The sequence below is a fragment of the Alligator mississippiensis genome, chromosome 4 (genome assembly GCF_030867095.1).
Source record: "Alligator mississippiensis isolate rAllMis1 chromosome 4, rAllMis1, whole genome shotgun sequence".
NCBI classification, from domain to species: Eukaryota; Metazoa; Chordata; order Crocodylia; family Alligatoridae; genus Alligator; species Alligator mississippiensis.
The window spans coordinates 212,526,761-212,670,939 of record NC_081827.1 but is presented as its reverse complement, the minus strand read 5'-3'; the positions used below and the strand labels follow the sequence as shown (position 1 = coordinate 212,670,939).

Sequence of the window (144,179 nt, the reverse complement as noted above, 5' to 3'; positions counted from 1 at the left end):
TGCACTGCCCAGCTTGGGTCCTCCTCAGCAGCAGCTGGAGGTGGAGGCTGGGCTGGGCACAGTTCCTCCTGCCTGGAGCGGGGATTGGCTGAGGCACAGCAGGGTTGGGGAGAGAGTGCTACTGTGAGCACAGGGTGCCTGTACATATGCATGTATGTGGGGCACCTTGGGTGAACTTGTATTTTGGCACCTTTGGCTGGCTCCCTCCTGAGCAGATGCTGGAGACTGAGGGGGGTGGGCAGGGCTGGACAATTCTCTTCCTGCCTGGGGCAGGGATCAACTGGGGGAGGGAAAGTCCAGTATCCTGGATTCCTTAAAAATAATATGGTCGCCCTACTTTTAAGGAGCAAGACCTGATCCCTGCTGCGCAACAAACTGGCTTCCATCTATGAGTAACTCTCACCCACGTTCTTTACCTGGTGCCCGCTCCATCATTCTTGGCCATTGTGGTGAAAACTTACCAGAGTCCGGGGAGAGGCAGCAGGACGCTGAATGAGCAGCTGATTGCGGTGAAAGTGAAACCATGATGGCTGCAGCCACCGCGGACGAAGATCAAAGGAAAAACCCATGGCAGAGCTGGGATGAGCCAGGAATGGCTTCCGCATCTGCCTGGGTGCGCTTTATGAAAGTGTGCTGAGGGCAATTGGCTGGGTGGGCGCCTGGCACCAGGAGAAAAGGTCCGGCCAGAAGGAGGCCGGTGGGACCAGAAACAGTGTCCCTGGACAGCCCGGAGGAACCAGAGCACCCAGACGACACTGGGAAGGAAGCTTGGTGGCTCCTTCGGGGGGGGGGGGGCGGGGCAGCATCAAGAGAACACGGGGCCAGCGAGGGCCCAAGGAGTCGCTTACAGAGCCAGTGTGGGCTAAGGGCGACAGCCGCAGCGACTGGGACACCAGCGAATACAGCGAGGACGGGACTCTGGCCCGGATGATAGGCGGCAGGTACCGAACTCAGGGAGCAGACGACGTGTCAAGCGGGGCTGGGCCCGGGGAGAGTCCGGCTCCACATAAGCCGAGAGCAGAGGGGGGCTGCGGGGAGCGCTTGGGACAAGTATCATCAATAGCTAATGACCGCAGTGCCTAAGAAACCGAGCATTAGGGAGGGCCCGAGCATCGGCCCTGACAGACAATATCATAGTTGGTGTTAGGCGGGGTGTAGGGGAGGTAAAGCCATGAGAAGAAACGACCACAAGGACGGCCAAGGGGAAGTACCAGGGGAAGCAGGACCAGACATCGTCCTCCTGATAGGAACCTACTTATCATCAAAGACGTGGCAGATGAGACCCCTGGGGAGCTGACTCAAGGCCACTACCCATAACCTGGCCATGCCACCCAAGAAGCCACGGTGAGGTTCGCGAAGAACCCAGACATGCAACACTTGAGGGAGAGGCATGGGAGGCTACCAAGGCCATGTAACAAGTTCCTGTACTTCAAAACCTTGGTTTGACTTTGACTTGCCTCCTGACATCCACTTCTGGTAACTCCTCTGGCTTGGTGTGTGAGCCCTGGTTTGACTTCAGCTTGCCCTCTGACTACAGACACTGGTAACAACCCCCAGCTCTTAACCACTAGGCCTAATGCCTTGGTGGACCCTGACACCTGTCATTTCTACCCTGGCAGCATACCTCAGCCAAGCAAAGGAATTGTTCAAGCTGCTCTGGAAGGGCCTAGGAAGTTTGCACCATTCAGTTCAAAGTCTTTCATGACTTCTATTAGATCAAATATAAATGTAAGGCAGCTACACCAAATTCCGAAGGCTAGCCTTTCATTCAGGTAAAGTATTATAGATGCAAAAAAAATGTACGCTAGTTACAAGAATCTAACATGGATTCAATAACCAGTTGAACAGGAAAGGCACAGACTCTCTAAATGCAAATTATTCAGGTGCAATTTCAGTTTCTTAAAGGTTACTCTTCAGTTCCCTTTCTGTCTAATAAATGAGAACACAGAACAGTTTAGTTTCCTTTTTCAGAATTCTTTGTATTATTAACTTATACTGCTGCTTCTATTACCAACCTTCTCCACGAAGTTCAGCTCCAAGCTCCAAGCAGTCTTTCTCCTTTGCAGTCTGAGAACCAAAATTAATCTCTTGTTAAGGCCCTTTTGAGAAAAAGTTGAAAGCTATATTTAAACAGTGAATATAAAAATCTGAAGACCATTAACCAAGTGTGATATTCTAACTGTACTCACGCATATTAAAAACTGGGAATCTTCCCATCCCTTTCATTTGTCTTATACTTCTTGCCATTTCCACCCTGGAAGAGTTAAATTACAAATATCAAAAAGGTGCAGAAAGAGCAGCCCGATGTTCAGCTTCTTAATAAGCCAGATGTAAATGAGTTTAAGTGAGCAGCAAGAATCTGGGTTTTCCCTTCACTGTGGAAAAATGTGGATTTTCTCCTTTAACAAAGGAAAATGTGGGTTTTCTCCTTTAAAGGAGAAAATGACAGATTTTTCTCTTTAAAGGAGAAAAATGTGGGAAATAGTGGGTTTCCCATGCAGGCTGGCAGAGTTCCAGCCTGCAGGGGCTGCTTGGGGCTGGGGACATTGGGACACAGTGTTGGTTACAAATGACCAACTCCCAGGATCCTTAAAAAATCTGGTTTATTAGACAGAATGTGCAAAATTGATAGAGTCAAAAAAACATAAATGCAAACCTTCAAATTATGAGGGGTACTGTCTCTTAAATACCCACATGCATGCGCACACACATATACAAACACATACACACACACACAGCGGCTGCAGTAGAGCACCAATGTCAGGTATACCTATCCTAAGCGTTGGAGTCTGCTGTCAATGGCCAGTCAAGGTTTCCTCCAAGCAGTATTGTTTCCAGAAGGGGGTTGTCGGCTGGTCCTTCTGGATGGGTAGAGTGCTGGTCAGGTCAAAAGGGTACCACTGAGGTTCATTCTTCACTGCCCCTTATCCTCCTCTGGCAGACTTCCATGCTCCCCCGAGTTTTCAGATTTGTCCAGTCCAGGGGTCTTTGACCTTCATGAGAAGTCCCTGGGGTCACGTCTGTTAGTACATGAAGTTTTGAGTGTCCTTTGGTGATTTTGCTTAATTTAGTTGTTGTTGTCTGGGCTCTGAAAGCGGCCAATTGGGAGATATTCAATCCCAGTAGCCGGTCTCAGGCATTGATTAATTCAAACTGGGGCTTCTGTTCTTTTAACAATGCAGTTTCAGGGAGCTCCCAGCTCTGTATCGATCCTTTTTTTCTTGTTAGTCTGCAGTTTTGGAGTGTTAATCCTGGCTCATTATCTTGTTATTGTAGCTAGCTACTGTCCTTATGCAATCACTCACATACTCCCATTCATACAGAGATCAGCCCAATACAGAGAGAGATTCCCACCCTTTCTACTATTGTTGCAGGGTACAACTTACGTCTGAAAATAAAATACATTTGTTACAAGATTGAAAGCATAAAATATAAAATGTAAAAAGTGAAATGCCATGGCACATACAATAGATAGAATACCAAATACAATGAGGGGGAAAATACACATGCAGAATACTGTCTTATACCTATAAAAAGGATCTGTAAAATATAATTTCATCAGAAGTACAAACTTATATCCTATAGAATACCCAACTAATTCTATGTTCTTATTCTTATAGTTGAAAGCGGAGAGAAGAGAGGAGGAATGAAGAAAAAGGTAGAAGAAGAGAGACATACCCCAAAGAGGGGAAAAGCAATGCAGGAAAGAGGCCTTTGGTATCCATGTTCAGAGGGGAATGAATGTATGATGTGTGTGTGTGTGCACGCGCGGGGGCAGGCTTCTTGTCACACTGGGGAGATAGGCAGAAAGGGGTCTTCTAGTTACAACAGGGGGCACTACATGAATGTGTGCACATGCATACATGCACATAGCAGCCAGGCAGCATGGTGGAAAGCAGCTCCCACAGCTCACTCCAGGTAAGTCTATGGGGGCAGGCAAGGGAGAGGGCACAGGCAACATGGCAGAAGGTGAGGGGGAGCACAGGGCAGGTGTCAGAGGGGCAGGGGAGCACAGGCAATGTGGCAGGGAATGGAGGGCATGTGCCCCCTCCAGATTCTGCACCCACAGCAGGGCACGAGGCTGCAGTGAGGCTGGACTAGCTCCAAAGGAGCCGTCTCTGTGGCCCAGTGAGCAGAACCCGGGTGGGAGGGACCACTGCACTGCCATGGCCACTGAGGTGAGATGCCCCCTGCCTGCCTGGCAGCAGTGGGGGGCATAACTCTGCGTCACCACTGCCGCTGTACCTCACCATGGTGGCACGGTGCTCCCTCCCGTGCTGGGTCCTGCCTGATGGGCCACGGAGGTGGCTCCTGTCTGGAATTGATCTGGCCCCGCTGTAGGTTCAGAAATCTCAGGGGACACATGACTCTCCCACCATGTCACAAGTGTCCCCCCTGCACCTCCCATGCATTACCCACACCCCTCTTCCCCATGCACCCACCCCATTTCCCACACACCTACTCCCTTCCTCACACAGTGGGGGACTAGGGGAAGGGGGCTGTGGGTTGGGAGTGAAAGGCACCACCAGGGTCAGGGCACTGTGGGTCAAGAGTGAGGGGCAATGGCATGGGCAGGGCACCAGCATATCAGAGCTGCTTAATGCCACAAAGCAGCATGGGGAGGGGCCACAGCTGCAGTGCAGCTGGACCCACATCCTGGTGAGCAAAGGGAGCAGGGGGAGCTCTTTTTTTCCATGATAAACAAACCAAAATCAAATGCCAAAATATACAGATATTTATAATGTATTTTATTATAATGATTGAGGCACTGGTAGGCTTCCAAATTGCTTTAAAATTGTAAGTATATTTAAAAAACATTGTGTTCAGCTAGCACCTATATATATAGCAGTGTTTCATTTTAATTGTGGAAAAATGGATTTTGGGTTTTATAATCACAGAATTTGCAGGGGTTTTTTTTTAAATCAAAGAGTTTGCAATTTTTAAACAGGGAAAACTAGGATCCATGGTGAGCAGTAACACATAATTATTCCAAATTCAACTATTTGGTCACTATTTTCTAAGATGAAATCCTGGCCATCTGAAATTGATTGCAAAACTTTGATGACTTCAACAGAGGTGGGATTGCAGCCTTACTTTATATAGGTATAATTAATTGTTTTTTTACATAGTGTTTTGGGATTATAATTATTAAAAAATGCATTCCATTAACAATTCCGTTGAGCTGCTCCCTGATGTGCATGATTGACTCTTAAGATAGAGAGAGTACTTTGGTGCTTAATTTGTTAAGAGCTGTCTAGTTAATGCCATTGACTCTAGGATGCTGGCATTGGCTCTTTTTAGCACTGACTTTTTGATTAAAGAAAATTTCAGTAACATTTATTATAGAAAGTATATGCTAAGTAAATGTAGTTTTAGAACATGGCACATGAAAAGTATATCTTTGGGGCTAATACTGCCAATCAAGTCTTTAACATTGAAAACTAAACCAAAAAAGACAGTAAAAATGGTAATAGATGCATTAAGAAACAAAAGTACAAATGATGGGGTTGGCTTATCTGTCCTGCAGCTAAGGACAACAAAGGGATTTACTTACCTGTACTGAGCAGTGCAGATAAATGCTGTGCCATATTATCACAGGCAACTGAAACTTGAGCTCATCTAAAAATTGTTAAAGGGAGAATGTTAATAACAAGGAGAGAGCTGGATGAATAAATCTCAAACACATACTTTACCTCAGTTCCCAGGAGTGTGCATGGTGACATTCATTCCCTCCTTTTCTCATGGTCTGAAACATTTTTCATAGTAACATGTTAAAAGTTGTGTTAACCTAAGCTTTGCAAGTACAGCAAGTATTTAGGTCTTAAATTATATGCAGAGAGGCAAATCAGCAAAACTAAGCAAATTAATCCTATTATAAGTACTCTAATGCAAGATTGCTAAATGCCAGGCTACTCTGCAGTCAGAGCTTTTTCTTTTAAAACTGAAAATATCAGTGCACAAGGTTGTGTAGAAAACCTTACTGGTGCAACTATGGCTTCCCTAGTGTGCGGAGAGACTGAACCAGTGGATTTAAGAGGTAAGAATTTCCTCTCCCATCTCCCACTAGTCTCAAGTGGGTGTTAACTCTAAAACATAATAATCTTAATTAACTGCTGCTTATTTTAGTAGGAGCAAAGTGCATGGGGGTTGGAAATGTGGAATTGCTACACAGAATATAGAGGAGAGAAGGTGGAGAGCCACAGAGACATGGAAAGCATATTTTCCTACTAAGTGATTGAGTGTGATAATCAGTACTGAACAAATGGCAATAAAAAGTTTAATTACTACAAAAATAATAAAAAATAAGGGTTGGAAAAGGCAGGAACTCAGGAGGTCACCCCTGCTCAAAGCAGGACCATCCCCAACTATATCATTCCAGTCAAAGCATTGTCCACTCAGGTCTTAAAAACCTCTAAGGATGGAGAATCCACAACCTCTTTGGGTAACCTGTTCCAGTGCTTTACTATCCTTCTCATGAGAAAATTTTTCCTAATATCTAACTTTTTCATGGCGAAGATCACTTTTTGGAAGTAAAGGGCATCCCAGGATCTACCATGCCTCCCACTCACCTCGCCCCCAGCCCAGTGGCGGCAGAGAACTGGGGTCAGGCCCCAGCCTGGGCTGATCTGGGACTCTCCACCCCACTCTGTGGGGTGCAGCCCTGCGAAGGCCTAGGGGTCCCATGCCCCACCACCTGTGTTCTGGAGGCATGTGCCCCACAGAGCGGGGTGGAGAGTCCCAGACTCTGGGGTGAGGCGGCTGCTGCTGCAGGCTGGCTGCTGCACCCAGAGCACAGGTGGGGGGTGGCACAGGCTCCTGAGGCCTCCACCAGGCTGCACCCAGCAGCGGGGGCCCCCCCATGCACTCCTGGGTGGCAGAGAGTCTCAGACGGGGCTGGGACGGGGCCCAACACCACATGAATCCCCACTGCTGTGCTGAGCCACACATGGCCAGCTGCAGCAGGGCTCAAGACAGCAGCAGCTGCTTCTGCTGCCACTGCCACCGCCTCTGCCCCCCGCAGAGATGGGGAGGAGCCCCCCTGGTGTTCCAATCCTCCTACCACCCAATGGGGCTGGGGCTGTGCTTACCTTCCCCTGCTCCTGCCTGAGCCATAGGAGCCTTGATCTGGCCCCCGCCCTTTCCCTCCCCCACAGATTGACCTGCTGGGGCTGGGGGTGGTGGATATGAGCATGCGTGCATGCCCAGCTTTCTCCCCAGCTCAGAATTGACCTAAAGAGATTCAGGGATCAACCAGACCAGTGATCTAACCTAAACTTCCCATGATGCAACTTGAAACAATTGCTCCTTGTTCTCTTATCTGATGATGTGGTCAAGTTGATCCCCAATCACATTTTACAAGACCACAGCATCAGTTCCTTCAGCCATTGTGCTCAGTTACCTTGTTGCCTTATTTTGTCCTCTGTCATAAAGGGATCAGGATAGAATGCTATTATTAACTCTAAATACCAGAGGCACAATAAGCCATTTTAGCACCCTGGCTCTCAGTGGCAATTGGGCTGGCAGTGGCAGCAGCCATTCTTGCTCCATCTTAAAACTGGCACATGGGGCTGGTGCCCTGGTCACCCTCTCCTAGTTATGCTACTGTTAAATCCCTTTGCACTGTCCATGTCCTGCATTAATTGACATTTTGCAATTACTGACCATAATCTTGCCACCTCTTTGAACTCTATATTTGTATTTCATGAATAAGCAGATTGTTTCTACATTCTGCTAAACAATAGTATCAGTAGTACTTTTGTTTTGTCTCTAAGATGACTGTCAGAGGATGTTAAATGTATGATATCTATTAGGTTTTTGTTTTAATATTATGATAGAGCTACCAACCTGGACCCACAATTAAAGTTTTCCCCAGGGCTACAGTCCTAGAATATTGGCATGAAAATGCCTTTTATCCTGAAAATTCGTCTAAATCTTACACCAAAGGAAGCTCATTTACTTCAAAGTTTGATGTAAGTCAATCAAATTATTTTCAAATTAGAAGCCAGATAGAGCACACTTTTAATTCAAAAAGTGTTTTAAAAACAAAAAGTTTTTTTGTTTCAAATGTTAACACATTTTCTTAACTGTTTGTGGCTTTGTGACACGCGCACAACTGACTCACATTTCAAACCTCAAAGTTTGCATGTCGTTAGTACCCATGTAAACTGAGGACACAAGCTCATTTGAAAGGACAGACACCTCATCGAAAGGGACAGAAAAACATTACTACTAATAGATCATCTGTGCATGAACTGCAGCAGTACACAAAATATGGCCTCAAGCATGTGCTGTCTAATTGTTCACATGTTATTCCTTTCAGGGTGGTGTAGTGTAGCTTTTAGCTGCTCAGCCTAATCAGCTGGGGGAAGGATTCTGAGAGTCTGTGGGGGCCCTGCCTCCAAGATAGGTAAGAAACAACAGAATTAGCACTAAGTACATTCTCAGCCAAAAGCTACTGCCAATTTGCCAGTAGCTGTGAAAGTGTTAATTTTGTAGCTCTGACCCTGAACAGTGAACACTGTCCCTCCCTCCCTGGACTTGACCAGGGGAGAAGTGGGCTAACCACTGTAGGTCTCCATGATTCCTCCATTGTGGTGCCAAAAATCAGCTTCCCTACTTAAGACACACCCACCCCGCAATTTTGGGGGGCTGATTTTTGGGGTAAAAGGTGAGTGTCATGTGCAAGGAAATACAGCATTCACTTTTTTTGGTTAGTTTTAGGTTACTCTTTAGTGCTAAGACTATGCGTCAGTGGGCACATCCACACGTGAGGTTTAATGCACATTAACTTATTTTAATGTGCATTAAAACATCACAAAAAGTATACTTTTGCTAATATGCATTAAAAAAGGCTAATGTGCCTTTTTCTAGTCCTTCACAAAGGAGGTACTAAATTTCATGCATGTTAGCAAAAGCACCTTAATGAACGTATAGCCCAGTGTTTCTCAACCTTTTCAGGGACAGGGCACCCCTCCACCATTTTTCTGATGTGGTCACACCCCTGGTTGAGAACAACTGTTGGTAAGCTTACCTCAGTGCTTCTCAAGCAGGTTCTTCTGCTTCCTGATAAAGTTGCCCCACACTGCTGCACAGCCAGCCTGGTAGGGCTGTTGCAGATGTGCATGCTCCTGTTACATATGGGTTGCAATCAGCCTAATGCTGGCAGGAGATGCCTCATACTGTGTAGCCCATTTTGGTCTGATCTCCTCTATGCTGCTCCTGGAAACAGAGGCAGATGGGTGGAACTGCCCCGCACACCTATTTCTGGGAGGAGTGTGGGAGGGGCTGGACTGAGAGAGCTATAGCAGCCCAGCTCCTGCCTGCTTAATGCTGATGAGAGTGCTAATGCATTATGAGTGCATGCAAGGCAGTTTTACCTGGCTGCCGTGGTGGTGGCAGACCCTGTGTCATAGTACCTCCGTGTGGAGTTTGCATCACTCCTGTTGAGAACCACTGCTGTGTGATATGGACCCAACTAAGATCCTGGTCTTGCAACCTCCTAGGCATGCTTTTACTATGGGAGTAGATGCATTGAAACTAATGGGACTATTAATGTGCTCACCGGTATCAAGTATGCCCAGATTAGGGCTTCTAGATGTTTGCTTTCATCTATATTTATATATGCAAATAAACATGGCCTGACTTTTACAACTGCTGGGCAGCCAAATCCCCCTCTGAAGTTCATATGGGTGACTCAGCAGTTCTGCAAGTCATGACATTTAGGTGCTTAAAGTTAAAGGGTCCAGTTTTTAATGTTGCAGCCTATGCAGTTTCCCTAGCTAAGAACTAGTTCATTGACTTCTTTTACTTATGCCATGTTCTCCTCACCTTCAGGGAGATCTCAGAAGTGTCCAACCTTTGTTTTTAACTGCTTTCATTAAATGTTTCTCTGTAGAGTTTCTGGTTTCTCAAGCCAGTACTTCTTGAGGCTGCAGCTGGAGTACTGTATCCAGTTCTGGGCTCTGCACTTTAGGAAAGATGTGGGGAAGCTTGAGAGAGCCCAGAGGAGAGCCCCGCACATGATCAGAGGGCAAGAGAACAAGTCCTATGAGGAGAGGCTGAAAGGCATGGGACTTTTCAGCCTGGAGAAGCAAAGGCTCAGGGGGCACTTGGTGGCAGCCTATAAGTATATAAGGGATTTGCACCAGGAACTGGGAGAACATATGTTCACCAGGGCACCCCAAGGGAAGACAACGTCTAATGGTCACAGACTCTGGGAAAACCACTTTAAGCTGGACATAAGAAAAAATGTCTTTACCGTCCAAATCCCTAGAGTCTGGAATAGACTCCGTCCATGGTGCAAGCACCTACTCTGGACACCTTTAAGACCCACTTGGAGGCTTATGTTGCTGGGATCATTTGATCCCAGCAGACTTCCTGCCCCTTGGGCAGGGGGCTAGACCCAATGTTCTTGCAAGGTCCCTTCTAGCCCTAATGACCATTAAATATATGAAATCTACTTATGCTATTACAGTAGAAGCCAGCCTAATTCCATTTGTATACATCCCAGGCTGCTGATCTACCTGTCTGCCTATGACTTTAGCTTTTTTTTTTCTCTCTCTCTCTCTCTCTCCATTTTATACCCTTTTGGCTTTCTTTGACTACATTTTTGGAAAAAAACCTGCGGTATACTGAGCTCTTTGGCAGTACTCAAGCTCTGATAACAATGCTGCTCTAGGCTATCCTGGGAAAGTTTGCAAACTTACTGCTGATCTCGCCTGTTAGGCTTGGGATGACTACCCAAAAGCCTGAAATTGTTCCTATTCATATAGTTATGTATGGAAATTTTTGTTTAATTTTATGTTTATTCACTTTTTTAATACAAATAATAACACTTGGCACTTCTAGAGCATTTTCCGTGTCAGAATCTCTGCATAGTTTACTAATATGAATGAAGAGGTCAGAGCAGCTGAAGACAAGAATGGTAAAGTGGCACAGTAGCTCAGAAATCACAACGAACGATGCGTGTATCATAGCAGCCTTAAAAAACCCTGCAGATAATCCAATCCATTTCATCTAGTTGAAAACATCATTCAGTTAATATTTACCACTGTTGTCACCTCATAAGATTTTGTTTTTTATTAATGATGGGATTTTTCAGTTGGACACCAAGGTTGTGCTAGGAGAAAAGCAAGCAAAGAGAACAAATGTGAATCAATAGGATCCCACAGCCTAATGTAAATAGCAATTACATTGTTTTACTCCCTATTTTCTTGATAACTTCACATTTTTTAAGTGGAGCAGCATGGAATCATCTATTTTAAAACTGACTTAAAAAGGTTGGGGAAAATAAATGGCTTTGCACATTTTTATTTATTTATTTATTTATTTTATGATGCATTGAAAAGTTTCAGTGTTTAAAAATATTTGGATTTTTCCTGCTCTTTTTTTCCTCCTGATTGTCTCCAATTCTGCTGCCAAAGTTGCTGGGATAGGGTATGGTAGAGATGGCAATACAAAGTGGAATAGAATTTTTCTTTGGCCCTTACCTTAAATATATGTTCACTGTTTAACAATGGGTTATTTTTTCAGACACTTGAATAAAAGAGGCATTAATAAAACCCCAAAAGAAAGAATTTAAAAATGCTTTAAATAAAAATAAATCACTACTAATCTTAGTTAATTAGGGTTCACTTCTTTTGCTGCTTGGTCCTTATTAGTGATTTAGAGGAGGGGCATCAAATTCTAATCAGTTGGAGGGCTGCATTCCCTCCTCAGGTGTCTGTGGGCCATGCACCAGCTCTCACACTGGTAGTCCCAGCATAAATGGGCAGAACCTCCACCACTGGTGGTGGGGCTTCTTGTGGTGGCAGCCAGTGTCTTTCCAAGAACCAGTGTGTGTGTGTGTGGGGGGGGGTACATGCATGCACATGTGTGCATGCATACATACAAGGTTGCCTAAATTGGCCCTTGGGAGGCAGTTGTAGCCCTGCTGCTGTGGGAAATCCCATTACCGCAACCAGAAACGGCACTCTGGCTGAGGTGTTGGGAGTCTGATGCTGGGGGTGCATGTGCCCTTGTGGGGCTTCTCAGAGCAGGAGTCCATGCCCCAATGACAGCCAGGGCATGGGCAGCCCCAACAGCACTGTGGGCAAAGCCCTGCCACTGTGATCAAAGCTAGAGCTCTGACCACGGTGGCCAAGCTTCCTGTAGTGGCAACTAGTTCCTTGCTGAGAGCCAGTGGGCAGGCACCTCCAGCAGCACCATGGCCAGAGCTAGGACTCTGGCTGAGGTGGCAAGTTTCATGTAGTGGCACCCAGGACCCCAACTCTTGCTGCCTCAGGAAGCCCTATTACCATGGCCAGCTCCAGGATAAAAGTCCATGGGCTGAATGAGCCAGTTCAGTGGACTGGATCTGGCCCATGAGCCAGATGTTTGATGCCCCTAACTTAGAGGTTGGAACTGAATACAAATTTAGTAAATTTCCAGATCAAACCAACCTGGGTGGAATAAGCAGACATTTCAGAGGACAGACTTAAGATTCAAAATAACCTTGATAAACCTGAAAAATGGTCCAAAGTAAATAGAATGAATTTCAATAAAAAACAAGTAGACACGGGAGCGGCGAGAGACGCGCGGGTGAAAGCTCGCTGCGCCCCCGCTCCCCTGAAGCCCCCCAGAAACCCTCCAGCAGCCGCGGAGCCCCCCCGCTGACCCCCAGCACAGCCGGGGTAAGCGGGGCCCATGGAGAGAAGGGGCTAACCCCTTAGTGTGTGTGTGGGAGGCGGCGGCTGAGTGGAGCCGGGCCGGGTCAAGCCCCGCCCAGGCCCCTACTTGGCCCAGCCCCCCAGGGAGCCATGCGACCGGAGCCGCGTGAACAGGCTGCGCAAACAGGTGTGCTTCTCTGCCGGCGCGTGAGTTAGCGCGGAGTTCGCACAGGAGGGCGTGCGGGAGGGCGCCGGACCCTGCCTGCGCACCCCCCAGGGTAGACAGCCCCAGCCGTAGCCAGCCTACCAGAGGCATGACACGGATGGGCACGTGCCGCACCCTGAGGGTCCCCTCGGGATCCGCGGCCCCCCCCTCTGGCACCTCAGAGACGGCCACCCAGACGGAGCCCATGGCTCTCGGCTGCGGGGGCTGCCTGTCCCTTTTTCAGGCTCTGGGGCCTGGGAGCATGGTGACCTCCCCTTGCGGGGTCTGATCCATTTTGGGGTCTCTGGTGCGCCAGCTGGAGGAGCTCCAGGCCATAGTTCAGAGACTGCGTGCCATCAGGGACTGCGAGCAGGAGATAGACTCCTACTGCCAGGGCCTTCTCCCCCGGGAGGCGGAGGATAGATCACAGTCTCCCTCCAGGCCAAAGGAGGACTCTGGGACCTCCTGCTGTGTCCAGCCAGGGGCATGGACCAAGGTGGTCAAGGGCCCTAAGGCCCGCCGCACCAAGGCCCCTCCCCCACCAGAACTGAGCAACAGGTATGCACCTCCTGCTGCCCCAGCAGAGCCTGCTGAGTTGCTAGCCCCCACAGGCAACATGGGCCTAACTGCAGCTCCCGCCCCTGCTCTCCCCAAGACAAAACGTAAGGTGTTTGTTGTGGGAGACTCCCTCCTGAGGGGGACGGAGGGGCCAATCTGCCACCCCGACCCCTTAGCCCGGCAAGTCTGCTGCTTCCCAGGGGCCCGCATCCGGGACATTGCAGAGAGGATCCCCAAGCTCCTCAAACCCACAGACCACTATCCCATGCTCCTTATTCATGTGGGCACCAATGACACTGCTCGGAGCACTCCCAGCCAGGTCATGAGGCGCTACAGGGATTTGGGAGCGGGGCTTAAGGGTCTGGGGGCACAGGTGGTGTTCTCGTCGATCCTCCCAGTCTCAGGCTATGGGCTGAGAAGGGACAGGAGGATCTATGTGGTCAACCAAAGACTGCGGCGCTGGTGTCGTCAGGAAGGCTTTGGCTTTCATGACCACAGCCCGCTCTTTGGCGAGAGAGGCAGCGAGCTGCTGGGAAGAGATGGTCTCCACCTCTCTCCCCTAGGGAGGAGGCTCTTCTCAGCCAGACTGGCTGACCTGCTCCACCGGGCTTTAAACTAAGCCCCTTGGGGGACGGGGGGACTACCGCCACTGCTGGCCCGCTGAGCAATCCTTGCAAAGCCAGCGGATCACGGTACTCAAGGGAGCCCACCCCAGCCCCAGCCCTGGTAAAATCTGTGGGCAAGGAAGGAGCCCCCCAGGGGGCACTTGCCTGCCTGTACACTAATGCCAGGAGCTTGGGGAATAAGCAGGAGGAGCTCATCCTCCTGCTCAGTGCAAACAATTACGATGTCATAGGGATCACAGAGACCTGGTGGGACTCCACCCATGACTGGACCACGGGGATAGATGACTATACCCTGTACAGGAGGGATTGTGTAGAGAAAAGGGGCAGGGGTGTAGCTCTCTATGTTAAGGAAAGCTACGCGTCCCTGCAAGCCGATATTGGCGACCAGGGTGGACGGCTGGAGACCCTCTGGGTTAAAATCCGTGGGGAACACGGCACAGGGGACACAATGGTGGGAGTCTATTACAGACCTCCTACCCAAAGTCCTGAGCTTGACCAGGAGTTTGCCCAGGAACTGGCTGAGGCAGCTTGCTCCAGGACCATGGTTGTCATGGGTGACTTCAATTACCCAGACATCTCGTGGGAGGATCGCTCAGCAAAATCTGAGCGGTCACAGAGCTTCCTCTCGTGCGTGGATGACCTCTACCTGACTCAAGAAGTCTATGGGCCAAGAGGCAAAGCGCTGCTTGACCTGGTGCTGGCTACTGGGGAGGACCTAGTCGGCGACCTAGTGATCGATGGGAAGCTGGGTGACAGCGACCACGAGCTGATCACCTTCGCCATCCGCCGAAAAGCTGGCAAGTCAGTCAGCAACATGGAAGTCCTTGACTTCAGGAAAGCCGACTTTGACAAGCTCAGGAGGCTTGTCAGTGAGGACCTAAGGGACTGTGACCACAGGGAGAGGGGAGTTCAAGAAGAGTGGTTGCTCCTCAAGGGAGCGATCCTCAATGCACAAACTAAGTCTATTCCATCTTGGAGGAAAGGCAGCAAGAGGGCACAGCAGCCCCCCTGGCTCTCCAGGGACCTAGCAGACCTCCTGAGGCTAAAAAAAAAGGCCTATAAAGGATGGAGGATGGGAGTCACCTCCAAGGAGGATTGTTCTGCACTGGTCCGGTCCTGTAGGGAGCTGACCAGGAAAGCCAGGGCTGCAACTGAACTCCAGCTAGCTTTGAGCATCAAGGACAATAAAAAGTCCTTTTTCAGATATGTGGGGAGCCAGAGGAAAAGCAGGGGCAACGTTGGACCCCTGCTGAACCAGATGGGGCAACTGACAACTGACGCCCAGGAAAAAGCCAACCTATTAAATAGGTACTTTGCGTCGGTCTTTCATCAGCCCCATGGGACGCCCATGCCCGCTACTGGGCCGGGAAGTCTGGGTGAGGGTGATTCCCTGCCCTCCATTAATGCTGACTTCGTGAAGGAACATCTTGAGAAGCTGGATACCTTCAAGTCAGCCGGCCCTGACAATATTCACCCCAGGGTACTCAAGGAGCTGGCAAGCATCATAGCCCAGCCTCTAGCGCGGATTTTTGAAAACTCTTGGTGCTCTGGTGTAGTGCCCGAAGACTGGAAGAAGGCCAACGTGGTGCCTATCTTCAAGAAAGGGAGGAAAGTGGATCCGGCTAACTATAGGCCCATCAGCCTGACTTCTATCCCGGGGAAGATCTTAGAAAAGTTTATTAAGGAGGCCATCCTTAATGGACTGGCCGACGCCAACATCTTAAGGGATCGCCAGCACGGGTTTGTTGCAGGTAGGTCTTGCTTGACCAATCTCATTTCCTTCTACGACCATGTGACTTATCACCTGGACAAGGGAGATGAGATTGATGTCATATATCTTGACTTCAAAAAAGCCTTCGATCTGGTGTCCCATGATCGTCTCTTGGAGAAACTGGCCAATTGTCGCCTTGGGTCCTCCACGATCCACTGGCTGGAAAATTGGCTCCAGGGTCGGACCCAGAGGGTAGTAATTGATGGAAGTCACTCATCGTGGTGTTCTGTGACCAGTGGGGCCCCCCAGGGCTCTGTCCTTGGACCCATACTGTTCAACATCTTCATTAATGATGTGGACACTGGAGTCAGAAGCGGACTGGCCAAGTTCACAGATGACACCAAACTTTGGGGCAAAGCATCCACACCAGAAGACAGGCAGGTGATCCAGGCTGACCTGGACAGGCTCAGCAAGTGGGCGGATGAGAATCTGATGGTGTTCAACGCCGATAAATGCAAGGTTCTCCACCTTGGGGAAAAAAACCCGCAGCATCCTTATAGGCTCGGCAGTGCTATGTTGGTTAGCACTATGGAAGAAAGAGACTTGGGGGTCATCATTGACCACAAGATGAACATGAGCCTGCAATGTGATGCTGCGGCTAATAAAGCGACCAAAACGCTGGCTTGCATCCATAGATGCTTCTCAAGCAAATCCCGGGACGTCATTTTCCCCCTGTACTCGGCCTTAGTGAGGCGTAGCTGGAGTACTGCGTCCAGTTTTGGGCTCCACAATTCAAAAAGGATGTGGAGAAGCTTGAGAGAGTCCAGAGAAGAGCCATGCGCATGATCAGAGGTCAGGGAAGCAGACCCTACGATGACAGGCTGAGAGCCCTGGGGCTCTTTAGCCTGGAAAAGCGCAGGCTCAGGGGTGATCTGATGACCACCTATAAGTTTATCAGGGGTGACCACCAGTATCTGGGGGAACATTTGTTCACCAGAGCGCCCCAAGGGATGACGACTAGGTCGAATGGTCATAAACTACTACAAGACCATTTCAGGCTGGACATAAGGAAGAATTTCTTTACTGTCCGAGCCCCCAAGGTCTGGAACAGCCTGCCACCGGAGGTTGTTCAAGCGCCTTCATTGAACACCTTCAAGATGAAACTGGATGCTTATCTTGCTGGGATCTTATGACCCCAGCTGACTTCCTGCCCTTTGGGCGGGGGGCTGGACTCAATGATCTTCCGAGGTCCCTTCCAGCCCTAATGTCTATGAAATCTATGAAAGTGCAAAGAATTACATTTTGTCACGGCGGGAGTCCTCCAGGAGGGCCGTGATCTCCTTAAGGCCCCTTCCTCCGCACCAAGTCCGCCCAAGGGCACCCTCCGAGTCTTGTCTGCCACGTCTTTGCTGTTAGATAAGGTTGGGAGGCTGCCTTACGTCTTCTTGGACACGGTTCGTTGGGACCTCTGTCCCCTTGGACTCCTGGACCCCTTGTGGGTCTTGTCCTGCAAATGGGTGCCTTGGGCACCCTAGCCTTACGGGCTATGCGTGGCTCCAACCACCCCTTACACCACGACCCAAGCCTTGCAGTTGGACTAGACGTTGTTCGGTCTCTTGGTCTACTCTCATGCGCGGCTCTCGGGCCTTCTCTGTACTGCCGCCCCCACCTGGGGCTCTCTATGCCCACTCTGGGCCTTCTCGGTACCGCCGCCCTCTCTCCTGGGCTTTCTTAAGAATACTGCCCCCCTCTTAGGGCCCTCTCTCTAGTGCCGCCCCTTTCCTGGGGCCCTCTGTGTCAACACTGGGCCTTCTCTATAATGCTGCCCCTCTCCTGGGGCTCTCTGTGTCCACTCTGGGCCTTCCCTGTGAAGCCGCCCTTCTCTGGGGGCCTTCCCTGTGAAGCCGCCCCTTTCCTGGGGACTTCTGTGCCCCCTCTGGGACTTCTTGGTCAAGCCACCTGTCTCTCGGGCCCACCGCACTGCTACCCCCTTCCTCCAGGGCTTACTGCACTACTACCCCCTCTCTCCGGGGTTTACCACAGTACTACACCCTTCTCCAGGGTTTACCGCAGTACTGCGCCCTTCCTCAGGGGCTCACCATGCCTGCCCTGGTGCTTCTCAGTAGTACTCCTTCTCTGGGGCTCACCACACCCGCCCTGGGGCTTCTCAATAACACCTCCTCTCTGGGCCTCGCCACGCCCTCACTGGGGCTTCTCAACCGCCCTCTCTCTGGGGCTCGGGTCTATGTACTCTGCCAGCTGCGCCCTTACTGGTGCCAGGATCCCCATGCTTCTGTGGGTCTCCTATGAGGATGCTGCGCCCTCACTGGCGCTGGGGTCCTCACACTCCGTGAGTCCCCTATGAGGCCTCCTCCAACCCCTAATAGCCTCACCCAAACTACCGGTCACAAACAACAACATAAACACAAGCCCTTCAGCTATAACAAAAACAGAAGCCAACCAGCCCAAACAACATTTGGTCCTACCAGTGACCCTTTAACTCTCCAATGCAGCCCCTGCATCAGGTTTCCCCTTTCTCCCAGGGTAGAGAGCTCCTTCCTCTTTGGCAGCTGGCAGGGAACTGCCAGCCTGGCCTCAGCCCTGGGCTTTATGAGGGCCAGGCCCTGCCCCTTCTGGTCAGCTGACCTCCTGGTTGCCCCTGGCAACCCACAGCTGTGCTCCTTATTCCCTGCCAGGGCTCTTTCCCCGGCAGTTTCCCCTCTCTAGGAGCAGAGCACCGAGATGCCCTGCGACACATTTATGAAAGAACAACTAAATATACAAATACAAAATGGAAAATGACTGGCGAGGCTGCTATTGTGCAGGAAATGATCTAGAGTTTATATTCAATTTCAAGCTAAGTATGAATCATCATTGTAATATTAATTTTAAAAAACGACAACTAAATGCTGACTGAGATATACATGAATGAGAGCCTTGTGCATAAATTATTATCTGAAATAAGTAATGTGTCCAGGTTTGGGCACCATACTTCAAAACCACTGTGTTTATACTGGGAAGAGTCCAGAGAAAGACAACAGAAATAATTAGACATCTAGAAAACATGATATATAAGGAAGTTGGAAAAATTGGAATGACTTAATCTGGAGAAAATAAAAGCGGAGAATTTGTTAACAGTCTTTAAGTTAGATAAGGGTTGCTAAAGAGAGATAAGAAGTAATGGGTTTAAACTGCAACAAGAAAGAGGTAGGCTGCTTATTAGGAAGAACTTTCCAAGTACGAGCATTAAATACTGAAACGGATTACCCAGGGGGCTGTAGAATTTCCATCACTGGAAGAGTAAGTGCATGTTTGGTAAATATTTGTCTCAGGTGGTTTAGACAGGGAGGGTCCTGCTTTGAGCAGAAGGTTAGATTATATGACAGGGTGGACAAAATGGTGGATCGAACCAGTGGCTCGACTCCATTTCCCAGCAGTCCCTGCCCGTGTCACTGTGGCTGGTTTCCATGGAGACCCCAGCAGTGGCAGGGCCATGACAGTGTGGGTCCAGGGTTTCCATGGAGACAGAACCCAGCAGTGCTGGCAGGGCTCACAGCTGGGAGGAGAGCTGATCTGGGTCCGGGATCTTGTAGCAGTGACAGCGTGGTCTGGAGCCATGGCAGAGTGGCGATCCATGATCTGCTACCTGCACGCTCCACATGTGGGCAGTGGATCACAGTTCTGCCCTAGCTCTGGACCATCCTGTTACCATTGCAAGATCCCGGCCCCAGAGCAGCTCTCCGTCCAGCCACATAGCTTGCCAGTGGTGCTGGGGCCAGTCTCCATGGAAAACCTGGCCCTGTGCTGTCATGGTCCCACTGCTGCTGGGGTCTCCATAGAAACCAGCCACAGCGACGTGGGCAGGGGCTGCTGGGAAATGGAGTCCACCATAGGTCCAATCCAGCTTGCAGGCTGGAATTTGCCCGCCCCTGCTATGTGACCTCTAGACGTTTTTTGTCCTATGATTCTAATAGGTCAATTGTTCCCAACCTGTTTAGACTCAAAGCACCCCTTATTATGCTTGAGGCGCCGCTCACTAGATTTAAGGCATCCCTCAGAAAATGCCAGCTCTTAGTTTTCACTAATTTTGTGACTGTTGCAAAGAACTCAGAAAGACCACAACAGGGCAGAATGTTTCTAACACTATGGATTCCTATGTGTACCTTGTTTGAATACCCAACGCTGCTAACGTGGGCACCCCGGGGCATCCTTGAAAGGATCTCAAGATACCCCAAGGTTCTGTGGCGCCTTGGTTGAGAATCACTGTAGTATACAGTATCTGGCAGTAGGCATTAGAGGGAGTACTTCAGTCTAGACAAGGCCCAAATTCTTAAAGTAAAGAAAAACATGAGGAAAAATCCAAAGACTTAACTATAAAAATAATTTCAGGCACTTTGCAAGTGATTTTTTTAAATGAGATAATTTATTAGCCAGATTCATTTTTGGGGACCTTTAATTGTGGAAGTGAATTCATCCCTTCATTCCTTCAAATTTCTTCTATAAAACAGTTCCTCTAGATTCCAATGACAATCAACACTAATCATAATGTAAATCCCTAGTATGTCTGACAACCTTACTCAGAGTCCTGCGGATTAACATAGGCATAACCAGTATCGCAAGCTGGATATCAGGGATTTTATATTTACATGAACTTTAAGGCCCTCTCACTAAGCTTTGATTGTTTCAAAGCAAAACAAATATTTACTGCGTCTGATACCCTGTCTCCAGTCAGCTAATAAAAGAAGGGGACAGATTGGCTTACTACTTTGTTAAATGCCTGTAAAAGCACAATACTACATAATGCTTTATATGATGTCTGTGCTTTAGTTTAATTTTATTTCTTCTCATTTTGTTTTCAAATTAAATTCACATGGAATAAAATAAAGTTAAAAATAAGACTCCTGTTGAAAATGCCCATTGATTTCTAATACATTGCAGTAAAATAAAGCACAGACTTTATTGCCCATGTGATTCTGTTTTCTGTGTACACATGATCGAGAGAATGATTCAATTTAAAAATAGGCCTTATTTCACAGTTTGGTAATTGTCACTAGATTTTCATTCAACTGGCATTCGATTTATCATAAATAAATTTATTATTGTGTTTGTCACAGTTTTCATTTCAAACCAAATCATGTCTGATGACCAATCACAGCTTCAGCACCTCAGACTGTATTAACACAAAACCTTTGTGGTTGTTAGGTCACAGAAATGCAGAGAGAATTGAAAGTGACTGATTTGGAACAACCCCACACACCACCTTGGAGCTTAGTCTGCCTTGGTACAAACAGGCTTAGCCATAGCTGGCTTCAGCTGGAGTTACACCCACCTTTGTGAGGGATCAGCGTGATCTCTCTCTTGTGGAGTCACCAGAGCACCAAGCGAAAGAGTCAGCTTTTCCTTCTATTTAAAACTAACAGTCTGTTATTTTATTTTAAAAAGACAAAGAACATAGAGGGGACTCAAGTATTTTACACTCAACATGGAAACATAGGACTAGAAGAAACATCCTGGGTCAGAGTTCAGCTCTCTGTCGTTGCAAACAGCCATTCATACAATCTCTTCTACAGATTGATCAAACTCCACCTTAGAAGTAGCTAGCTTTTTTTTTCCTCCTGCTATTCCTATTCTGAGGCTGTCCTCAATCCTCTAATGATTAAAAAACTCCATCTAATATACATACACAGTTAATATCCAGTTGCTCTTCTGTCGACACTATCCTTTAGCATAAACAGTTCTTTTCTCTGCCTGCTGATGTATATATACAGGCCAATCATATCCCGACCCACTTTGTTTCACTATGTTGCATAAGCTAACATCTTATGGTCTCTTTTCATAAGAAAATTTCTCTCTTCCCCTGGCCATCCTAGTCCCTGATCACATTTGCCTTTTCCACAAAAGCATCACGTTTGTGTATTAGTCATTTTATGATTGACTACAATACCGACGTTCTCCCCATTTTCTGTAATTTCCAATTGATGCACTCCCAGTTTTTATAGTAGAATTTATTGTTACTAATCCTTAGATGCATGTCCTTGCACTTAGAACTATTCAATTTAATCTTGTTTCTATTATTCCATGTCTTTAAAGTCACCAAATTCTCTCTACCCTGATACTCCTCTACTCTGACAATGCCTCTCCACTTTGTGCCATCAGCAAATTTCATTAAAACACTCCTACTTCTTATGACATAGTCATTTTTTAAAACAAGGTTATTTAATGTTGAATTAATAAATAGGATTGATCTTTCAGGAACTCCCCACTAGCCTGAAACTTCTTATACTGTATCATTTCCTCTTTAGACTATTCCTTGCCCACCTCACAATTCTCCCATATTTCCTTCACCTGGAAAATCTTATCTAAAACATCTTGTCAAGATTTCTGATTAGCCTAGCATAATCTATTTTTGGTAAACTCATTTTAACTTTAATACAATATAGACCTGTTTCAAAAGGTTCTCCAAAGCTTAGTATAATTAGGAACATTTTAATTAAAGTGCTTTGGCAGCTCAATACTTCACTGCCAGGATTTGCCCATGTTCACATTGATCATCCAAACTTTGTGGGGATCACCACGCCAGACACTCACTAGCACACACAAGCACTGCAAATGCCACAAATGGATTTGAAAAGATCCTCAGAACATTAACTGCAGCTAAATTCTAAAAACAAAACAAAAATGTTCTCAGTGGGTGCATCTACATGAGAAGCTTAACTTAGCATTAACACAGTTTACTGCAAAGTAAGCATGTGTGTCTACAGGTGCACATGCTTACTTTGCAGTAAACCTCCCTAATCCTGAGTAAATTTGCTACCTGCAAATGCAAGTAGCAAATTTACCCAGGATTACTAACAGTGCCATAGCGCTCATGTAGACACCTGACCAGAAGCAAAATCTGCTCCCAGTCAGCTGTCCACCAGGGGGCAGGAGATAGCACCCAGGAGCTGCCTGCTGCCGGGGTGGGCTCCACCACAGGAGCCTGGGAGGGGACTCTGTCCCCCTGCCCCAGCAGCAGGGAGCTCCAAAACCCCCTGCTCCGAGATTATGATTGGGGGGAGATCCTTATCTCCCAGCCCCTGCTTCACCATTGTGATCAGGGACTGGGGGGCTGGGAGGCACTTATGTCCCAGCTTGAGCTCTGAGGTTGCGGGGCTTGGGCTGGGAGACCCTTATCTTCCATTAGCAGCTCCACGACCATTGGGCCACTGCTGGGAGATGCTCATCTCCTAGCCTGAGCCCCATGACCGTAAAGTCAGTGCTGGAAGCTCTGCATAGGAAGCTCCGCACATACCCCCCCCCAGAGCACTGGTGCCCCCCCCCCCCCAAGAGTGGTAGGGGGGCATGGAGAGTGCTTGCTCCCCTCTCTGAAATTCGCCACTGGTGGGATGTCAGCAGCAGAAGTCTTGGTGGAAGAAGTCCTGGCACTTCTGCTGCTGCCGTGCCATTGGCAAGCTCAGCGACCAGCTGCTGGGGGGACCACCCCCCAATCACCGGCTGGCCACTGGGGGCCCCCCTCCCCTGGTTGTGCCCCGCTGGTACCCCCCCAGACTCAAGAGGCACCAGTTGCCCATGCTGCTGGTGGAGGCAGGGGAGTCTGTTCCCCACCCAGCTCTGTGAGCATGGAGCTAAGTGGAGAACAAGCTGGGGTGCTTGTTCCCTCCCCAGGTCTACGCTTCTAGTGTTGGGTGAGGAACAAACTCCCCAGTCCCTTCTCTGTGTGCCTGGGTGGGGACAATGTTCCCCTGCCCCAGCAACAGGGAGCTTGCAGCTCCTGCTCCCCAGTAGCAATTACTGAGTGGGGGCTGGGAGCTTGTTCCCAGCCCCCACTCGGCAAACATGGAGCGGGGGCTGGAAACAGGTTGGGAGCTTGTTCCCAGCCCCCCCCCCCCCCATGACTGCAATTGCAATGTTCAGTGAATTGCTTGCCTCCAGAGGGAATCTCCACCAACCTCTGGATGATACTTGTCAGTAAGCTACTTGAGATGTAACTAGATATATAGCTTGCAGTAACTCAGATGCACGATCAAAGGCTGCCATGCCACTGTTTGCTCCAACAGATTTCTCTGATATTGCTCTACCCTGCATCCTATTCCAAACCTACTCCTTGTTACCAATAAAGTTCTCCTTTGTGGGAGACTCATTGGGAGAGGGTCTAGGTTATGCCTTGGGGTCCCCTTGGTTCAGCTGACTAAGGGAGACCACTATTTGTCCTTCAGACTGAGGGAAGCACCCCAAGTTCTTGCAGTGGGTCAAGTACCCTCAAGGACTACTAGGCCTGTGTTTCCCAGAGGGCACAGGTCCAAGATCAGTTCAGACTCTGGGTGGTGGCAGTGTTACCCCCAGGCTTGCAGGTGTGCTCCAGGAAGGGGGTAAGCCAGACGTGAGGCACCCCCAGCCTAGAAGGTGGTCGGGCACAGTGAGGTGGGTGGCTCAACACAGGAGCACCCCCTACTGGCCTGCCACAAGCAGCATGCAGCCCTTCAGGGCCAGGAGACAGCCATCTCTTGGCCCAGTGCTCCCTGCCAGCCCCTGGGCTAGCATCCAGAGGGAGCCTGGAACTCCCCCAGGTAGTGGCAGGGGTCCATTTCAGGGATGCAGTGAACTAGGAGCAAATCTTCTCCCTAATCCCCACATGTGTAAACACCTACCCAACAACCCTTACTGTGCAGTATCTTACTCCACAATAAATCTAGGCTGAAGTAAATGCATGTGTAAATGCATCCAGTATTAATTAAATCTTGCTTTCATAATAAAGGAAAAGTCCGGAGAAAATCTACAGCTAATCAAATGTCTGGGTGATCCCACGATGGCTGATCACTGCAATTGCTGCAGCCGCTTCTGGGAGTGGCTGCGACTGCTTCTGGGAGCAAGCACCGGCTGATTGCTGCAGCTGCTCCCAGATGCAGCCACAGCCACTCCCGGAAGCAGCTGCAGTGATCACCTGGCTTTTGCAGGGTGGGCACTGGCGACCCTGCATGACCCCCTGCCCATCACCTAAGTGGTGAGTGCAGCAGGTCAGAGGGAGCACTGGCTCTCTCAGGGGGTGCACGTGCACCCCCATTCACCCCCTACATGTCACCACTGTCTCTTCCACTGCCAAATTTCCAGAACCACGAGGAGTGCTGTGGACCAGATAATACAACTCTATGGGCCAGATCTGGCCTACAGGTTGATGGTTAAACACCACTTATTTAGACCATAATTACATATGGTGTAAATCCTGAAAAATGTGTTGGATTTGAGGCCTGCCATGTAGATGTTCATAGATGTTAGGGTCGGAAGGGACCTCAATAGATCATCGAGTCCGACCCCCTGCATAAGCAGGAAAGAGTGCTGGGTCTAGATGACCCCAGCTAGATACTCGTCTAACCTCCTCTTGAAGACCCCCAGGGTAGGGGAGAGCACCACCTCCCTTGGGAGCCCGTTCCAGACCTTGGCCACTCGAACTGTGAAGAAGTTCTTCCTTATGTCCAGTCTAAATCTGCTCTCTACTAGCTTGTGGCCATTGTTTCTTGTAACCCCCGGGGGCGCCTTGGTGAATAAATCCTCACCAATTCCCTTCTGTGCCCCCGTGATGAACTTATAGGCAGCTACAAGGTCGCCTCTCAACCTTCTCTTGCGGAGGCTGAAAAGGTCCAGTTTCTCTAGTCTCTCCTCGTAGGGCTTGGCCTGCAAGCCCTTAACCATACGAGTGGCCCTTCTCTGGACCCTCTCCAGGTTATCCGCATCCTTCTTGAAGTGTGGCGCCCAGAATTGCACGCAGTACTCCAACTGCGGTCTGACCAACGCCCTATAGAGGGGAAGTATCACCTCCCTGGACCTATTTGTCATGCATCTGCTGATGCACAATAAAGTGCCATTGGCTTTTCTGATGGCTTCGTCACACTGCCGGCTCATGTTCATCTTGGAGTCCACTAGGACTCCAAGATCCCTTTCCACCTCTGTGCCACCCAGCAGGTCATTCCCTAGGCTGTAGGTGTGCTGGACATTTTTCCTCCCTAGGTGCAGCACTTTGCATTTCTCCTTGTTGAACTGCATCCTGTTGTTTTCTGCCCACTTGTCCAACCTATCCAGGTCTGCCTGCAGCTGTTCCCTGCCCTCCGGTGTGTCCACTTCTCCCCATAGCTTTGTGTCATCTGCAAACTTGGACAGAGTACATTTCACTCCCTCGTCCAAGTCGCTGATGAAGACATTAAAGAGTATCGGTCAAAGGACCGAACCCTGTGGGACCCCACTGCCCACACCCTTCCAGGTCGAGACCGACCCATCTACCACGACTCTTTGGGTGCGACCCTCTAGCCAATTCGCCACCCACCGGACTGTGCAGTCATCCAAGTCACAGTCTCTTAACTTGCTCACCAGTATGGGGTGGGATACCGTATCGAAGGCCTTCCTGAAATCTAAGTATACGACATCCACCCCTCCTCCTGTGTCCAGGCATTTCGTAACCTGGTCATAGAAAGAGACTAGGTTGGTCAGGCACGATCTGCCCGCCACAAACCCATGCTGGTTTCCCCTCAGCATAATTTGTCCTGCCGGGCTCTCACAAATGTGAGCCTTGATAATTTTTTCAAATACTTTACCAAGGATGGAGGTGAGACTGACCGGCCTATAGTTGCCCGGGTCCTCCTTCCTCCCCTTTTTGAAAATGGGGACCACGTTAGCCCTTTTCCAGTCCTCCGGGACTTGGCCCGTGCGCCACGAACATTCGAATATTTGCGCCAGTGGCTCTGCAATGACGTCGGCCAGTGCCTTCAGCACCCTCGGATGGAGCCCATCCGGGCCTGCCGACTTAAAGGCATCCAGTTCTTCCAAGTGACTCTGCACCACCTCAGGATCTACGCATGGAAGTCTGGCGCCTTGCTGCTGCCTCTCTACAACCCCAGTGAGAGACTTGTCGTGCCCCTCGCTTAGGAACACTGAGGCAAAGAACTCGTTGAGGAGTTCAGCCTTGTCCCCCTATCTGTCACCAATTGTTTCTGCCCATTTAGCAGCGGTCCTATTCCTCCCTGGGCCTTCCTTTTACTCCCAATATATCTAAAAAACAATTTCTTGTTGTCCTTTACTTGGGTTGCCATCCTCAGCTCCATGGTAGCTTTGGCCCGCCTAACTGCCTCCCTACAAGCACGAGCAGAGGAGGTATATTCATCTTTATTGATCTCACCCTGTTTCCACTTTTTATGTGCTCCCCTTTTGGCCCTTAGGCTGCCCTGGATTTCTCTGGTCAGCCATGGAAGCCTCCTGGCCCCTTTCCCTCTTTTGCCTCGCTCGGGGATCATCTTGCTTTGTGCCCAAAGGATCATTTCCTTTAGGCACAGCCACCCTTCTTGGGCACCCATCCCATCAAAACTCCTACTCTGCAGTGCTTCCTTGACTAATCGCCTGAGTGCAATGAGATCAGCTTTCCTAAAGTCTAGCACTTTCACCCTACTAGTTACCTTACCCACTCGCCGTCTTATGTTGAATTCTATTATAAGGTGATCACTGTCTCCCAGATAGCTACCGATCTGGAGGTCCCCTATCATGTCATCTCCCGTTGCCAATACCAGATCCAGTATGGCATTCCCCCTAGTGGGACCATGCACCTCCTGTGTCAGGTGGAGGTCCTGTACACAAGTTAGAAACCTGCGTGAGTGATGGGACCTTGCTGTCTGCGTCTCCCAGCAGATGTCCGGGTAGTTTAGGTCCCCCATGACTACCGCCTCTTTAGCTTTTATGGTCTCCGAGAGTTGCCTCAGGAGCCCCGCATCTATTTCTTCCCCTTGGTGTGGGGGTCTGTAGCAGACCCCTACCACCAAATCCCTTTCTCCTTGCCCCCCATGTAGCCTAACCCACAATCCTTCTACTTCCTCAACCTCGGATTCTGTCTTGATGAGGGTTGATGTGTATTGCTCACTGACATAAAGTGCAACCCCCCCCCCTTTCTTCCCCGACCTGTCCTTTCTGTACAATCTATAGCCCTCAATATGTACCGCCCAGTCATGGGATGAATCCCACCAGGTCTCTGTTAGCCCCACTAAGTCATAGGTGTTTAGTGCAAGCAGTAGTAACAGCTAAGTCCCTGGTGCAGCCATTTTTAAAGTAAATACAGGAGTACCTGTGCCTATTAGATTGTCTCATGACAAGAAAACAGAACAACCTCAAAAATAAATTCATGGTTGTCTGGGAACTTATAGGACTCTGAGCCTGTTGCTGATCTTGGATAAGCTCTGATCCAGCATGTGACAGGGCAGCATTTAAGTCCTACCATGAAGAACTGAGAAACAAGCAAATACTCCAGAGGGGGAAACTTTCATGAATTCAAATTAAAACAGCTGGAGTGAATTAAACACCAGGTTGGGCAGGTCTGTTTCTCCAGAAAGGGGGACTGGCAGGTGCAGTGATTACCTGAGCTACCTGAGATAGTGACGGGCAATAGAGCAGAACAAACTTACCGAAGGTGGGGCTGGCTGCAGAGCATCCTATGAAGTCCAGCAAGGATCCTATCGGTGAGTAAATCTTCTCTGTATTGGTAGCCTAGAGGAGGGAAGGAAGTAGACAGACAAATTAAGTCAGCTCTGCGAAAGAGGGCTTCCCTGTGAAGCGGGAGTTAATTTCAAGTAGAATACATTAAAGACTGTATTAATTGAGGGACAGGGCTGGCTAATGTATGTAGAGCCCAACTGGCCCCTGAGTCTGACACTGAACAGATTGCCTTGAGGCATCCCCTCCACCAGGATTCTGGACGGACTCAAGAGAGGCACCGCCAGGCCTAGGGTCAGGGAGGACCGAGTTAGGGAACTTCTGGTGAGGCTGCAGGTGTTTAAATCAGCAGGTCCAGACGATCTCCACCCCAGGGTGCTGAGGGAGTTGGCAGGGGTCATTGCAGGGCCCCTGGCATAGCTTTACAAGCACTCATGGTGCTCTGGCCAGGTGCCAGAGGACTGGAAAAAGGCCAATGTGGTCCCCATTTTCAAAAAAAAGGGAGGAAGGAGGACCCAGATATCTATAGGCCCATTAGTCTTACCTCGGTCCTGGGGAAGCATTTTGAGAAAATTATCCAGGAGCACATCTGCAAGGGGCCAGCAGGAGAGATTATGCTCAGGGGCAACCAACATGGGTTCATTAGGGGCAGGTCCTGTCAGACCAACCTAGATGCTTTTTACGATCAGGTCACAAAATCCTTGGATTCGGGTGTCACGGTGGACATAGTCTTTCTGGACTTTAGGAAGGCCTTTGACACTCACCCCATTCTCATTAAAAAACTAGGCAACTGTGGCATTGACCTACACAGTCAGATGGGTCACAAATTGGCTGAAGGGCCGCACCCAGAGAGTGGTGGTGGACGGGTCAGTTTCAACCTGGAGGGGAGTGGGCAGTGGGGTCCCCCAGGGCTCGGTCCTTGGGCCTGTACTGTTCAACATCTTTATCAGCGACTTGGACAAGGGGGTGAAAAGCACTGTCACGGCGGCGTCCTCGCGGAGGGCAGTGATCTCCTTGAGGACCTCTGACCGCGCTACTCCGGCCCGAGGGCACCCTCCATTCTCGCCCGCCACGTCTTGATGGAATATGTAATAGGGAGGCTGCCTTGTGTTTCCTCGGGCACGTAAGCTCCTGGACCCCTCGTGGGTCTCCCCGTACAATGGCGCTACCCAAGCGCCTCAGCCTTATGGGCTATGTGTGGCTCCTACCTCCCCTGATACCACGCCCCAAGCCTCGCAGATGTAATGGACGTTGTCCAGTTTGTCTCTCTCGTACCCAGCCTCCCGCTGGGCCTCCCCTGATGGTACGGTCCCGCTCAGGGACTCCCTAGCGGGCCCCGGTCCTATGGGCCAACCGCACGGGCACCCTCTCTGACCCTGGCTCTCCGCGCTGCTACTCCCTGTCTTCTTGGGGCAACCGCAGCACCCTGCCTCGGTCTGAGGTGTGTTACCGCACTAGCCTGCGGCCGGGCTTGCTATGCCTGTCTCGGGCTTCTCAGTATGGCCCCGCTCTCTAGGGCTTCTCAGTATGGCGCTCCCCCCTTCTCTGGGGCTCGCCGTGCCCACACTGGGCTACTCAATAACGTACAATGGTGCTTCCCCCTCTTTGGGGCTCACCGTAGCGGGCCTCCGGTCCTATGGGCCAACCGCACGGGCACCCTCTCTGACCCTGGCTCTCCGCGCTGCTACTCCCTGTCTCCTCGGGGCAACCGCAGCGCCCTGCCTCAGTCTGAGGGGTGTTACCGCACTAGCCTGCGGCCGGACTCGCTATGCCCATCTCGGGCTCCTCGGTATGGCGCTCCCCCTCTCTGGGGCTCGCTGTGCCCACACTGGGCTACTCAATAACGTACAATGGCACTCCCCCTCTTTGGGGTTCGCCATGCCCACACTGGGCTACTCAATAATACCGCCCCTTTCCTGGGGCCGGGGTCTATGTTCCCCCACACGCAATCCGGGGTCTAGGTCCCCGTCCGCAACCTACGGGTTGCGCCCGCGACCCACTGGCCGCGCTCCTCGCCGCCAGTTGCTCACGCACTGGCGTGCGAGCTGCGCCTTCCCTGGCGCTATGCAAATAATGTGCCCTCTTGGCACTAGGGCACCCCACACTCTCTGGGGTCCCTATAGTTGAGGCCTCCTCCAACCCCTACAGCCTCACCCAAGCCTCTGGGTGTAATAACACAAACACAAAGCAAAACCACAAGCCCCTAGGCTGTAACACAAATGCAAGCCGCATGGCCATAACTCATCCTCATAGCTCAAGCCTCCAGGGCTATCATGAGCTGTACTTGCGACTTAGGCTCCTTCCCATATCTCGGCCGAGGGAGCTCCTGCCTCTCCGGCTGCTGGCAGGGAACTGCCAGCCTGGCTTCGGCCCTGGGCTTTATAAGGGCCAGGCCCTGCCCCCTACAGGCAGCTGGCTCCCCTTAGTTGCTCCGGCAACCCGCAGCTGTGCTCACTTGGTTCTGCCAGGGCTCTCTCCCTGGCAGTTTCTCCTCTCTTAGGAGCAGGCACTAAGGTGCCCTGCGACAAGCACCTTGTTCAAATTTGTGGACGACACTAAGATGTGGGGAGAGGTGGGCGCGCTAGAAGGGTGGGACAGACTACAACTAGATCTATACAGGTTACAGGGGTGGGCGGATGAGAATAGGGTGGGATTCAGTACTGACAAGTACAGGGTACTGCACCTAGGGAGAAAGAACCAGCAGCATACCTATAGGTTGGGGAAATCCCTTCTCATTAGCACAGAGGCAGAAAAGGATCTTGGAGTCATTACTGATTCCAAGATGAACATGGGCCACCAATGTGAGGATGCAGTCAGTAAGGCTAACTGCACCTTGTCATGCATCTACAGATGCATCATAAGCAGGTCCAAGGAGGTGATCCTCCCCCTCTATGTGACACTGGTCAGGCCACAGTTGGAGTACTGCATCCAATTCTGGGCACTGCACTTCAAGAGGGATGTGGCCAGCATTGGGAGGGTCCAGAGGAAGGCCACTCGCAGGGTCAGGGGGCAGCAGGGCAGACACTACAAGGAGAGGCTACGGGACCTGAACCTGTTCAGCCTCCATAAGAGAAGGCTGAGAGGGGATCTGGTAGCCGTCTATAAACTTACCGGGGGGGACCAGCAGGGAATGGGAGAGACTCTGTTCCCCCAGGTACTACCCGGAGTAACTAGGAATAACAGCCATAAGTTGATAGAAAGCAGGTTCAGGCTAGACATCAGGAAGCACTACTTCACAGTCAGGGCAGCTAGGATCTGGAACCAACTTCCAAAGGAAGTGGTGCTCGCTCCTACCTTGTGGGTCTTTAAAAGGAGGCTAGATAATCACCGAGCTGGGGTCACATGATCCCAGCATTAAGTCTTGCCCATGGCAGGGGGTCGGACTTGATGATCTGCTCAGGTCCTTTCTGACCCTAACAACTATGAAACCTGGGGTAAACACAAGAGGGGAGTGACCCAAGGATATGAGAACTAAGTAATATTGAGGCTAAAAAAGACTGTGATAGCCCTTTTTGTGGGGCATGACTAATTACTGAGAAACTTGACACTGTGAAATAAAGGGGACTGGACCATAGAAAGTCAGGGTCAGGAAGAATGACGCCTGTAATATGAATAGCATCAGAACATCTGGAGTGGTAAGGGCAGGGTATGGGGATGGAGGAGTCCTGTGAAGAGGCTAGGTGACCAGTTAAGTTACACTAAGAATCAGCTGATCTACCTCCCAATATTTACATCTTTCTTTGGTTTCCTTTTTTCCTTTTTTGTTTTAAACAGCAAAGGTGTGGCAAGCAAGTTCCAAAAGTGGGACCAACCAGTCTTGGTAGATTAGCTGCAACCTGCTTCTCAGTGAGAGCAAGTACCTCTACAGCAAAACACCAATTCATATGCCCACTGTTGTCAATTATCATGATTTTATTGCTAGAATCATATTTGGTGTTTTCCATTAAGGCCCCAGCTCTTATGGCACCTAGGACACATGTGGCTACATGAGACGTGTAGGTGCCATTCATGAGACTCCTAGGTGCCATTTTTTTAAAAGTTTTTAGCCCCAGTGACTATAGAGAAGTCTAAAAACATGAAACATTGATACCCTACAGCTTCAGAGACCAGCAGGTGAATAAGAAGCCCACATTTATTTTTTAATCATAGTTTTTAAGCCAGACTCATGATTTTGAATGTTGAGGTTGGCAATACTACAGGCTGAATTTTACCTATGGGAGCAATTCAGTTCAAAATTCTGCTTTAATGGGAAATACTCCTATAACATTCTCCAAAGCTACCTGGTGTTATAGAGGGCATAACTGGCCTTGCCAGAATCCTAATGTGCTGACAACACAAAACAGATTTAAAACTGCATAACTATAATAATTTCAGACTGTACCATTTGTCTAGGCCTTTTCTTGATTTCCTTTAGCAATAAAATTTATATATGATACTCAGAGTTCATGGATGCCATATATTTATCATAGCTAATTCTACATGATCTTGCTATTTACTGAAACCACACCACATAACCTACAAAGTCCTATCCAGACCCCCAAATAGGAATTCAACCAAACTTACAGAATTTTGAAATCTGGATCCAAAATACAAACCAGATTTTTTCAATTAAGGCTTTTCTCTCATAAGGATATGAAGCAGAACCCAAGATCCAAACAGCTCCAAACTTTGTTGGCACAGGTTCTAAATCTAGAATAAATTTAGCAACTTAGTGATTTTCTAGCTCAAGAAGAGGCTGGAATGGACAGTCATCCATTTTGATTCATAGATTCATAGATGTTAGGGTCGGAAGGGACCTCAGTAGATCATCGAGTCCGACCCCCTGCATAAGCAGGAAAGAGTGCTGGGTCTAGATGACCCCAGCTAGATACTCATCTAACCTCCTCTTGAAGACCCCCAGGGTAGGGGAGAGCACCACCTCCCTTGGGAGCCCGTTCCAGACCTTGGCCACTCAAACTGTGAAGAAGTTCTTCCTAATGTCCAATCTAAATCTGCTCTCTGCTAGCTTGTGGCCATTGTTTCTTGTAACCCCCGGGGGCTCCTTGGTGAATAAATACTCACCAATTCCCTTCTGTGCCCCCGTGATGAACTTATAGGCAGCCACAAGGTCGCCTCTCAACCTTCTCTTGTGGAGGCTGAAAAGGTCCAGTTTCTCTAGTCTCTCCTCGTAGGGCTTGGTCTGCAGGCCCTTGACCATACGAGTTGCCCTTCTCTGGACCCTCTCCAGGTTATCCGCATCCTTCTTGAAGTGCGGCGCCCAGAATTGCAGGCAGTACTCCAACTGAGGTCTGACCAGTGCCCTATAGAGGGGAAGTATCACCTCCCTGGACCTATTCGTCATGCATCTGCTGATGCACAATAAAGTGCCATTGGCTTTTCTGATGGCTTCGTCACACTGCCGGCTCATGTTCATCTTGGAGTCCACTAGGACTCCAAGATCCCTTTCTACTTCCGTGCCACCCAACAGGTCATTCCCTAGGCTGTAGGTATGCTGGACATTTTTCCTCCCTAGGTGCAGCACTTTGCATTTCTCCTTGTTGAACTGCATCCTGTTGTTTTCTGCCCACTTGTCCAACCTATCCAGGTCTGCCTGCAGCTGTTCCCTGCCCTCCGGCGTGTCCACTTCTCCCCATAGTTTTGTGTCATCTGCAAACTTGGACAGAGTATATTTGACTCCCTCGTCCAAGTCGCTGATGAAGACATTAAAGAGTATCGGTCCAAGGACCGAGCCCTGCGGGACCCCACTGCCCACACCCTTCCAGGTCGAGACCGACCCATCCACCACGACTCTTTGGGTGCGGCCCTCTAGCCAATTCGCCACCCACCGGACTGTGCAGTCATCCACATCACAGCCTCTTAGCTTGTTCACCAGTATGGGGTGGGATACCGTATCGAAGGCCTTCCTGAAGTCTAAGTATACGACATCCACCCCTCCTCCTGTGTCCAGGCATTTCGTAACCTGGTCATAGAAAGAGACTAGATTGGTCAGGCACGATCTGCCCGCCACAAACCCGTGCTGGTTTCCCCTCAGCATAATTTGCCCTGCCGGGCTCTCACAAATGTGAGCCTTGATAATTTTTTCAAAGACTTTACCAAGGATGGAGGTGAGACTGACCGGCCTATAGTTGCCCGGGTCCTCCTTCCTCCCCTTTTTGAAAATGGGGACCACATTAGCCCTTTTCCAGTCCTCTGGGACTTGGCCTGTGCATCACGAGCGTTCGAATATTCCTGCCAGTGGCTCTGCAATGATGTCGGCCAGTGCCTTCAGCACCCTCGGATGGAGCTCATCCGGGCCTGCCGATTTAAAGGCATCCAGTTCTTCCAAATGACTCTGCAGCACCTCAGGATCTACGTATGGAAGTCTGGCGCCTTGCTGCTGCCTCTCTACAACCCCAGTGAGAGACTTGTTGTGCCCCTCACTTAGGAACACTGAGGCAAAGAACTCGTTGAGGAGTTCAGCCTTGTCCCCCCTATCTGTCACCAATTGTTTCTGCCCATTTAGCAGCGGTCCTATTCCTCCCTGGGCCTTCCTTTTACTCCCAATATATCTATAAAACAATTTCTTGTTGTCTTTTACTTGGGTTGCCATCCTCAGCTCCATGGTAGCTTTGGCCTGCCTAACTGCCTCCCTACAAGCACTAGCAGAGGAGGTATATTCATCTCTATTGATCTCACCCTGTTTCCACTTTTTATGTGCTCCCCTTTTGGCTCTTAGGCTGCCCTGGATGGTACAGGAATACTGACTGCTGTATTTGTGAAGGGGATTAGACGATCCTTGGGGTCTATTCCAATCTTAGGATGCTAGCTCCAAATGGGAAAGAAAAAAAACATTTTTCCCCCAAAAAACTGTGACCCTGGTGCCACAGTCAGGATGTTCCCTCCTCCTTCCACCTTCCATCCCAATTTACTTACTCATTATTGTCAGACATCATCCACTTCAGGAAAACTGAACTGACTGATTCTTCAAAATGACACTTAACTATAAGCTTATCAGGGGAAAATAAAACTAAGAGAGCCACTGAAGTGCTATAAAAGTTTCTACATGTAAAACTAAAGACCCAAGACCAGACTAGTGGAACACTGGGTTCAGATTCACCACCTCTTCCAGCTATGGCTCACACAACTGGACAGCTGTTTATGAACACTCAAAGATGCAACTCACCTATTTAAACAGTGTTTCTTGCTGAGAAGAAAACAGAGCTCAAAGAATGTCCAACAATAAAGAAATGGAAAATGCATGTCAACTTGCACTTCTAAATCCTCAAATACAGTCATACTTTATTACACATAATAAACCAATTTCATACTTTTATCAAATTAACATTCCTTTCATTCCTCCAATTTACCTTATACAAATATCTGCTTATGAAATGACAGGATTACCAAGAAATTGATAGATGGTGTCAGACCAATGGTATATTCAGCTTTGTAACCAGGCTCTGATAAAAGCTAATACACCCAGACTGACTTTTTCTTCAGAAGAACAAAGTGGAATAGAAAATTATGGCATCAGCCTAACCACATTATTCCAAATTACATAAATATGAATTTTTGCATTGCGCAGGTCTGTGTGTGTGTTTGCATGCATCTCTCTCTCTCTCTCTCTCTCTCTTTCTCACACACACACAGACACACACACACACACCTGGAAGGCATGGCCATTTCTGAATCCTACTAACAGACTAGCTCTAGTGATATCTTCCAACACTCTGTTCCTCAGTTTAATACATACGATGCTATAAAGTATTCCGTTTTATCAGTCTATTTTTTGTTGATCAGCTTGATCAAATAAACTTTATTTCTTGTACTATATAAAAGGGTAAATGGGAACACTAAACTGAATAAATACTCCTGGATACTATGCATGATTTAAATGCCAGTCTATCTTGGAGCCTGTTAATGCTTCTAACTTTCACCATGTATTTTTGCTACATCTTTTCTGAGATATGGTGACCTCAACTGAACACAGAATGCCACCCAAAATACAACAGATTTCTCAAGGCAGTATATTTTCAGTACTATATCCAATTTACACATCTTAAAGTTTTGCTTGCTTTTATAAACTACCAATACAGTATAAACTGAGTTTCACTGAGCTGTTCATAAAACATGCAGATCTTTTCCCACTGTGGTTACAGCTAATTAAGAACATAGCAATGAATATGAACAGCCCAGATTATTCTTTGCAATATTCATTACCACATTTTGTCAACAGTTAATTTAATCTACCACTAAAATGCCCATTCACTCTGCTCTCCTCTGTCTGTCCCAATTCCTCACCACCTTCACTTATCTAAACAGTTGTGTCATCTGCAAATTTCACCACCTCACTGCTCACCCCTTTTTACAATGGAGTTACATATGGGATGCATTTGGCTCACAGTGAACAAAATGACGTGAAAGATACAAGGCTTTGTTACACAGACATTAGCTTTACCACTCCTGTGGGACCTGGAGAAGTAGCCTGAGGCCTACACCCTCTGGATTCATGTCTCTCATTAATCGAATGTTTGTGTTTGGCTTGCCTACTGTTTTTTTTAATAAAAAATGTTAAGGACAATGTTATTGCTAGAGATGGCTGTTAGAATCCCACATAAAGGCTCAAGGATTGCTCAGCTGTGGTTTCTTTTTAAACAACATTTTGAGCTTATACGTTTTCATTTAAATTCTGTCGAACAGATACAGGTATAACATAAGCCAGCGTTGGGAGGAACTTCAAGGTGCTAATCTGGAGACAGTTTTGATTTAAACAGGACAATATCAGAACATATGGAGTACATTTAATTGTCCTACCTTGCCTGAATAAACATCATCAGTGTACAGACTTCTGTTATTTTTGCATTAGCTTCCCAGGAGGTTCAGATTGTAGCTTCTGTAACTTTATAGTTCTTGAAAGAAGGAAAAACATTTTTCCCAAAAAAAAAGAAGATGCAGGTGTATCATAAACCTTCCTACACTGTTGTGAACACATACATATGGCACATCTAAACTACAACAAATAAAACATTGTTTTTATTCTAAATTGAAATACCCTGGGCATATATGGATGAGAAATGAAGTACATAATATTTCACCAAAAAGTGCTATGCTGTACTGCTGAGGGCTGGGTGGAAAGGTACAAGAGGAGGACATACTTTGAAAATGGGCACGAAGAATTTGATTTGCTTTAGATAACTGTTGTCCACTGTGACCATAGGAAAGTCACTTTGCCTTCTTTGGCCTCACTTTCTCCAACTTAAAAATGAAGGTACTGCTCGTTGCCTTCGTTTTGAAAGTGCTTTGACATTTAGTAAGGAAAAATGCTGGATAAGAGCCAGGAATTATTACTATTGCTCAGATTAGAATTCCCTCTCTCTGCTTATACATGGCCTGTAGCAGGCCTAGACCTGCTGCAGGGAGCCATGTGCCCCAGTGGCTAGCTAGCCCGCTCTCTCCCCTTTTCTAGCTCCTCCAAGGGTAAGCCACTGCCTTCTCTCTCACCTGCTACTTTCTGATGTTATCAATTAAGCAAGTGGATCCCGAGTCCTGGATGACAGGGGGGTTCCGTTGGGCCACTTGGCTTCCCCCTTTCACACAGGGCCTAATTTGCTGTAGCTGCAATGCACCTGCAAGCAACCTCCAACTCCTCTCCCAGTCACTCCTGGTCCTCCAGGGCTAGGGACAGACATTATACATAAACCAGTTTAAGTGATCAGAAACTGGTTTAAACCTGTAACAGAACAGACATTCAGTGCACATAAACCAGTTTAAAAATGGCTGAAACTGGTTTGAGATAAACCTGGTTGAATGTAGTATCAGACTTAACTGATTTGGGTCAAACTGGTATATGTAATGTCTGTCCCAGACCCCTTCCTGGTTTAAGTTAAACCAGAGTGCCCCAGCATCCCAGATGCTTTGCAGCCCTGGCTGGGGCTGTCTGCTCCCTGGCTGGAGCTTTGGCAAGCACAGCAGGATCTACCTGGCTTCCCCTCCATGACACCTCCCACCCCTTCCCTTCTTAAGCAGGGATTCCCCCTTTCCCCTAGCACACACCATAGTAACCAGTATGTGGTATCATAGCTAATGCTGAGAGGTGTCTGTGTGAGGCAGACAGGACAAAGACAGACAGGACAGTTTCTGCTTAGGACTTTTTGGAGCTAATCAAAAGGTCAGCTGGTTCCTCCATTCTTTCCTTGGAAAAAGTTGTTTAAGAAGAGCTTGAACTAATGAGAGAGGCTTTTGTTTTTCTGATGGGCTGATAAATACTCTATTATCAACTCCCTGCTGTGCTGGTCAGGAGCAGTGGGGAGGGGGCAAGAATGGACCCCTCCCTATTCAGAACATTCTGCTGGGGCCACACACCCCTCAGCTCAGCACTGTCAAAGGGAAGAGAGGGCTGCTCTAGCACACCCCGGCTTCTAGCCTGAGCCGCTGTAGGCATATGCCTGCATTTTCTAAGTCCAAATAGGATGTCTGTACAGTTACAAACTGGTTCAGCCTAGCCAGGTTAGTCTAATCTGCAAAGGTTGAATCAATTCAGGCTCAGGCTTTTTGAATGTCTGTCTCTAGCCTGGGTATTCATTTAAAAAAGAAGGGAAAAAAATCTCAACTGAAAGTACTTCCCTTGCTTGGGGATAATGGACACAGACTTTACTTAGGGCTTCACCCCGTGGGCCTGCTGTCTAAACCGCCCGAAGACAAAAGGGAAAACTGAAATAAAACTTACTTCCCTTCTGAGGCTACTTTCAGTATCCATTTGGGTTTTCTCTCCTTCTGGCAGGGACCATCCTACTGTCTCATTGATCAGAGCTTCACTACCCCCTGCCCCCCCCCTCACTCCCCCCAGCCTGAGGACAAGTCTATTTACCCCTGGGCCCTGCTTTTTCCAGCCAGCCTGGCCTAATCACTGGCCTGAGCACAAGGGATGCTCGCTGGTCCCAGCCCTGTCAGCTGCCTTTGTCCAGACCATAAAAACCCTTCTCTTAAAGGGCCTCCACCAGTTCTGCTGCTTCGTAGCCCTCCCATAGTAATGAGGGTTCCATGTTCCAGGGCATATCTATGTAGTCACATACAAAAACCACTATTCTAAAAGGAACAGTATTAAGAGGGTAAAGCCAAGCATTCAGAACTTATGACTGTTTGTACAACCATTTATTTAGCCCCTTCATGAATATGCAAGAAACAATCTCCAGTGTTATGGTCATTTAATATTTTCTTCCACAAGAATCCTACCTCATTCTGTCCATATGATAGGCAGTGTCCACTTAATGAGCAACATTTCAATATCTTGCCTTTTCCTAAGTGTCCTTTTTATTGAATTCAAAACCAGGTACATGGACTTATGTTTAAAAGTCCATAAATTCAGGAAAAGGTTCTGCTTAAATTAAAAAAAAAATTGAAAACAAAAATTAAGGTGTTTATCAATGTCTCCCTAGTCCCTAAACTGTCTTATTTGCTACACACTATTCAAAGCCTGTTTTGAAAACAGAATTAATTTCTTCACAATAGTCAGAATGTATGCAAATCTGACCCTACGGTTTTTGTAAGGCACCCATAATACTAAAAAGTCACACAATTTGTGATCACTTTTGAGAAGTTAAGTACATTACCACATGCAGATAAAGGCAGAATGGGATCTAATGAGAAATCCATACCATCGTGCCTCCTACTATGCTACACATGCATGACAGGTGTAATAGTGGGATCATGAATTAGAACCCATCATACCTTATTGCTGGTGCAGAGGGAGTCCAATAAGTCATAATGTCAGGAAGTAAGCTCCCACAGCTGGGTGTCCCTCAGCTGATGTTATCTCCCTGCCATGAGGCACATTACTCATCCCTGCAGCTGGGAGATTACATCAGCTGCTGTTTACCAGGGGTGCATGGGCCCCCCTGCAGCTGTAAGCCCTGTCAGCTGGGAGTTCCCAGACTTCGAGGTGCACATGGACCCCCTCCCAGCTGGGAGCTCTGATCAGCTGATGGGGCTCACGGACATAGGAGTCCCTGGCCACTTGTTCAATTAATGGTGTGATAGGAAGCAGCTACAAATTTATTACATGTATTTTGTCCAATAACTTTGTAACTTATTCATCTTTATATCATGCCATTAATTGATTGAACCTGTGGCTGGATGATCACTTAAGGCATGATTAACTGGTTAATCATGCCTGAAGTGTAACATGTAGATGGGACCAGAATTACACAGAAACTTTGGGACACAAGCAGAAATAAAATTCAGTCACCCAGGACAGCAGTCAGTAGCTCTGATACTGAGATTATACTTTCCCCCAATCTTCATTTGCTACCTTGCAACTTCCTTTCTATCCATCCTCTTCTCCTCCTTCTCAGTTCCAGTTCCCCTGCCCAAATAGTTCCAGTTTCCTCCCTTCCAGTTACTCATCTAATCTAAAGTAACCTCCAGTCACCCCCCAATTTACAACCCCATTTTCCACCCCATCTCTTCCCACTGACTCCCAGTGCCAACCCGTTTCTTTATCTAATCTTAGTGTCCTCCCAAACTGCTTGTTTTTTAGCATTTTTGCTCAACCTATCCCTGTTCCCCCATACCTGGGCTCCTTATCAGATCAGTCTCCCCTAACCACCTTTGCTCCATCCAACTGGTTGTCAGGCCCCATCTAATTACCCAGATAATTTCAGGCTCCTTTCCCATCTCTTTACCTGATGGGCTTGTCCCCTACAGGCAGAGTCCTGTTCACCACTTCCCTTTCTAGCTTCCAGGCCTCTTCTTGTCTAGATGGTCCTATTCTTTCTTACTTCAGCTTCCAGGATCTGTGTCCCTCTCACCTATAGTCTATATCTCCTACCCCACTTGCATGTCCAGTTTTTGTGCCTTTTGCATTTGAATCAGGCAACTTATTTCTCCCTGGGCTCAGCCAAGTCTTTGTGAAAGACTCTCAATGAGGGCATAAGAAGGACAGGCGTACTTCTCTCAGTTCAGTAACCCAAGTACAATAGCCCAGAACTTCAGCTGCAGTAAAAGTGATGCTCAGCAAGCATGCAGTCTTCAGGGAAGCTTTACTGCAAAGCTCTTGCAAATTTCTATTGAGCATCTGTAAACTGATTTTTGGACAGCATTGTAACTTGTATTTGGTGCATTTTCATAGGGATGGGAAAAGGCATCTCCCTAACACAAAGGTCTTCCTCCTACTCCACAAAGCATAGGAGAGGGGGTTACAGCTTTTCAAAGAAAATGTTGCCTTTTTTTAACACAGGCAAAACTATGTATTTTTCCTTAAGCTTTGTCCTTGGAAAAAGCTAAGCAGCTAAACCAACTTGCTTAAAAAAAAAGAGGGGGTGGAAAATCAGTTTAAGGTAGACACCTGGCAGATAATTTCAACCTAAAGCTTATAGCTTGGCAAAGCTATAAGTAACTCAAACATGGTTTGGCAAACGTAATAAGCAGTGCTATCTGCCCCACCTATATTATCCATTGACATATCCATCTCTCCAGAAAAGATCTCTATGTCATAGTTCCCTCAGTTATTCTGGAGCTCTTCAGTGTGGATGTACCCAAAGGTTTTTAGATTTATTTGTTCCATAACAGAAAGCAACAATTCTAACAAACCAGCCTGCTGTATATGATCAGTCCAAAAGTTAGCAAAATGCATATCAAATAACTAGGAAGAAGATAGGGATGCTAAAAAAGAGACTCAACGGGGACCCTGATTTTTCTCTGTTTAAAAATCGCAAATTCTCTGATTAAAACCCCCCCAAATCTATGTTTATCCATGATTAAAATGAAAAACTGGTATATATATGTGTGTGGCAGGGCACTGCTGGTGCCTGCCACTTTAAAGGCCATGTCAAGCAGCCAGTAGGTGCTTGATTGCAGTGGCCATTTTATAACCATGGCTGCCTATATAAACAGAGCAGTTTGCTGCTGGCAGGCAGGCTGAAACATTGCCTGGCTAAACTGCTGAATGAAACATCCGCAGGTAGGAGTAGGATGCTCTTGGTCCTGGGCATGACCTAAAACTGCACCCTGCTGGGACGGAGTGGTCTGGTGAGACTCCCAGTGGTGTGGGAGCCCCCAGAAAATACCAGGCCAGTTACCACCCTGGTGAGGTGGCTCGGGGCACCCTAATAACCCCAGCTCTCACATCTCTGGTGGGTTCCAATGGTTCGAGGGAAGCCCAGGATCATGGGAGTCCTGAGGCAAGGCCCAGGTCAGTGGAGGGACCTGGAGCAGTGCCCAGGCTCTTCATGAGTCCTGTGGCTACAAGGACCCTGGGAGGGGCCAGGCATGGCTATGGCCACCTAAGCCTCACAGGGTGTAATACCCTAGGGCAGAGGGCCAGGCAGGGCTCTGGCCACCTAAGCCAGATGGGGTGGCAGATCTCAGTGAGCCCCAGTGAAGGAGCAGTGTGAGGAGCCCAAGTGAGGGGGCAGTGTGGGGGTATAAGACCCTAGGGCCAGGCAGGGCTGCAGCCACCTGAGCCCCAAGGGGTGGAAGACCCCAGTCTGGAGCCCCAGTGAGGGGGCTGAGGGCTTGGAGCCCAGTATGTGTTTGTTTGTCTGTGTGTATGTTTTATAAAAGGCCCAGTGCAAACCACTGGCTGATGCCATCTGTGAGGCTTGGGCTGTGGTGTCGGGGAGGAATGGAGCTGCAGATAGCGTCCCCTGGCATCGGAGCAAGAATGGGCAGCCTTCTGCCTAATTAGAACAAATTAAACAAGGCATGGCAGGCGAGTGAGGCAGACAGTTGGCCCAGAGACAGATGGGCAGGCCAATGGTGGACTAGTCCTGAGAAAGCCCCCTGTCACAATAGGTATCAGTTTATCATGGAAAATCAGAGCTCCCCCTGCCCTCTTCACTCACCAGGACATGGGTCCAGCTGCAGCTGTCTCTGATATGCTGATGCCCTCAAGCCCTCAAGCCCTGCCAGAGAGGGCCACTATCTGCCAGGTCTATTGGGTCAGGGAACCAGATCTACAGCCCTCTGCTCCTTGTAGCAGTGCTCAAGCCACCACCTGAGGGAAGAGGTGGCTGCTGCAGCAGAGCAGAGCCTGGCTCTCTATCCCTCACAGCTGGCACAAATGGAGCAGAGCTTATCGGGGGGGAGGTGGATGCAGACTGAAGGCTGTGGGCTCGGGCTCCCTGCCCTGCTGCCCTTCCCCCCAGGGCCTCCAGGGCCCAGTGGGCAGGACCCAGCAGAGCAGAGCAGGGCCAGGCAGGGAAGCTTGTTGCCAATGCTAGGAGCTGTGTATCACCATGATAAGGTGCCCCTACCTGCCTGCAGCAAGGGACACAACCCCACGCTGCCCACCCCGCTACTGCTGGGCAGGCAGGGGGTGCCTTGCCATGGCAGCATAGGGTTCGCAGTGGCGACACAAAGCTTCTCCGCCTTGCTGTGTCCTGCTGCACTGGGTTTTGCCTGCTCGGCTGAGGTGGCCCTGGGGGAGGGCAGTAGGGCAGGGAGCCCCAAGCCTGCAGCAGGAAGCCTGCCACCACCCCTACTTTGCACACAAATCTGGGGGGCATGTGCCCCCCATGCTCCCCCTGGAGTGCATGCAGCAGTGGGGAACCACCCCCAAGACAAGCCACCGGCAGCTCTGTCCTGCTCCCCTGCGGCCATGCATTCTGGCCCTGGACCCCAGGCCCCACACATCAACCTGGCTGAGCAGCAGCCCCAGCCCCAGCCCTGCCCAACTCCCTTCCTCCCTATGGGGGCTACAATTGCTGCTCCCCTCCACCTTGCCACCACTGTCAGACTTACCTGAAGGGAGCTGCTCTCCAGGCTGCCTGGTGGCCGTGTCTATGCGCACACACGTACAAGGCACTCCCTGTTAATCACTCTTCTCTCACACCCCCAAGGCCCTTGCAAGCTGGAACTCTGCCAGCCTGCAAAGGGAAACCCACTTTTTCCTGCATTTTTCTTCTTTAAAGGAGAAAATGTGGGTTTTTCTCCTTAAAATGAGAGAATCTGAGTTTTACTGCATTTTTCCATGGCAAACTTAAAACCCAGGTCCCTGCCATCATCATCAACACTTTGTCATGTTTTTAAATAATTTACCTGCATAATGAGTCCATCCAGTACTTCCTATCCTGGGAAACCAGGCATATTGTGAAGGTGCTGTAAAGAAGAACCACATAAAATAGGACTGTCAAATTCTTCTGGTCCACAGATCAGGCCCATGGACTCCCCTAATCCCACCCCCATGCTGGATCCAGTACATGCAGTGTGCCTCCCTCTCCACTACCACATGCAGCATCTGCCCTGGTCAGTCCAGGACCCATGCTTCCGTGCTGCACGTTGTGCCCCCTCCCTTGGCTGGTCCAGGACTGGAGGAAGGGTGGGGGGAGGAGCTGCTATGTGATTCCCAGAGCAGGCACCATATCCAGTAGAGGTTCTGGAGCAGGCACCACCTGCGGTGAATGTCCTAGACTCTGTGCACAGGGTCAGTCCAGCAGTATGTGGGCCAGCTCATACCCAAGAGCAGCACTGGAGGCTGGACAACAGGGCTCTGTGGGCCAGATACAGGCCACAAGCTGTATCTTTGACATATCTATAATAAAGGAAGTATTTTTATACTATCATGGATGTCATTCACATACCAATGAATTTAAGGTTAGAACATGTGGGTAATACCTCAATATTATCTGAGAAGCTGAAAAAAACATTACATTCATGTAGCAGGAATAAACTATATATTCAAGCTGAGAAAGAAAACTTTGCTTTAATCTTACAAATATCCTGTACAGCAATTTTTGCTTCCAAGGTCTGTGCAGATTGGTCCTATGAGATGGTGTTGAACTATGGAGGATGTCAGTATGTGAATATGGCTCGCTCAACTTAACAGCAGCACCGGACAAAGTACACACCATGGTTCAAAAGACAGGAGGAAAGATGCGAACCACGAAACCACTTTTGGCATTTAATTAAAATTATAGGTGTACCCAGGCAGTACTCCAAAAGGTACCCTTCTCCAATTGAAGGGATTAAAGCAGGTGCACAAGCGTTGTGGGAGGTGTATGGACTCTCCTTCCCCTACAGAACAGAGCCAGACCACCAATGGGGACTTAACCATATACCTTTTAATGAGGGAACAATACTGGGAACATAACAGGCATAAATCAGGGGGTATACTGGACACCACAATGCCCCAAGGGGGTAGGATTCAACAAAGGTTAGACACTTACAATCATTGACAAAAGACAGGGTTAACAAAATATAAAACACAAACAGCAGAGCAAACAATACTGGTTGGTGAAATATGAAAAGGCACAAAATACAAAATGTCAAAGGACAAAGAAATATAGGGCCTAGGTACCTGGAAGGGGAGAAAGGGGGAAAACATAGTGGCCCCTTTCCACTGCAAGAGGAATTTCTCCTTGTTAGCTCATTCACCCCAAGTCACCACAGCTGGGACTTTAACTTGGATCTCCCATGTGGTAGGCAGAAACACTGCCACACAGCCACCAGTGTAGGAACTGCTTCAAGCTGCTAGGGGTCTTGACCTTCCTGGAGCCCCGGCCTCATGAAGAGCTGCCTGGTCTCTGATTGGAGGAGCTGGAAGCAGGGCTGGGAACCCCTCAGGTCGCTGCTCAGATCCTTGCTGGAGCGGGGGAGCCTCTCCTGCTGGTCACAGCCTCTCGTAGGAGATCCTGGAGCCCAGCAGGAAGCCTCTCCTGCCGGCCACACACTGTACTGCTGAGGGTCCAACTGCTGCCTGCAGGTCCTGCTCCTTCAGGCTCTTCTGGGGCAACTGCTTCTGCCCCACTGGCTCAGCTCTTGCCAGCTCTTTGAAGCTCCTTCCTCGTAGTCCCTCACTGGTCTCTTCCCTGAGTCAGCCATGCTGCCCCTTTTATCCCCCTCCAGGTGACCCAAGGGGCCAATCAGGGGACATGAGGGGTGAGTCTCTGGGGCCTGATTGGTGAGGAAAGGGAATCCCAAGTCCTCCAATCATCTTTTGCACTTTCAAAACCCCTGGGCTAGGTCACTGCCAGCCAACCCGTCACATAGGGTAACTTAAAACAATTTATCAACAATCTGAAAACTCTAGAGCAGTGATTCTTAACCAGGGTGTTGTGCCACAATACTAGGTGTGCAAAGATTCATAAGATCAATTCTGAGATTTCAAATAGGAGTCCATAGTGTCAAAATCATTCTGACCTCTTTTGGGCTTTCTGAGTTCCTTGTGGCAGAAGAATTGCCCTGTTACTTTTCTGTAGTCAAGAAATGAATGAAGACTAACAGCTGGCATTTTTCAAGGGGTGCCTTGACTTTCCTGGGAGCAGGGGGGGAAGTGACTTGAGTCTAAAAAAGTTGAAAACCACTTCTCTAGGGTCTGCAGATTAGTTGAGGAATATTCAAAAGACAGAGCACCCAAGCTTTTGCTTTCATGACAGTTTTCACATACAAAAGTAGGAAGTGATCTTTGATGTCATGGGGTCTGCTTGGTTTCCTGAGATGCAGAAGGTCTTCTGGTCTGGTTTTATAATATGCACAATCATGGTGCCATTCATAGGAACTGAGCCTTTAATAGCATCTGTTAAGAAACTGGGCAATTTTGTGGACTAATCGCTTAAGAATTAGAATTTTAGTAACCAAGGTTGTCATTTTCTTAACAGAAGTAGCCTTTTGTTCTGAACTTACCTGGAAATCTTGGTAGACCTGTATGGTATGTTCCCTCCACTTACCATAGATCTAATAAGGTATGTGGGAGCTAAGCAAAAAAGTAAATACCACTGCCAGAAACCAATGCTTGATTCCAGCGTGTTTGTATTTTCACTCTTAAAGTTTTGCTCAGTCAAAATTACTTTACCAAACCACACCTGCTATCATCTGCTCTGAGTGCTAACACTGAGCTCAAGACCTAAAGATGTGTTGACACAAAAAGGCTGTGTCTCCCAAAGAAGAATAAGAGGCACATACATGCCTCATTAATGAATAAGCTTACATTTCAGAAGAGCAGCAGCATTTTTCTATTTTGCATCCTTAGCCTACACTAAGCAGATCTGTACATTATAGCCTCACTTTCAGTTTCTCTGTACATTCATTATTAGCCTTATTTCATGTTCTATTTTCCACTATAATTCTCCATGGTTTTTTCTTTCCTCCTGTTCCAACAACTACTTCCAATCTTCCTTTGGCAATACTGGTAATATATGTTCTCCATGCCAGCCCGAGAGTGCTTTGTCATCATGAGCTTGATTACCATTTGATAAATTTCACAAAGCCAAGATATATAAAGTGTCATCCAGTTTAAACACTTTAACGTTCTCATTGGGCGAAAAAATATGCATCTTCTATTCCACCTATTGTCGGTTATACAACATTTCAAACTTCTCTTATAATTCTATTTCCATTGAATTGAGAACAGTCCTTGTTTAGTAGCCTATCCGACTGTACTGAAACAGGCACCATTTCGTGCTCTAACTTGAATGCAGGGAGGAGAAATGGCCAATAAGTAAAGCTAACGCTGCTCAAGACTGTAAAGAAAATTCTGTCACTCGCTCCTAAAAGGCAAGTTTAAGTTTCTTCAAGTTTAAGTTTCTTCTTATTAAAACTAAAAAGTTAAAAAGTATAAATCCTGCCAGAACCACCACCTTGTTGTTAAGGTTTGATGTCAATAGGATCATATCAATCTGGGCCTATGTTACCCACGCTGAATAAACTGTAACATCACCCTTACGACTGCCACCTAGAAACTTCCATAGCTGAAATACTTCCTGTGTCAGGTTTTAACTCAAGACCCATTTTAACAATGTAGCTCAGCAAGTTAAAATATCAGCAGATATATTTATATTCACTACTTCTTAATCCAGGGTAATTCTACAATTGCCTAAAATCTGCAGCCAAATTTAGGGTTTGTGGGGAGGGACAGGGAAGGAAGAACATTCAAGATTAAAGGAACTGCAGCACAGCCCACTTCTGCTGTGAATTCAGTAGGGCCCTATCCATACAAATTAAGGACAGTTCAATTTGGTTCTCTTTTTATACATGATCTTCAAGTCACAAACTAAGGTATTTTAAATATATGTTAATTATGCTCTATCTTTCCAATTTATGATCCTGCAGTTACATTTAGACATCTTTATTTTATTCTATATTCCAAAATAAAGAAATAAAACATTTAATATTTCTTGTTTTGAGACTAAATATTAATAACATTAACATAATTAATAACTGTTCCTGCTTTGAGCAGAGGGTTGGACTAGATGACCTCCTGAGGTCCCTTCCAACCCTAATTTTCTACGATTCTATGACCATCATACAGTCATTGCCTCCATGTGGGTCCATAACTGGGGGCTTCTGGTAACTGCTAGCACCTGCCCCCATCACCACTCAGCTATCATCACAGGACTCACTGTTGAAGTAAGATGTCCTGTCTTCTTGTAAAGTGGGAATGCTATTGCACATCAACAACCACACCATTCTTTGGGAAGGAAACTTGAATCCAATGGCAAGAAAAACCTAGATGACTAGAGGTTTCTATTCCATGCAGCTTTCATCTGCTTTTTCAGCCATGGTGATATATTCTTTCTTCATATGCCTGCGCCTCTGTGGAAGACTTTTATTTTTGGATTGCTATCATTCTGGAAATCTCGCTCTTGACCTTGCCACCATGGATTACCCTATCAGGAGTACAAAACTCCAGACAGCCTCACTCTTGAGGTTCTTGGTAGTGTAGAAGCCTCTCCGCTATGTCAAGGGTGCAATCCTTGGGAGGACATGCACACAGACATGCACACACTGATTTGAGTGGGCTGGACTCAGATAAAAAAAGGAAAATTAGTTAAAGTTGATACCAATCCCACCAGCCTGACAAAGGAAAGAAAACATGCTTCTTAGCAATACTTACTCCTGTCTTTGAATATGCCACTCAGTACTAGCAGTTATGCATGCAGACACCTACACGATTCACAAGGTAAATACAGTGGCTTTAAATAGAAATCCAGAGTATCAAAAGTGTTCTGACCCACTGTGGTCTTACTGGGCATCTATCCACATGCTCTGGTATGGAGGGGGCGCACTTTAATTAGAGGGGCTCTGAGAGCCGCTCTAATTAAGTTTCTGCAGCATCATGTGTATTCAGTGTCTGGCACAAAAAATTGTGGTGGGGGTGCTTTAAAGCTCAGTTGATGAGCTTTACTTAAAGCATTCATGTAGCCATTTTGAAATACGGGGACAGCGAATACACATTAGCATGCATTGGAGCAGCGATCCATCACGTGTAGAGATGCCCTCTGAGTTCTTTGCGACAAAATAATTGCTTTATTATTTTTCTGTAGTCAAAAAATGGGTGAAAGATAGAACTGGCATTTTCTGAAGGGTACCTTGTGTCTCACAAGGTTGAGAACCACTGGAATAAGTATATCTTTGAAATGGTAAAATACACTGATCTGAATCCAGCAGTCTAAATACTTATACCATGTCAGCATTCTTTAAATACATGCAGACTATTTAGATTAACCTGACAATGTTCCCTATTTATGAGGTAATAAATCATATCATGAGCTAAATAAGCCTATTAGATAATAATATAGGAAAATAACTTTGAGGCCAAAAGTCAGTGACTTCATAAGAATGATACAACTATTATTAACAGGAAACACCTTCAATGCAATGACTGTGATGAAACTTGCCTCTTATTCTCTCACTCCAGACTTCTGGTTGATCCCAATATGCTCCTTGAAAATAAAATCCAACGCAAAAACTGGTTATTATCTTTGGAATTCATATTTTTATCTATCTAAAACAAACAAGCTGAAGTGAGCATGGGCTCACAAAAGCTTATGCTATAAATCTCTGATTTAGATAATCTATAAAGTGCAACTTAACCCTGCCTTCAACCTCTAGTTCTACATCCTTCCCAAAACTAACTTCTTTTCACTCAACCTCCACCCCCTGATGCTACATGGCTACTGGACACAGCTCCCTCACTTAAAGACATTCCTTTTTAAGTTAATTATATTTAACATTAGAGGTTGAGTGTGGTAACTTGATGGGGAGAGGATAAGAAACTGAAATTAGTATATTTGTTGTGAGAATATTGCTGGAAAGCAGAGTTCAGAGAAACATTAGCTAATTAGAGTAAATGAGTTGAAAGAGAAGGATTTGACTACTACCCCTCACAGGACATAGTGCATGCTGCTACAGGAAAAAAACCCAGTCTTTATACCAAGCCGGAAAAGTACAGAGCCAGTTGTCAAATGAACCCACCTTCTGATGGAGGTAGATGAACCTGAATATTCTTCATAAACCAAGAGACAGGAGGACATAGTCATGAGATGAAGAGTGGCTGTAGTGCAGGAGATGTGATTCTTCCGAAGAGAGATAACTGGGCTTGTGCTGACTGTAATGTCATTCCTGTGTTCTAACCATCCAAAACAATTCCATTCCCATGTAGTGCACTCTTTACAAATTGTGAGCTACAGCAGGAGCTTAATTGGTTACATATTTATATAGTGTCTGATTATTCATTTTCAAAAGAGATCAAACAGTGAAACGTCATTGAGATATGAACAAGTTAGTGTATATCCCTTTTATTATGTACAAAAAAAACCATAGGGTACACATCATATTTATCCAGATTACTTTTGAACAAGTTCACTTAATAAAATATATTAAAACAAATCTTTCAATAGAACTTTTATCCTGCTTTTTCAGAAGTTAACAGAACTTATAGGAAATGCACACTTTCAGCCTTGCATTGATCTCTGTATGTTTAGCCATGAGGAGTCCTATTGGCATCTTCAGGTCTATTCTGAGGTAGCTGCAATGGTTTTTTAGAACTTGCTTTGTATCCAAACTCACTGCATTTTCACCTTTTTCTTCCTGTTGATTTGTAATCATTGATCAACTAGATTCTGCACTTCAGCTAGTCCAGCTAGGGTGAACATATTGTGTACCTCACCTGTTTCTCCAAAATGAAGAATTACTCCAGTTACAGCATGCTAAACTGATATAGATATTGCTGTCTACCAACTGAATAGCATATAGCTTGTTACAGAAAGAACAAAGCTCTGTCTGCTAGCCCAGCATAGGTACTGCCCCCAAGAAAGCTTTTGCCAAAAGAGCATATTGTCGTAACACCTAATTAATTATAGTATAGAATCTCATGCCTGTGGTCCAAAGTACATCAGCCAAAGTAAAGTTCTATGTAAAACCAGCTTTATTTATGATTCTCTGCAGGTGTTACTTTTGCCAATGGTAATCTCTCTTCTCAGCTTCAGATTAATGATGCTGGGAGTGTCAAAAACCCAGAGGGTGCCTGGCACATTAGGGATCTGCTCTATGGCCTGTAACTCTCCTCACCTTCCCAGTCTTGTATTACAAAGATATTGGGCAAGACTCTGAACTGCAGACACTGCAGGTCAGGAGGTCAGAAGTGGCACAAAGTCCAGCAGATCCTGGTCTTCTGTGTGCAGAGTCAGGTTCCTGTTCCAGATTACAGTGTCAGTCAACAACCCTCCCTAAGGAGAAGGAGTGTGCAAAAGCCATAGAATCATAGAAAGTTAGGGTTGGAAGGGACCTCAGGAGGTCATCCAGTTCAACCCCCGTCTCAAAGCAGGACCATCCCAACCAGATCATCCCAGCCAAAGCTTGGTCTAGCTGGATTTTGAAAACCTCAAAGGATGGAGCTTCCACCACCTCTCTGGATAACTGGTTCTAGTGTTTTACAACCTTCCTAGTGAGCAAATTCTTCCTAATATCTAACCTAAACTTCCCTTGCTGCAACTTGAGACCATTGCTCCTTGTTCTGTCATCTCCCACCACTGAGAACAGTTTAGCTCTATCCTCTTTCTAACCCTGCTTCGGGTAGTTGAAGGCTGATATCAAGTCCCCTCTCCATCGCCTTTTCTCTAGACTAAATAAGCCCAGGTCCCTCAGTCTTTCCTCATAAGTCATGTCCTCTAGCCCCCTCACTATTTTTGTCACCCTCCACTGGACTCTCTCCAATTTGTCCACATCCTTTCTGTAGCTGGGGGCCCAAAACTGAACACAGTACTCCAGAAGTGGCCCCACCAGTGCTAAATAGAGGGGAATAATCACTTCCCTTGACCCACAGGCAACAACCCTACCAATGCAGCCCAGTATGCCATTAGCCTTCTTGGCAACAAGGGCACACTGCTGACTCATATTAAGCTTATTGCCCACTGTAACCCCCAGGTCTTTTTCTACAGAGCTGCTGCCCAGGCAGTCAGCCCCCAGCCTGTACTGGTGCATGGGATTGTTCCATCCCAAGTGCAGGACTTTGCACTTGTCCTTGTTGACCCTCATGAGATTTCTTTTGGCCCAATTCTCCAATTTGTCTAGGTCACTCTGAATCCGTACCCTACCCTCCAGTGCATCGACTACTTCCCCCAGCTTGGTGACATCGGCAAACTTGCTGAGGGTGCACTATGCCATCTTCCAGGCTGTTAATGAAGACATTGAACAAGGCCAACCCCTGGGGCACTCCACTCGATACCAGCTGCCAACTAGACACTGAGCCATTTATTAGTACTCCCTGAGCCCAATGCTCCAGCCAGTTTTCTAACCATTTTACAGTCCATTCATATAGCCCATACTTCCTTAGCTTCCCTGCAAGAATGTTGTGGGAGACTGTATCAAAAGCATTGCTAAAACCAAGGTACACCACATCCACAGAGTTATTTTTCTCATCATAGAAAGCAATCAGGCTGGTCAGGCATGACTTGCCCCTGGTGAATCCATTCTGACTGTTCCTAAGCACAATTTTTTCCTCCAAGTGCATCTGCAATTAGGAATTTAGCAGAACAGAGGTGACACTTCTAGAGCCAGATGCAGCAGCTCTGTAATCAAAAGCCAACTTCAGTGCAAAACATAGCATTGGTACCTGCACTGCAGCCCATCATCTGGCTCAGTGCTTAAACCAGAAACAAAAATAGCTATTTCAAGCATAACCTTGACAGAGGAAAACATCTTAAAGACTGGGGCTTATTGTGAATCCTACAGAGGTATTGAAACAAGGACAATTCCAGTAACAACTGCAGGTCTTTTTCTAGCTACAGATTCCCAGACCCAAGAACACCTATGGAAGCGGGGAACCCCACATTGTTGTTTCACTCGGCCCTGTTCCATGGGTACCCTTAAGAGGGAGGTGCTGGTCATCAATCAGCTTGTCCTGTCTATGCTCTTGAAACAGCTCAACACCGTGCCTGTACTATTGAGCATTCTGGTCATTCTTCAAAGATGGGTGCTGGGGTTCCTTTCGCCAGGACTGCATTGGATCTCTGCAGGCATCCTGTGACACCCTTTGTGAGAAGTAGGGGCAGGGCCTGGTGTGCATCTCCAGCCAAGCGCACACCTTTTGTCTCTAGACTCTAGAGACTCCTTTGCAGTGCCAGCTGTTAGGCAGCATGGTGCTCAATAGGGCATGCCTTCCTATGTTGCCTCCAAGGGTTCTGATATTAATGGCAGCTCTTCTACCTAAGGTCTCCCCATACAAGACCTCAGCAAGCTGCCAGACATCTACCATGACTTCCTCAGGACCTGGAGGCGAGTCTCCTCATCCATATCCACAGATACAGGCATCTAGGGTACAAACCTCCTTACCGAACTCCTGCTGAAAAACCAGCATCTGGTGGTACCAGTGATGGAGGTGTCCTGGGTGTGCTGGTGATGGTCCTGGCTAACATCACATATTAGAACCTCCTGGGCTTTGTCAGGCAGGGATGAGTCAGTGTAGAGTTGTTCACACTGCACATGACCTGCCACTTACTCTAGGATGCCAAGACTACCCAGCTGTCAACATTCCTTGCCTATAATGAACAAGTCCTGTGGAAGGGTAGTTTCTGTCCACCCATACCCCCCCAGTCCTTCAGAGCTTGTTGTGGGGTCTCTGCCTTGACAGACCTCCCAACACTCCCAACTGCACCACCTCAGTAGGCTGGGGGACATCAAACCAATGCATTTCTGGACAGTCCATTGGTGTCAGCTCTACATGCTTAAGCTCCCTACCATTCACCATCCTGCCCTTGCATCTCACCCAGACACCAAATGTCAGGACACCTTCGCTGAGGGCAAGGGTCCCCAGAGGATCAACTTGTATTTCTTCTCAATCCTATGAGCCATGGGAATCTAGGCTGGCTGCTCCTACACAGAGTCATCAGCATGGGCATGTACCTGGTGCACTTTAGAGTCCCCTAACACTTGACCTTTCTGTAGTTAAAAGGAGACCATTGTGCATGCCTAGCTTGACTGTGCCAGGTTGCACAGCCCCTCTAAAGCCTCAAGAGCCTGTTATTGAGGATTTGGCCACACTTTTCCCTACACCTTTTATTTTATGCACATCTACACACTCCTTAGATAAGTTCAAAGGACAGTGGGTACTAGTCAGCATTTTCTGATTGGTATCCTCTCAAATCATTTTCTGATCAGTAAACACCTCCTTCATTATTAGTTTTCATCCTCTGTCCCAAGAATTTAGTTTTATACAGTTAGCTGCTTCCCCCTAATCCTTGAGGGGTTTTCAGCAGGACCTAGGACTGTACTTGTATAACAAAAAGACCTGTTCTACAAATAGACCCCAAAGGCACAATCAGTCCCTAAAGGCCATTTAGTTAAGAAAATATTTTTAGAGACCTGATTTTGATCTCATGCCTTTGTTAACAGTATGCATGGCAGTTAGTCTTGTGCAAAATTGAAGTACAGTCAAAATTGGGCCCAAAGTCAGTCAAAACCGCTATAACAACTTTAGACATATTTCTTGCTTAAACAAAAATCAATCCATGTTTCGTAAATCTAAAAAATAAAAATAAAAATGGACTAGATACTTTTATGGGTTCTACAAGATCAGTTTATGCTCTTTCTGCTGACTCTATGAGAGCTGAATAGCTATAGAGCAATGATGCTGGTTCAGAGACAATATTTATGCAGAGCAAATAAACACTATGGCTGTTAAATAAAAATAGCCAGACTATATCTTCAGCTTCAGCAGAACAAAGCTGGGGAAGTAAAGTGAAATCTTCCTTCTGTAAGGTTCTTTAAAAACATACATTTCAAGTTTGTGAAAAAAGGGAAAATCAAAGAAGGGGGTCTATGAGAATTACAAGTATTTTCAGTAAGAACTTTAGCAACCCTAACAATCTCAAGAGACACTTAGTACTCTCCTATAAAACCAAAATTCATTTTTGTTGCTTTTGCATCATACCTTTGGTAAATAAATAAGCTCTGGTACCATCTCCTTGGACATTAAAATTCTCTGACCAACAGTGGCCTAAGAGACAAAAAAAAATGTAAAAAGAAGGACTGTGGTTTAAGAGATATAAACAAGCTGAAAAACAAATGCTGAACTAAAAGAAATCTCTAGACAATACCGTTTTTAAAGAAAGCTGTGTTGTATCATATCTTCCATAGTCTTGAAATAACAACATCCCTCCAGGTTTCAGTAATTTAGTCAGTCTATTTACAACTCCTTGCAATCTTCAAAAACAAATATGATACTGGTGAAATTCCAAAGATACCTGCTTTATTTAGCTGCTTGGTCCAAGATGTAGGTTTCTGAGGCCTCAGTGTAAAGACTCTCCTAAACATGCTAGATGCTAACAGCCTCAGTACAAAAAACAAGAGAGATTCACAAATGAGGGTGCAAAGGGACACAAATTTAAACATGATGGAGAGAGGAATCAAGTTCTTTCCTCCTCTTAAACAAAAGTTAAAGGATGGATTAATGTAGGGTTCTTGAGATCTGGACCTCTATGGTTAGAGGAAGGCTGGAGTAAGTTAGAGGCAAAGCAGCAGGCAGAAATGTGATATACAGTGAAATAAACAACCGTCTACCTGACTGGATGGAGTGGATCAGGCCATCTTTCTAGGTAGGAAGATAAAAGACTAAAGCGGTAAAGGAAGAGGAAGGCAGATGGGAATCCATCGAATCTCTGTATCTAGATATCGAGCTAATCTCTCTATCTAGGTGTTCAGACAAGGCATATAATTGTACTATGTGTGTGTCTATCCTCTGGGAATAGAAGGGAGACTAAACTGCACTTGTGAAGGGGAATCCAGTAGAAGAAACCAATCTGGACATATTGGTGGGGGGTGGGGGGAACTCAGTGTCACCCTAAAACAACTGTGGTATAATAAAGCCTTCTTGAACACAAGGGGTGAGTACAGAAGGCATCTGAAGCACAATCCCTCTTGGGGCTCCTTCTACAGTGTTGCAACTCATGCACTGATGCTTGCCTGGGGCTATACCTAATGGCACAACCTATCCCCTGAATAGCAACACTGAAGAATTCCAACTTACTCCCACTAATCTTGAAGGTGCTGACTATTTCTGACTTTTAGGAGGTATCTCAGAAGAAAAAGAAAATTATGAGCCAAGAGGAAGCATGTAAAAAAGAGAATTTGTTCTTTTATTTTTAACTTAAGCATGGGATTTCCTTAGAAATCAAATATTTAAAAGACCTGTTTGAACACACACAGCCGGTCCCAGTATTTCTGCCCTAGCAATAATGGTAGTCAGAATAGACAAAAATAGTAGTCAGAAAAGAGAGTTAGGCACAAAAATAAAGACTCTGCATAGGCGAATATGTCTTTTGGGCATTTACAAGGAAAACTGGACAAAACTTACACATATATGTACAAAATGGAAATGTTCTGAAAAATATGACCCAGTAATTGCACATTCAATACAGGGCACAAAGAAGTTTGACACCTTCCAAATTATCACTTGGTTTTGAGACCAACTTCAACAGAAGGGGCTGCTAGCAGAATGTTGTTTCTCAAAATCCAAGATGAGCAACTGAAAAAAGGAGAACACAGAGGCCTAACAGCAAAATATTACCTGATGGTTTCTAAGGTAGTAAATACAATAAACACCTGAGGAATTGACCTTTGCAGATATCCAGATTCATTTATTTGAGCCTCTTAACTATCATTCTCTGTGTTTTCTTTGTCATCTCTCAGATTTCATACTTCTAGACAGTTTCTATTAAGAGCTCTTAAAAGCAAGGGTCTAGATTACAGTTTTCTTTATGCTATCACTTGACTTCTACATGATGCCTATAATGAATCTGGTATCTTTTAGTACACGTATGTCAAACCCGTCTGGCTCATAGTGCTGCTTATGGGCTTGATCCAGACCCACCTCTGGTAGCAGGGCAATTGGCAGTGGCATTAACTGCTGTGTCATCTCAGGGAGTGGCAGGGATTAACTCAGCTATTTCTCTCCTCACTGCTGTTGAAAAGCTTCCCCAACAGGGCTCTGTACCCTAGAGTTCAGCAGCAGGCTCTCCCCCTGCTCACCCTACCCCAAAATTCCTGGCCCTTCCAGGAGCCCCACAGATCAAATGACATGGCTCTGCAGGCTGGATTCTTCCTGAAATTCATATACTTAACACCCCTGATTTTAATACATAAACCTTTGGAGACTGCATTACACTACAAAGATTACTACACAAAGAGATGTCTTCTGGCTCCTAAACTTCAGGGGGGAAAACCCCTTATACTCAAAGGGTTAATGTGAGGCAGTCCCCAGGAATTCTGACTGAACATTCAGTTATTCTTTCTAGTGGCAAAAAGGTGCAATAAAATATATTTGATCTAAAACCTTGCTCACTGCACTCATGTAGATGTGAATCCTCTGTTTGAATTGTGTTTGGAATATGCACCCAGGCTTTGCAAAGCACTCTTCTGCACATAACTTGTGCTCATCTTTGAACAAACAGGAAGGAGAGATATCCTATATAGGAAGATCTTTTTCAGCAAAAAACGAATCATTAATAACTCAACCACTCAGGCAAGGAAATAGTTCTCAAATGTAAAAAAAAAAAAAAAAAAAAGAGGTGAATACTGTTCTATTGTTTGCTGAGTACATGGAAGTCCATTTGCAATGCAGTTCATAAAGCAAAAATCCTACCATTATAGGTACAATATGCATTTCCTTTTGTACAATCTGCATAAATGAGGAATTGAATTGCAGTATTGAACTGGTGAGTATGAATTACATATACCCTTTGGTATTTTCCCCATAGAAGATATTTTCAAAATTAGTCAGATTTAGAAACAAAAAAGGTGGTTCATTAGATACTGAACTTGGCTTTAATAGCAAAGCTGAGAACTTTCAACATAATATTGTGCACGAAAAGTAGATTACATGTGCTTAATCCAAACAAGCCACATACTCTTAAATTAATTTATTTTTAAGAGGCCAGCACATATGCACTTGTGTGTAACTAAATCAGCACCCCAGACCTTTATCAACATGTTGTAAGATGCTAAATCAAGGATGTTTGTTTTATGATCACTAAGAGTAATTTCCCTCTGGGAGACTAGCAGTCTGTTCCTGAATTTGTAATTTTCTTGAAGCACTGTCACTTTTAATAGGTATGTGTCTTACTAGAATACACTCATTTCATTTTGATGGTGACAGGAGCCTCACTAATGAAGTAGTTTGACCAGCTTCTCTCACACATCTGAAAAGGGGAAATGGCATTTAAAATGCCCTGTATTATGCAAAATATAGCATGCTAAATAATAAATTCAAGATTCATCATCTTGCTTTGATATTCTTGAAAACCACTAGTGATAAAAGAGCTTTAACCCATTTGCTTTGCCCTTTAGTCTTCATTTACCTGTCAGGATGAATAGCAGAGAGCACAAAGACAAGAAGAATGACATCCAAGATCTCATCTGGAAAAGGGTAGGGTAAAGCATCATCACACACATCATGAACAAAGGCAGAACACCAGGCTGGATTGTAGGATGAGTGTGACTGTCAGGATAAAGATTAAGAGAAGCACCAAGAGAATAGCAGTGGTTAACACATTTAGCATGACTCAAGAAACGTTTTTTCAATTATTCCGTTTTGTAAAACATTTCACATAAAGCTGATTCTGTTCTGGGATCTTGTTCAAGCTGCGAGACAGGCTTACTGACAGCATTCATTCTCTCCAGGCAGAGCAAGACTTTGTTCTTTGGAGTATTGAAAACTCCAGTGTTGTCAGAACCATAATACCCCATTTCAAAAGGATAGTTTTCCTGTAGCCTTCTGTATTCCAGGCTTATGGGGTACACCACACTCTCAAAAATGAACACATTAAATACCTTTACCAACTCCACTACTCCTGAAGCAAAATCACAACAGTACAGAAAGCCCCCAGGTGTATCACTAGGAACACAAAATAAACAGTGATTAAGGAATTGCTATTGTAAAGGATAAGAGTCTATGTTGATGGTCACAGAACAGAACAAGGCTTCTTGGGGGACTCTGCAAGGCAGCACTGGGTACACTGAGCAAATTAGTCAGATCTGAAAGAATACTTGCCAACTACTGGTAAAGTAGAGGAGACTCTCAGACTTTCCTGCACTGCCCAATAGCCAGGGAAGAAGTGGCCAGGAAGAGACAGAAGATGGTGTTGGATGGAGTTAGAGAGCCATAAGTAGTTGTGATGGTACCCTGATACTGCATTATGACAACAGGTCAAAATTTTACTGTGAGGTTGTTTTGTGGCTCTCTGCAGCTCCACTAAGATTCTCTAGCACTGGCCCATTCATGTCATATAATCAGTAACAGGAAAAACATTTATTTTTCCTGCAATTAAGATAATTACTTATCAACAGTTCTGAAAAGGTCTAGGTATCCTGATTCCCAGGTATCGATTGTGCTGGGTTTGATCTGACTGTGTGGCTTTGATTGTTTCCTTCCATCACCTATTGCCTTCTTAATCAAATACATGTTATTTTCCTGTAATGTTGCTACCCTTTCCCTTCACATCGACTGCAAAGCCAGCTTTTCCCTCACACCAAACAATGCAAGTGACACAGTTTTATCAACTCTTTCACAACCAGCATAAGAAAAGGTGAGCAGAACAGAAGCTAAGCTACTGCACAAAGAGGATTAGCCCTCAGAAAATTCATTAATTTCTCCTAAAGTGCTATGGATTTTGGACAGGATGGTATGGCAATAGAATGAAGTGAACTTGTGCCTCTGCCCAACAGATCTTCCAAATTATACAGTTTAGTAGAGGCTGTGTATAAAGAATCAATAGGAAAACTCTTTTGGACCTAAAACATCCCATCCAGAACAAAACCTTTATCAGTTTTGCAACTACTAACCAGATAAGCCCAGGGATTGTGAAATCAAGATCTAGCATGGGTGAGGGCAAGCAGCTGAATTTCTGATTGACCCTGGGTGACCATGTGGGTTTATTGTTAATACTAGCCAATTGCCCATCAAGAATGATGGATGGGGGGTGCAGGCAGGGTCAGAAACTTGCATCCGGCTCCCCCCACCACCATCGAGACCAGGCCTGCTCACCCTTTCCCGGACTCTGCTTTGGGACCAGGCCTGGCCCCCGCACCCTCCCCGCCACCGTTTTGGGGCTGGGCCTACCTAACCGCCCCAGTTGGGGCCAGGCTGGGCCCAGTGTTCCTCCCCCATACCCTCCGTTTTGGGGCCAGGCTGGGATCGGCATGCCCCCACCCCTCCTCTGCCATAATGGGGCCAGTACCGGGCCCACCCCCCATCTTCTCCACCGTCGTTTGAGGGCTGGGCCAAGCCTCTCCCCCCCCACCCTCCATTTCGGGGCCAAGCTGGACCCGGCACACCCACCGCCACCCTCCCTGCTGCCGTTTTGGAGCTGGTCCGCTCCTCCCATCCCCCCACCCCCTCACATTTCCCCGGGTCTGCTGCTCTGCACCCCCACCACTCCTGCGAACCGGCTTCTTCCCCACCTCTCAGGCCTGCTCCTTCCCTCTCCTGCCGTCATGTCAGCCCGGCCCTGCTGTTCCCCCCAGCATTGGGTGGGAGCAGTGCAGGAGAGAGAGAGGGGGCAAGGCCTGCAGTGCTGGGGGGGAGGGAAAAGGGTGCTGGCCTTGCCCCCCCCCAAAAGCGTCCCAACCCCGCTCCCCCCTGTGCTGCTGCCACTACCTCCAAGAAGCAAGGATGGGGTGGGTGCCACCTCCAGGGAGCAGGGCAGGGGAGGTGAGGCTAGCACAGCTGGCCTCGTCCCCCACCCCCTGTGTCCCCATCATCATGACAGTGCTCCACCACCTCCTGTCCAAATGCTGTATTTGCGCTCTGATTGGTTGTTTCTGTCAGTTCAGTAAATGTCTTCACTGAAGTAGAGCTGTCTGTTTGCTGCTTGAAACTTCAGGTTGCACTGGGCCTCCCCAAAAGAGGTAAAGACCCTCTCTTAGGAGCAGAACTAGATGTGAGTCAGGGCCATGGAGAACCAGAGAGCAGGAGGGATTGAATGGCTAGGGTCTGATAGTGGGAGCGAACTTGGGCTTTGCCCCTGATCTAGAAGCCTGGGCTGGCTTTGGGTGGCAGGGAGGGGGGACACAGCCCATCAGAACTGACTGACCTAGTTACCTAAATGACAGTCATTAGGATGTATAAACAGATGATCAGAGAAATCAGGAAGAGACCTTAATGAAAAGTTTCCAGTCAAATAACAGGTATAAATCTGGTCTGGATGGTTATCCCACGGTTGATTTATATTAAAGAAGCAATATCTGTGCAAAGAACCATTGCTTTTATTTTTAATTTTGGATCATAAAAACATATACATCCATATTCCCAAGGAGATGAATTTTTTCTTTCAACCAGAATATGATCCCAGCTGTTTCTACCCACTTTCTTGTATGTAGACAAAAGGCAATTTTTATGATACCAAATATAGCCTAAGTTCTACTTAGATATAAGGACACATGCCTTTGAATAGGTAAGGTTGTTGGGTTTGATCTGGGCAGTGCAGGAAAGGCTGTGAGTTAAGGTGTTTCAATGCACCTATCTGGTCACATGTATGATTTGCATATAAACTGAAATCACCAACTAAAATATTGACCAATAAGATTCATAATTACGAGAACTCTTGCATTAAAAACATCTCTTGTTTACTAAATATCAGTTTGAGTTTTTCCTCATATATGTATCCAATGTGTTTCTCTCATACTTTGTTTTCCCTAGTAACAAAAGTTTCTTCTTTCATTACATGGTGTTTAAGGGATAAAAAATGTTTGGTCTGGTAGTGAGACCTATATACCATTCCAAACACTTAAACCCACTGCCTGTGTACTCTCGGCAGGGCACTTAATTCTCTCTATGCCTCAGTTTCCATGTCTGGATAATGGTGTGCTTCTATAAAACGGATGTTGTAAGCCTAACATAGAATTTGCATTGAGGATGAAAGTCAGTATGGAAATGGAAACTATTAGTATTTGTCTGTAGAACCAATACTAGCTTTTGGAGAAAAGAGTTGAAAGAAGTCTCTTCTTTCCTCTGATCTGTGCACAGCTCTTCCAATAAATACTAACCACATACATGGCAAAGAAAATGTGCTTACCTCCTAAAACAGAAGCTGCTAAGCAGATGGGATGGCATGGCTCAAGGGATTAAGTAATGCAACACGAAACTTCTCTTCACATTACTACAAGCTGATTCCATTTGATAGACAATAGTGAAGTTCAGAAGTGATGCAAGTGGTCAGGGATAGCACTCACAACATCTTGCAATGTGCATGGCACTGCCATTCATGTCACCAGTGAATGTGACCCCAGATTCTGTTTGGTGGCTATTTGGTAATTTGTGTGATAACAGTGGGTGCCTTATGGAGAAAAAAAAACAAAACCAAAAACAACTACCTTCATAAGATACTCCTGCTCACTGGTTCTAGGACAGTCCTGAGGAACTTCATGGGGAACATTGTACTCTGCACCTATCAACACTGTCCTGCATTCTGTAAGTAAAATTCCCTGGTACCTACAGCAGTCAAGTCAGCATTTTTTTCAGGAGCAGACTAGCTTAATACTTCTGTTTAGTTAACATAAGGCAGGGCTGTCCAACTTAATTGCCTTGCAGGCCAGATCTGATCTTCAAGGCTTCTTGCAGATTGGAAAACCCACCCCCAGCAGTTGCCTGTCAGAGAGGCTCCTGGAGCTGCACCCTGGGCACAGATCTGGCACCCAGAGCCGAACACTGCCACTACTAGTGCCCACCTTTTCCCTGCTAGTCGAGTTGCTAACAGTGACTAAAGACCCTGAATTTGGTGGCAAGCAAGGAGGTGAAGGGGTAAACTGCAGCTCTGAACCCCTGGGTTCCAGAGCTGTACCAAATCAGTGTACAGACAAGCCCTGCAGGCCCCAATTTAACCCCTCCCAGGCTACCAGTTGGACAGTCCTGGCATAGGGTATGGATTTGGAGGAAGGGGTGGGGCTGGCACAGCTTATCGTAGAGCCTTCAAAATAGGAAATACACTGTTTCCAGCACCACAACCAACCTGGAATTGAAGTAGAAACAAACAAAAATAAAAAAACAACAAATAAGGCTTAACTCAGATTTTTTGTTCAAAATCAAGCAAAAGCATTATAAAAGTTTAAAACAGGGAGAAGAGGCTTTGTTTTGCTGAACACCCCAACACTCAAAACATGGGCCCTAGGGTCCAGGATCAGGGCCTAACTTCTCAGTAGCTGGAGCAGTCACCTCTCAGAAGCAGCTACACAGGAAAATACAGCTTTTTTGTACAATTTTGCTGTTCTGGAACAAGACACTAGCTTATACAGAACAAAAGTATATTCAGCTGCAAAATTCTTAAGGAATTAGAAGTCCACCTCCCAATGTCTTTAATTGGAAACTGGGCAAATCCTAGATCCTCAACAGTATTTAAGTACCTAACTCCCAGTAGAATTAGGTATCTAAATACCTTTGGAGATCTGAGATCTGTTTTCTTTAGGTTCCTCTGAAAATTCTAGCCAGAAGTTAAAGCTGGTATTGTGAATGGTCAGTAGTTATTGACTGAAAAATTACTTCCTAGCATTACTACATTTTAAGCAATCGCTTCAAACTGTAGATTACATGCGAGAAGTTTGCAGTGCAGTACCTCTAGTATTCTGTAAGTAGCATTGCTACCAGGGAAAGATTCTAGCTTCCCAGGTTCTTTTTCAGAGTTCATGTGATGCTTATCAACAACAGATTCCATTTGTCTTTTGGTGTATGTACATCCTTGGACAGAAGTAAAGCAGTTCTCTGAACTGTTCTGGCAAGAATATTTGTCTTCTTCCAACATTCCAGGAATAATTGCAGATATGGCATGGCTTACAGCATTCATGCTGACATGATTTTGATCTTTTCCCTCTGTTTCCATTCAATTCTCTTTCCTTGTGGAAGAATTTCTGGAAACTCCAGAAACAGCCAATTACGATTCTTGAAAAAGTTATTTTTATAAGTCTTGCAAAATGCATTCCAATATTTGCTGGCTTCTTGCTCATATTGGTTTAGAATAAAAAAAAAGAGTGAAATATCAATGTTCACAAGAATTATGAAACATAACAAGACTTTAAACTGGAAAGGGGCTAATCGCTGCACTAACATTTAAGAAACCTGATGTTTTCCACCTGGAGCTTCTTTAAATCAAATATCAAGGCTTCAAGCCCAATCCTTGTGCCTTTGCTCAAGCAAAACACCTGCTAAGATTAAAAGGGGTTTTACCTGAATAATGACTGTAAGAACAGGTTTTTTGTGTGTTCTATATTTATTCTGTAGTATAAAGGAGAATATGATGAAAATACACAATTAAAAGCTTATTAGCAAAGTTAGATCTCTCTCAGGCTTCTCTTCTGTATGCAAGAGACATTCCTATTAAGTACAACCACCCCCCACGCTGTTGTCTTTATTTTTGCAATAACAGCACACTGTGTTATCTCATATTCAGTTAATGGTACACTGTAATCCCCAGGTCCTTTTCTGCAGTACCTCATTTTAGCCGATAATTCCCCAATCTGTATTTGTGTGTGCAATTATTATATTCCAAGTGCAGGAACTAGTACTTGATTTTGTTGTTGAATTTCATCTGATTGGTTCAGAACATTTCTCCAGTCAATCCACATCATTCTACATCCCAGCCTTACCCTCCAAAGTGCCTGCAACTCTACCCAATTTGGTGTCATCTGCAAGTTTGCTAAGCATGCACTCAGTCCCATCATCCAAATCATTTATGATGTTAAGAAATACCAGACCCAGGATAGACCCCTCTGGAACTCCTGGACAATGACCCGCACATCACGACAAGGGACATGCTCAGCTGGGATGGGCTTCACCTGTCCCCCAAAGGTAAGTGTGTGTTTTCTACTAGGTTGGCGGATCACCTCCGGCGGGCTTTAAACTAGGCTCGTCGGGGGGAGGGGAGTATGAGGGCAGGGGAAGCTGTGGACCACCAAACCATGTGGCACCCACAAGGACAGCCCAGCCTGAAGAAGGAAAACATTGGAAACCTGAAAGCCATGGGGAGACCAGCACTACAGAACAGGTAAGAAACAAGAAGGTAAGAAACAATGGGCCCCTTGGGACTTGGAGTGGGGGGGCAGCAAAGGCACCAGTCGCAGGGCTCAGGTGCCTATATACTAATGCTAGGAGCATGGGGAACAAGCAGGATGAACTAGCGCTCCTGCTTGCACTAAACACCTATGACTTAGTGGGGCTAACAGAGACCTGGTGGGATTCATCCCATGACTGGGCGGTACATATTGAGGGCTATAGATTGTACAGAAAGGACAGGTTGGGGAAGAAGGGGGGGGGGGTTGCACTTTATGTCAGTGAGCAATATACATCAACCCTCATCAAGACAGAATCCGAGGTTGAGGAAGTAGAAGGATTGTGGGTTAGGCTACATGGGGGGCAAGGAGAAAGGGATTTGGTGGTAGGGGTCTGCTACAGACCCCCACACCAAGGGGAAGAAATAGATGCGGGGCTCCTGAGGCAACTCTCGGAGACCATAAAAGCTAAAGAGGCGGTAGTCATGGGGGACCTAAACTACCCAGACATCTGCTGGGAGACGCAGACAGCAAGGTCCCATCGCTCACGCAGGTTTCTAACCTGTGTACAGGACCTCCACCTGACACAGGAGGTGCATGGTCCCACTAGGGGGAATGCCATACTGGATCTGGTATTGGCAACAGGGGATGGCATGATAGGGGACCTCCAGATCGGTAGCCATTTGGGAGACAGTGATCACCTAATAATAGAATTCAACATAAGACGGCGAGTGGGTAAGGTAACTAGTAGGGTGAAAGTGCTAGACTTTAGGAAAGCTGATCTCATTGCACTCAGGCGATTAGTCAAGGACGCACTGCAGAGTAGGAGTTTTGAAGGGATGGGAGCCCAAGAAGGGTGGCTGTGCTTTAAGGAAACGATCCTTCGGGCACAAAGCAAGACGATCCCCGAGCGAGGCAAAAAAGGGAAAGGGGCCAGGAGGCTTCCATGGCTGACCAGAGAAATCCAGGGCAGCCTAAAGGCCAAAAGGGGAGCACATAAAAAGTAGAAACAGGGTGAGATCAATAAAGATGAATATACCTCCTCTGCTCGTGCTTGTAGGGAGGCAGTTAGGCGGGCCAAAGCTACCATGGAGCTGAGGATGGCAACCCAAGTAAAAGACAACAAGAAATTGTTTTATAGATATATTGGGAGTAAAAGGAAGGCCCAGGGAGGAATAGGACCTCTGCTAAATGGGCAGAAACAATTGGTGACAGACAGGGGGGACAAGGCTGAACTCCTCAACGAGTTCTTTGCCTCAGTGTTCCTAAGCGAGGGGCACAACAAGTCTCTCACTGGGGTTGTAGAGAGGCAGCAGCAAGGCACCAAACTTCCATACGTAGATCCTGAGGTGGTGCAGAGTCACTTGGAAGAACTGGATGCCTTTAAGTCGGCAGGCCCGGATGAGCTCCATCCGAGGGTGCTGAAGGCACTGGCTGACATCATTGCAGAGCCACTGGCGGGAATATTCGAACGCTTGTGGCGCACGGGCCAAGTCCCAGAGGATTGGAAAAGGGCTAACGTGGTCCCCATTTTCAAGAAGGGGAGGAAGGAGGACCCGGGCAACTATAGGCCAGTCAGTCTCACCTCCATCCTTGGTAAAGTCTTTGAAAAAATTATCAAGGCTCACATTTGTGAGAGCCTGGCAGGGCAAATTATGCTGAGGGGAAACCAGCACGGGTTTGTGGCAGGCAGATCGTGCCTGACCAATCTAGTCTCCTTCTATGACCAGGTTACGAAACGCCTGGACACAGGAGGAGGGGTGGATGTCGTATACCTGGACTTCAGGAAGGCCTTCGATACGGTATCCCACCCCATACTGGTGAACAAGTTAAGAGGCTGTGATGTGGATGACTACACAGTCCGGTGGGTGGCGAATTGGCTAGAGGGTCGCACCCAAAGAGTCGTGGTGGATGGGTCGGTCTCGACCTGGAAGGGTGTGGGCAGTGGGGTCCCGCAGGGCTCGGTCCTTGGACTGATACTCTTTAATGTCTTCATCAGTGACTTGGACGAGGGAGTCAAATGTACTCTGTCCAAGTTTGCAGATGACACAAAGCTATGGGGAGATGTGGACACGCCGGAGGGCAGGGAACAGCTGCAGGCAGACCTGGATAGGTTGGACAAGTGGGCAGAAAACAACAGAATGCAGTTCAACAAGGACAAATGCAAAGTGCTGCACCTAGGGAGGAAAAATGTCCAGCACACCTACAGCCTAGGGAATGACCTGCTGGGTGGCACAGAGGTGGAAAGGGATCTTGGAGTCCTAGTGGACTCCAAGATGAACATGAGTCGGCAGTGTGACGAAGCCATCAGAAAAGCCAATGGCACTTTATCGTGCATCAGCAGATGCATGACGAATAGGTCCAGGGAGGTGATACTTCCTCTCTATAGGGCACTGGTCAGACCGCAGTTGGAGTACTGCGTGCAATTCTGGGCGCCACACTTCAAGAAGGATGCGGATAACCTGGAGAGGGTACAGAGAAGGGCAACTCGTATGGTCAAGGGCCTGCAGACCAAGCCCTATGAGGAGAGACTAGAGAAACTGGACCTTTTCAGCCTCCGCAAGAGAAGGTTGAGAGGCGACCTTGTGGCTGCCTATAAGTTCATCACAGGGGCACAGAAGGGAATTGGTGAGGATTTATTCACCAAGGCGCCCCCGGGGGTCACAAGAAACAATGGCCACAAGCTAGCAGAGAGCAGATTTAGACTGGACATTAGGAAGAACTTCTTCACAGTTCGAGTGGCCAAGGTCTGGAACGGGCTCCCAAGGGAGGTGGTGCTCTCCCCTACCCTGGGGGTCTTCAAGAGGAGGTTAGATGAGTATCTAGCTGGGGTCATCTAGACCCAGCACTCTTTCCTGCTTATGCAGGGGGTCGGACTCGATGATCTATTGAGGTCCCTTCCGACCCTAACATCTATGAATCTATGAATCTATGAACTCTGCTTGATACCTCCTCTAAACTAGCTATTGATTAAGTATGATGATCCAGGCATCAAGTTACATATTTATACAGTTTTATACATTTTTTGTGTAATGTTCTTAAATTAAGGGTAACAACAGATGACATACTGTATTTACTCAAATACAAGATGAGTTTTTTGCCCAACTACCATGGAGCAAAAAGAGCCTCATCTTAAATTTGTAGACAGTGAGACCTCACTAAATCTACTGTCTGTCTTTAAACTGCTATTAAAAGCAGCATGTGCTCAGTAATGGAAACTCACTATGAAGCTTATTAAATGTAGTCAACACTGAACATGACTATAAAATACTTGGCCCACATTTGACAAACATGTTAATGGGAACCTACCACAAGGATAGGATAGTGCAACTCATTTGAATAAGTTATATGGTAATGTCCATTGAGTGCAGTCCCCTTCAGTACCTACTTTTTTCAAAAGAACCATGACACTGAATACATTTTGACTTCTTCTTCACTCCCACACCTGAGCTGCACCTTTCTTTCCCATGTCCAATGATTGCTGGTTCTTCGCCAGCCTTAAAACATCACCAAACTGGGCCCCAAACAGTTCATCCAGAATCACTGTCATCCTCTCTCTCAGCCTGATGTATATAATTAGTGTGGCCCTCCCCTCCAAAAGGTAGAGCCAGAGCAGGTTGCCCTGTGGCTCATCTGCATATATATTTTTGGAGGATCCCAGGACACATGGCAAGAACACCCAGTTCCAGGTCAGGGGAGGGGGGTAATTAGCACATGTATCCTTTGGGGGGTATATCTGGAGTGCACACACATCATGAGCAGTACTGAGCTGTGGGGTCATCATGGCTGGAAAAGCTGTTGACTGGTGGGGCCTAGCCCAGTGAACTACATGGTAATGAACTTTTGGCTTTGGATAAATTTCACACATAGTTTGTGCTATATATAAGTAGGTGCCAATATGTTACTTAAAAGTGTGTTTATGAAATATCAGTGCTAAAACTTGCAACGGTTTCAAAAAAGGTGAAATACATCAATTTTGGATGTACTAAATCTATGGGTACTATATGCAAATTACTACAGTTATGTTTATTTCAAGGTTATTTTTTTCAAGTTAGTTCCTCCCTTCTATGAGCTCAGGGAGAGCAGGGTCTGACAGTAAAGTGGGGAGGGTGGGAAGGAGAGGAGCTGCAGGGGGGAAGAGGTTGAGGGGGAAGAAGTTGAGGTTCAAGACTAATTCAAAACACACCTCCAATGTTAGATTCTATGTCTGGAATATTATATCAAATTTAAAGGGAGCAGGGTTCTGTCCTCTTCATTGCCCCTGCCTCCAGGAAGCAGGGTGGGACCAGCTGTGCTGGCCTACCCCGGGCCTCTGTCCCCTGTGTCCCCACCATCATGGTGGCACTACACTGTCTGCCAGCTCCTGTTGGAATGCTTGTTCACACTCTGATTGGCTACTTGTCAGCCAGTCAGAGCACGAATAAAGCATTATGGACAGACAGACAGACAGACTTAGGCTTTTATAATATTAGAATATATAAAATCTTTTCTCTTTTATGATTTATGAATGTCTATGAACAACCATATGTTTCTTGCTAACTACGATTCTCTCTAAAAGTATTATCGAAAATACAGTTCTTTAGAGCTGTGCTAGCCAGTGCCCCTACACATATCTACTAACAGCACTTACTCTTTTAGCCCTACCAGTGATGTACTCTGATACCTGTGATGCAGGAGCAACATTGATGTTGCTTAATCTGAAAATACTTTAAGGAGATTTGCAAAGATATGGTCCTACACTCAAGAATTCTGCTCTCACAATCAGCTTCTGTATTATCTAATACATAATTTAACAAATATTCTGAACCAACTTTATACAGCACCTCTTCTTATTAGTCACATCTCTCCTATCACTGTCGTTTGAAAAGAATGCTGCCTACGATCACTCCAGTATTTCAAAGTTAAACAGAACTGAGAATAGCCATTAGAGATGCTTGGATTAGGATAGACAGTGGGAAGTGCCAAGAGGGTGGCAGAATGCCGAGTACTAAACATTTGCATAATTCTTTAAATAACATTTAACACATCAAACTATCTTATTAAAGGGCAAGACCCAGCCATGCTGAGTAATAGTGCAGAACTGTTCTACACTGCAAGTGCCAAGTTAATTGAGGTCATACACACTGGATTTCAATAGTCTGTGGTGCACATTCATAAAGCTTATTCTGCTCAATGATAAAAATGTAAAACCAAGCCTCCTGTTCAAAAGATTCTTAAATCTGTTAGATTCAACATGTTCTCCAAAAGGTCTGATCAAAACCCTTGCTTTTAGCTCCTCAGTAATTTTTCTAAATCTGATCACTTGTTTAATAAATGAAGAAAATGGCTAAAATTAAAACCTTTAAGATTCTAATACTGAATTATTAAGCAAGTTCTGAAACAATGTTAGTTTGTTGGCCAGACTTTTTTTTTAATAATATCCTTCCTTCATTGTACAATATCTATATGTGTAGCAACACTGTCAATTAGTTTTCCTACTAAAGTTATAGAAACTACTATTATTAAATTAATTTAGTTAACAATTTCTTTATGAATTCAGCAGATGCTACAGAGCAGAAAGATTACATGTCAAATTCAGCCTAATGCTACTGTGCTAGTGCACAGGATTCTGGTTAAGGAGCTGTATTGGGTAATAAAATTTACACTAATGAAAATGTTAACTTTCCTTTCTCAGTTCCTGAAAGTTTTTTATGAAGGGACTGTCAGGCTGGACACTAGAGGTTTGTGTTCATTTTGTTTATTTTATGAAGCAGCTCATTTGTAGAGTTTGCAGAGTTTTTCAAAACATGAAAAAGCACAATGTTTCTTGGTACTCTGAGCATCCGAAGCTAGGACCAGGAAGAAATCTGTTACTTCATGGGGGTTTTTTTCTTTAATGGAATCTTTTCTGCAGCAGCTTTCTGCTGCAGCCATGCTTGAGAAGAGGGTGGACATGCTAATGAGTCAACCAAATGCCTGGAAGTGGGTTCATCAGTCTGTTCAGTTTTTGCTTTTCATGTTGAGGTTGGTCAGAGCTGTTCTATTTTCATGATATTTCAATATTGTGGGAAATTGTAATTTTTTTCCCCCCTTACTGCAGTTTCCAAGGCCCTAAAATAACCTGCTCATTAGCTTTGGTCTAGCTCATTGTTAACATAAATAGGCCAAAATGTGCTACTACTTGCAGTGGGAAGCTGGAGCTTTTTGAAGGAACATTACCTGCAATACTCACCTATTCAAGTCTTAAACAAGAAATAATTCATAGAAAATGTCCTTGGATTCTTACATTTCTTGGCATTAAGCAAATGCTTATTTTATTTCCAATGAGTACAAATTAAGATCTAATTGATTTTAGATTATGAGGAAGAAGGTTATGTGAACCATAGCTTAGTTTCCAGCTGTGGGTTCATTTTCAGTGTTTTAGCTACAAAAATGAAAATATTAGAGGTGAAGTCTAGAAAAATAAACATTGTCTTCATGGACTTAGATAAAAAATAAGAGAAAGGGAGAGAATTTAAAAGGACAGGATGATAGGATAGCCCTAGAAAAGGGTCATATTTCAGGCTGGTAGGCAAAGTTGTTCCCATTAACCTTGAGGGGAAATTCGAGCCCTATTCTCAGTGTATTAAACTGCAAAGAGATAAGTGGCACTAGAAAAAAAAAATCCCTTGGTCACATAGTATTGAAAGTGAGGAAGAGCATAGTGCAGAAGATAGTCACAGGAAAGTTAAACATGCTTCGACCTGTGCCATAGCCATATCAATTAAAATGTGGATATTTCAACAGCCCTAGAACCTTTGAAACACATTACTGCCCCAGTGCACATATATTAATTGTTTCCAGAATAGCCTTTTAATAGAAAATAGATTACCACCCTCCAAGATAAATGCCGCTGTAGGTTTAAAGCCCGGTTTCTTGGTTACATGAGGCAAACAAAACAAACCCAGGACCCTGGATTTCTTGCATCCTGAGCCCTCCCTTCACTTATCCCAGTCAGTGTGCATTTAAATACATGCTATGATATTGTTCATCACAATGTGTAAAACAATCTGGTCTGACTTTCCAATGCCTGCAAATGTGTTAAACTCTATGTTGTGTTGGTTACAAAGGACCAACTCACAGGATCATCATAAAATTCTAGTTTACTGGATGGATGCAAAAGTCAGACCATAAACCTTGGTGCTGATCCCCTCAAACACACACACATTCACACACACACACTCACAGTAGCTAGCTATGAACACTAAGCACCAGTGTCAAGATATACCTATCCCCAAGCGCTGGAGTCCGCCGTCAATGGCCAGTGGAGGCTTCTTTCAGTGCGATGTTGCTTCAGAAGGGGGTCAATGGCTGGTCCTTCTGGCTGGACAGGCAGGGTGCTGGTCAGGTCAAAGAGGGTGCCATTGGGGGTAATTCTTTGCTGCCTTTTATCCCTCTCTGGCAGACTTTGGTGACTCCCCAATTCTCAGGCTTACCCAATCCACAGGTCGTTGACCTCTAGGGGCATCCCTCTTAATAACTGCTGGATGGCAGCTGTCAGCCCCAGGGGTCACATCCGCAGGTATGTGCAGTCTTGGGAGTCCGTTGATGAATTTGATTGATTCACTGCCGTGATGAATAGAGCTCTGGAAGTGGTTGATCAGGGGGCATTTCAGCCTCAAGGGTCTGTTTCCAGGGTTGATTATTTCAAACCGGAGCTTCCCTACTTTTAACAGTGACGTTTCAGGGAGTTCCTGCCTCCGTATTGATTCTTTCCTCTTCTTGGTCTGTAGTTTTGTAGGTGTTAATTGCCGCTTGTTAACTTGTTTATCCAGACCAGCTACTGTGTTGCACAATCAACCAATGATTCATTCAGGGACACACTCCATACAGAGATTCCTGCCCCTGCTAACCTTGTTACATGGTACAACTTAGGTTTAAACTTAAAGTACATTTGTATTTGTACAGGCTCTATTTTCACTACAAGTACACCTTATATAATAATAATAATAATAATAATAATAATATAAAAGAAAAAGAGAGAGGAAGGAAAAAAGGATAGAAAAGCGAAAGCATCCCTGAAAGGGGGCAACTACTGCAAAAGAGCTTTTGCCATATGGAGGAGCTTCACATTTGAGGGGGGACAGGCAAAAAGGTTTCTTGCTAGAGCTGCATACCTCTGTGGAGGGAAAGAGCAGATTTCCAGTTGTGGGTGACAGAAGTTCATTTGTGATGCAAATTCACTGAACTATGGAAATTCCATCATTCTCATGCCTCCAGCAGATGTGTCACATTCTTTGCTCACCTGCCCAGAGAAGCATCATCTACAACCAGGTCCAAACCCTGAGAATTTTCTCTGTTTAGTCTTCTAGACCTCTCTCCCAAGCCACAGTCCCTCTGAAAAAGGGAATATATAAAGTTGCCGCTGGAGCTAATGACAGAACTTTCTTAATTGTTAAAATAGATCAACTCTATCACTACGGAACCTCCATCACTGGAAGGTTTTAAAAGAAAATTAGACAAGCAGTGACTGGAATGGTTTTGGCAGAGATGATCCTGTTTTGAGCAGGGAGCTGGATTTAGATGGCCTTCTGAGACCCAATCCATACTATCTCATAGATTTCATAGACATTAGGGCTGGAAGGGACCTCGGAAGATCATTGAGTCCAGCCCCCTGCCCAAAGGGCAGGAAGTCAGCTGGGGTCAGAGGATCCCAGCAAGATAAGCATCCAGTTTGCTCTTGAAGGTGTTCAATGTAGGCGCTTGAACCACCTCCGGTGGCAGGCTGTTCCAGACCTTGGGGGCTCGGACAGTAAAGAAATTCTTCCTTATGTCCAGCCTGAAATGGTCTTGTAGTAGTTTATGACCATTCGACCTAGTCGTCATCCCTTGGGGCGCTCTGGTGAACAAACGTTCCCCCAGATACTGGTGGTCACCCCTGATAAACTTGTAGGTGGCCATCAGATCACCCCTGAGCCTGCGCTTTTCCAGGCTAAAGAGCCCCAGGGCCATCAGCCTGTCATCGTAGGGTCTGCTTCCCTGACCTCTGATCAAGTGCGTGGCTCTTCTCTGGACTCTCTCAAGCTTCTCCACATCCTTTTTGAATTGTGGAGCCCAAAACTGGACGCAGTACTCCAGCTGCGGCCTCACTAAGGCCGAGTACAGGGGGAGAATGACGTCTCGGGATTTGCTTGAGAAGCATCTATGGATGCAAGCCAGCGTTTTGGTTGCTTTATTAGCCGCAGCATTGCATTGCAGGCTCAAGTTCATCTTGTGGTCAATGATGACCCCCAAGTCTCTTTCTTCCATAGTGCTAACCAACATAGCACTGCCGAGCCTATAAGGATGCTGCGGGTTTTTCTTCCCAAGGTGGAGAACCTTGCATTTATCGGTGTTGAACACCATCAGATTCTCATCTGTCCACTTGCTGAGCCTGTCCAGGTCAGCCTGGATCACCTGTCTGTCTTCTGGTGTGGATGCTTTGCCCCAAAGTTTGGTGTCATCAGCAAACATGGCCAGTCCGCTTCTGACTCCAGTGTCCACATCATTAATGAAGATGTTGAACAGTATGGGTCCAAGCACAGAGCCTTGGGGGACCCCACTGGTCACAGGACACCACGATGAGTGACTTCCATCAATTACTACCCTCTGGGTCCAACCATGGAGCCAATTTTCCAGCCAGTGGACCGTGGAGGACCCAAGGCGACAACTGGCCAGTTTCTCCAAGAGGTGATCATGGGAAACCAGATCAAAGGCTTTTTGGAAGTCAAGATATATGACATCAATCTCTTCTCCCTTGTCCAGGTGATAGGTCACCTGGTCGTAGAAGGAAATGAGATTGGTCAAGCAAGACCTACCCGCAACAAACCCATGCTGGCTATCCCTTAAGATGTTGGTGTCAGCCAGTCCATTAAGGACGGCCTCTTTAATAAACTTTTCTAAGATCTTCCCCGGGATAGAAGTCAGGCTAATGGGCCTATAGTTAGCCGGATTCACTTTCCTCCCTTTCTTGAAGATAGGCACCACATTGGCTTTCTTCCAGTCTTCGGGCACTACCTAACTCTGAATGATGCAAGGCAATGCCATCTACCAAGAACTAAGCACCGTGATGCTGAAACCCTCTCAGCCTAAGCTGTCTAGGGCATGCAATAGGCAAGAAGTCCTTCTCAGGTCACCTAAAAAAGCAGCACTGGGCACAGCTCACTGAGCTGGTCTGCAATCAAATTAAGATGCACCTGTAAAAATCTTACCCAAGAACTTTGGGCTTCATTACCTCAAAATCCTTGTAACCTTACTGCCTTTCCCTGCTGGTAAAAGTCTTAACAATCACACAAATTTTAATCTGAAGTACAGCAAAGGACAGGAATCACAAATCAGGTAATTGCAGATTGCAAATTTCATTCCCTTAGACTGAGAACCTGCTGCCTCAGAGAAAGGTAACAATTCTCCAAAAGGATAAACTAAGTATCTAGTTAAAGGTGCATACTTTGGGAGAAACTCCCCAATGTTAATAAGACAATAAAAAAGATTGAGCAAAAATAGATTTAATCAGGGAAAAAAACAATAGACAAAAGGAGAGCATTCCTGAAGTAGTAAAATAGCTTAAGCATTCTGGATCTGCTACCTTGATCTTCCAGTTGAACTTTCACAAGTGAGTTCTCTGCTACTTTTTCCCTGGCTCTTTCTTCTTCTTGTGACCACTGCATGTGGTCCCTGCAAAAAGACAGTTGGAGAACTTGCCTTTGAATATGATTTTTTATAACCTTTTTTGGAGGTTGGTCACAAATTAACTAGACTGTATATTCCAGTGTCATACAAGTACATTCTGGTGCAAGCTGTTCTTTCAGACAGTGCTGAAGCAATCTGGAACTCCTACAGTTCTTATGTTTAGTTTCTTTGCTTTGTTCTGAATCCCAGCAGCCCCTGTGCCAACAGATAATATAATGTCCTCTCCTAACTGTACATCTTCATAGCTGATCATTTGAATGACTCTGTGGTATGTTGTCTTTTTCTTGCTCTCTCTGTGCAACATTCTGCAAATTTCCCTTTCCTCAGTGATTTGTTCTCACATTGGCCAGGGTGGAAACTGTAGTGCTTTTTATATTTTTTGTATTTTAAATAAATTTGTCTTGCTAGACTGCATTTACCTAAACTTTCCTGTTCTTGTTGAGTTGCTTTGTTTTGTTGGAGTGAAATATTTTATGTTATATTCCAACTAGGGCTGTTATCACAGTTAACTTATGCGATTAATGCAAAAACAAATGATTGCATTATTTTTTTTAATCGCACACATCATTTTGACCAGCAGAGAGGATCAGCTCCGGACCAGCTGGAACCTGTGTGCACAGACCCAACCCTGGCTTGCCCTGAGCCTGCTCCAGACTCGCCCACCCATACTGAGCAGTGGCAGCAGCTGGGGAGAAGCTGCTACTTGGCATGGGGGTAAAGCGGCCCCTCTCCCTCATTACCAGGCCCAGGCTGCCCTGAAGCTTCTCTCCACTGCCATCTCTTCCACCTCTAGGCTGCCCTGCAGGACAGTCATGCCAGTGCAGAGGAGTTGCAGGACAGCTCATGCACAGGCTCCAGGCAGCTGCAGCAAGAAGGGCCCAGAAGCGGTGAGGGGCCACTTTTCCCCTGTGCCGAGTAGCAGCTACTGCCCAGCCACTGCTGCTGTTCTGCATAGGCAGATGAGTTTGGAGCAGGTGCAGGGTGGGCCAGGGTTGGAGCTGTTTGCATGGGTTCTGGCTGCTCCACTCCGGCCAGGGTGAGTCTGGAGCAGGCAGGGATGGGACAAGGTCGGGGCTGAAGCTGTGTGCTCTTGGTGGTGGCGGGGAGGACCCGCAGGGCGCACAGGCTCTGGACTGTTGGGTGGGGGGTGCTGATTATTGTTTAACTGTATGATTAAAATTGCAAGTAATTGCAACTTTTTTAAAAATCTCGCAATTAATTGCAATTTAAAAAAAAATCATTTGTCAGCCCTAATTCCAACAAAAACAAAGTAGCACTGGAACTTTTTCTCTGCTAGTTTACAGTTATCAAATATGGTATCCTGGTGTGGTGAAACATGGCAAGTAACTGTACTTTTTAGGAACATATGAAACAATTTGATCAGAGAATATTTTAGTTGGCATTTGTAACTAGGTTTTGCAGTTTCCATTTTCCTAAGGCACTATACATCCAACGGAAATGGCAGCTGCAAAGATGCTGCTATGGAACTTTTAATAACCAAACTGAGATAAAGATCCTCTCTATGGCCAGTTAATGACTTGCAAATGTCAACCAGACTGGAGTTCATGAATACTGGAACCAATGTTCTAGCATCACGCTATGTTTAGATCTTTCAAAACATTTCTGTTTTTTTCCAAATGTGAGCAAATTACTAGGACTGACACAGAAGCTAGACTGCAGTCTGTATGGGTTAAAAGTTTTAAGTTTTTGTGTATTAGAGATAGAGATAAAACACCAGTGACTGGAATTTCCATCCAAAGATTAAGGAAGAGAGATTTCCAGCTGCAAATGGGATGAAAATCTTAGGCGTTTTTGGATTAGCATACACCTTGCAAGTTAGTTCTGTCTGACCATATGAATAGATTTTCTAAGTCATTTTAGACATAATACAGATTCTGATGCAAAAGAAACCACCTATTCTTCATGTTTATGATGTGGCAGACTTAAAACTGGTTTGTGAAAAGAGAAAGAGCAATCAGTCCCTGAGAAAAGACAGGCCATGGTGCAGTACTTTGTGGCTTGAGTCTTTGTTACTAGGCTTATATAAAAAGTTTGGCCTGATAATATGAAAGAATCATGTTACACCTTAAACAAGACAAAATAAGGAGCTGATGTTGACCACTGCTGAACTACAATTCCCAGTAATTCTTATCTAATTCTCAGCTCATGTCCTAGAGGAACTCCTGCTCTCAAAATTAATGGATAAACTGCTGACTTCATCATGAGCTGGACTAGCCTCAATGACTGTGCCCAGATGAGTACAGACATTTGGTTCCCCAGGGACAGCTAGCAGTGGCACACCTTGCGCCATCCACCCTCTAACATGTGGCAGGTTACCCCAGGTGGGTTCAGGGGGGCTGGGGCCAGTAACTGTGCTGGCTCCAGCAGCCTTACCTGGGTTCCTGGGGGCTGGGGAAACTGCAGCTGCATCACTCCTGAAGTGGAAGCCTGGTCAGCAGCCAGGCTTTGGCTCCAGCCAGCCAGGCTCTGGTTTTGAGCGGCACATGCTGCCTCCACATATGCCATACATATTTTTTCTGCACAGGTTTTTTGACTCTGGGACCTCCCCGCTTTTGTTTTGCACAAGGTAGGAGCACGGGAAATGCCTCATCTGGATGTGGTCAATGTGTTTACTTTAACTTTGGGGACAGGAGATTTGTCTTCCTCTGTCTGAAAAACTTGTAGCTCAATTTGGGCACTGCCATAACAAAACAATCACTTCAAAGGGCACCCTTACAATAAAACTGAATTGTATTTTAACCTCTACATTCAGCTTGTACCAGGCCAAATTCTTCTGCTGTAAAATTCCACCTGACTTGATATTTGAACATGTTAATCAACAGGCCAAAAATCTGGAAGGTGACATTTATTTTCAATAGGGCCAAGTTCCATGCCAGACTTTTCTAGGTAACTTATATCAGAAATCAATAGCCTCAGGCATGCTTTTATAATGAAAAAGAACATTTATACACTCTGAAGAAAAGTTTGTTTGAGAGAGGAGTAAGAGTAAAGAAACAAGTTTAGATGCATGTTGGTTTCAAATTAACATGTATAAAAATAATTTTGACAGTTAAACAGCACATTCACGTGGGATGTAACAAAAAAATTCTGATGAAGAGAATTACAAAGAGCAGCCTCCACATAAAGATGACCAGGGAGAAAATGCTGAACAAGCTTGTGACAATATCAGTTCTACATTTTGCCCTCTCACCGATTCCTATGACAAATATCTGTTACAGGCAAAGAACAAAAACCAAACTCAGGTCTGATTACTATGTTTTCTTCTTAAGAGTAAATGATATAATATAGGAGCACATTCTAGACTTACTTGCAGAGTCTGATGCCTTTCTGCCAGGGTTCAGATAGCAAGTAATGACAAGTGTGACCTTAATTCTCTGGCATCAGTATGAACTGTGGAGGACCAGAAAGGCAAATACTGGAACATGAATAAGAAAAAGGTGGCCTCAGAAACAAATGCTCATTGATGATAACACCACCAGGATGAAAGCGCAGATTATTCAACATCAGCTATGGTAGACGGCACTGAGTGCACATGCCTGATGTAGGTTTACCAAAACAACTGCTATACTCCAAACTCAGTCAGGGACAAAGGACATGCAGGGGCCAGAGAAAACATGTCAAGGACACCCTCAAGGTGAACATTAAGAAGTGTGACATTGACCCCACAAATTGGCAAAAACTAGCCTTGGACTGGGCTATGTTGCAATGCCTTGTGAGAGAAAGTATATCTTACTTAGAAGAAAACCGTCTCACCCTGGAGGTAGAAAAATGACAGAAACAGAAGGAAAGAAAAGAAGACCAAAAAATCCATGGTCTGACCCTCAACTACCACCTGTGGCATTTGCCAGGAGTCTGAGGTCCTAGGATTGGCCTTCTTAGACATCAACATACTCATTTACTCAGGGTGCACTAATAAAGATTTTTTTAGCTGATACTGATGGCTGATTATTAACCAGCCATATTAACTGATACTAATCCAATAGCTGACATGCAGCCCAGTAACTAGAGCAGCGTCTGGCCAGTAAGTCTGTGGGAGGGAAGGGGGGTGGCGGGGGCAGATCAAGGTCCCCACAGTGAAGGAGGGAGTGGGGCAGGGTCAGGCACTGCCCAGCCAGGCTGGGGGGTGGAGTGCGGAATGGAGTCACAGGTAGTTTGTCCAGGGCATGCAAGGGGGTGGGTGGTGGAGTGAGGGGCACCACCAGGGCTGGGAGGGTAGGGGGGCTGCAGGTTGGGAATGGGGGGTACCAGCAGGGCCAGGGGGCTGTGGATTGGGAGTGAGGGGCACCAAAAGGGCTGGGGGGGTTCCATGGCTTGGGAGTGAAGGGCAACAGCATGGGCAGGGGCAGGAAACTGGCATATCAGAGCTGCTCAGTGCCACAAAGCAGCAGGGGGGGCAGCTGCGGCTGGACCCGCATCCTGGTGAGCAAAGGGGGCAGAGGAAGCTCTGATTTTTTGTGATAAAAAAACCCAAAATCAAACACCAAACTATGCAGGTATTTATAATTTATTTTATTATGATGATTGAGGCACTTGTAAGCTTCCAAACTGCTTTAAAATTGTAAATATATCAATAAAACATTGTGTTCAAATAATACCTATATAGATAGTGGTGTTTCATTTTAATCATGGAAAAACATGGAATTAGGGGGTTTTAAATCAGAGAAATTTGGATCTTAATCAGAAAAGTTGGGATTTTTAAACAGAGGAAATCAGGATCCCTGGTCATGATATCATGAGTTTGAGTATGTTTGATGTAAGATACAGGCAATTCTATTCTGAGTTTATTTTACTCAGTTTCCATTAATTTTTCTGTTATCATGAGGCTATACCATCCCTATACCTCCAAATATGAAAAAACAGGCATAGTGCTGTAGAAGTGCACTGATACATCGGTCCATATTGTATTGGCACCAATAAAAGGAAAATTGACATTATTGGCAACTGGCTTTTTTTGGCTGTGGCTGATAATGTTGCCAATAAATGCCGTGTGCATGCGTGCAGCCACGGCATGCATGTACCCAGCAGTGCAGCCTGGCAGCTTGGAGAGCAGCATCTGACTGGTAAGTCTGGAGGGGCAGAAGGGGCATGAGGGGGAAGGGGTATGGGGAGGACAGATCAAGGCTCCCGCGGTGAGGGAGGGAGTGGGGATGGGGTAGTGGCAGGCACTGCCCAGCTGGGGAAGGGTGAGGGACAGAGCCATGGTTCTTCCAGGGAGTGCAAGGGGCCTCTCACAGCAGTGCGCACCCTCAGGGGAGGCATGGGGGCACGTGCCCCCTGGATCTGTGTGCGGGGTGAGGGCAGGTTGCCCACTACATGCTTAGAGCCATGGGTGCTCCAGCATCTTCCTAGAGGCTATGCTCGGAAGCCTGGAAGGGGTGGGGCAGGTGGCAGCAACATTGGGAGGGGGGCTACGAGGGGGCTAGAGCCACCCCAAACATTGCCGTAGTCCCCCCTCCCAGTGCCACTGCCACCTGCCCTGCCTGCCTGGCCCAAGCACAAAAGTCCAGAAGAGGCTGGAGCAGCCCTGCCCCAAGTGTGCAGCGGCAGCCCACTCTCACCCTGTGCACAGATCCAGGGGGGCACATGCCCCCCCATGCCTCCCCCAGGGGTGCATGCAGCAGCAGGAGCCACTCCCCCCCACACCTCTGGATGAGCCATCAGCTCTGTGCCAGCACCCTGTCCTGCCCTGGCTGGGCAGTACCTGCCCCAGCCCCAATCTCTTCTTCACCACAGGGGCCTCAATCTGCTCCCCAATGCCCCTTACCAGACCCATGCCATTTCCCCCACAGACTTACCAGCTGGATGCTGCCAGGCTGCATACTGGAAATTGGATTGGTATCGGCCAATATGGCTGGTCAATAATCAGCTATAGATATTGGCCCAAAAAATCTTTATTGGTACAAAAATCTATATCAGCAGAATATAGATCTTAAGAGAAGCATATTTTTTACCATTGTTTTGTATCATTCATTATTAAGTCAGGAAAAATCACACAACAAATATTTAGGGACATATATATGTATAGGAGGCAAAATAAACACTTTAAGCAAAGACCCATAACTCTACCAATAAATCCCACTCAAGTTTAGCTGATAAGGCAAGGATATTTACTAACTAACAGTAGTAAATGAACCATAGGATTATAGACAATTAGGGTTGGGAAGGACCACAGGAAGTCCATCTAGTCCAACCCCATGCTCAAAGCAGGACCATCCCCAACTAGATCATCCCAGCCAAGGCTTTGTCTTAAAAACCTCCATCGATTGAGATTCCACAACCTCTCTCGGTAACTTCTTCCAGTGCATTACTACCCCCTCCTCATAAGAAATTTTTTCCTAATATCTAACCTAAACTTCCCTTGCTGCAACTTGAGATAATTGCTCCTTGTTCTGTCATCTGCCACCACTGAGAAAAGTCTAGCTCCATCCTTTTTTGAACACCTCCTTCTGGTAGTTGAAGGCTGCTGTTAAATCCCCTCTCAGTCTTCTCTTCTGTGGTCTAAATGGGCATTTATATAGGTGCTCCAGGAGTGAGGGGGAAGGAGAGGTGCTCCAAGTGCCGCTTTAATTAAAGACCCCAGAGCGTCACGTGTATCAGCATCCCCTTGCTGAAAAATGATGGTAAGGGCACTTTAAAGCTTTCGTTAAAGCGCCCCTGCTGCCATTTTTCTGCACAGGGATGCTGATACATGTGACACTGGAGTCTGCTGGACCGCAGTAATTACCACGCTCGAGCACACTTGATTAATCAAGTCTGCTCTGACGCGCTGTAATTACAGCCTCACTGCACATGTATAGGCACCCAATAAGCCCAGTTCCCTCAGCCTCTCCTCAGGAGTCATGTACTCCAGCCCCCTAATATTTTCTGTTGCCCTCCACTGGATTCTCTCCAATTCATCCACATCCTTTCCATAGTGCAGTGCCCAAAACTGGACACAGTACTCCAGATGTGGCCTCAACAGTGCCAAATAGAGGGGAAGAATCACTTCCCTCAGTCTGCTGGCAACACTCCTACTAATGCAATATATATATTAACGTAGCATAGCAACAGAAAGAAAAATATTTCAAAACATCTCATTATTTAATAAACTTCTAAACTGTGAAGTTTCCCCTTTTGAAATACCACCACCTTTTGTTATGTATGGGTACATGAATGAAGTCACAGCTTGGTCCTACCCAAGTGGAAAGCTTGCTTGTTCCACACAGCTACTAAAGGATCCAAAAAAGGTTTAGAACAATATAGTTTAGATTTTTTCCTGCAAAGTATATATTTACATTCCCATGCTAATATTTTGGTGGAGACTGATCTCAGTGTTTCCTATTTAAATGACCTATTGCGTATACTTATTTATTGCCAAAATTCTATTACAACCAATTTGAAAAAACTGACTAGATTTACCTGACAAACAGATTTTAAAATATACAAACCTTATGTCCCCTAACCCAATATCTTCCCTCTGACAGGTCCACACAAGATGCTTCAAAGGATGACAGGAGAACCTTGCAATAGGCAGATGTGAGAGAACCTTCCTTCCATGCCCAAAATGTTAGGTCTCACTCTAATCTCCAATATTTAGAGATTGGCTTAAACCTGACTTAAACCTGGAAGCATGATGGTTAATACCCTTTTCAGTGTTTCTTTTGACACAATCTGTAATGATCAGATAAACTCGCTACCAATGGAAATGTCCAATTCCTTGTAAAACTTGTTACGATCTTAGCCTCAACCAGTAATGATAAATTCCAAGGGTGAATTGCATATTGTAAAGAATGAATTTCTTTTTATCAGTTTTGAATTTCCCATCTGTTAGAATAGTGAGGTAGTGGAATAGACTGTCTAGGGAAGTTGTAGACTCTTCATCACTAGAGGTGTTCAAGATGAAAGTTACACAGCCACTAGTCAGGGATGCATAGCTATGCCTATGTTCTACTATGGGTATTTCTAGGCTTTGCTGGCTGCAACGCCTCCAGAGCCATGCCTCCCCCCAGCTACAGCCACCAGGGGCACTGTGTTCATGTACACAGTGCCTTATTCATGGATTTCACCATTTGCAGGGAATACAAGAACGTATCCCCCGCGAATGGTGAGGGTCGCTTGTACTGAATTTCATTTGCCTTTGTGTTGCACATTCACCAAGATTGTTCAGGTTTCACTGAATTTCTTTGACGTCCTCTCTATTCCCAATTAACCTGAATAATTTTGTGCTACCTGCAAATGTTGCCACCTTGATACTAATCACCCTTTCTAGCTCTTTAATAAACAGATTAAGCAGTACACCTCTTGTATGGAACTTTAAGGCATCTTATCAGCAATTTTTTGCCAGAATGAAGAAGGAAGGGATAAGACTGGCACCCAGGGTGGGTGTAGTGCTTAATTTTTGCACACAACATCAAGCTTGAAGAGGCAACTTACCAAATGTTATGTTAAAAAACTTTAGTAGGATCAGTTAAAATCCGTGACCCAAGTGGAATGGTTGGTCATTTGGTACTCTGGCATCTTTGCTGCATCTTGCTTTTCCTCAGATATGAAGCAGAAAATCTTTTAATGAAATTCATTTTGATGAGAGACCTGTAAAAACACAATTAAGAGAAATTATAACTTCGTTGAAACCTAATTGGTTATGTCACTTTAAAAGAAAATCTGATCAAGTAGTCTGTTTGTAATATGAGCTTTAATAATCTGCCTTTTAATTACATAAATGAAAATGTTTGGTTTTTTTAAAATAGTAATATCTCTCATGAGTGCTGAAAATTCACACAACCTAAAATAAACCACTGCGAGGGAAGAAAAGCTGATAGTTAGATTACCCACTGCATTTTAAAGTACCTATCGGAAAGCAATAGCTGAAGACACAGCCATATATGTTAAATCAATAAATGCATGCATTAATTTTAACTGACTAATGTTAAATGATATTATTGTGAATGTAGATTATTTTATTTTTACCTTGACACTATCCCTTTAAAAATATATTACAAAGAAGAAAGAAAAGAAGCTATTTGTTGTAGTGAGAATACATTGATATTCTGTTTGACATTTTATCCCACTCACTGGGTTATGATTTTCAAAGGATTTCATTCTAAAGCTGATAACGTGGTTTCACTTTTTCGATTAGAAAGTGAAAGATTCAGAGAAGCATTTATATATAATATACACCAGAGACCTTTCCAAAATTTCTCCTGTGTAACGTTGTATTTTGTATTCAATATTTCCACTTAAGTGAATATTTGTAAATTTAATTCTGCATTCACGTGAATTATAACATGCTTGAGATTTTTCTGTTAAACATATGATTCTGCCTTGCATCTCTGCATTCTTACATTACTAAAAAATGGTGAGACTGAATCTATTCAAACCTGTCCAATAAAGAAAGATCACAAGTGTGCTGCAGCTATTACTAGCACTCTGTCTTCTTGTTTTTGGCATGTTCTGGTTAACACAAGCTCTTTTTAGGAGAAAAGTAAAATGAAATGCTCTACCTACTACTTTTACCCTGATGTGCTTTTGTTCTTTTTTTTCCTTCAAATGCTCTGCATATGACTGAAAACGCTACTAACAGTCATTATTTTTAGAGTGCTCCCTCTACACAAAGTGTGCATATAAATGTGATGCACTGGGAATACAAAATGCAATCACAAAGAAATAAGCACTATTTAAATATAGACATTTTGTAAAACACTCTGTGCGAACCTGCTGAAGAAGTGAAGATTTTTATCCTTAGAGGGAGGAAAGTAGTAATCACTGTCTGACCAGACATCTTGTACTAGAACCAAAAAAACCCATTTAGACACATATATACAGCCACACAAAGTTGTGTAAATGAATCAATTCAGTTAACTGAACTGCTCCCGATTAAAAGGTGCACTTTTGAATGTCACATATTAACAGTATTGTTTATTCATTCTAAGTCTTTAAAAAAGAGAGAAGGTATTTCATTTTCTGTTTTTGAAGGTTTAAAAATATACTGACCTGTTGGTTGCCAATGTTTAATGAAACTACTGGTACATCAGGACTATTATACCTTCAGTGTATTAGTATTTTTGCCAGTCCAGGTGTTCCTTATTGCATGCAATTTTACATGGTAAAATGTAGCATGTAATCATATAGCAGAATTATTTCTTAGATCAACATTATATTTCTAATGCTGATCAGTTAATTATGACGTTGTTTGGCAACACACATTTGGGTAACTGAAACAGTCATTCGAATTTACGATAAAACTTCCAGAGTAAAATTATTTAGGCTCTGATTCTGCAAAAGCTCGTGCATGAGCTGTCATATTGATTCCACTGGCACTATGTACATGCAAAAAAGCTAAGAATGCGTGTAAGACTTCTGCAGGATTAAGACTGGCTATTTCATTTACAATCAAATAGCTGGCTTGTATACTAGCATCATCAGCAAAATGTGTAGCCAGGCCTGCACACTCAGTTATCAGTATGAGGACTGCACATACAGAGTTACATTTTATATTGCTGCTAAAATTAAAAATTAATATAAACCAACAATTGCTGCATAATGTTGAATTTACAACAAGGTGAAATGAATGCTTTCTCAAAAAAGACAACCCTCCCCCACAACTGACAAACACCAAACCAAAATGTTTAGTCAATTTGGGGCACGGGGTGCCATGTGCATATATGCACATGCACACATGCCAGGCAGCCTGGAGAGTAACTCCTGCAGGTGAGTCTGGGGGGTGGGAATTGAGGCCCCCCACAGGGAGGGAGAAAGGGAGTTGGGCAGGGCTGGGGCAGTGTATAGGGCTTGGGACCCAGCACTGGAATGCATGGCTGTAGGGCCCTGGCAGGGCGTAGGACAGGGCCGCAGGTGGCTCATCCAGAGGGGCGGGGGTAGGGCTGGTTCCCTGTTGCTGCATGCACTCCTGGGGGAGCACGTCCCCCAGATTTGTGCGGGGTGGATGTGGGCTGCCTGCTGTGGGCTCAGGCTCCCAACCCTGCTGCCCTCCTCCTGGGGCCTCCAGGGCCCAGTGAGCAGGACCTGGCATGGCAGAGCAGAGTAAGGCTAAAGGGGGGGAGGGGGAGAATCTCCTTGCCACTGCAAGCCCTGCACCACCCTGACGAGGCACCCCCTACCTGCCCAGCAGCAGCTGGGCTGCCAGTGCAGAGCTGTGTCCCTTGCAGGTAGGGGGAGCCTCGCCAGGGCAGCACAGGGCTTGTAGCGGCAAGGAGCTTCCCTGCCTGGCCCCACTCTGCCCTGTCATGCTGGGTCCTGCCCACTGGGCCAGGAAGGCCCTGGAGGCAGGGCAGCAGGGCAGGAAGCCTGAGCCTGCAGTGGCCAGCCCACTCCTGCCCCACCTCCTGATGGGCTCCGCTCTGACCATGCTGCCTACGGGGAAGGGGGAGCCGGGCTCTGCACTCTGCTCTGCTGCAGCAGTTGCTGCCCTCCGGCAGGTGGCAACCTGGGCTTGGGCGCTGCTGCAGAGGGCAGGGGGCTGCAGACCCAGGTCCCTGGTCCCATAGCCCCGGCAGCTGAGGAGAAGAGCTAGGGGGGGCAGGGAGTTGTGTGTGGGGGGTGAGGGGCACCAGCAGGGCTGGGGGGGGCAGGGGCTGTGGTTGCAGAGTGAGGGGCACCAGCAGGCCAAGGGCCTATGACTGGGGAGTGAGAGGCCTGGACCTTGCATCCTGATGAGTGAAGGGGGCAGGGGGGACTCTGATTTTCCATGATAAAAAACCCAAAATCAAATACCAAATTTTATAGGTATTTAGAATTTATTTTATTATAGTGATTGAGGCATGTTAGGCTTCCAAATTGCTTTAAAATTGTAAATATATGAATAAAACACTGTGTTCAATTGATTCCTATATATAGTGGCGTCTCATTTTAATCGCAAATTTGTGTTTTTTATCAGAGAATTTGTGGTTTTATGAGAGAATTTACAATTTTTAAACAGAGAAAACCAGGATCCTTGATGGTGACATTACAAACTATTTAAAAATTAGTTCCTCCTTCACTTACCTGAAAAAAGCCTGAATCCAGGCCCTGCAATTTCTCTGTTAAGGTTGATTTTTATGTATTTTATGTTCAGCATAAAATGCAAAGATTCAGCTGCTAGGCTAGTCAAATAGTTTTGGTTGGTTTTCTAAATATCTAATTAAGAGCATGAAAAGATGCACAGATGGGGTGTATAATCAGGAGACTAAAATTATCTGGCATAAGTAGCAGGCTAAACACTGGGATTTTGTATGAATTTGACCTTTGCATGATAATCTGTAGTTGGTTCATTGGTCAAATCTGAACAACGATACTGAACAAACAACATAAGGATACTTGGGACAGACAAGTAAAGTTTGAGTTCTGAATGCGGTGATAATGCAGAGAAAATCCCTGGAGACAAAGAAAGCTCTGATAAACTGGTGGATCTACTGATGATGTAGTTAATGGGCATTTTAGGGTAAAAGTTATAAAAGTGTCTTCAGGAAGGCCTTCAACACTTCCTCTCACTCTATTCTCATTAAAAAATTTGGAGACTAATTCTCATTAAAAAACTTGTGGCGTTGACACCTACACAGTCAAATGGGTCGCTAACTGGCTGGAGGACCGCACCCAGAGAGTGGTGGTGGATGGGTCATTTTCGACCTGGAGGGATGTGGGCAGTGGGGTCCCCCAGGGCTCGGTCCTCAGACCTGCACTGTTCAACATCTTCATCAGTAACTCGGACGAGGGGGTAAAAAGTACCCTGTTCAAATTTGCTGACGACACTAAGATGTGGGGGGATGCGGGCATGCTAGAAGGGAGGAATAGGCTGCAATCAGACCTAGACAGGTTACAGGGGTGGGCGGATGAGAATAGGATGGGTTCCAACACTGATAAGTGCAAGGTACTGAACCTGGGGAGGAAGAACCAGCAGCAGACCTACAGGCTGGGGAACTCCCTTCTTGTCAGTGCAGAGGCAGAAAAGGATCTTGGAATCATTATTGATGCCAAAATGAACATGGGCTGGCAGTGTGGGGACGCAGTCAGGAAGGCCAACCACACCTTGTCATGCATCCACAGATGCACCTCGAGCAGGTCTAAGGGGGTGATCCTCCCCCTCTATGCGGCACTGGTCAGGCCGCAGTTGGAGTACTGCATCCAGTTCTGGGTGCTGCACTTCAGGAGGGATGTGGACAACTTGGAGCGGGTCCAGAGGAGGGCCACTTGCATGATCAGGGGGCAGCAGGGCAGGCCCTACGAAGAGAGGCTAAGGGACCTGAACCTGTTCAGCCTCCGCAAGAGAAGGCTGAGGGGGGATCTAGTGGCCTGTTACAAACTAGTTAGGGGGGACCAGCAGGCATTGGGGCAGTCCCTGTTCCCCCGAGCACTACCAGAAGTGACAAAAAATAATGGTCACAAGCTGGCAGAGGGTAGATTCAGGCTAGACATCAGGAGGCGCTACTTCACAGTCAGGGCGACTAGGATCTGGAACCAACTTCCAAGTGAAGTGGTGCTGGTTCCTACCCTGGGGGTCTTTAAGAGGAGGTTGGATGAACACCTTGCTGGGGTCGTTTGACCCCAGTACTTTTTCCTGCCATGGCAGGGGGTCGGACTTGATGATCTGCTCAGGTCCCTTCCGACCCTACGAACTATGAAACTAGGCTTGGGAGCCTAAATCCTATTTCCAAAAGTGACTCATTGCTCAATTGCTTCTTTAATTAATTTTGTTAATGAACTCTTAAAACAAGTAACCATCCTTTCTCTCTGCCAGATTTCTTCGCCCTGTGGAATTGACAGCAGGAAATGTTGTTGTCTAAAAGAATTAGGAATTGACTACTGGTACAGAGCCATATTCAAGAATAAGCAAAAGAGCTATATATGCTTGATTGATCATAATAACAATAATAATCTGGCCAATGCTTGAAAGCCCCTCTATCCTTCATAAAATTAACTCCCACTGATTTTACATTAAAAAATCTCTAAACTTTGCAGGAACAAAATTATTTATCCAGCAAAACACTAAAGAAATAACCTGCTGATTAACTGCATGCTAGAAGTAGAGTGGAAGCCTTCCTTCCCAGGGAGTGATGTGTTCAAAGCTTTTAGTTTAGTGGTATAATGCTCTACTTTTAATTGTCATCTCAACCACCACAGGTTGTCTCTCTCTGCCTCAGCACAGCACTAACGGAAGAGAACCTTTGCAAAAATAATATTGCTGCACTTTCACTGTAGGCTGCACTTTCTGAAGGCAAAAACACAGAGCAGCCATTCTGTGTAAACCGCTGATTGGTCTGGAAATATTTTTTTTTAATTTAAACTGAAGTTAAGGGCCTCTACATGGCTGGAACTTGATTTGTAGGGAAGACAGGACAGGGAAGAGAAAAGGTGTTTCTATCATACAGTAAAGGAAACTTCTCAGTTTTGACTATTAGAATCACAGATGAGCACACCAGGATATGCTATCTATACCCACTCAGCATCAAGTAATAAACCCTGAGGAGCACCAGCTCTGAAACAGGTACTAGATGAAAATTAAGGATTCTTTTAACTGAAAATCCTTCCAATAAACTGGCATGGCAGCCATAATTTGTCATTTACTAGCTGACTGTTAGCATATCATTCCATTTACAATTATTACTGGACCCACTTTGGGAGACACAATCATTTTTACAAAGGGGAGTGAAGTGTACGCACACACACACACACAATAACATGTACTGTGCCTGTTGCCATTTTATAAAAAAAGGTATTCTGAAAATACTGACCTTCCTGAAGTATACTACTACAGTACTTAATGCTTATAAATTCAAACACTACACAAACATTAACAAATCAATCCTTACAACCTGTCTGTGAAGCACATGCTGTACTATTTTATTATTGCTCAACTGCTACAGAGACCCCCCAAAAAAATTACATAAAACCGCTACAAATGGTAAAGGGCACTGGTGGACACAAAGTGGAAGAATAATTCATGGATAGGATAGTACAGTAGCAAATACTATGGGTTTGCTGACAGTTAAGTTCCTTAATATTTGAATACCAGTGAGTCTGAAGTCTGGACATAACCTGTGAATAGTTGAAAACAAAACCAGAAAAGAATGGATCCAGATAGACTCATTGATACTGTTTTGAGCTAAGTCAGAAGATTATGACTGTTAGAGCTTCCCTGAGATCCGTTCATAAAATAGACAATATGAAGAAGTCATTAACCTCTTGTGAGGATAAATCAGAAAGTGACAGTTTATACATCTGAGAAACAATGCAAAAATGAAATAAAGACATTAGAAAATAAAACAGATTATTTAGAATGAAATTGAGGGCTTTGCAGCTTGTGTAATAAAGTAGCACAGGAATTTGGAAAAGGAAAGTGAAAATGGTGTAGAACCATATGAGAGGAAACAAGAGTTCTGGGAATCCTTAGAGGTCAGAAGAGAGTAGACTCAATGGACTCTAAGGGGAAGTTTGTCACAAATGCTTAATAATGAGGAAAAGAAGCTATGAATTAAGTGCTTCTCCAAGAGTCAGGGAAAAGGCCATGCTACGAAGTGAGAAAAGGCAGGCACCATTACTGTACTACTGCCAGACAAAATTGAAAAGGACAGACAGTGTGACTCTACTCTGAAAACTGACTCTAGCATTGGCACTGTGGAGTTCCACACTCATTGTTTCTCAAAGAAGTTCTGATCGAATGTTTCTAAACTACTACTAAAAGGACAAGTTGTGCAAAGTCAGCATGGGGTCTGAGATGCCAACTCAAATCTTTCCTCATGCCTTATTACAGAAGGTGCTGCAGGCACAGCCCACAACAGGGGTAGATCCAGGGGCATGTAGTGGTGGAGCTGTACCTCCTTTGACTGTATGGCACACAGGGAGCTTGTCAGCATGGCTGCCAGACCTGCTGCACTGGTGTAGCTCAAGGACCCAGGGCATGAATATTGTACCACCTTCTCCTCACTCCACTGGTCACTGCCAAATTTGGGGTCTTCAGTTGCCACTGGTGATGAAAATTGGTGGCAGGTGAACAGCAGCAGCATTCACCCCTTGGGTTTTGCAGTAACTCCAGCAGCAGTGCCAAAGCCATCAACCTGGTACTAGAGATGGGTCGTGGTCCAGATCCAGCCTGCAGGACCAAATGAGTTGGACATCCCTGGTAAGGCACCACACCATCTGCATGGTACATGCCCTTTTCAAAATCTTAGTTCTGCACCTGGCCCACAGTGACCCCACTGAAACCCTTCCACCTTCAATGACTTTGCACTGCTGTAGCTATTCGAAAGCTTAATAAAAAGGAACTGAAACAGGCCTTGCCTTAGCCCTTCAAAGTCAACACAACTAAAACAAATAATAATACATGATTTTTGCCGTTCAAGTTAGCAGATATGATAGTGCTCTGTTCTTACAGCAGCTTGCAGGGGAGAGTTGGTCCGAGAAAAGAGGAAATGTTTCATGCAAGGCGGGGTAATATCTTATGTTACCATAACCATATCTCCCTAACCAGGGACTGCAGGAAGGAAGGAAGTTGTATAAAACATCCTTTCTGAAGGCAAAGATTTGCTAAACCATCTTACATCCAGCAAATCAGAAGCTGACATATACAGAACTTATTCTTTGGGATACAAATTCTTCAGCTACTATAGGCACCTGGAAAAGCAAAGACAAGAGCCAGAATAACACTGAAAGGGGAGGAGTCTTTAAGACAGTGGTTCTCAAACTTTCTGGGCTCAATGCACCCCTCACTGGACTTGAGGCCTCCTCCATAACTTGTGAATTGAATGGCACTTAATTTCAAAAACTAATTTATATACTGTATTAGAGCACTTATCAGCTTGCAGAGGGGCCATGCAGTAGGGGTATTGGAATAATTCAGGCAGAGACAAGACTGTTGGTGAGCTTATCTGTTAATTTCTTGACACCTTGCTTATTTCCTCACACCTCAGGTCACCCTTCAAAGGATCTGGCACCCTGGATGTGCATCACTGATTTAAGATACACTGTTGCCATTATGAAAAAAAAACAGGCTAAATTTAGGATTTTTTTTGTTTTTGTTTTTCTAATCATGTCCTGATTTGTTGTCTGCAGAGAACTGATTGCAAAGAATTGTTTCCACACTTACAACTCCCGCACCCAACTTCTCTCTGGAATCTCCTGTTAAAAGCTATTTAGATACAAAGCTCAATTTTATGATGAAGTAGAAAACCACCAGTGAGAAAGGATGAGTTGTCTTTGTTTCTTTGCTAAAAAAATAATAGCTATACCACCTCTGAAAAGAAAGGAAGCTATTTTCTTTCATAACATATATAAAAATTGGAGTGTAAATTACATGTAGCTATTTTTTTGGAGAGGAAACTACTCCAGATTATTCTCTATAACATATAAACTAGCATGTTTGTTAAAATGGAATTTAATCCAATAAAAATAACTTTTAATGCAAATACAAGGCAAGATGAGGTAATGACAATTGCAAGAATTAAAGAAGTACCAATGGATTGGCAGGTAAGGAAGCAGACACCTTAGAAATAAAGATGTCAATTATTTACAGAATCTTTAATTACCTCGTGTAAATGCAGAGAACGTGAAACTATTAGCAAAAAGAGTTTTGAAAAGGAATTACACAGGGGAAATTGTGGGATATGTTTGCTAAACAAAAGCAGGGATAAACCAAATAAAAGGCTACTTGGACACTTTTCATTCTACTCTTATCTCTAGCCCTGTTCTTTCTTTTTACTTGTAATTAGAGCCAATTGAAGTTTCTTACAGAACAGGTTTATCTCAGAAGAAGCTGATTCAATAGAAGTGAAGTGACATGTTTTTTAACAATGTCTCAATTTTGTTGGCTTTTCTGTGGGTAATTGTCAAAATGTTTTTTACACTAAGATTTCACTTTAAGTCAAAATATTTAGTTTATCATTTACAAAGTAAATTTCTGACTTCATAGTAAAAATCAAAAAGAAAAGTTGAAATGAAACATTTTCAAATTGTCAAAACAAGCTAATATTTCACTCTTTCATTTTTCAAAAAATTCTGAGATTTTGACATTTTTATCCTGAACTGAGATGACATCAAATTTCAAAATCTTGGCTTTTTCCATGGAACAGAAATTCTGGTTTGGGGCAGCTCTACTTGTTAAAGTGTTTTTCACTTAAGATTAATAACTGCCTAGATTTTTTTGTGTTTCTAAAATGTAGTGAAAAGTGCACACAACAAAACTGAGTGCCTGTAAGGGCACTGTAATATAGTTTTTAAATAATGGAAGTAATGGAGATTCATAGATGCTAGGGTTGGAAGGGACCTCAATAGATCATTGAGTCCAACCCCCTGCATAGGCAGGAAAGAGTGCTGGGTTCAAATGACCCCAGCTAGATGCATATCTAACCTCCTCTTAAAGACCCCCAGGGTAGGGGAGAGCACCACCTCCCTTGGGAGCCCATTCCAGACCTTGGCCACTCTAACTGTGAAGAAGTTCTTCCTAATGTCCAGTCTAAATCTGCTCTCTGCTAGCTTGTGGCCATTATTTCTTGTAATCCCCGGGGGCGCCTTGGTGAATAAATACTCACCAATTCCCTTCTGTGCCCCCGTGATGAACTTATAGGCAGCCACAAGGTCGCCTCTCAACCTTCTCTTGCGGAGGCTGAAAAGGTCCAGTTTCTCTAGTCTCTCCTCGTAGGGCTTGGCCTGCAAGCCCTTAACCATACGAATGGCCCTTCTCTGGACCCTCTCCAGGTTATCCGCATCCCTCTTGAAGTGTGGCACCCAAAACTGCACGCAGTATTCCAACTGCGGTCTGACAAGCGCCCGATAGAGGGGAAGTATCACCTCCTTGGATCTGTTCGTCATGCATCTGCTGATGCACGATAAAGTGCCATTAGCTTTTCTGATGGCTTCGTCACATTGACGACTCATGTTCATCTTGGAGTCCACTAGGACTCCAAGATCCCTTTCCGCTTCTGTTCCACCAAGCAGGTCATTTCCTAGGTAGTAGGTATGCTGGACATTTTTCCTCCCTAGGTGCAGCACTTTGCATTTCTCCTTGTTGATTTGCATTCTGATAATAATAATAATGGTGGTCTTTAATTATTAATGCCTGCTAGTTTACATAGGCAAACTCTTGTATTTTTTTTAATTTGTAGACTAGATTCTTCTAACCCATATATATTTACTTAACTTTATGCATAGGAAAAGTTTCAGTGATGTCTTTGAAGAAACTGGGATTTAGCACACATATACTGCCCTATAAAAAGCCAGAGGGAACCCTCTTTCTTTTTCTAGTATGTTTACTCTTTGCAACACTGCAACTCACTCTTCTTTCTGGTATTTATATAAGAGTGTCTAACATGAACCTAACTCAGTAACTGATTTGTTTGGCAACTCAGCTTTAGGATGTCATTAATGATAATCAAAGCTCTGAGCAGGGTTTGCTAGTTAACTTGTGCACCCTCTGGCGGCTGGTGCTGCTGCAATAAAGCAAAGGTATGTTAAGGTTACACAGGGACAGTGACCGCCAATCAGTAATAGAGTTTGAATGGCAAGTATTAAGACTTTAACATTTTGCCTGCACTATAACAATAGTAAAGTCTAATGTACACTATAAATTTATTTTAAATGATAGATACATTTAAGAATATTTTTTAAATTAAAATAGATTTTAACAACCTGATATTCATTTAAGTTACCAGAAAGCCATATATTAAATTATTTTTAAAATTTTGTCAGCGGGATTATGCTCATATTAAAAATGAGTGCTTTTCTTGTTAATTAAATGCCCTTAAACACTGATTTAAAAATATATGATTACAATTTTTGATTAAATGTTAGTTATTAAAGAGGATGTCCTATAAAATGGACATTGTAAAAGAAGCAATTTGGCTGGCAGTTTCTATTAACTAATTATCAGTGGGAGGAGGGAAATGATGTATTACTTCTTCTGCATTCAAAATATTATTTTTCCCCAAAAAACAAAAGCAGATTTTAGCAGCCAGAACCTGCACTTAGGACCTCAACTACTCAAAAATGTCAATTTAGCATAATATTTAACCTTCCAGAGGTCCTTTTACTTAAGTCCTCTAGTTTTACAAATTAATTTTGATTTAAGATGCCTATTCATGCTCCTAATCATCCATGGAATGCTAAACATACAAGTGAAAGAATAAATACAAAATAATTGTACTGTACCTAGAAAAGTTATTTTATAGTGTAATATGTCATTAATATGAAAACCAATTAGCCAGAATTTACAATTATGAATTTCAGTCTGTCATCATAAATTAATCAGCTCACCTCTCTTGAGAATCTGCATGTGTTCTGCCAGACTAGAAGCAAGTTCCAGAGCTCAGGAACCTGCAAATACCCTTATGTCACTCACAAATAGCTATACACCTGAGCTGCACTTTCTCCACCCAAGAAAAAGCACAAGACAAACAGCACAACACTAACCCGTTTGCTGCAGTGCTGCTTCAAGAGTAATGCCTGCAATACTGCTCCAGCTTCATACACAGGACTTACTGGGCCCCAACTTGGCAGTGACTGTCACCAAGCACCTCTATCATCCCCTGCCTCTCAAAGTATTTTTTTAATAATATGTTATTTGTGAAAGCTGTCAGCATATTTAACACACTTGAGGCTACAGATAGAAATTACACATAAACCAGTATAAGTGACTGGAAACTGGTTTAAATCTGTAACACAACAGAAATCCAGTGCATATAAACTGCTTTCAAAATGGCCAAAACTGGTTTAAGATAACCCTGACTGGATGTAGTACAGGGGTGGGCAATTATTTGGGCCTAAGGACCACACAGGGAGTTTTGATGAGCTGTCGCAGGCCAGGTCAGCAACCCCCGCTCTTCCCTACCGCAACAACTCACCAAAACTCTTAAGGGACTTTAGGTGGGTGGGGAGCAGTATTTGGGAGTGAGACAAGCATGATCTGCTCCCTTCATGTTCTGCCGGGGGGGGGGGGGGGGTGTTGGCAGGAGGGTATGGGGGGGGGGCGGTGTATGGAAAGGGTGTGAAGGGGCTGCCTGGAAAACAGTGGGGGGTGAGGGGAGGGATGAGGAGTCGGAGGGCGCATGCAGCAGAGCTTGCTCGGTCCATAGCTGCCCCTGTGCCTTGCTCTCGCTCACACCCACACCCACTGGCCCAGACCCCAGCGCACAGCTTCTGGCAGGGCTGTTCCCAACACGACTGCAGCCAACTGGGCTCATGTTGCCACCAGGAGATGAGGGGAGCACAACAGCAGCTGCAGCCAGAACAGCCACACCAGAAGCTGAGTACCAGCTGGGACCAGTGCCAGCAGGGCTGCTCTGCTTCCCTTGCCCCCATCTGCAGCTGCTACCCTGGCTCCTGCAGTACTGCTCTGTGTGGGGTGGGAAGCTTCAGCTGGGTAGCTTATGCCCAGCACTCTAGCTCCCAGCTGCTTTCCACCTGCTTCACCCACCTGGCATGATGAGCAGCCATCTGCAGGCACATGGCAGGTGGCTGAGAACTAGAGCCAGAGCTCCAGGTGTTGGGCAGGAGCCACCCAGCTGAAGCTTCCTGCCCACCCACCCAGAGAGGCACAGTAGGAGCAGGAGCAAGAACAGCAGCCACAGCTGGAGGTGAAGGGAGCAGAACAGCTGCCCCCCCCCCCAGCAGCAAGCAGCTTCCAGTGGGGCTATTCCCAGTGTGACTGAAACCAGCTGGGTGCTGCTGTGCTCCCCTCGCCTGTAGCGGCCACTCCTCCTCCCTCTCCTGCCCCTCCATGCCCAGGCATGTTGGTGAGGAAGCTTCAGCCTGGCTGTTCCCACTGGAGGTGAGGGGAGCAGAGAAGCCATGCTAGCTGCAGCCATGTTGGGAACTGCCCCACCAGAAGCTGTGTGCTGGCCCTAAAAAAATATTTCTCTTAAATTTTCTCATTAGAAAATATTTATCTGCTTCCGGCTGCCTATCAAAGTTGACAGAACCCAGGGGAGCCTAAGAAAGAACGCAGCAGCCCAGCCCCTCCTCACCTCCAGCCATTTCCCTGCCTTCCTGCCTCCGCACTGCTCCAGCACTATTGCTGGACCAGGGAGTATGGGGTTGTGCCGGTATGTGTGCGTTCATATGAATGAAGCACAAGCTTTTATACAACCACATCAACATGCCACACTCCTGATCTGTGAACCTTTATAGGTAAGAAGGAAGTTGGATTTTTCTGGCACATTCAGTGCTTGGATTCTCTGCTACCAACTGCTGTCAGCTCTGGCAATGTCTTTTGTGAGGTACCTCAATAGATACCCAAATATGTGGTACTGCGTATCCTATGCATCAGGAAAGAGCTGGTCACTCCTGAGCCCTGGATCAAGCAAATATATAAAAATACTTTTATACATGTCTGAGTTTTTACAGCACCTGAGTCAATACAAATCCTGTCCGGTTCAATACTGACCAAAAAGTATGGCTATGTGATGGCTCTGATGCCCCAAATAAAATGAGTCCTTGAACACCATTTAGTTTAGTAGTATTAGTATCTTAATGTCTGTGAACAAAACTGAGTCTACACCAAGATCTGAACTGGCCTTTGTGTAGGTCATGCTTCTACCAAAAGAAAAAAAAAGTTTCCATAGTTTTAAATTCAGCAATTTTCCAATCACTAAATTTATCTTTAAAGCCCACAGCCAGTGTGGTCAGGGGCTGCACGCACCACACCACAGGGAGCTGAGAGGGCTGAGCCATCTCCTCACTTCACCCTGCTGAGGGCCCCATCTTCTCAGGATTGTTTTGGTCTCTTTCCCCTGATCAACTGAAAAGCACGTGACTGGGTATGGAAGAGGTCAAACTAAAATGAAATGTAAAAATCCTGTTTCTATTCTGGTGTCTTGCCTAACCATGTATTTTATACCCTGTTGCTTTAAAGAATAAAAACCAACCCCTGGATGCGCCGTAACCGCCTGTGCCTGGGTTTAGCAGGATTACGTGGCAACACGAGCCTTTCAAGGCAGCGCTGGGGGGAAGGCCGGTCCGAGGGAGGCCGCCGGGGAGCTCGGCCCACGTGACTGCGCGGCGCTGGTGCCGCGCCCGCGGCCGGCTGGGCTCGGTGGGCCCCGTGCCCGTGCCCGGCCGGGCTGAGCCCCGAAGGCGGCCCTGCACCCACGTGCCTCCAGGAGGCTGGAGCGCGGAGCTCCCGCTCAGCACCGAAACCGCAGCTCGGCGTGACGCCAACGGGCTGGGCGCGCTGGCCGCCGGGCGCTGCAGTCCCGGCGCCGAGACGGCGACTGCGGACTTTCTGCTCGGGGAACTACCGTACCCAGGGCGCCGCGCGGCGGCGGGCGGCACCGGGCTGCGTGACGAGAGGTGGCTCCGTGTGAGGGGGAGGAGTCGGCGTGGCCTGCGGTGCGGTGCGGTGCGGTGCGGCGCGGCCTCCCCCGCGCCGGTCATGGGGCCCGGAGCCGCCGTCACCCCCTGGCGCGGGGCGCGAGACCCCCACAATGTCTGCCGTCTCCTAGGCGGGCGGGCGCGCGGGTTTTACGCTCAGGACGCTGGGGTCGTCCTCAGGAAAAACCTAGGGATCCTCAGGAGGCTGCTGTGCCAGGTAACGCTCCCCACCGCCTGGCAGCCAGGCAAGGAGCTGGGATTCTGGCTGGAGCCGGAGTTTGGGCTGATGAGGAGTCCTTCATCCCTGCAAGATACGCACGGGGAGCCCTCCCACCCCACCCCCAGCGCTCCCTGCTCATCAAGCTTTTGACTAACTAATAACACTGCCTCTTGGAAAACCTTTTCCCTGCAATGTCCTAATCCGGGTGTCTGGTCCTATCTGGCGTTGACGCGGATGGCAGTGTTTTAAGGGATCGCTGTTCTCTTCACGTTGGGTCTCCCGCGCTAAACTCAGTCAAGTTCTTTACCCAGTGAAGGAAGGCAATGTTGTTTTTTTTTTAGTAAACACAAACACGTCCTGTGGCTGGAAGCCGAACACTACCCTGGTAGGAAACTGAAATGATCATCCATGCCCTGACTGGGATGAACACAGACATTTAATAAAACTTTACTTGTAGCAAGCTAGAAGGGGCTAGGCCCCATTCATACAGCCAAGATCTCTATGGAGGTGTCTGCATACCTGCACCCACAGAGAGGCATGCTAAAGTGAACAGGACTCTTGTCTGTTTGTCATCTGCCTGGGCCCTGCTTTTTCATCCAAGGTGCCATGGCACTGGGGTGCCTTGACTTCCTTTTTAAGGGTGTTGTACAATACTAGATATGCCAACACATACCCAAAATTCACAACATAAACCTTGATATTTCAAATAGGAACACATAGGGTCAAAAAGATTTTTTTGCAAGAAAAGAACTGCTCTGTTATTATTTTTGTAGTCAAAAAATGAGGGAAAGCTAAAAGCTGGAATTTTTTGAGGGGTTTCTTCAGTTGAACAAGATGTGCCTTGAGTGTTAAGTGGTTGAGAACCACTGGCCTGCACACTTTTTACTGTAGGATCCAAGCCTTTGTTAATGCTACAGGTAAAGGTCCTGCACATGCCTAATTTTATACATGTGATTAGTCACTAAACTCATTCACATTTTGGGATCCTTATGTAAACAAGTTTACAAACTCCCTTTGCCTTCCCCAGCTCATGGGGAGGAGGATGTTGAGAAACCTCATGGAATTACATACATAAGGGTATTCTTGCACAGTGGTAAGATCTGGGCCTATCATTTTCCAGTGTGAAAGGTTAAACTTTTGTAGCCAATTTTAAGTTAGTGATTAAAAATGTATTTTATGTGCTGTCCATAAACTGGAAAAGGATCTCCTTTCATTCAGTTTTATCCCTAGTTTACTTGCAAAGGTCCATTCATCAGTTTTACTGCCTTTTCCTCCAACACCAATTTTTTCAGTTATTTTTCAATTTTTATTATTTAAAAAATATGCTTGCCTTATTTTAATGTTTCTTCTACCCACAATTGGATATACCCAGTACATGGTTATAGAATTATTAAAAACAATTCTGCAGACCTTTTTATTTGGATAAAAATCCTTTATGTGTTCACAACCATGAATCCTGAAAAAGTCAGTCATTAATTTGCAGAAGCAAATGAAATATTTTCCAGAACCGCAGCTTGTTATAACAACCTTCTATTTATTTTCTGTTACAGGAAAGTACTAAATTCAGAAAAGTTTGGACAAGTCATTCCACATCTCCTATTACTTATGAAAGTGGAAGAATCTATTTTGACAATTATCGGTGCTGTGTCAGTAGGTAATATGATGGAAAATTTCCATTACTTTACACTTTATCACTAAAGCTCTGATCTTTCAAGCATTTAGACATGTACATAACTTTGCTCATGCAAGTACTCCCATTGGATTACTCATCTAAGCAAAAGTAAAATACATACATCAGTGTTTGCATGATTAGATGCTCATTTTTTTATCTCCTAATGCTCTGGCTATTCTGTGATGACTTATGGACCTTGTTCTTTGGCAAGGGAAACACTGGTCCTGTGAGCAGTAATCTACTCTCAATCTTACAAAATTTTGAGCACCCTTCAGACTTTGTAGCATCTAATGAAGTAGGCTGTTACCTACGAAATCTTATATGCTTCTTAGTTAGCCTCTAAGGTAGGGGTGTCAAACATAATGGCCTGAAGACTGGATCTGGCCCATGGTGTCATTTAATGCAGTGTGCAGGTTGCTGGACCAACCCTGTGCATTGGCCCTAGCCCTGCACACTGCATGTGGTGTGTGGGTTGGACCCAAGCGACTTGTGCCCCGGACCCCCGTGCTGTGTGCAGTGATGGGTTCAGCCCATGCAATGCCTGCAACACGCACCCCCTGCTGACCCTAGAGGTTGCACTACAGTGAGCCCCATGGCTGGCACGTGTGTGCAGGACTGAGCTGCCTGCATGCACAGCATGTGGCACAAGGGGTTGGCACAGGGCATACACTCCATACAGTGCCCTGCTGGCCCCGGAACCAGTGCACAAGAGCAGCATTAGCCCTGTTCAGGCCCCAGGGATTGATGCATGTGATATGCAAGCTAGACCCAATGCTGTGGCCACTCTACAAAGAGCTAGTCCCAGTCTGGCCTGCAGACTGGCTCAAGGATGTTAATCCAGCCTGTGAGGTTGGATGAGTTGGACAACTCTGCTCCAAGATGTCCTTGCCCTGCCTTATTTCATAATTTAAAGGGGATTGAGGGTATTCATTACTTTGTTGGATCCAGTCCCTTTTTAACATGTGGTTTCCATTGTGTAAATGGCAACACAGTGCTATAATTTCACTGAAAAGTACCCCATGCAAATCGATCAATCGGATCAGTTTATAACAAAAAGCTGAATTATTATTGAGCAACCATATAAATGAATATGGTACATATGCTCTGCAAATACAAATACGGCCCAAAGAAGAGGACAAAAATGGAAACACATTTAAGAGACTTATACTGCTAAACTGTATAGCTCTTAAACTATAAAGGACTTCTCAGCACTGTCATAAGTAACACAGATGAGAAGACTTTCATTCTAAATGGTTTCTTGCACCAATAAGATGTATAATGCAATGCTGTGATGCAGTACACAACAGTATTTTGTGGGCCTAATGATTTTGTCAGCTACACAATATAATTAAGAAGTTACTTTAGGTTTACACAAATACATCTGACAGAATTTGGTCCAGTAACTTGTTACAAACCAGTGTTCTAGTATCTGTAGTTTCTTCTTCAGCTAGTGGGAGGCCCTGGTTCTTATGGGGGACTTCAGTCACGCTGAGAAGACTGAGGTGGGGATTTAAAGCAGCCTTCAACAACAAAGATGATGGAGCTAGAGTGTTCTCAGTGGTGGCAGATAACGGGAGCAATGGTTTCAAGATGCAGCAAGGGAAGTTTAGGTTAGATAGGAAAAACTTTCTCACTAGGAGTGTGGTAAAGCACTGGAATACGTTACCCAGAGAGGTTGTGGCATCTTCATCTGTGGATGTTTTTAAGACTGGGCTGGACCTTGGCTGGGATGAAATAGTTTGGGATGGTCCTGCTTTGGGCAGGGGTTGGACTAGATGGACTTCCTGAGGTCCCTTCTAGCCCTAATTCCCTATGATTCTACTGCTTATCACTGCAGCATCTGACCATCCACCAGTACTGCATTAAACAACATGAAGAATATGGGCCATGTGTGGTCCATTATTTATCTCAGGGCTGTCCAACTTCTAAGTACCCAGGTCCACACCAACAGGAGCTGGACACTGCATGGGTCACATCAGGCAAGCCACAGGCCACTGGGCTTCATGGATGCTTTCCCCGTACTGCACTGGCACCTCTCCAGTGTTGCACTGCTGTACCCCCTCACCACCGTACTGGGCATCCCTATCACCCCCACCCCTCGCTGCTGCTAGACAAGGGCATGATTCCCCCCACCCTGCACAACCTGGACTCACCCTCAGTTTCCCACATTGCACCACACTGCCTTGTCCCCAGGGGGCAAAGGCAGGAAGCAGCAGCCAGAGCAACGCAGGGAGTGATGGCTAGGTGAGAGCCTCAGGTTTAACTCCTCACGAGCCACAAGTAGGGCAGCCCTACTTTAACTCCTGTCCTCTGTAGAGAGAAGATTGTACATTGTAAAGTGTTTTCATTTTTTAAAATATATGTATAGGCAGCTATGTGTTTACTTTAAAGTAGGCAGAGCTGAAAAAGTGTAGAGTAGTAAGTGAGGTGGGTTTGTGATTTTCTTTAGCTTCTGAGTAAATTTTAATATACTTAAAAAAAATGAAAAATACAGTTTACTAAAGAGCATTACTGTTAAATCTTTTTAAATGTTTCTCCCAAGGAAAGGTGAGCTTTTTAACAGCATCTTACAGTAATCTTGCTCAGTAGTCTGAGGGTAATGTAAAGTGACCCTTAGCAAAATAAGAATAGTCCAGCATGCTGGACAGTTGAGATTGCTCCCTGCCTGAGGAAGAGGTAATGATTTATAACAATCCACAAAATGACCTGTTGACAGAAGGTAATTTATAAAATAGACTGATCATTTGTAATCTTTTTTTTTCAGCATTGCAGGAGAGCCAAGAATACTTTATCAAATGCCACCATGTTCTAAATCAGAAAAAATAGAGGATGCTTTATTATTGGAATGTCCTCTGGTAAGGTTACTTTGAAAGGAATTTTGAAAAGCAAAGATGTAACTGATCTAGCTGTGAAAGAACTGTTTACTAATGACAAGGGCAAAATTGAAATTGTTTGCAGTAATTTAAGGGTCAATTTTAACTTCAGATGTCTGTAAATGGCCCCCAGTGAAAATGGTGGAAGGTTTGCTATGATTTCAGTGGAAGCAGCCAGATATTCAGAGACTGTATAATCTGCTTTATTCTAACCTTTTCCATTAAGAGGAGTAACTTTTCAAGGTAGTGCATGTTAATATGTTAGTCTTTGCTTGGAGTAGTTGTTTAATAGGTAACTTGCTTTGTTTGTAACAATGTTCTTATTAAGGACTATCACATTGCTTGTCAGGAATGACGATCATCGCATAGCACATAAGTGGCTGGTATTTTTCAATGAAACAGCCTTACTAATAGAGACCTTCCTCCCCTGTGAATGAAGGAATCATTTTTTAAAACAATTCCATGCAAAGTATAAGGTTTATTTAAAGTTTTCAATATGTTCTTTATTTTTGGCAGAATCTTTAGGGGCATACCATCTTGTTGATATATGTGTAACTTCAATTTACACAGTAATAGGGTTATAGACCCCAGAAGAATTCTAATGCTATTCTATTGAAGCTTTTAAACTGGTGCATAATATATATGAAACTCTACATCTCAGTGATTACTACCACATTGTAATTTTAACATTCTTTTTCATTTGTTCACAAATGTCTTAAAATGTAATTTTTAGACTGAAATTTGCCTTGCTGTCTCTCAGAACAAAGGTGAACTTTTAGAAGTTTAAGCAGAATTTATTCATCTGGCAGCATTTGAATTGAGCTTGGGCTCATGAAAACTTAGGCTATAAATCTCTGATTTAGTTAGTGTATAAAGTGCAAATCTCCCTTGCCTCCTGCCAAAATTTACTCAGTCATTTTTGGCCATATTGGGGGAAGAAAAAGAAGGAAAGAACATTTTCTAACTTTTAAGATTGTGCATGTGTACTGTTAACTCAAAAAGGGCTCTACATTTCTACTATTCACTTTATTATCTGTTCCATAGCAGTGTAGACATTTAAGCTACTAATGCTATATAGGACCATTGTACTTGCCATGCTAGATCAGACTGAAGGATCATCTAGTCCAGCCTCTTGTCTCCAGCACCAGAAGTTTCAGAAGAAAATCCACAACCTTCTAATCCTTAGTAGGTAGACATGGATTTAAGACAAAAAAACGCAATGATTAATCTCTCCTCCAAAATTTGTGAAAATAGCCATTATGTCTCATATATCAGGGTTTAAGCCTATTTTAAGTTATGTTTAAAAAGCAGCTGGGGATTATCAGAAGAAGGTGCTCCACAAGTGGAAAATCTAAAAAGAATATTAAAAATTCACCAAAAAATTAAAATAATAGCTTTGATCACTCTGTGTTAAGTGTCATAATCTTGTTTTGTTTCTATTGTAGAATATTTTACTTCCACTTTTTTTTCAAGATTTGTAAATTCTATCCATTGCTAATATAAATTTATTTTCAATTTGACTTCAGCCTTGATATTTTTTCCATCTGTTGTTTTGTGGGTACAGTTGGTGTGAGATCCAGCTATTTGATATCAGGCAGTTAGACATTAAAAGCTTTGTCTACATGGGCAAAATTGATGGGCATAGCTTTTTCCAAAATAATTAGCTATTTTAGTACAATTACCTATTCTATAATTACTACCCCACTTGGACACTGTTTCAAGATAAATCGACTATCCCAGGCTAATTACGCTGCTTTGTGAGTGGAATCATTATTCTGGACTGAAGTCACTTTTATCCCAGAACCGCAAAGGCCTGTTACTATGGAATAATTTATTGCACAATAGCAATGATTATTCAATTACCTCATGACTAAGCGATATCAAATTACATGATCAACTGCACAATCATATTGGCAAACTGTGGCTTAAAAAAGGAAAACTGGGATTTAAAAAATTGATCTTTAATCTTCATGTAGGCCATACACTTAGGGTTTTTTTTTAAACTGCAGAATACATAAAAGCAAGTGTTTTTTGCAGTAAGCAATTGTCATTGATTTATATGATTTAACAATGTATAAGGCCTGATGTTGTAGGAGCCTGCTTATTACCCTCAACCACTGTTTTGTTTTGTGGTCACTTCATGGTTCCAGGCCTTGTGACTTTCCTTGGTTGCATGTTCAGACTTCTTTTACTGATCTTTTTTATGTAGGGGGAAACATTGCCCAGTCTTTCAGACTATAAAACTTCGCTTGCAGTTTTGACAGCTCAGAACTGGCTCCTTCGTCTCTCTGCTAATACTGGTGAAATACTGGAAAAAATATACCTTGCAGGATCCTACTGCAAATTCAGGTACTAAATATTGATTGAGCTTTACATAAGCAATGTTTTCATAGCATTATTGCAGTACTGGGGGAAATATTTTTTATTTTTCTGTATGTTAAGCTATTAAGTTTCTATGTATTCAGAAAACGTTGCTTTATACTATACTTCCTATAACCATAGAACTGTAAAAATGTATTTTTTGTTGGATGGAATTTATATCAGAGCAGGAAAAGAGTACAGCCCAAAATTCTTCAGTGACTCCCATCTTTTGCAGACTCTGCAGAGGTGCCAGTGATTGGAGGTGAATTATAGTCAAGGAGTTCCCTCCCAATCACGATGAAGGCACATTGTTGGTACAGGAAGGGGAAGCTTACAGTGCTGGTCCTAAGCTTTACCTATTTTATGGATGAGAGGGATTCTCAGTCTAGTACCTTTCTTGGACACAATCCCCACATGCCATATTCTTTAAAGACAGTTTTAAACTTCAGCAGTCTAAGTTTATGGTCTCAGATTTGTCCCTAAATTCCAGTAACCCGTCCAGAAGAGCATGTGCTACAAAAAAGCCACAAGTTCATGCTAATACTAGCTTTCCTCTTCCAATTTTACAACTTTTAATACTGCAATAACAACATACTAGAATGTCTCTTTAAACTCTGCAAAGCAAACTTCATAAAACACAGGAAAAATATTATTAGCAATTTAGAAACAGGCAATTTTTAACTGTATGCATATGCTTTTGCACAATGTATCCATTTTAGTCTTTAGCAGGACACCAGGCTTCCCATCCCCCTTCCACCCCACTTCTCAGAGGAAGTGATCCCTCTCTTGCTTCAGAATCATAGTAGTAGTTTATGAAAAGCAGAGGAAAATGTACAGCAGACAACCTTACTATCCACAAGTTTGTACAGTGTTTTTTTGCATTGTCTAATAGGGAGAGTGATTCAGATCATGGGAAACAGCTCCATTAATGCTCAGAGCCTAAAAACTCAGTTCATGGAGCTTGCAGAGTTGGCTGAGACCTTGGGATCTGGCCTGGGACTCTCATAATCTAATCTAGATTAGATTATGTGAAATGGGCCATTTACTTTAAGAAGGTTTTAGACAGTGACTAAACTAATACTAACATCAAGGCTTTTTTCTTATCACCAACAGGTACTTGAACTGGGATTCTCCTCAAGAGATTATGGTTGTAAAGTCTGTTCAGCAGAAGCTCTCAGCAGCAGCACGACAGGTAGGTTTACTCATCCTGTCAGGTGAGGTATATGTAGCCAAATATTTACAGGGCTTGTACAGAAGTTCAAAGAGAAATATTTTTAGTTGCCCCATCTGGCAGGTATCATAGTAGCTAGGGTCAGAAGGGACCTAAACAGATCATCAAATCCAACACCTTGCCTTGGGCAGGAACGGCTGCTGGGTTCATATGACCCCAGTCAGGTGTCTACCCAGCCTCCTCTTAAAGACCCCCAAGGTAGGAGCGAGCACCACTGCCCTTGGAAGTTGGTTCCAGGTCCTAGCCGCCCTAACCATAAAGTAATGCCTCCTGATGTCTAGCCTGAACCTGCTCTCTATCAACTTGTCATTATTCCTAGTTACCTCGTGTGGTGCCCAGAGAAACAGGGCATCTCCTATTCCCTGCTGATCTCCCCCCCTGGTGAATTTGCAGACAGCCACCAGATCCCCTTTCAGCCTTCTCTTGTGGAGGCTGAATAGGTTCAGACCCTCTAGTCTCTCCTCGTATGACCTACTCTGCCGCCCCCTGATCATGCGAGTGGCCCTCCTCTGGACCCTCTCAGTGCTAGCCACATCTTTCTTGAAGTGCAGTGCCCAAAACTGGATGGAGCCTGACCAATGCCACATATAGGGGAAGGATCACTTCCCTGGACCTGCTTGTGATGCATCTGTGGATGCATGACAAGGTGCGGTTAGCCTTACTGACAGTTTCCTCGCATTGGCGGCTCATGTTCAACCTGGAGCCAACAATGACTCTAAGTTCCCTTTCTGCCTCTCTGCTGATAAGAAGGATGTTCCCCAGCTTATAGGTACGCTGCTGATTTCTGCTCCCCAGAGATACTCCCCTCTCTGTTTTAGCTTGAGATAAAAAGTGACTTGTTTTGCAATAAAACACAGCAGCAGGAGCTTAGAGATATCCCAGGCCTCTGTTATGACTTTCAGCGTGATGCCGTTTCCCAGTGTTTGAGTTTTGACGTCTGTAAAATGGTGAGAACTTCCCTTATTCAGAGAGAGCACAAGACACTGTTAATAATTTTTATTAAGGTTTCATATGGTTAGATACGTGCCGTACCATGTAAGAATTGCCTGGAGTATAACAATTCTGCTCATTATTGCTGTTCTTCCTTAGGCAGGCATCCAACAGTCTGTGCTGTTTTTTCTTGCTGTGTTCAGAGTTCTACCTCTTTCCTTTATTGGAATGCTGGAGATAAACAAAAAAGTGAGTTATTTTCTATATTAACTATAGTCTCAGGCCTAGTTATTTAAAAGGCATTGAGTTGGGTCACTGCACATTGCAGTAATGCAGGACTAATTCTTACAACTTGTGGAAATAATGTATGGCTCATTGCATTAATGTGTAGTGACATTCCACCTTCCACATATCAGTAGCCACAGACTGCATCCAAATGAAGGGGCCAGTACCGGGTCCTGGGGGATCCTAGACCAGGACTATTCAGCTAGTGGCCCACAAGCCACATGCGGCCTCCATTAAGGTTAACATGGGCCCTCAAGTGCCCACCCATCCTCCCCTTCCTCTCCTGCTCTGGCTGCAGCAGCAGCCAGGGTCTCAGGGCTCTCTCTCCTGTCTTCTGCTGCATGCTCCTACCCGAGTGGCAACAGCAGTCCAGAGTACCCATACAACACAGTGCCAAAAGGGAGCCTGCAGGGAACTGAAGGTGCAGCAGACTGCCACACTGTGTGGGGGAGCACTATCGCATGCACGTGCATGGTGCAGTGCTATGGGGGTACCTGCCTGTGTACATAGTGCAAAAGGGAGGAAACACCTACCTGCACTGTTGTGCAGCCTGGGGGGCCCATGACCCCTGATAGTGCTGCCCCCATGTTATATGGTTCCTGCTAGTGCAGTGCATGGGACATATGGCCCCTGGGGTCTTTGAAGCTGGACAGCCAGCCTTGTCCTAGACCATTTAGGTAGATTATTATGTAGGCACATTCTTTTGATGAGCACTGAGATGGAAAGATACCAGAAAAATAATAAAAAGATGAGTCTGGTAATGCCAGTGAAGAGGAAACATGTCCTATTTGAAATCTGACTTCTAAATATACCATATTTACTCATGCCATGTGTACCTTTCCCCCCCAAAATCAGCCCTCCAAAATTGGAATGGTGTTTTAAGCAGGGAGGCTGATTTTCTTCACTGGAATTGAAACATGTAATGGCTGCTGTATAATGGCTCCCTGTAATGGCTGCCAATGGCTCCTTATAACAGCTGTGCTTCTCCTACAGGTCAGGAGACAGCAAGTGCCTCCTTTATGCTCATAGTTAGTTTTAACCCTGTTATGGCTGCTGAGCAGTAGAACTGTAGTTCTAAAACTGCAGTTAGACATTGAGTGATGCTGACTAGTGGGCTCTGCCCCTCCTCCCTAACGCCATGTTGAGCCCATACTATAGCAGTTAAGATCCTGGAAAAAGCTTTTTTTATACTCATACTTCCTTCCCAAAAGAAGGTGCGAGTATTATATGGGAACTTGCGATATACAGATAAATGCAGTGCTGTGTTTTGGGGCTTTTTGACGCGAGAACTACCAGTGAGGTTTTATGGTACTTGTCAAGAAGCATCTTTGTTGAGTTCAGAAGTTCATGAATCATTGGAATTACTGGAGTTACTGGGAAAAGTGTAAGAATGGGGTGATGAATGAGAGGGCACAAAATGGCAGTGCTATAATTTCACTGAAAAGTACCACATACAAATCGATCAATTAGATCAGTTTATAACAAAAAAGCTGAATTATTATTGAGCAACCATATAATGAATATGGCACAAACCAGAAATTTTAAATAAAAGCATACTAGCATCTAAGATTATGAAAAGAATAATTTAACTCCACATTTCTAGACAATACATCTGATTATCAGTGAAAACGCTTCATAAATGCTTTACATATAAAAAGAAGTATGTAATGGCATTATGTTAGGTCAGTCATAGCCCAAAATTAATTTGGATGAATTTAATTTGTTTATTTCCAAGAAAAGTTTCTTTATTTTTCTTCTTAGTGGAGATACGTTAAACACTTCTAACAAAATTAATATTACAGCATCATTAGGAGTTATTCATAGATTGTCAGGGCTGGAAGGGACTTTGCAAGATCATGGGTCCAGCCCCCATAAACAGCTCTCCAGGCACACATATGACTGGGATTCAGGTTCACAGTTTAAGCATCTGATATTGTACCTTTAGTGACATCTTAATAACCTAGCTAATTTCATAGTTATGTGATGTCCCAGAGTTATAACTAGACTAAATACTTGCCTCTGGTAAAGGAGGAACAGTAGAGGAGTTAGAAACAAGATTTCTAAATTGTATTCCCAGCTCTGATACTGACCAGCTGTGGGACTTCTGAGTTTCATTCCTCTGTGCATCTATAAAAACACACACAAAAAAAATTTGTCTTGGGGACATTGAAAATTAATATTTGTGAAGCATCTGACATCAGGTGATAGTGAAGGGCAAAATATTATGTTGCAGGTTGAGCTTGAGGATAGTGATTACAAAAACATTTCAAAATTAAAACAGTTACCAATTTTGGATAGTTTTGGTATGTAAAGCTAATTAAGCTAACGTTAGAATCAGGTAGCCTTGGTGTTTTGCATTTTTTCTGAATCTTTTTTCCCTCTCACACTTTTTTTCTTGAGCCAGATATTTGGAAACAGCGTCATGGATGTTGCCATTTCTAATGGAATACTGATTGTGATGTATAGCGTGGGCCTGGTCAAGCTTTATAGCTTCCAGGCTATCTCTGAGCAGGTAATAGAGCATGAAATGTAACACCAATTTATCTCAAGACTGATTATTATTAGTGTAGTACAATATGTAAAAACTGGACTTTATAATGGAGGAAATGTGTCAAACAGGATAAAATCATTTTCATAACACCATTATAGTATAAAGTAAGAGTGAGAGATCTTAACAAGGTACCACATAGGTAGTACATACTAGAACAAGTGGTAGCTGAACTCTGCATATCAGTCCTATTGTAGCAGAAGTGTTTCATTAGAAACTTAGATGGAAGATTCCTTGATATGAAACAGAATTTATTTTGGAAAATCAACTGTTGAACAGGAATTTAATTTAAATTCTGCCAGTTAAAAAAAATTAAATCTGTTGGTAATTAAGACAGGATTTTAGGCTGAAATGAACTGTTTTAGTAATGCACTAAATAACAAAAGCAGTAAAACTGAGCAGATAATAAACATGTATTGATAAAGCTAATTTGTTTTTCATTATTTTAGTTCATGGAGCAGCACTTTGATTTGGGCAGTGAATTCAGCTGGAATAATAGAGTTGGAATTGTAGGAAAGTATCCATTTGGTCTTCCTTGCAACATAAAAATAACAGGTATTTATCATCTTTCCATTATTTCATGGCTGTTTCACTACTTGCAAAAACATCAGAAACACTCCACATTCATTTGTGTTTGCCATTATGTTATAATAAAAATATGCCTCTATTTACTCTAAAACTCAAGAATTTACTAATAGGACTTTTCTTCTATTCCTCTTTTCTTCTAAGTTAAAACCACGTTTTAACTTTTAACTGTTAGGTATTAAAGTATTTGAGAAACTTTATAAGGTATGAGTAATCAGGAACCCCTTCACCCACCATTGAAATACAGGTGACCCTCACCATTCACGGGGGATACGTTCTCGTATCCCCCGTGAATGGCGAAATCTGCAAATAAGGCATTGCGTTCATGAGCACAGTGCCACCAGCAGCAGGGGGGGCGTGGCTCCAGTGGCAGCAGCAGGAGCCTGGCGGCAGCGGCAACCCAGCAGCAGCAAGCGCAGAACTCCTGAGGAGCTCCTCTCCTGTAAATGTATAAAGTGTATTTAAAATGCAGGTTCGGCATTTGCGAATATTTGAAACTGCAAATGCCAAACCCGCAAATAGCGAGGGTTTCCTGTACAGCCCCTTCTGGCAGGGGGAGGGGGAAAACCTGACAACTATTAAATAACAGAGAGAAACATTACATAATGACTTAGCTGTGAGAAAAATTGTTTTCTAGTGTTAAACTAGTGTATCTAATCTAACCTGCAGAGAGAACTCAAGGAAACAGAATGTAACTTATTCAAATCTTAACTTTGATTAGTCTTGCTATGTATAGTATGTCAGATGCTTTGCACATAACAGGAAAAATGTTGGTTAGTTTTGTTTAGACACACTGTTATATTTTCAGATAAAAACCGCTTCTTTTCACCGGTGCATCTAAGATTAGAATTTGGCCCTATGTTTCTTAAGGTATTTCCCAAGTCAAGGACTTCCGCATTTCAGCATGTGCATTTTTTTTCCTTATTAAAAAACCCAGGAGCTTCTTCAGTCCATATTTAGGCACCTAGATGAGTAGTTTGACTTTCAGAAGGGCTCAGGTCTTGTCAGCTTTCACTGTCATTAATATGCATGCATGTTCCCAATGTTAAGCATCCATTTTTTTTAAATCTGGGATGTTTTTGTATTAAATGATTTTCTGTATAAAAATGTATTCATTATTTACAGACACAAAGACAGATCATTTACAGACAAATCAAGCCAGGTCTTTGTATAAAATTAAAGCAATATACAAAGAAAAAACAGCTAGATAAATTAAGGCTTTAAATAATCATGTAATGTCTTATAAAAATAAAAGCTGCAATTACATTTGGTTCAAGTTTTGCACAAGAGTTTAGGAAATTTCTCTTAAGTTTTCTCTCTCTCAGATTTCTCAATTATGATTTAGTGCTGAAGGCCGTGTGGAAAACAGGCCTATGAGAGCTTTGAAACAGTTTATACTGGATATATTTTCATGGCCTATGCAGCATTATTGTTTTAGGTCACAAGCTTTAAAGTCAAAAGAAAAGGTTGATTTTTTTTTTCATTTTGTTTTTATCTTGAGACTTATTCAAGATTTTGTGGTTAGAAACTATTCAACTTCTGATATATACTTTCTATAGCCGCTGTTCAGCGATACTTGCATTCCTGTGGTTTTTGAGCTGTTCTCTTTTACAAGTGAGATGGCTGACAGTCCGTGCAATGAAATGTAGTGTTTCAGTGAAGGAGCAACCGATCTCTTTGAAGGTGGCAGAGTTTAAACTTGTGCTTGATGTAAGTTAACTGTTGATGCTTTGTGGATGGTTTCAAAGCTGTGGAAACTTGAAATCTTGTATTTTTCCACAGAACAACCACATCCTGGACAGAAGCAGTGCAAGGTTTCTCACACTGCTATGTCAATGCACCTCAACCTGGTCCTGGAGAGACCACTTCTACAGATAAGAGTAGGGTAATCTCCATGCTTATTTAGTCTTTGCCCTCTCTGCTGAGATTGCCAGTAAGGGTGTCAGTCATGGTGTTTTTTTTTGTGAAGAGGATATGCTGCACAGAGATCAATAGCTCAGTTCACATGGGTCACCAAACAGGTGTTGACTATTCGTGATTATCAGGTACTAGTGACCTTGGACAAATTTGAAATAAGTGAAAGGGCACTTGCAATCAAATCTTCATGAAGCCACTTTCTAACTAGCCCAGGACTTTAAATTGCTTTTTGAAAAATAAGGATTTATTATGTAACTATTGAATTGTTTCATAAAATGGAGAGGAAAGTGTCTTGTTCATTAATTTGCCACATCTAGAACAAATATGCTAGTACCACCAGGAGCAAGCTGGCTTTTCATTTAGATAAGACAAGTATTTTGTGGAAGTGAACAAAAGAAGCCCAAATGGTGATTGAAGACTGACATTTCTACGGGGAGAGTTTAAGAACAAAGACAGTATTGTAATAACCAGTAGACTGCTGGGCAATGAGAGCAAGCAACATATAACAAGAAAGAATGAAGATTAGAGGCAAACTCATCACAGCAGTTGCTGTGGCTTTTGGGGTTTGTAATAGTTAAAGTTTTTGGCAAAAGACAACATAAACATAAGGAAGGCTTGAGAGTTCTATAGGGCTATTGTGATTTGAGATTAACTCAGCTTTTTCAGGATTCTTAGTTTATCTTGTTTTTTAAATTAAATGATTAGGCTGTCAGAAATAAATTGATGAAATTAACATTTCAGCACAAAGTTAACAAGTTTTCATGACTTTTTCCCTCATTTTTTAATCAACTCAAGATGTCTTAGACACCTCTCCCACCCCTCTAGTCATATACTGTATTTTTTCTCCAAGGTTGTAATTTACTATAGGCCATACTTTATTAAACCTTGATTAGAAACTTTCTGAAAGGTAGATCAGAAATCTCTCTCTTGTGGAGGTAGTCATCTTCACTTCAGTAATCCTAACCTGTTGTGTGGTGTTAACCAGCTGCCACTTCCTGGCTCCAATGTGGCTTTATTACTGTGGCAGATGATTTGTCTCACAATAGCTGACTGAGTGCTTTGAATCTTGACATGGGCATGAGAGTGGCACAATATAAATGTAAGATCTCATACTTTATGCAGCTGTCCCATCTCAAGTGGTGATTGTTAAATTTCATAAACTAAGTAGGGTAAGATCAAGTCAGAATTTGAATGTAATCCCAAGATAAAGAACAAGGTACGGCACAAAGTGGTATTGGTAATTCAGTAGATGGCATGCTTTCCTCAGGCAACACTGAATCAATGTCCCAGCAGAGTACAAAGAAAAAAATTAATACTGCAAGTTGAGTCTTCCAGAGGCATAAAATTGAAGTCATACCCAGTTCTGGTAATTAAAAAATAAAAAAGCAAACATTTTTCCCATCTTACTTGATAAAATCTGTTTTAGGTTCTACATGTTCAAATTTCCCCTTGAAATTAATTTTCTGTCAGTCTTTTTAGTGTTGTTCTGTGCTGTTTAAACAGGGCTGTTTATCACCCTAAAAGGTGGCTTTACTTTTAGTGTCTAAGAAAGGAATTTCTAGGTAGCTAGTTAGTAGAGGTTTATAAATCTCTCTTGGTATCCATTTGAATTAAATTTAGGTAATTATCTTTTTTCATTGATGCACAGAAGATTTATAAGTCTAGCACATTAATGCTGAAGAGTTTTCTGATTAATTTGTCTTATATGAGCTGAAAGGAGATCTAGAATCCTTTTTATATTCATTATAAAAATCTTACAATGTGTTGTTTATTTTTTATAAATTCAGTTGCAAATTACAGTAGTTACAATCCACTCTATTTTGTTACATTACATATGTGGACACCTTTCTGCCCTTAATTTGATTCACTGGGTGCATATGATTAGTCTTCAGAAGTTCTCAAGAAGGAATGCTGTTCTGAGATTTTAGACTTTTAAGGACCAGTAGAATTGTGAGACTGCTAATAACCTCAACATTACCAATGTTCACAGATACCCCACCTTTGCTATTTGAAGTGTCTTCCTTAGAGAATGCATTTCAAATTGGAGGATACCCTTGGCATTACATCATCACGCCTAATAATAAAAAGCACAAAGGAGTCTTCTATATTTGTTCTCTGAAAGACAATACTTTGGTAATGTATTCAAATGGCTTTTCGGGAATTAATATACATCTGTTTTATTCACAGGGTGAATTGAGAAAAGCCCTGAAGCAAAACCAGTTTTCCCATTCTTCTGATTAACCCCTTGCTAGGGAGTACTATACATTATTACCCCTATCAACTAGTAATACCAGTTCTGAATTTGCCAGAAGAAAGAATGCTGAGTAATGGAAATACTCTCTTTCCACTGGTTTTGTTTCTGGTGTTTCCTCCCTTCTCATATACCCATAGCATTGCATTCTCTGTGTTCACAGTGGTGACAAGTTATTGTGCTTCCTGCTGATCAGCCAGCCAAAAAGAATCTTTGAGGAAGCACTGAGTCTTAACAAATTGCAAAATAAATGGGTTTAGTATTTGTGTTCTGTTCCTTTTTTTTTTGTAATTTCTCTGTAGACATGAGCTTTTTAAAAAAATGTAGGGTGGTTTTGGTTTAAATCAAGTTGATTTAAATCACTGGTCAGGAAGCCTTGATTTAATCATTGTTTTCTACAAAAAGTGCATTTTTGTTGTTTGATATCATTTATTCATTTAACTTCTTGAAACTGCACATTTAGAGAGAGGTAAAGGCTTAATTGTGTGTACACAAACTTGCAGAGAGACAATAGGGCTGATGGATGGGTAGTCAGGTCTGTTATGTCTCATCTCCATATCTTGCTGTTAACAAGGATGTTATCTGTGGAGACAACAAACTCTCCCTATGCCTGAAGAATGGTGTTTGTGCTCGAAAGCTTGCAAAGAACATTTTTTCCAACTATTTGGTTGGTGTAATAAAAGATATCACGTCTACCCAAAAAAACCTTATCTGCCTATGATCTCTGGAGACACAAATCCACAGTTTGAGAACTGAAACTAAGCATCACAGAGATGCTTAATGGGATCTTCTAGACTGAGCACTGAGTCCCATTGGGTAGAATGGTTTTCTTTAATCTTTACTAATCTATAGAAGATCCTCTGGGAACTCCATAAGATTGGGCCCCTAATACAGTCTGTGTCCTGTTGTGACCTATTCATAAAACTTCTAAAAAAGTTACGAGTATATTGTCTCAGATAGTATATAATTAGAAGTTATAATCCCTTTTCCATTATGATATCTTTGAGCTTTAGCGTATCTTAAATTAAAACTATCTTTATATAAGTTTATTTTTGTACAAAAAGCATCTTAAGAAAAGAAATAAAAATATGATTAAAATAAAAAAATCTGATTTAAATAAAAATCTGATTTTTTACTTTAAAAAATCACTGATTTTTATCCACCCTGAAATGTTGTATTATAGGACATGTGTCAGCGCTCCATCTTAGCCTTCACTTTAGCTTGATCACCTTATTCAGGCTAGATTCACTTCTGATATATGGTCAAGCACTTGGCCTGCTAACTCATGATTCTTCATCCAGGAGCTTTTTCATCAGTGTATGTACCCATTTCTTTAGACTCTTTAGCATCTTTAAACTAGTATTTCTGTCTTTATTTTCTTCACAACTTGCAGGTCTCTGTCTCATGGTGAAGTACAGCTATATAGAAGGGCTTGGTGGTTTTGGTGGCCAGGACATCAGGCAACCCTTTCCCCCCACATTTTTGGGAGGTGGCTTAATACCATTGAAAAATTAAATTATTGGATTCAAATTATTTTAATTTGTCACATGGCTTATCCAAAACCTTGTAGGATTGCCTGATTTGGTGCTGAAATTATGAATTATCCCAGGCTAGCAGACCTAAATAAGCTTTTCTGCAGACATGTATAGATCTCACATTTGTAATAAAACTTAGAACTAATGCAAAAGACAGGTCTGATCTCAAATCACACCTTATCTGTTTTGAATTGCTGAAGTATTTGCAGTGGTTAAGCTAGATCTTTCATTTTTAATGTGTAGGCTTACAAAGGTAGGGCCAGGTCTAACCATGTTCTGGGACCCCGCTGTTCCCTTGACACCAAATAGCGTTACAGCCCAGTTCAGTGGGATTCCTTTAAGCCTTGGAGTTCCCTAAGGGTTTGATTCTTCCCTTTATTCCAGTTTCAAGGCTGCTATTCTCTTTGTACTGACAGGGTCTAGCTAGTGTTTGTAGCCACTCAGATGAAGTTGGGCAGGAGGCTTTCCAGTTTAATTCTTTGAGTATATCTAAATATTAAAGTTCTAAGCTTTCCCTTTTTGTTTCAGGCAAAAAATGGCATACAAGATATGAAATGCTGTTCACTAGAACCAGATTGGATCTATTTCCATCCAGATACTTCAGGTAGAATAATCCACGTGGGACCAAATTTGATTAAGTAAGTACACATAATACTTTTTTCCCAAAGCTTATTTTTATTAACAAGAATATAAGGTAACCTTTAATTAGTAGTTTGTTGGGAGGTGCCTAAGAGTTCTTCTGACATCCATCTTAAGAGTCATAATAAATCTAGAGGTGCACTGATATATTGGTCCAATATTGGATGAGCACCGATATAAAGAAAATTGACTATATTGGAAATTGGCCTGATGTGGCCAGTAATTTGGCTGATAAATGGCCATGCCTGTGCACAGCCTCAGCATATCACGTAGGCACCAAGGAACAGAGCCCAACAGCTTGGAGAGCTGCATGCAGCCGGTAAGTCGGTTACAGTAAAAGGGGAGGGAGGAGGGAAGCGGCATGGGGGGCACAGTTCAATGCCCCCCGTGGTGAGGGAGGAGTGGGGTTGGGGCTGGGGTAGGTTCTGCCCAGCTGGGGTGGGGCAGGCACAGGACGAAGCTGCGGTTCATTTTGGTGGGGGGCTCCCACTGCTGCATGCATGCCTCCGAATCTGCGTAGAGCAGGCTGCAGCTGGGGCCAGGGACCGCGCTCCCAGCACCGCCGGCGCCCGCACCAGGTACAGCACAGCCCCAGCCCACAGCTGCAGCCTGCCTGGCCCAGCCCACCCTGTGCAGATCTGGGGGCACCCCCCCAGTCCCAGATGAACAGCAGGAGCAATGGTGAGAGCTGCTGGACAAGCTGCTCCTAGACCAGCAGCGTGTGATGACGGGGGCTGCTGCCCCCCTCCCCACGCACCTCGAATGAGCCGCAGCTCCGTCCTGCAGCCGCCTTGCCCTAGCTGGGCAGCGCCTGCCCCAGCCCCATTCCTCCCTCACTGCAGGGGCCAATGATCTGCTCCCTCCATGCCTCTTCCTTCCCCTCTCCCCTTTCACCTCAACAGATTTACCAGCTACACGCAGCTGTTTGGAAATCGGATTGGTATTGGCTGATATGCCTCCTTAAAAACCAGCTTTCAGTATTGGCCCCCAAAATCTCTATCAGTGCACCCCTAAATAAATCAGTTTCAAAAGTTGACACTCTCAAGTTCATCATAAACTTCTGAGACCCTCACCCTTTTTTTGGATGTATAAGCTTTGATCAGCTAAATGTTGCACATTTTTAAATTCTTACAGGCAGATTTAATCTGTTAAAATCCCATTTGATCTGGTCTTCATAACATTGGTTTTCATAATTCCAGTCCTAGCCGGCCATTAATTCAGTGATTTCCCCTCTTTCCCCCATTTGAAAATCAGTTTATTTGAATTTTATTCCAAATTTTGCATGTTCTTTGGAATTCTGCCAAGAGTATAGCTTTAAGACTAAGGAGAAAGTAAACATAGAGGGAGTGAAGAAGCCAGTTTGGCCAGGCATACTATTCAAATACATTTTGAAAAAAAATGGAAGGGGGCTGACTTTTTAAATTCTGGCTTATCTCTAAGATGGTACAAGAAGGAGCCCAGTACATCTACTTATCTTTTTAATTTACCTTCCTAAACCATCTGTTAAATCTTACACAATCTGAGATTTCAGCTATGGAATATGCCAAATTTCATTTCTATATTAAATGAACACATGGTCAGATGACTTGGCAGTGAAAACACCATGATAACTTTCTTCCTACTGATTGCTAACCCCATGACAAAAACTCATTCTAGCCAGCTAGGTTGGTTTTATGATCTGAGTGCCAAAGGCTAGAGTTATAAAATAATGGGTTTGGAAAACAGAAGGCAGGAGAGAGGCCAACGTAATACTTTTCTTTTAACAATTAAAAGTGTTGTTATGTAACCAAACATACCAACAACAATAATTTAATATATATATTAAGGCCTGTGCGAAATGTCTAGTATTCGCTTTGGATTCAACCGATTCAGGGGACAGTGATTCGATTCAGTGATTTGGCCAAATCTGATTCAGAGATTTGAATCCTACCAAGTGAGGGGGCGATCCCCACTGCCACGAGCCTCCAGAAGCCCCAGTGGCTGCTGCAGCAGCCAGTGAGTACAGGGCTTTTTTTTTTTTAAAGAGCTGGGATGCTAGGGCCAGGCAGGGCAGCTATTGATGGGCCTGGGAGAGCAGGCGGGGGTTGGGGGGGTGCTCAGGGGGGCTGGGGGAGTGGGCGGGGGTTGGGGCCTGGCGAGGGTCCCCTCCTCCATTCCCCCACCCCTCACCCCCTACTTACAGGCACAGAGTCCAGGTCCAGCTCCCTGTAGCGGCGAGCAGGGACGCCCGAATTGCCAAATCTCCTCTGAATCATTTTCCGAATTGATTTGGACCTTTTTATTGGTCTCCCGATTTGATTCAGATTCAGAGATTTGGCTGCCGAATTGAGCTGAATCTCCTCCAAATCGAATCAGCACCTGAAGCTTTACACAGCCCTAATATATATATATATATATATATATATATATATATATATTTTTTTTTTTAAATAGCATTTATAATTGGGAGATATATATGAATGAAACTGACTTAAACTAGATACTGAAACTCTAGCTGATAATATTGTAAAGAGTTGCAGTAGTAAGATCTTAAGTAATAAAACTGTTTTCAGTGCTAAAGGAATATAATCTTAGCACAATTGGTGCAAATAGAGGAGATTTCATTTCCATTGCTTGAATTTATTTTAAAGATGCGTACAAAGTGATTTGGTCAGGCCTTCCTCAAATATATTTCAGTTCTTCCAAATTTGCGGTTTTTCATATCCTAGAAGACATTTCACCTCATGTTAATCTATATTTTAATCTAAAAATATTTAGGAAATACTATGTGAATACATTAGGGGAAAAGAAAATCTATCTGTCTCTGTTATAGTTTTGAAACTTTCTTCAGGAAATGCCTGTATAATAAGAGCATATTCCATCTTGTTTCCTTCATTATTGTCTGCAGTGGGTAAAAACTAAATGCTTCTTCTGTGCTTTTTTCTTTTTTTTTTTTTTTGTCCCCAAATACTACTTTAAAAAATCATTTACAAATGAAGTTGGGCATATATTTCTAGGGAAATTATTCTTCCAAGAAGCTGGCTGAACTAATTTTCTGTTTTGGATCAATATTGCATTTGTTGCAAAGTAGCAAGGACCTAAAACAGCTAGACCTAGTCAGCAACCTACAGCCTACAGGCTGGATCCAACCCATGGGCATGGGGCTCTAGCAGCGTTGGGGGGCAAGGGAGCTTTGCCAGCAGTTGATTCCCACTACCACTGCAGGGAAAATGATCCCTCCTTCGTCTGAGTATCCTTATGCCAAAGTATTGTCATCAGTTCATAGCAACTATAGATGGAAACAACATGCAGGTAACACTGCTATGTAATGAACATGCTATAGATTCTAGAAGAGGTGTGCTAAAATGTCACAAATCGGTGCAAGTTATAGTAACAGCTTCTTTCATATGTGGTATATATTTATCCTAGGATTTGAAAGAAGTTTCTATTGTAACTTTCACTTATCTGAGATTCTTTAATAATATGATAATTTTTAGAGCATAAATTTGAAAATATTACAAGTAGATTTCAGAATGACTTGTATTTTTTGCTTTTTTTTAAGAGTCTTGAAAATGAAGGAAATTGAAAATAATACCAACCAACAAGAAATTGTAGAAGATTTTATCATTGTGGCCAACAGGGAGAATATTGTAAGACTATAACAATAAATGCTTCATTGAAAGAATATCTTTTACTTTTGTAAGACTATATGTGGTATGCATGTATTATGTGGATACGTATATCAATGTATCTTATGAATCTGATCCGAAGTCTGTTGACTCATTGAATTCAGCAGACTTTGTATCGTCAGGCCTATATAAGAGAGATTTATTTCATAGATAAATTGCATTATACGGCTATTTTACCGAAACCTCCCTTGACTTTTTAGGCCTCAGCAGTTGTTATGGTGAACAATTGTAAATGGGCACCATAGGTATAAGGCACCGTACAATGATAAATTTATTTCACAAGGTCTCTCTAAATCATAATCACAAGCAGGTTTCATACTGTAAAAAACCATGAAGTTGATGGTTCAAATAGCCAAAACATTTCAAGCCTGTCTAATATTAACATTTTTGACTTAGGGGAATGCTGAAATAGTTAAATGACTCATTAGGGAATACTGATGAAAAACATTTTCATATTATTTAGAACTGCAGTTTGGCTTCAGTAGGTACACCTGTACATAGAATAGGTTCTTCAGCAGTTTTTGAATACTGTCCCATGAAATCAGTGGCATTAATTTTTTTAGAAAAATGTGTAAAATTGGTAGCAAAGCTTTCTTTAAATTCAGAAGGAGCAGAGTTAGCCACAGATGTGTTGCTCATTCTTCCCCTGCCTTCTCCTGAGATTTCATAAGAATGATGATTTTATGCTGGGAATGAGTGCCAGAAGTCTTGAATTCTAATCTTATCTCTCTCAGACATTTTCCGTCTGACCTTGACAACAGGGTCCTGATTTTGGAGATGTTGAGCCTTTCTCCACTACTTATGATGTCCATTGGGACCAGGCCCTTAATCCAGTATGTACCTCTCAAGAAGGGTTTCAAGACTATCTTTATTAATGTTTGCAAATAACTTTGAGATGCTCTGAAAAAAGGGGTATGGAATTTATAGTAGTACTATTGTTGTGATTAATAGTACTGTAGTTTCTTTATAGGAAGGTATTCCCTACTTTACTGACACACAGGATTATAGGTTTGGAAGGTATCTCATGGGTCATCTAATCCAACCCACTGCATAAATGCAGGATGTGCCCTTCATGTACTATTCCTGACAAATGCTTTTTCAGCCTCTTCTGGAAAACCTCCAGTGAAGGAAATTTCCACTTCTCTGGGCACCTTGTTTCACTGTCCTACTGTTCTGACTGTAAGGAAGCTGGTTTTTTTTTAATGAGATGTAATCTAAATCTGCCATGTTTCGTTCTGAAACCATTACTACATGTCCTGCCCTACCTGACAAAGAAAAACAGTTGTTCTGTTAGAAAAATTATATCATGTATCACCCTTAATCTCCTTTTCTCCAAACTAAATATACCTGATTCTCTCAACCTTTCCTCATATAGCTTGTATTCCAACCCTTTTATCACCTTCATTGTTCACCTCTGGATCCTCCCCAGTTTCTCCACATCGTTCTTAAATTGCAGAGCACAGCAGTGCATAAAGTACTCCAGCTGAGGCATAAGTAGTACTTAGTGTAGTAATATCATCCCCTATGTCTTATATATAATATTCCTATTAATGCAGTCTAAATTTACGTATTTGTATTTTTTGCAGCTGCAGCATGTTGCTGACTTGTGCCAAGCTGTGATCCACTAAAACCCCCAGTTCTGCCTTAGCAATGCTATTGTTATCTGCTTTAGCATAGCTAATTATCCTTCCTTCTGTTTGAGCACATTTGGTTTTTCTTCCCTAGATGTAGCACCTTTGTTGAATTTTGTTCTGTTGTCTAGTGCCCAGTTCTCCAATCTAAGAAGATCTTTATGAATTCTACTTGTATTTCCTAAGTGTTTTCAACCCCCTTCTAGTTCTGCGTCATCTGCCAGCTGGATCAGGAAGCACTCTATTCTGGCATCCAAGCAATTAACAAAAATATTGAACACCAGACCCAGGACACTCCCCTGTGGAATCCCACTTGAAACCTGCCATTCAGACACTGAGCCATTTATAGTTAGTCTCTGCTTGCAGTTATTTAGCCAATTACATATCTATCTAACAGTAATTCTGTTTAGCCCACATTTCTCTAGTTTACTTAAAAGAATATCATGTGGAGCTGTATCAAGTCCAGATGCATTCTGTCCACTGCATCCCTTCATCCACCAAAGTCGTAACTATGCCAAAGTTGTTTTTAAATATTCTTAAATAAAGCTAGGTGAGTTGTTAGTGATCATCTATCTCTTCCTCCTCCAAGTATTTACAAATTGACTTTTATAATAACCTTTATAATTTGCCTCAGTATCTACTAATATTAAAGTTGAGATGACTGGTTTCTACTTCCCTACGTCCTCCTTTATCCTCTTTTAAAGATATGTACTATGTTAGCCCTTTTCCACTCTTCTGAGATCTCACCTGTCATCCACAACTTTGTAAATATTGTTGCCAGTGGCTCTGAGACTTCTTCAGCCAGTTCCTTCATCCTGGAATTAATTTAATCAGACTCTGCCAACAAAAATGAATCCAAGTTTGTAAAGTCGTCTCTGGCATGCTCTTTATTTATTCTTCTAACAATACATTTTGTTATGTATTTGGTCATGTTTATTTTTGTTATGAAGACTGAGATGAAGTAGTCATTGAGCAGCCCTGTCTTCTTTGTGTCTTCTGTAAATAAAGCACCTTCACTATAGAGCAGTGGACTCACAGTTTCTTAGTTCTGCTTTTCTGTCTGAAGTATCTGTAGAATACTTTTTCACTGTCTTTGTCATCCCTTGCTAGTCATATCTCATGTTTTGCCTTTGCTTTCATAAGTTTGTCCCAGCAAGTTCATGCTATTCTTTGGTATGCTTCTTTAGTATATCTTCCCCTTGTTTTCATTGACTGTTTGTTTCTCTGTTTGCTACATTAATGGGTTTCCTTTTCTGCAGTGCTTCTCTGTTTTTTCCTGATTTTTTTTTTTCTTTTCGGCTTAACACCTAATTGTTACATTACAGATTTAGCCCAATAAGCATAACTCCATGCGTACATAGAACCTAATTTACTTCAAAATGGCTGTGCCCATCCAGTTGTAGGACTGGTGTCCAGCTGTCTGCACCATGGCATTTTTAAGCAACCCAGTTTCTCTATAGTAATTATACGTTATGTTTATAGTTTAAGTCATTAAAATATTGCAATTAAAATGAATCAGTAGTATCACACAATATATTACACATTCTATGTGCTATTATTTCTACAGTGAAATTAGGGTTGCACTGTGAAATTTTAATGGATAGAATAGAAGTGAAAAAGGGTGTTGGAGAGAATCCTTTAAAGTTGCAGAAAATGGCCTGCTTTCTTTGTAGAAAGCATGGTACGAAATACTATTAAAGGATGAAAAGTAGTTTAGTGCTTGTCCCTTCTATCTTGTGTATTTTACTTATCTTTAGCTTTTTAATTTCAAAGGATCCTAAAATGCTTCAGAAAGCATATACAAACAGTATATCTAATGCAAACACATCTGTAATATTGGTGACAGCTAGGCTGTGTATAGCTCAATAGTGAAACAAAGTAAGAAGTACATTTGGGAAAAGACTTGAGTGACTTTAGTGACATCTTTAATATTCTGTCAAATTGGATAGGACCTCTGTTTTTAAGAGGGCTTGTAAAACTTATGGTTGGATCAAAGAATGGTTCTTAATACAGTAATTTCTGTGCTTCTGTACAGGTTAGAGTTTGTTCTTTTTTGTTTAATAAAGACTGTGCTGCCTTTTGGCATTTTAAAAGTTTTACCTAATTTCAAATAAAATGGATGTGCAGCTAAAACACAACCTAGGTTACCTTGAGTCCTGAGCCACCTTTTCTTTTCTCCTCAGGTGAACAACTCTGTAACTGTAACAGCTTCTGGCCGAGTGGTGAAAAAACGTTTTAACCTACTGGATGATGACCCAGAACAAGAGGTAATTGTGATACAATGAGCAAAAATATACCAAAATATTGTGCAAGTTCAGCCAAACATGCCTAACAGAACAGAGGCAGTAACCAGAACTATTAGCCTCATTCATCTTGGTACTGCCTTTGTCCCCCTAATCCTCCATCCTAACTATTCCTTTTGCTTTCTTTTCCCATTTTCTATTTTCCTCCAAAGTGTCATTTGTGCCTGAAATAGTCTTTGTCCTTCAAGAACCAATCCAACTGCTCTTGAAGTCAGTAAGGAAACTCCTTGTGATTTAGATAGTGCAGCATCAGACCCATAGTGTGACAAACTACCCTACCTCTTCCCTCCATTCTGATCATTTAGATTATTTCTCCTATAGAGTCTGTCAGCAGTGATCCAAAGAAATATTTTAAAATTGTGTTTCTCTCTGCTTTGAGTTACTTGTCACTCATGAACTCTTTTTTTTGTTTTCAGTAAAATTGGTAAGTGCTAAAAGAAATTTGGTGATGATAGGAACAGGTGTAACCTTGCCATTTAGGTTGTATGTGACTACATAATAAGGCATTAAAAAATTCTGCAGAGCAGACCTGGTCCAGATAATCAGGTTAAACATTATCTAACATTCTTTACTGCTGGTCTGTTTTCAGTTTGTTTTCTTCTGTTTCATTCATTGCCTTTTGCTTTTTGTTTCTTTTCATACTGCTTCAACTTGGAAATTTGCTAATTCACAAATCAAGCCAGAGCTGTCTTTCTCTTTGTATTCTTCCAGTTGTGTAGAAAAATAGGTCAAAATCTTCAAGAATGCTACTTTCCTTTTATTTTACCCTTGGCATAAATACATTATTACCTTGAATGGAGGGTGTTCCAGCCTGTTTTGACAAAGCTAATGTTAAGTTAATGCAGCCACGGGAAATAGGACCCCTTTCCTCCCCCTCTCCCCCCAACCATGCATTCTCAAATGACACTGAGCCTGGTTTAATCCTTTTTTGTTAACCAGTGGGAGGATAGCACTATAACTAAACAACTTTTTGCTAGATCATTTTAGCAAAGTATGTCATTTAAATCTTTCTTCTCTCCAGCCTCCTTTTCCCACACTCATAAATGTAACAGGAGAAAGCAGCCAGCAGGCTTCCCCCAATTATGAGACTATCATTATTTTAAACTGGTTCTATTATGCCTACAGCTAAAGACAGGAGACGCATATTAAACAGGGTTAGAGTGCTATAGCTGTGATGATCCAGAAAATAAATGAGAGCCAAGGATTTATTTGGTGATATCTTTTTTTTTATTGGACCAACTTTATAGGTGGGAGAGATGTTAGATGTGCTTTTGAGCACAAAGTGCCTTTCCTCGGGTCACTGATAACATGGATTATATAACAATTTTTTGTTATATCTCTTTTAACATAGGCTGTCAAATTAATGAGATTTTGATAGCTAAGGATCCACTGTCATGTATGTTTATATAAGAGGTATGAGGCACCTAATCAGCTGATGAAAGTTCTAAATCTTTGAGTTCCCAGTGTAATTGCACAGTCCATCTTTTATTGGTCATTTTATCCCACCTCAAATTTAGAAAAAGGCTTGAGTGCTGGGGAAAATATTTAAGATTTTGTGGGGGGGGTTAAGTATTTTTTCAAAATAAAAATATGACAGACTTAAGGACTTCTGCAACTGAGGTTTTCAGATAATTTTTGGAAAACAATTTTCACCTCTCAAGACGGACTCAGCTGAAATGTACACATGTATATGAATTTTAATTCCTCAGTTTCTAGCAAACCTTTTTACCGTTGTGTCCACGGGAATAGGTATTAGCTCAGTGAAAATAGGGTAAGTTCCTACATAGCCTATCAAGTTTGTAGTTCATTTATATTCAGCTATAAAAAGTTACAATTATAACACAACAGAAGTGAGAACTCTATGGACTTTTTTTTCCCTGTTACTGAAGCTTTATTCTCCGAACTCTTTAATAGATACCTTTCCTCAGTAAAGGAAAACACTCTTTTGGATTTAAAGAGCTGAAAAAACAAAGAGCCATTTAATGGGCAAAGTAAATGTACTCTCAGGCACACAGTAATAGGACACATGGCCCTAGCTGACATCCTCCAGCTTCTGGCCTCAGTCTTCTTTCACAACTCAGGCATGTAGATTATGACAACCACATGTGATCTCCCTGCTGTTGATTCTTGGTTTTCTAAAACAGCTCTTCCTAGAATAATCTAGAGCTACTGTCTGCTCAGGTTGTTTGCAGGTTGGTAGTTCTGAGTAGAGGTTAAAAGAATTTTTGTGACTTATCCTAGTAATTTTCTCAAATCTCATGAACTAGTTTTGACAGCAGTTTTAAGTCATACTGCCACTAACAGTTTCAAAGTGACTAATTTATTTTCCTTCTCAGCACTTACAATGTTATTCCACTGCAATTCTTCACCCTCCACCCTCAAAAATTCTATGTAAAACCCTTGTACTCATACACAGGAGCCATACAGCAATTGAATTCCTTCCTTCTTCTCTCATGGGTGCTTGCTTGAAATGCAATGAGGAGTCTGTGATTGGAAAGTTACCTCCTGGGTGCCTCAAAATGCAGGGATTTTCCTTATGAAAGACAATAAGTCTGCTTGTAGTCCCTACTTTTTCCAAAAAAATACAAAGTTCTTGGAAAAAATAACTAAAGGCTTATTTCACTGATCAGCCCGAGGTTTTGTTTTTCATGAGACTTTCAAAATTGTGAACCATGAAGATGAGTTGGATTTGTTATCCGTCGTGGCAGTCACTCAGATAGGACCTGATGGTAGAGCTCACCTTGACCTTCACTGTAATGAACATGGGATTCTCCTTAAGACTGTTCCATTCTTGGAGTCTTGGGATGTGGTGAGTAGAAAGCACAGTCTTCGGTTTATGTTAATGTCCCCCTACACTCCACTTGATATACCATTACATATACAGTGTTCTGTATGAATCTGAGTTAGGTGCCTAGTACAAATTACTCTGCCATTTCCCATATATAAGGAGCATAAAATTTGGAGCAAATTTTACAATTGTGATTTAAATTTGCAAGTATTCTATTAGACAATAGTTAATTTATCTGAAAATTCTCATTCTCTGAGACGAAGACATTCCTCAGTACAGCATTTGCTTAGAAAAATCTATCATGAGATTTTCTTCTAAATTAGTTACCAATTTATGCCCCAGGCCCAAGACCATTTACACACAGATTTGTCTTTATAGCATGTGAGTAGTTTCTTTGACTGGTGGAGATACTAATGTGCATAAAGTTAAGTGTGGGCTTAGCAGTCAAAATAATGTGGAGTGGTTTCTAAATGTTATGTTTTCATTATCTGAAAAGACCAATTAGTTACATAAACTTCCTGTCCCCATCCCCTATTGCAGGAAGATCAGAAGTGTTCTGCTATACTATTTTATTTATTCTGTGAGAATTATATACTATTGCGTATAACAGACTTTTGAAATGAGACCGTGATTTAATTTTTTTTTTATTGCAGACTTACAGTCACCAAGTTTACTTTGACAGAGATGTAGTGTTACACATTGAACAAAAACCTAATCGCATCTTCAGCTGCTATGTTTACCAAATGGTCTGTGATAGTGAAAATGAAGATGACCATACAAGCTATAAAAAAAAGAAGAGATTGTGTTGTAAAAAAGGGGGGAGAATTTTTGAATATTTTTAAGAGACAGTCTCCAGCTGCAAAGACTTCGCTTGGAGTAATAGCCAAGGATATTTATTGCTGTGGAGTAGTCAGTTGCTATCTTTTGACCACTGTGTGTGAAAATTCATATTTTGATCTTAAATTTTTATATAATTACATTTTAAATCTTCTCTTTTTGTACATCTTCTATAGACCATAACTGTTTTTCATGTATTTACATGTTTGTTATTGCTACCAGGTACAGATTATAATATAGTAACATAAATAATAATAATGATACTCATAACCATTGTTCGGCAGTTAGTCTAAATGAAACACATGGTGTCAGTCAGAAAGATTTGAACCTACTAGCATGCTGTATTGCATCATTTTTTTAAAAATAACCTCAGGTATGCAACTTTAAGATAAAGTTACTTAAAGCAAAGTAAATAATTTGTATAGGATGAAGATTTGTTTCAGATGAATAGATAAGAGTTGTCATCAAACTGTATAGACATGAACTAAATACATTCTGTTGTTTCTATGTGACTGTATAAAATGGAGGGTTTTTTTAAATGGAAGGTGCTAATAATTTATATAAATATCATCCTTAGAAAACAAATAAATACAGTTAATGTGTTTGTAAAAACCCATTAGTCCTCTGGCCTCTGTCACAATCCAAACACTGTTAATTCTGAGCTGGAGATATCAGGCAACCACTTTAAAACTGCATTTAGCCTGCCGGATGCATTGATACCCTGTGTACACATCTTAATTCTGTAGAATGTAAGCTTTCATTTTCAAAGAAGCAAGTGTCTAGGTTCCAGGACTGCAAAAAATGTTCAAAGGTGATCCACAATAGTCTAGGTCAGGGCAGGCAAAATATGACCCCCGCGCGCGAGACCATCCTATCCAGCCTGTGGGGCTCCTAAAAAATTAAGAAAATTAATATTTATCTGCCCTTGGTTCCTGTCAAAAATGACAGGAACCAAGGGCAGTAGGACCCAGGGGAAGCCCGTTGGGCTCCCACAACAGCAGGGCCTTCCCAGCCCCGCCCCCCCAGCCAAAAGCCCCAGCAGGGGCTTCTGGCCTGCGACCGTATGGCTGCCCTACACCAGAACCACAGGTAAGGGGGAAGGGTGGGGAGGGGGGACCCCGGGGAAAAGCTGAGTGGTGGTGGGGTGGAAGCGGCCCCTCCCCCACGCCGTGGCCGGCACTCCCTGCTGCAGCCATTCACAGCCCGCCTGGGGCTGCCTGTGCCTGCTCTGGACAGCCCCACGTGGGCTGCGAGCGGCTGCAGCAGGGAGTACCAGCCACGGGGCCGGGGAGGGGCACTTCCCTCCCCCCCCCCATAAGCTTTTCCCCAGGCTCCTTCTCAGCATGGAGGAAAGTGTCCCCTCCCTCACCCCGTGGCCAGTGCTCCTTGCTGCAGCTGCTCACAGCCCACACGGGGCTGTCCAGAGCAGGCACAGGTAGCCCCAGGCGGGCTGTGAGTGGCTGCAGCGCAGGGCGCCAGACACAGGGCGGGCGAGGGGCCACTTTTCCCCCTGTGCTCAGCACCAGTTTCTAACCTGGCCCCGCTGCCAACCTGGGCCCCATGCCAGCTCTGGGCTCGCCCATCGGGGCTGTGCGTGGCAACAGCAGCTGTGGCCCCCCCACTTGCCACGCTAGGCAGTGTTTGCCACTGCTGCCTGTGGGCTGTCCAGCGCACAAGCTCCAGGTGGGCAGCAGCAGCCAACACTGCCTGGTGTGGTGGTAAGCCCACGATGGTGACCAGGGGACGGGGCACCTGTCAAGGGGTGGGGCTACCCACGTGGCCCTTAGCCTGCCAAAACTGGGTAAGTGGCCCTCCACCCAAAATAATAGCCTGCCCCTGGTCTAGGTAAAATGGTTCGGAGAGTGGTAACTTCCCTTCCTCCAGTATATTTCACAGGAATACTAATTAAAAGTCTAATAACATGCTTTAAATGTAAGAATGATTAACAGTCATTTTAGCTGATAGAATAGGGAAGGTCTTTAAGATTGAAGTAAAAAGTAGGTGGATAATAGGAGCTTCTACAAGGAATGGAATGCAGTTGGAAAAGAGAGGAGACATGCAAAGGCAGTCAACAGGGCAAGAGAAAGAAAATGGGGAGGAAAGTGAAACATACTAGAAATAGCAGTAGTCTCAAGCATTAGTCTTATTCTCCCATTGATCCTGAATGTGGCAATAAAATATATAGCCAATAATAACTAAACGTGTAGTTATTCTCATTATTTAGGACAGGGGTCTCAAGCACATCTGACCCTGTGGACCAAATGAGTGGCTGGTCCACAGGCTGGATCAGGCCTATGGACACACTCCTGCTTCTCGCACATCCCACCCCAGGCCAGACCCAGCATATGCAGTGCCTGCTCTGGTACCCACATCACACACCATGACCACTCCAGCTGATCTGGGGTTCACTTGCAGCATGGATTCTTGAGTGGCTGGAATGGGTGCTGTGTACAGCATGGGTCTCCAGATGTATGCTGCAGGTGCCACCCACTCCAGCTGGTCTGGGATCTCCTTCCTCCCACCCCCTGGTCTGGGATGTGAACTATACATAGTGCAGTCCTGGACTGGGCAGGGTGGTGTGGTGTAGTCCCAGACCAGTCAGAGCGGGCGCTGTGTGTAGCGGAGATCCTGAACAGGCTGCCGCCTGCGGCATGTTGCAGGACTTATGCACAGGGCTAATTCGGGTGTGTAGAAACTGGATAAAGTGACTCTGCAGACTGGAGCTGGCCTGCAGGCGGCATCTTTTGATACCCTTGATTTAAGACATAAGTAATGCATTCTGTCTTCATTTTTCTGTAAGCCTCCCAGTGATATCAGTGGGAGTTAAAATGTAGCCGTAAATTTATGCCTTATATTGCGTATCATCATTAAAAATGGAATTCTGTTTTACAACATGAAGTCAGTTTGACACCCTTAATCTAAATGGATTATAAAAGTATTCCATGATTTTAATCACCCAGGTAAGAATTTGACCCTCAAACTGTCTAGTAAGGATCCATAACCAAATTATGCAAAAAGATTGAGCAATAATGAGCTGCCCTACAATCTCAGGAAATGGTTATACCGCATCCTCTTGGTTCCAAGCTTCTTGTGTAGCAAGTACTCAGCCTCGAAGTTCTCCCTTTCCAGGGCTTGTTCCACATCCTTGCCTGAATGCTTTCTCTTTTGCCTTTTTACCTCTTTCCCAGATATACAAGCCTTCACAAAACAAGTAAGCAGAACTCTTGGACACATATGTCTTTGTTTTGTGTAATGATCTACCTGTGTTTGTGGTTGGTTGTTTTTATTTTAGATATCTGATTCCATAAAGGTGCTTTACTACTTATAACTATCTGAAATGGAGAGTAGCAGTTTTTAATGAAGTTTAGCCTAACTCAAAACAACAGTATCTTTCTCAGTCAGTAGATAGCATCTGGAATTATACAGGAAAATGGGGGTATAACAGGATGAGAATGAAGTGTAATGGGCTTAAAACCCAATCTTTAATGAGGCATCTCTATTCTGGCCCAATTAAATAAGCCAGTTACTTAAGACAGTTATATGTAAGCCACTCTTCAGTTTCCTAAGATTCTGCCACCTCAGCTGGAGACAACTTCAGTCCATGTATCATTATCATTCCCTGTTTATATAAAGGGAAAAACAAAACCCAAACCTTCCTGAGGCACTAAAAAGATTTCAAATACTAGAAAACAAAACTGGCATCAGCACTTACAATGGAGAAAATTACTGTCAAGCAGAGGCAACACGGGGTCATTCAAATCTCAAAAAATGCTTAATTGCTATAGAATATAGAGATTCTAAGAATACAGAGATTTAGACCATCTTGAGCTATAGATTGTTTTCCTGGTAGACTTCTCACTTTCTTCTATCTCTCAACATTTTCTGTTTGACTTCCTTTAGAACGTAATTGCATAACAACCTCTCCTACAAACTGTTTTAATTTTGTCTAGTCTCTTCTTGTCCCAAACGTTCATGCTTAGCAGGTGAATATCCAGAAGCTAGGTATTTTTGTTTGCAGGAAAAATGCTGCATATTTGGATTGCATAATATTCTTTTCTGCATCGTTTGGATGCATGCAAAAAAATTTTTGTTTAATTGCGGACTCCCTATGTCTGTTGAAGATTTAAATTAATTTTTTTTTTTAAATCAGTAAGATCAGACTTCATTACTAAGACTTATGGTGAGACCAGACTCATGGAGTGCAGGAAAGAAAACATAAGAAATAAAGCTCTAAGGAGTAAACCAATTCCCAGATATATCTACATGCTTCATGCATAGCCTAAGCAGCGAGTGTAAATTGAAAATACTCTGAGCTGCAGTCCCTTCCCCAAAGTTGATTTTAGAGTTAATTATCAGTAGGCCTTTTGATGATAAGATAATGCCAGACATTCCATTACTAGTTAGAAGTCCTGCACAATCCCCAAAACCTAGATTTAGTGGGAAGGAATGAAGCAAGACAACACTGCAGGCACTTCTCCAGGGGCACTTCTGCAGGCAATTTGGCAAAGGTAATAGTGAGTCTTTTCATGAGAGAAAGGCTTCTGCTAAATGCCAGGTTTAGCAGCAACTATTAAGACACCATCACACAGATGCCCCCCAATGCACAGGCATTCCATGGGGACAAGTACTAGTGGCACAAAGTGTGCTGCTGCTAATTGTCCCAGGGAAACAAATGTCCATGCTTGTCTGGACACAGCCTATGTTTGCAAAAATAGCCCAACATGTGGACCAAATGTAAATACTGAAATCCTGGCTGCAGTGAATCAAAAGCTTTCGGGGGTGTGAGCTGCCTATTTTGAGTTAGATTTTGAAACAAGACACAGGCACCAGAAAAATGCAGCAGTTTACTTAGCCAGTGTTAGAGTAAGCCCAGTTTGGGTCAGTTTTTGTTTCCAGCAGACTCAACAGACAAAGCACTAAAATAACTTTTTTTGGTTGCTGCTGGTAACAAAGCCAAATTGCTGTGCAGTCTCAAATTAAAATGAAAACTGGATGAATGCATAAACTGACCCCAGTCTGGCCTGTGGGCTAAGATTCTAATACCCACATGCTAGTGTGTGATGATTCTAGAGCATTTACCTTTCTGTCATAATCAATGTAAATTAGATACTTGGAAATCACTTATACAATCTGAATAATTCAATATGCTAAATAGTGAGCAATATGAACAAGTGCAGAAATTCTGAAGATTCCCATATGGTTCCCGTTGCAGAGAAAAAAAAAATCTCTTTGCTATGTTCAGCATAATTGTCTTTTACAACATCAAAGAGTTGGACTGGCACAAGGAAGAAGGAAGGAAATTGCTTTGAAAAAAATGCATGGAACTTATTCAAATACATTCAAAATAAAGGAGGATTTTACTTTTTTTCAGGTTTGCTCTTTTGAAACAATTCTTCGTTTTCTTCACTCTGCCTAGGCAGCAGCTCATTACTTTATGATCAGGAAAGCTGTGGTTTTAGCCCAACAACAAGAATATCCTCGATTTACACAAAGTGGGACTAGGATCCTAAATCTGTGAAATTTTGAGCACCCTTTTTTCTCCTAAGGATTTCAGTGGGGTATAGATAGCTAGCTTTAGTTTCTGAGATTCTGTCATTTTCTGGTAAAATTCAAACTTCCAAGAAAGAATATGTATGTAAGGACTGAGGCAGAGACATCTGCCCCACCACTATTTCTGCAGCTTAAGTTAATATATGATTTTTACAAGCATTACATTAAGTGCAAATATTTGTTTTGGAAGTTAAATATTAAAATACTAGATTATTAAAAATTATATCACAATAAAATCAAAGAGCTACGAGTCATTCTTACCATCATTCCATACAGCTTCCCAATCATAAAATTGGGAATCATATTGCTCTGGTGTATCAAAGCTTCAAAAAATTATATATAAATTTATTTATTCTATTTTTTCTATCTGTCTTGTTCCATTAACAGTGCTCTTCTCCCCCATCTTATATCACACTTTCTGCCCTGTCCTTTCTCCTCCCCCCTGCCCCCACGCATACAGCTTTTTAATAAGCCAAATGCTACCTGTAACACTTGATTTATTTCTAATTGAACATCAAATAAATACATTAGACCTCCTTTCTTAGCACTGTGATGAGTTTTATAAACCCTGACATGAGAGGAGCCCAGAAAGGGTTGCTATTAACCCTTAAAGGGTTGCTATTAAAGGGATGAGCTATTAACCTCTACAGTTGTGACTAAGGACCCATTTAGAAACAAGTGGTATACAAGAGGCCAGGGCCAGAAGCTAGGGAGTTGTTCTGAAGAACTGGTGTATACAGTGTTATGGTGAAAAATGTTGTTCAGCAAGGAAGGTAGGAAGCAGTCCAGGTAGATCAGGGGTAGGCAATTATTTTGGCTGGAGGGCTGCTTAATGAGTTTTGGTGAGCTGTTGAGGGCCACAAGTGTAGCCCTGACCCTTGACAGGTGCACTGCCTCCTGTTGCCATCTTGGGACTAGAGCTTTGCCACCAAGAGTCTTTTGTCCCCAGAAGTACTCCTTTTGTGATGGATTTGCCATCCTGGAACCAGAAAAAAATCAAATCATATACTAAAAGTCAAACATCTATAATATTTTGATTTTATTTCAAAAAATATTTTGTCCTGTTTTATGTGCATTCGCATAGTGTATATAGAGGTAATTACATAATATCTCAAGATAAAGTCTTACTCTTGTGTATTGGGGGGGAGGAAGTGTGTGGGGTCTGGTTGAGTGGTTGTGTGTGCGTGTATGGTGGGGTGTGAGGTATGTGTGTGTGGGAGGGTTTGTTTGGGGGATTTATGAGGGGGTGGTGGCTGTGTGCGTGTAGGGTATGTTGGGGGTGTGGCTGTGTATATGTATGCGGGGTTATGGGGGGGTGTGGGCAAGATATGGTTGTGGGTGTGTAGGGTTTGTGGCGTGTGAGGGCAGGTGAGGGGATGGCGACCCTCCCCCCCATGGTGCAAAGCCCCTGCTGCCGGTGACAGCAGCAACAGGTGGTAGGCTCTCAGGGTAACATGGTCTGTGTAGGCACAGCTGCCCAGCAGCACATAGTTCTAGCCAGTTCTGGGAGCTGCACGTGGCAGCAAGGAGAGGAGTCTGGCCAACCTGCCTCTATCACACAGGGCTCCCTGCAGTTCTCATGCAGCTCCTGGGACTCACGTGCCACTGGGGGGAAGCCCCACATGATGGAACCAGCAGCTTGGCCCCACTCCCTGCTGCCACATGCAACCACCCAGGACTCCACCAGGAAGCAGGGAGCAGGGCTTCCCACTTCCAATAGAGTGCTGGGAGCTGCACGTGGTAGCAGGGAGCAGGGAAGGCAGCTGGCTCCATCGTGCAGGGTTTCCCCCTCAGTTGTGCGCAAGTCCGGTAGCTGCACATGAGGCGCAGGGAGGCCCGCGCAATGAAACTGAGCCAACCCGGAATTCATGCTCTCGCTGCCCTGCTGGGTCCAGGCCCTGAGCTCTGCGCTCCCAACAGCCCCATGCTCTGCACTCTCGCCCAGCTGCAGCTTCCCTCCACCTGTCAGTGTTTCCCTAGTTGCTGCCCAGATAGAGTGTTGCAGCAGGGACACAGAGGAGCCACTGGAGGCCGGGGAAGCTGAGCAGGTCCCCTGGTGGCTTAAGCAGTGGCAGCAGTGGCCCCGCCCAGAAGCTGCATGCTGGCTGGGGCCCTCCCATGGTGGGACTGTCCCACAAGGGTGGAAGCGAAGTGCATGAGCTGAGCATTAATTGGTTGGAACCTGTGGGCTGGATGAAATTGCCCGGTGGGCCTGATGTGGCTCATGGGCCATATTTTGCCTGCCCCAATGTAAATGGTGAGGGATCATAAGAAACAGAGTTGCCTTTTAACACAAGTTCCCTGGGAAGGAACCTAGATGAGATGATAGGCAGGAGACCCTATCCCTGCAAAAGGGTCAAGGACTAGCAAACCTTAGACAGGGGAAGATTCATATGCTATGTGTACAGCCCTCTAGACTACAAGGTATTTATCATTTTTCTTACGCCCAAAAGGCTATATCTACACTGACTCCCTGGGACTGTTTCTTTCCTAGCAACCCCTGCCTGCTTACTCCCGCTCTGGTATATCAAAGCCTGGCAGGCAGGTAGGTAGTGCAGATGCCTTGGGAGAAGTCTGAAGTGGTTCTGAATATGTGCTTCAGTGCTGTGCTTGGGCTCCCTGACCAGAATTGTCTGAGAGTACTTCTTGGTACTGCTCCTAGCTAGATAGGCAACTGTTTGTTAGTGAATATTTTCACATATTAATTAATCTAATAAATGGGGGAGAGGAACTCAAATGCCTATTCTAATACATTTTAGATTAACTTCTTAACTGAGAGAAAAGAAGAAAGTAGGGAATAAGGATAAATCCCCCTGCAGCTGTTCTAGGACCTTAGCTTACTTAAGATTTTCCATGGGGGAGAGAACAGTGCTCCTCACATGCCCCCAAATGCCCTGAATGATCGCAGACTTATGAAGTGGGGGCTTCCTCTTCTCTTAATCAGGAACTAGATGAAGGGGCAAAAGGAAAGTGATTATAGATGTCTATAATGAATGTAGGCCTGTTCCCAGATGCAGGTTTTGCTAATACTATCTGTTGTTCACTGCCAGAGGTACTCAGGGAACCAAGAAAAGTCTGAAAAGCCAGTCCCACCAAAACTAAATACAGTACTTACAAACATAAATGTAAATACAATTTAAAAGTAAAGTTAATAATGAAATATCACTAAGATAAAAATTTTCAAACAGTACAGATACAGCATATCAAGCAAATGACAATTTCTAAAATGCCTATTCTTGAAAATAAATTACAATCTTATTAACATTTGAAAGCAATTAATATTACATTGTCTATGTTCTGAAGTCTTAAGCTGCTAGCAGGTGTCCAGAGTACTAGGGAAAAAAGACTTCTTACCTAGGTTTAAAATTAAGTTTTAAAAGCGTACTTATCTTGGTTCATCTGCAGATGGGTGTAAGGCCCGTCCTGAAAAGGGTTCTGGGAGGAGGCTAAGCTGGCATCCCGGAGGGGGGGTCAGCTTTGCGGAACCCAGGAGCCTAATTCATCTGCTGCTCTTTGGATAAGATTAGAAAGAGCAGCTGCTGTTGCCTGACCCAACGGCTCTGGAAAGAGGAACTTCAAAACTTTGCAACATGAAACAATAGCTTTGCTCTAATCCATGAAAGGTAATAAGCTTTGCTCTAATCTATAAAAGGTAATAAGGCTAGAAGCTACTTTGTTTGAAGAACCCAAAAGAGATAGGGAGCGGGAGCAAAGGTATAAAAGTCATGAGAACTAGGCCCCGGGTGGAATCACTTTGGGGAAGGACAAGGCTAAGGACCCGATAAAGGAGACCGTCTCGCCACCCTGGACGCAGGGTGGGGTTCCCGAGACAAGTCAGGTAATAACTTAGGACAGGGTGGGGAGTGCCTTTCCTCCAGCCGGATGCACTAGTGGTTTTGTAAGCCCTTGTATTGAGTTGCTGCCATTAGACCATTTTGCTGTTACTTGCAATAAAAGTTATACTTGTTGCTTTGACCCTGGCATGTGACTTGTGGCGTGTGACACCTTCCCCCTTGGAAGGGAGGGAGCCCTGATAATGGGCCATTCAGCAAGAACCATAGTTCAAGGCTGAAGAGGAAAGAACCTAGATTTTCATATTTTATTACTTGGCTCAATATCAAAAAGTTTACTAAATAAGGCCATTTTTAAAAAATGTTCATAACAGGTTTTCCTCTAATTAACAGGTGTATGCCTATTTTTATTCCCTCTTTAAGCTATATCTTGTCCTATGCCAGATCTAACTGGCATAAAACCACTAAATGCACTCTAAGCAACCTTTAGCCTACTTATTTTGACCTTTCTTTCTAAAATTATTCTCACCTCTGACATGCTCTGGTTTGCTCATTTCATTTTTTCCTTTTTCTCTTACACAAACTTTGGTTAAGTAAATGCAAGCAAATGCTATACCATACAGACATTAAGTTGCTTACTAGAGCTGTCCTACAGTCTACAGTACGCCATTCACACAGAAACCCCCTATATTGGTGTCCGATGGGAAGTTCTGCACAGGCCCAAAACCTCTACTCAACTTTGGGGAATGTAAATGTGTCACACGCTTAGCAGGAGCAATAATGTTGGCACCAGTCCTGGATGCCAACTTAGGGTGCCAGTGTGGGCCCCTCCCTCCAGGAGTCATTACTATGGCAGGGGCAGCCCTACACTGCCTGGCCATAGGAGCCAGGCAGGCACAGCCCCATGCACAGTAGTGTAACTAGGGGGCAAGGGTGGACTGGTCCCACCCCTCCAAAAGGTTTTGCCATGCAAAGCAGTCCCATGCAAAGGGAGAAGGAGCAAACAGGCAACCAGGAGCAGTCTCTGGGGAGCACACGCTACTGTCTGTCTCAGCTACAGCAGCCCTAGTCCAGGTTGCTACAGTAGCAGCTGCTGCCTGAGTGAAGACAGTCCTGCCTGGCAGGTAAGACCCTGGTCACCCTTTGCTTCTCCTCCTTTCCAGTCTCCAGTGGTCAGCATAACATCCCCAACTGGCTCTGCCCTGGGAACTGAAAGACTTTACACCTCTGAGTTGGAGCAGAACTTCTTGCTACTTGTCTTCTGTCAGCAAGCCCACTTTTCCTGTCTTTCAGCTCTTCAGGCAGAAGGCAGGGAAGATCTGCAACCTATAGACTATGGCAAATAAATCAGAGATGTATAAGGTAAAGCCTACTATTTACAAAAGCTTATCAGATATTTATGACAGCTTATCCTATACATCTCTGATTTAATTAGTCTGTAAAGTCAAATCTACCCTGCCTTCTGCCTGACTTCAGACTAAAATGGCTAATTACTTCCTTCAGCTCTTCCACATACCTCCCCTTTCCCCATGTCCTCCCAATGACCAGAAGCTGGCCACAGGAGAAAGCACCACAATAAGCAATAGAGGTCCTTGATCAAGGAAACGAGGTTGAAATATATTCTTACATTTATGTGGTGGATCTAGTCCCAGCAAACCCATGTTTTATTTTAAATGTTATCAACAGACAGCTAGGCAAGGAAATAACTATTGTAATATTGCTCCGAAATTCAGATATAGTGGCTGCCAATGTGCACGAGGCATTTTTTTCTTATCTTTAGAGTTGTTTATGGTGGCTAAGTAAAGTGATGCTTTGTCTGGTTAATTATGCCTAAACGTAATTGTCTTTCTGTGCTAATGGGAGTCAGTCTTGTGGGTTGCTTCCTCTGTTATGCACGTTTGCAAAGCCATGGCCTTCTCTTTCAGACAGCTGTAACAGCTGCCTGCCCAATGGGACTGAAAGAAATTGGACAGAAAGAAATAATAAAGGTAGTCACACAACCAAATGCAAGCAATAATTATTTCTTAAAATAGTACAACACTACTTGAACCAAACCAAACCAAACCAAGGAACCTTAAAATAACACAAAATAAATAAAGCTAGAGTACTATGTCAACCAAACCAGAACAAAGTGCAAAGCAGATAAACTTAGTTAAAGAAACTGGAGTGCACTTTATAGGACACTTGAAATAAAGGAAGGAAATGTAGGTGGCATCAAAAATAATGTTTGCTGCCTGTATTCCTCCCCCCTTTTTTTCCCCCTCATCCACCTCTTCTTCCCTGGGTACAATGGCACAGTACAGTTCATTTGAAGAGGACTGCTTGTTCTCAGGGTACAAGGGTTAGCTCCAACTTATGCAGTTCTTTGAGGCATTGAAGCAGTGACCTTTGGGCCTACATAGTAATCTCTACAGGGGTATGCATTAGTAGCAGCACTAAGAACAACTGGCCCTACGTAGCGGTCATAGGTCAACTGGCACTTGCTTGTGTTCAGCACTACAAGGATCCAATCTCCCAGGCAAAGAAACCTCTTGGAATTCTCCCTGGACATCCAAAAGAAGAATATGCTGAGCAGGCTACTCTAGGATCCTGGCAATTCCAGGTGTTTTATATTGTGGGACCACTCAATAGCAAATATCTAAGATCAGAAAGAGGTAGTTAGCCATGCTAATTTGAAGTTAGCCAGAAGGCATCACCATTCTGAAGAAGGATGTTGTGCAAGGTGGTGACTTGGTGCTGAGGGTGCTTCATACAGCTCCTGGTGGTAGGGGTGGGGGGGTGGGGAAAGGAGGGTGAGGCACCCTCAGCTCCATTCCAGTGCTGCCCCCTCACTCCCATAGCCAGCTCCAAGGGCTTGTGCCGCACTTGCCTACCCCTCCTTATATTACTGGGTTAGGACAGCAATGGCAGTTTATAGAACGGCAACCATATCTGTTATGAATGCCTCCACGCCTGTTTTATCTAACTGCTCACACTACCTGCAGTCATGGTGATTATTCAAAAGCCCTCCAGTATCTCTCTGCCATACAACATGAACAGCTGGGCTAAAACTGTGATGAGCTCCTGGTCTGGATCCATGGTTATTTCACACTACAGTTAAAGTACTAGGCAGATGCATTGACTCCAGTCTATCAATGCCACATGCTGTTAGGGCCAATGCGGTAAACAAGGGCTCAGCTTTGCATGACGCAAGGCAATCTGGGAGACATAACGTCACACAAATTCCAAGAAGTTGGGTCGAGTTGCAGATATTCTGGAGTGTAGGGCTAGGTTCTAGAATGACCTGGACAGACTGGAAAAATGGTCCACAAGAAATCAGATGATGAGATTCATCAAGGATAAATACCAAGTTCTGCACTCAGAATGGACTAACTGCATGCACAGATCCAGGCTGAGGAATAAGTAGTTAGGCTGAAGTATTGCAGAGAAGGACCTGGGAGTTACAGTAGACTATACAGTATAGACAAAAAAGCCAACAGTGTGCTCCTGTTGCAAAAAAAGCCAACAGTACACTGAATTGTATTAATAGGAATGTCACTTGCAAATCAAAGGAAGTGCTTCTTCCACTCTATTCAGCACTAGTGAGGTCTCACTTGGAGTACTGTGTCCAGTTTTGGGCCCCACACTTCAAGAAAGCTGTGGACACCATAGAAAGAATCCAGCCCAGATCAACAAAAATTATTAGGGGAGTGAGAGGCAAGACTTACTGAGGAAAGACTGAAAGAACTAGGGTTACTAGGCTGAAGAAGAGAAGACTAAGGTAGAATTTGATAACTGTCTTCAAATAACTGAAGGGGAACTGCAAAGAAGATGAAGATGGGCTTTTCTCTGCGACAGTAGGATACAAGACCAGGAGCAATGGCCTCAAGCTTCAGCAGTGGAAATTTAGGTTGGAGATTAGGAGCAACTTTCTGACCATGAGGGTGGTCAAGCATTAGAACAAGCTACTAAGATAAATTATCCTTTCTGTATTTCGCTATTAACTTTGGTTAAAAAATGAGATATTCTGTATTTCATTTTTGTCAGACTGGCTCATTGGACCTTTCTTCATTCTTAGAATCCACTGAGGTTCAAAAGCCTGCATTCATTCCTGTTTGAACTGGAGCTTTTTAGAAAAATATTTAATTTGGATTTTAAAATTTCCAGCAATGGTGAAACCATAATACTAATTGTCCCAATGATTATGCCCATGGTTAAAAATGCATATTTTATATCTGAATTTGTCTAGCTTCACCTTCCAGCTATTACTGTATTTACCTGAATCCAAGATAACCCTGAATTTAAAACAAACCCCCAGTGAGATTCTATACATGGAAAGTTGATAAAATTGTTATAATTCTTAGAAATCATAGAAAATTAGGGTTGGAAGGGATCTCTGGAGGTCATCTAGTCCAACCCCTGCTCAAAGCAGGACTATCCCCAACTAGATCATCCCAGCCAAAGCTTTGTCTAGCCAGTCTTGAAAACCTCCAAGGATGGAGCTTTCACAACCTCCCTGGGTAACCTGTTCCAAAGTTTTACTACCCTCCTAGTGAGAAAATTCTTCCTAATATCTAACCTAAACTTCCCTTGCTGCAATTTGAGACCGTTGCTCCTTGTCCTGTCATCTGTCACCATGTATAGAATTGTAATTATTGGAGGGTCATCTTGAATTCATCCTTGCCCCACTGTGGCCTGCCCCCTTGCCTTTACCCCTGCCTCCTGCCCTTTCTGCAGCCTCGGACCCCCACCCCCATTTCCCCCCATCTACTGCTTGCACTGCTTCCTGGCTGGGCTGGGGCTGGAGTATGTGCTTCATACCCCAAGCTGGAGTGGGGATGTACCCTGCTGGCACTAGAGCAAGGGTAAGTGGTGGGGGGCATGGGGAGAAATGAGGGAAAAGACAACAGGGAGAAAGATGGAGAGAAAAGGTGGCAGGGGAGGGACAGGCAGGGGGAAGGAGCTGGTGGCGGAGGCAGACAGCAGCTGTGGCACTGTCCCCAACCCTGGGCCAGGGCTGCAGCAGCTGCCTGTTGCTCTACCTCATACTTGATTTCAAGACAAGAGGATTCCCCCCACTCCCCAATGTTTCATGGGAAAAAAACCTTGTCTTGGAATCAAGTAAATATAGTAGATCTGTCTCTATATGTTTCCTCCTTAGAGCGAAAAGCCCTCTATTA

General features: G+C 44.3%; 2 protein-coding genes across 5 annotated transcripts; one reads left to right on the top strand and one right to left on the bottom strand.

Moving 5' to 3' along the window:
- Positions 1–45,223: 45,223 nt before the first annotated feature.
- Positions 45,224–84,611, bottom strand: METTL8 (methyltransferase 8, tRNA N3-cytidine; the record flags this gene model as incomplete). Its single annotated transcript, XM_059726269.1, is given in 10 exon segments — positions 45,224–51,070; positions 55,331–55,398; positions 55,498–55,602; positions 58,755–58,894; positions 59,227–59,290; positions 63,343–63,401; positions 64,002–64,221; positions 64,224–64,392; positions 76,010–76,101; positions 84,550–84,611. Coding segments are annotated over 10 exon segments (1,107 nt in total), but the record flags the coding sequence as incomplete, so codon positions are not given.
- Positions 84,612–99,106: 14,495 nt separating this feature from the next.
- DCAF17 (DDB1 and CUL4 associated factor 17) lies at positions 99,107–130,291 on the top strand. 4 transcript variants are annotated; one of them, XM_059727292.1, is made up of 14 exons: positions 99,107–99,423; positions 101,176–101,279; positions 104,062–104,152; positions 106,380–106,519; positions 107,645–107,723; positions 108,852–108,941; positions 111,382–111,489; positions 111,975–112,080; positions 116,018–116,160; positions 118,342–118,451; positions 121,994–122,081; positions 125,935–126,018; positions 128,708–128,863; positions 129,496–130,291. In XM_059727292.1, the coding sequence occupies exons 3-14, from the start codon at positions 104,093–104,095 to the stop codon at positions 129,682–129,684; spliced, it is 1,353 nt and encodes a 450-aa protein (XP_059583275.1). In that variant the 5' UTR covers positions 99,107–99,423; positions 101,176–101,279; positions 104,062–104,092; the 3' UTR covers positions 129,685–130,291. The 4 variants fall into 4 exon arrangements, with proteins under 4 accessions (XP_059583275.1, XP_006265968.1, XP_059583274.1 ...); XM_006265906.4 differs by lacking the exon at positions 99,107–99,423 and adding an exon at positions 99,430–99,622; XM_059727291.1 differs by lacking the exons at positions 99,107–99,423; positions 116,018–116,160 and adding exons at positions 99,430–99,622; positions 113,893–113,990.
- The last annotated feature ends 13,888 nt before the right edge of the window (positions 130,292–144,179 follow it).

Excerpts from the sequence above, each read along its gene's own strand:
- DCAF17 (XM_006265906.4), top strand. The coding sequence starts at position 99,467 with ATGGGGCCCGGAGCCGCCGTCACCCCCTGGCGCGGGGCGCGAGACCCC. Across the intron at positions 99,623-101,175 it reads TCAGGAGGCTGCTGTGCCAG|GAAAGTACTAAATTCAGAAA; the intron begins GTAACGCTCCCC and ends TTTCTGTTACAG. Across the intron at positions 107,724-108,851 it reads TCTCAGCAGCAGCACGACAG|GCAGGCATCCAACAGTCTGT; the intron begins GTAGGTTTACTC and ends GTTCTTCCTTAG.